The sequence below is a fragment of the Pyrus communis genome, chromosome 4 (genome assembly GCF_963583255.1).
Source record: "Pyrus communis chromosome 4, drPyrComm1.1, whole genome shotgun sequence".
Lineage (NCBI taxonomy): Eukaryota > Viridiplantae > Streptophyta > Magnoliopsida > Rosales > Rosaceae > Pyrus > Pyrus communis.
Window position 1 is genome coordinate 13799148 of NC_084806.1, and position 124963 is coordinate 13924110.

Below are 124963 nucleotides of genomic sequence, written 5' to 3' on the forward strand. Positions count from 1 at the left end.
AAAAACCTTGTTTAATCATCCAAGGGTATTTCTTCCTATTTTGTTGAGTCACATGCCATGTGTACAATTTGTACGACACGTGGCGTATGCCATGTATGCCTTGACACATCAAAACTTTAATGCGTTGGGTGAACATTTGTTTTACTGAAATTTCGATGTCTACAAAGAGGAAGCCGCAGATGGGCAGACAATAGAAGAAAATTAAGTAATTGGTGTAGAAAGTTAAGAATTTGAAGAGATACAGAGAAAATTTGATGAGTATCAAAGAAAAGTAGAACAAGAAAATGTGTTTGGAATGTGAGAGTGTGCCAAGAAAATTCAAGAGGAGGAGAGAGAAGAATGTAGTAGCGTTAAGTTTCATAAATAGTGTAGTACCGTTAAATTTCATAAACAGTGTAATACCGTTAAATTTTATAAATAGTGTAGCACCATTAAATTTCATAAACAGTGTAGTACCGTTAAGTTTCATAAATAGTGTAGTAAGTTTCATAAAAAGTGTAGTAGTTTCATAAACAGTGTAGTAAGTTTTCATAAACAGTTTCGTAAGTTTCATAAACAGTGTAATACCGTTAAGTTTCATAAACAGTGTAATACCGTTAAGTTTCATAAACAGTTTGTGTGAAGACGCATGGGTCTGCGCATCAGATTTTTTTAATATTAAAATTATGTCTTTTTCATTATAATTTAAGTTTTTTTGTCATTTTTATTAAACTTTAAGGGTTTTTCATTAAAATTTAAGTTTTTTAATTAAATAAAGTTATAGCATTATTTTTTATTAAAATAAATTTAGCACAAGCCCTTTTCAAAAAAGTTTCCTATAATATATAGTAATATCGCTTATAGTAAAAATATATAACTTGCATGATTTAATATTAAATACATAACTCCTATCAGAGAGAAGAATACTCCCTCGCTTTTGTCGATCGGATCTTTGGAAGGAAAAGCAATATTGGAAGCACAGATCGAGTCTCTTGGCTGAAGAAGGTGGTGCAAATATCAAGTTTTTCCATCTTGCCACAGATGAAAGAAGAGCAAGGAATAGAATATTACGGTTGGAGGGAGGCAATAGCAATTGCACAAGATATTTTACAGTAATGGTGAAAAGAAATCATGTCAATGCACTCAATGTGGGTTCGATCTCTTACCAATTTTCCTCCTCCTTAACAATTAAGTTAACTAACTATTTAACCCACTAATGAGTTTCATGATTGAGACCTGGCGAAAAAGGCTGATCTGTTCACTACCTTAATTAACCCTCACCCTCATCCCTACCCTCCATCTCCATGTGTTTCTCTTGCTCATCATCAATAATAACTAGTTAGACAGAAAACTCATCGGTCATCACTGCATTTTCAGGCAGGCTTTCCATGATCAATCAAACATGGACCTTTTTTTTTTTGTTTGGTCAAATGATTGAAGACTTGGACCACTTGGATCTAACAAGAGACATGATACAAAACTGAACGCAATGACGTTCTAAGATTCATATAATGAACCTCACTTAGTGAGATAAAATTTTGTTGTTGTAGTTGGTCAAATGATCGAACCTTATCAAGTAAGATATCCCCTCTTTTCTTTGTTTTGTGGTGGCCTAGTCTTCTGGGTCCACCTTAATTGGTCCTTAAATTAGGAAATTAATGAAAAATGGTTTCATTGGTTTTTAATAAGGAAAATTAATGAAAATGACTTCAAAATTTTGCATTTTAACCAAAAATCATCTAATAACTTTATTTAATGATAAGGACAATAAAAAAACATAAAATATAAACATGTGTGCCCAGCATACGTTAAGTTTCATAAACAGTATAATACCGTTAAGTTTCATAAACAATATAGTACCGTTAAGTTTTATAAACAATGTAGCACTGTTAAGTTTCACAAACAATGTAGTAAATTTCATAAACAATGTAGTAGCGTTAAATTTCATAAACAATATAGTATCGTTAAGTTTCATAAATAGTGTAATAAGTTTCATAAACATTGTAGTAAATTTCATAAACAGAATAATACCGTTAAGTTTCATAAATAATATGTGTGACGATGCGCGGGTCCCGCACGTCAATTTTTTTTACATATTAAAATTATGTCTTTTCATTAAAATTTAAGTTTTTTTTTTTTTGTACTTTTTATTAAAGTTTAGGGGTTTTTCATTAAAATTTAAGTCATTTTCATTAAATAAAGTTATAGCATGGTTTTTTTTGTTAAAATAAACTTAACCCAAGCCATTTTCATGAAAGTTCCCATTATTATAAGCTATAATCTAAGAGGAGTCCCAGGAAGAGTTGAAAATGAACGAGAGGTAAGTTCGAAATGCTATGCGCATGTTTATTCTTTTTCAAATTTTATGAATTTTTATTTGGTTATTAATTTCTTTTGAATAACTGGCTAGTAGTTTTTAAATATTTGTTCCAATCCAAGTCTAACAATCAACAAAGGGTAATGCGAAGAACAAATTTTTAGGCCAAATTTGTATATCATATGACATGTCATCAAAATGTTTAATCTAGTGCTCATTCATTACTTATACATATCAATTAAAGACTCAAAGACATCATTATTTTTTTAGTCCCATATTGACAAGGTTATTAAATAAGAAAAAAACACCTCACGATTTATACAAAAACACTTTAAAAGTTCAGATAGAATGAAAACAAAACTCATCATCTATCTACTTGTACGTTCGGAGTTTTTTGGTTTCCTTCTCTCGATACAAAATAAATTAGTTTTTCCATGTTTCTAAGTTTGAAGTGTTTTTCTAAGTATAATTTATCGTAGTCTTACATGTGAAAACAAATAATTTTCATATATGAAGTTAAGGAACATTTTTTGGCGTCGTCCTAGGCCTCAAAAATCTCAGGACTGGCCCTATTCTAAGCTATAATCTAAACAGGAGTGCTGAAAATGATTGAACTCAGAATGCAGTCGGTTGAAAAAAAAAAAAGCGTCGTCCACCTAGGTAATCCACCATTTGTATCAAGTATTTGTATATTACTAGTATGAAACTTTGATTCCTCTCTCATACCTTATCAAAACGATGGGGAAGAAACATAAGTATTTTTATATGGAGGAACATCGTTGAGGATGTTGGGTTTGTAGCTACTGAAACTATTTTAGACCATACCTACTGAAAATTTGTACACTTTCGGTATATACTTGCTGAAACTTAAAAAAAATAAAAAAAATAAAAGTAGATATATGCTAAACTATGTCTAACCTACTGGAAAATCTATTTTTCTCTAAAATTGACTCAATCTCTCTTCAATGTACCAGAATAGTTGAGATAACTCTAGCGTCAAAAGTGGGATCCTAGCCTTGGAAAATACGAAAGTTATATTTGAAGCTTGTTGTAATTCACAGCCATTCATTATGGATGGCCATCTATCCCACTACCAATTCACTGTTCATCCCACCACAACTTTATCTAAAGCCTTGTCTATAAAATGGATGAGAAGAAGAAGAGCAAATATACACAGATAGACATACGGCTGGTAGAGGAAGAAAGAAGAGAGGAAGAAGAGAGGAGATAATAGAGAGAGTTATCTTTGTAATCTTATTATTCCAGATTATAATGAAAGCACCACTGCTGCCCCGAGGACGTACTCTAGTCACATTAACTGTAGAGGAACCTCGTAAATTTTGTGTCTTGTTTATTTATCCCACTGCACACACCGTCGATTTTACAATACTTTATCAGCACGAGAAGCTCTCGTGTCAGTGGAAAGCACAAAGCCATAAATCATGTTCACCTATGTTGCCAGGAATCTTACAAATAAGAAAATCTTTTCATTTCATCATAAAATCTTTGTACTACTGATTTCCCTAAAGCAAATATATATATGTTGTTGTATGACTATATATCATCCTTTGTGAAGCAAAAGAGTGCAGACTCAAAATTCGTAAAGAATCTGACAGCCATGTAAACAGCCTCAGAACTCCAACTTGCAGACCTCAGATTAAAATACTTTCTTCTTCAGTTGTTCGTCCACCCAGTACCTACAACATATCAAATTTTCAAAAAATTCCAACGGTGCGATCATCATAGATGCCTAAAATACCAAACCAGTTTTCAATTTCCACAGAAAATTGGATAGGAATCTTATGAGTACCAAAACTCCATTTTGTTAGCTCAGATCAAAATTGTTTCTTCGTGAAAGTTGTTCGGTATCCTCTTATCCATATCATATTGAAATTTGAACTAAATATAAGGGTTTGATCTTCTCATAAGTTACAGACACTCTTGACTCCAAAATTTATGGGAACCGTTTCGATTTTTCAAAACTCACCGGAGGAGAAACACCAATTGGAAATTAGTGTTACTATTATTTCCTGGATAACTAAAATGACTTCAAACTGTGAAATAATAATAAAAGTAAAAGGGATGAAATAAAAGAAAATGGCAGACCAAGAAAAAGAAAAAAACAAAAGATAAGGACTTAATCATTGCATTTTCTGTTTTGGCATATTTATGTGCATGGTGTTGGTTTAAAGCCCTATCACAAGTTCTATTAATTTAAAGCAATTTATTTATCATGGTTGGAATTACCGCCTATTGCTTTAATGTATTTATTGTACTTCTTCTTTTTGTTACGATGAGTACATACTGGACCCGAAGTTCCTTGATCAGATAAGAACCTGAAGTTTCTTGATCCTTATCACATAAAATGATTAGACCCGAAGTTTCATCATGCAAAAAGATCAGGAATGAAGTCCCTAGTTCCTCAAGATCGGACATCAAGTTTCTTGATAAGCACCTTAAGTTTGAAAAGCCAAAGTGCCACAACTTAATTGTAATAAAAGCCATGAGAGTCCCAATTCATAGGCTATTAAATAAGGACCAGAAGTTCTTTGATGAATGATACATTTTGCCAGAGAGTTTACATCTCGAAGTTTTGATGATTATTGCATGTCATTAGGCATTGATGTTGAATACCATGTTCCTCATGTTCATACTCAAAAATGATTTAGCAGAAGCATTTATTAAGCGGATGAAATTGATTACCCATGCAATGCTCATGAAAATGAGATTGCAAGTTTTTCTACATGTGGACATACCATTATACATAATTCATTGTTAAGTTTGGTTGAGACCTGTTACCAACCGTCAATATTTCTCAGTACAACTTGTGTTTGGGCACTAGCCAAACATTACACATGTACGAGTTTTTTTTTATTATGTTATCTATGTGCCTATTGCACTGCCACAATGTACTAAAAATGAGGCCTAAAGGCAAACTGGAAATTTATGTTGAATTTGATTCACTATCTATCATTCAACATTTGGAACCCTTGAATGAGGATATGTTTATCGCGCGGCTTGCAGACTAGGATTTTGATAAGAAAGTTTTCCTGCCGTTAGGGGGAGAAAATAACATCGTTCCAGAAGAATGATGAGAAAATATCATTCCAGAAGAATGATGAGAAAAAACCGTTCCAGAAGAACGAAGAGAATTTGTCTTATTTTGATTCATGAAGCAATCAATATAAAAATGAAGTGAGAATAATTGAATGATGCAATGATGCAATGATATGCAAATCAAATGCCAGATGCATTTAATGATGCAACGAAAGTAATAAAATCACATATACTTGTTGCAAATATGCCTACATGAATTGATGTTTCTATTGGACAAAATAATGTGGTAACAAATCTGTTACACGCCTGAAGCGTGGCAAACCCTTAGATTCAAAAGGTTCAGTACTTTGAAAGAAGAAGAATATGACACTACTGAACTATTGCATTCCCAAAGCATAACTTTTGCATGCCGAAAGCATGACAGTCCCTGTATGGATACATGTCCCAAAAAGGACAATCCACGGACATGGGAATGTTGTTGTCTCATGCATGAAGCATGATAGACATATAGGTTCCAATGACTCAACCCCCGGAAATGGAGATTAAAATCCCAGCTCTATAATGCTCTAGAGGAAGTTATGATCCGTATTCTCTAAATTATGACTATCCTGGAAGAAAGTGTAATGCCCTAGAAGAGGCAATGGATATCCAAAGAAATGAAAAGCTTTTATGCATGTGCATGCACATGAGAATATGGGATCAATGATTGATGACAACCAATGGTAATTTTGGTTTTTACAAGTAGCTACTAAATTCATCAATGAGCTATATTGATATTGAATCACGTTCTTTTGTTCGTCGATGAAAGGAAATATTATTTGCAAAAAATGGAGAAAGACAATTCCATTACAACCTTGTAAGAATGTGGAAAAATTGACCTATATATGTGTGTGTGTGTGTGTGTGTGTGTGTGTATAATACAAATAGCCAAAAGATGTTGAACCAAATGAGGTTACATATGTGCATTTGTAATACAGTGAATTACAATCACATGATATGACACAAGGTTACTAATTGAAACCTGAAATTATGCTCTTATAAACAAGTTCATATGAATGGAGAATTATATATGAAGGGTTATGAGTAGCCCACATCATATCTCCATAAGTAAATCCCTCAAATATACATGGAAGTAAGTTGCTCTGTATAAATTCCAAAGGAAAATGTGTCATGAAGTGTAGAAAATCCTTGAAGGATTCAGATTGCTTGAAGAAAACCCTGGAAGGGTAAAGCATAAAATATGTACTTAAATACCAATGGATGGTATAAATTGCCTTAGTGAGTACTATCATTATGATATTGTTGTAACATACTAAAATCTCTTGCAAGAGTCGATAATATTAGATTTAGACTCTTGAAGAGTCTAGAAAGTTTATAAAATGTTGAGAGAGATATTGTCTCGAACTACAGAATCGAATAATATGCCAACACGAATCTTATCCATGATGTTTATAAAGAATCATATGGATTGAAGATTATGAGTTGAATACTCAAATTATTTAGACACTAAGAATGATCATTTATCTTCGTGAAGGTAAAGACAAATTGATATTTGGTCCAAAAGTACCACATCATAGTGAAGTATATGCTTTATTATATTTGGCACAATACATTGAATGAAATAAACCTTATCTATTAATATCTCCGACAAATTACATACACTTGAGTTAAAACAAACAAACAGGAGGGAACCTTCACAAACGTTACTCATGTGAAGCTTCAGTACTCGAAAGTACCCTAGAAAGGGAAGGCACCAGAGTTTGATTATTTGGAGCTTCAGTACTTGGTGAAACTCCAGACAGCTGAGACAATGGGTGTCTTTGGAATAAAGACTCGAACCCCTGATTGTCATTTTGAGTTCGACCTTCGGATTCCAGTAGCTGGTCGAGCTTTCTTTTCATGCTCGTCGAATAATTATTTGCAAGCATGTGTAACACTCTATTCTCGTGCTTGAGCCCTCTAATCTCTTGTTTAAGACTTGCCACCTCAGCCATCAATGACTCAACTTGGTGAGTTTAAGCAAGTAAGCGTTGGCCCATATTAGAAATAGAGCCCGCACATTGAATACTAAGAGCCAAGGAGTCTTGAACGGCTGACTCATCAGACCGGTTTGAAAGGATTATGTTATCCTTGGGAGCGAGAAGATTCCTAGCTACCACTGTAGCAGTTAGGTCATTCTTCATCACAGCGCCCCCAACCGTAAGAGGACCATCAGAAGATAAGAATGACGGGCGCCATATATTATCCCGACGTGGCTCGTCTGTACCACTCTTAAGACTTAAATCTAAGCAAATGTTAGATGGGCAAGCCATTTTTCAGAAATGATGAAGGAAAAATGAGTCAGATAAAATCTCAAAAGTGCAAGAAAAGGAAAATTCTACATGCAGTAGTTTTTCGAGCATACATTTTGAGCACAATTGATGCCTCTATAAAAGAAGAAGCAACATGGCCACATGTTCAAAAATTGAAGAGACACCTCTCTCCGAATTTCAAAAGCCAAATTTTCAGGATAAAGTTCGTCAACATTTCTCAGACGCAATCTCAGCTTTTGGATATCACGTGTAACTTTGTCAAAGATCTCTGATAAAGTTGAAAACGTGTGAATCTTACTGTTCTAATTACACCACAGTTGCTGACAAGAGTAAAGGCACAACACCACTACCTGTTATTGGGAAATCCCTATATATGTCGACCTCTATCTTCCATAACAAGGTAGACCTACAAAAATATCTAACTCTTCTTCCTCTCCGAGAATGCATCTTTAACAAAGCATCTCGAAATACTCAGTTTTCTTCCTCTTCGAGAATACCTCTTCAAATAAGTCACACCAGAGTAAGAATATCTCATATCATCAGGGACGAGAGCAAAAACATCTCATATCATGCAATCTCCCTATCCTTTTCTTTGTCCTTATTCTCACCTGGAGGACTAAGGAGAAAGAAAGCAATCAGTCGGAACTTGAAATCAAATTTCCAGTCGGGAATCGACTGCCTGGAAACTTTCCTGATTGCTTACCTAGCATTGCTCTCGAGTACTCATTTGCAAACTACTTATATGATGATTGGAGCTGCCAAGCATGATGAGTTGCTGAGAAGTGATGTTCTGAATGACCTTTCAAATGCAAGGTTTGCATTCCACTCCTGCATTAGAGGACAAATACTGCAAGAGAAGATGCCAAACCTGCATAGGGAAAATACCACTTCAGCAAGGGGAACAAATAAGGCAAGCGAAAATGACACATTGAAGCATGTGGAGACAAGCACAACAAAACACGAACTAATTCATCCCCGACGGAGCCGAAGATCACTTGTCATGTGGAGCTGCTCGTGGTTCCATTTCATTCAAGGACAAGTCCCAAGGACCTTGAAGAAATCACAAGTCCGATTCAAGATTAAGTGTCCACCACCCTTGAATCAAATTCCGCTCCAGATAAAAGGAGTAAATTCAGACCTTTGGTGCAAGTCTAGCAGAAAGTCCTACAACCTAATTCAAGAAAAAGCTTGTGGAAAATTAACAACAAGTAAAGCACCTCATTCAGCAACTCTCCCCGCTAAGAGATTAAAGCAGAAGGATCAATGATCAACCTAAAGAATTTGAAATCAGGGGGAGCATCCAAAACAGATCAAGATTTTAACAAGTCAATTGAAAACTTGTGGCCATCCAATAGGGAGTGTTGTAATTCACAGACCATTCATTGTGGATGGTCACCTATCACACTACCAATCCACTGTTCATCCCACCACAACTTTGTCTAAAGCCTTGTCTATAAAATGGATGAGAAGAAGGAGAGCAAATATACACAGATAGACATACGACTGGTAGAGGAAAAAAGAAGAGAGGAGATAATAGAAAGAGTTATCTTTGTAATCTTATTATTCCAGATTATAATGAAAGCACCACTACTGCCCCAAGGACGTACTCCAGCCACACTAACTGTAGAGGAACCTTGTAAATTTTATGTCTTGTTTATTTATTCCATTGCACACACCGTCGATTTTACAACAAAGCCAAATTTGATTAAATTCCTTTTTAATCCACAAGAGTTAAAAGCAAAAAAGTCAAATTTGACTTGGTATGGTTGAGCAGTCAATCTAGAACACCTACGTTGGTTGGCCAATCCTTTGCATTAGGAGGCTCTCAAATTCGCACTACGACCAATCCTTTGCATTAATAGTGATGATGTTCCGCTGCAGGTGGAAGCTCTTGCGACCAGAGAGGGGGCAGCTAAGGGGGATTCCAAAACTTTACCATAGAGGGTGATTCATTCTGAATCGCATCAGTTTTACGGGAGCAGTCTACCAATCTGTCCTTGGTGTGACACATTGTGGAAAACACCAAGGTTTTTCCGACTCAGGTAGCTGGAGCTATTTCTGCCCACACACGCCGCCAAACGAATGGTATTTGCTCGTCATCTTGCCCAGCAGGCTCTCCATGGGGATGGTGCTTGTTCCTCGTTTGAGGAACCCCTGACATTGTTGTTGATTTGTTGCTAGAAGAGAGTACAAGTTAAGTGAGCCGTTTCAAAGCTCCCTGTGCTTTTTTGTGTTGCTACTCTTCTCTTGAATGAAAACAGCCAATAGACGTCACAGATAGGTTGCGATCGCCATTGGCTCGGATGGAAACACTCGGTCGCAACAAATTCAGTTCATCAAGGTTTCAAGGAAACAATTTAGAGAGTAAGCAAAAAGCTAAATTGATGATTTGTAAAGTGCATACAGAAAAACAAAAGGATATTAACACAGCAAAGACAGACTAATAAGGTCAGCAACAGCAGCCAACATTGCTAAAAGTTGTACATTTCTAAATCATCATTAGAAAGGAACAACACTTGTCCAATTTGCTTACCAAGGAAACCAATCTAAGAAACTGGTCCTAGATAATCTACATGCAAGCCAACCAAAGCCTGAAATTCCCTTTGTGCCTCAAGCCACTTAGTCCCGATGACGATGAAGCGTACGGTGGTGCCTTTCTCAATTTTTGACATCTTCCTGTTCATGAATACAGGATTCTCCCCAGGCACATAATCGTAATCCGGCATTTTCATCTTCGAGAGATACATGTTTTCAACTGGGCCGCAACTGAGGAAAACTCCATGCTTCAGAACTTTGTGAACTACACCCTCTGCGATCTCTCCCCTGAAAAGCTTGAAGGTAACAGCGCTAAAAACAACTGGAAACAGAACATCCCCAGTCTGCTGCCTCACTTTGCCCTCTCCTACACTCTCCAGAGTTGTGAGAGCAAGATAGTAGCCCAGATCTTTGGTTGCCTTTCTTGATGCAAAGTCCTCCAGCAGGCGGACAACAATCGACTTTTGGAGCATCAGACCCTTCATATCCAAGCTCTCAGCAGGGATTACAACATTCCAGGGCAACTGTACTTTCAGAAACATGGCTGCTAATTCCAACCTGTCATAAACCAAAGAAAGAAACAGCAACCAAATTCTACATTAGCTCCGATCCCTAAATTCTTCTCACACACTGTCCTTGTCATGTGTATGTTAATCATTAGCGTGCAGTCAATATTCTATAAATGTAAAAAATCATGAGCTGAAAGAAGATTGTTCACGAAGGGCATAAACTGCAAGTAACAACCTGCTAGAAGGTGATTGCCCCGAGGACAAATAATTAGGCAGGAGACCAGTTTCTAAACCACTCCATATTACCAAAATATCTCTGGATGATTCATTATTATTTAAAACCTAGAACAAAGTTTCCAAATCAGTTTTCTAGCTTTAATTAAGAGAAGGCTTAATTACATATACATGCATGAGTGTCGAAATCACAACTGCAAAAACCTAGAAAGCTTTGGAAGACATGTAAAGAGCAACCAAACAATGAACCAAGTGAATCCTGCTCTCCTGCCAGAGCACAATGACAACTAAATCACAACTGTTCCAAGACCGCTCAGATGGCTACAAAGGATTATAGAAATAACAAACTAGATACTGACAATGTCAGCTTTTCAGATACCCAAATTTTCTCTCCTGCTCCCAAAACTCACACTGGGCCCTTCACGCATGCTCTCCCTTCGCCATCTTCATTGAAACTACTTTTCTCACATTTCATTCTCACTATTGTCTTCCCAAACCTTTTCCCTTTTCTGAAGAAGCGGGATACTCAGATATGAGGAAAATAAATACTTTGTGAGCAAAACCAGCTCAACTATAGGCCATACTTTGTTCGTGACAGCAGTGAATCTACCTACTAGAACTCTTTCCCGTGGTTCTACACATGCCTCAAAGACTCAATGTTCAGTTGACTCTATCACTTGACTTCTCTCTATAAAATCATAGGATTCAATCCCCCTTACCATATGCATATCATCACATGACCACTGCAACTGAATTATTAATTATTATACATACCACAAAAAAGAATCTCTCTCTATAGAGTAAATAGACAGAAAAAAGGTAAAGTTACAGAAGCTGATAGAGAATGCTCTCCCAGTTCCTCAACCCTCATCTCACTCCCCTTTTTAATTCATCATTCATTACTATCAATAAAGACCTACCAAGAAAAGAAAACCTGAAATACGACATATTGTCAATCCTTATCTCATGTCATGAATGGCATATATATTTTAGATTTTAAGATCAGAGCAGAGGTGTAAGAAAACAATCGAGCGTACAGACCTCTAAAGTAGACACACTGATCTTGTCTGCACATTCATTTCTGCATCAGACTACTACAGAGCTCTGCATGACGGTAAGCAATGCCTCAAGAATTGGCCGCACAACCTACCTCATTCAGAGTTTTGGGCAATAGAAATCTCCAATCCGGGCCAATCCTTGCCCGTTTTGTCCACAAAAATATATAACATACTAACTTGTTAAGTATAATTATTAAGTTTTTCACTTTTCATTTTATTTTATATTGTTTAAAGTGTATTAACTTATCAAGTTTGTTAATGTAAACTATTTCTATATTACGTATATATAGCAGTTTCCTTTATAAGGAAATATCTTTAAGAAAAGGGTGGAGGGGAGGGCACAGGAACACCCACATTCCCGAAGGTGAGAATGAGAGCAAAAAATGGAGATTATAAATCAAAGCAAGGACGGGAAGGGTCGGAAAATTTACTCCTTACCCACCCGGCCATCACTGGCTGCAGTTTAGTTGTGGAAAACTAAGGTACATTCCTGCTGCTAAGTGAGCGGAACTCCTGCACTGATACAAAGACATACCTATCACTATTAAATCAGGCCTAAACCCTAAACCCTAACCCCCATTTTCCCATTCCCTCAAATGATCTTCTATCTCAATCTCTAACGCAAAGAGGTCCTGAAACCACAAATTAGATGTTCAATCTATTCGAATGTTCTCCAAACCTCTCCATTTCATTTCAGTACCAGACCCACAAAATCCCATCGCTCAAGGACTCACTGTGAAGTCAAATTTCACAAAACTACAAACCCAAATCCATTTTCTCAACATATGTGAAACCCAATTACTCTAATAATCCAAGCACAAAAATGCATATACATTGATATATAAATATACATACACACACATATATGGACACAGATTAGGGTTTGCAAAAGCTAAAGCACATACCTTTTCCTCCAGCTGAGCAGACTGCGTGACTGGCGAGTGGCTTGGGAGAAGAGGACTCTTCACACTTTCCTTGGTTCTTGTTTGTTTTGGAATGCGTTATGTGTCACTCCAATTCAACCCGTTACCGTGGAAAACCGTTCAAATGGTGCGAATTTGGGGAGAAAATTTGGACATCTTTTAGGTACGGAGAAACTCATAAATGATATTCGGTTATGATCTTGAATATATGACTATAAAGGTTTTTGAACCGTCTTTTTCTCCTGATCCGTCTCAATAATATTTATTATATAAATAATATAATAGGGTTGTTACGTGATAACATTTTTTTACATAACTTTTATCAAAAGTTTTTTTAGAGTTTATTCTGTAATATATTTTAATGATTTAAACGGTCTATCTTAAATTCTTTGTATTTGTTTAATTTTTTGCAATGACGATGTATGAATGATGTTCTAAAACGTATACGGTTTAGATCGTTAAATTATATCATGGACATGAAATTTCCGTTCCCAAACTAAAAGGTTGTCATCCCTAGCCACGAAATCTTTCAAATACAAGGTATTCAAGTGGGCACTTCACGTGTTATAATATATATGAAGGGACACAAAAAATTATATTATTTTCTTCATTTATATTATGATATGTAGAATACCGCTTGATACCTAGCACTTAAAAAAAAATCTCTCTACCTTGAACTACAATTGCCACCTGTTTCCATTGCCCCCGGCCACATATATAATTGACTCCACTTCCATATTTTTTTAGAAAATATTCCACTTCTTATATATTTTATAAATTCGGATTTAGGTGCGAGTTCGTTTGGATTGACTTGTATTGGGATTTTGAACAACTTTTTCTTAATTTACAGAGATGGAAGTTTAAATTTGAGTGCAGAAGTGCAAATAAATTCAAATGCATTTTAACATCCCAAAGTTTTATGCAAAACTTCAAATGAAAACGTCGCTAAGAGAGCTGTTATTACCAATCCAGAAAGTCATTCTACGGTCCATGCGTGTACTATTCTTCTTATGTTTATAAAGAATACGTAGTAAATGATTTTGGTAATCTCATGTCCACAACAAAGAAAATTCAGATTTATTTCCCACAAGTTAATTTACAACGAGGAAAGAAACCTTCATCTGATTTGAAGAATTACAAATCCAGTCCATCAGGACCTGGTAATGTAAGGGGACCAAGCGAATCGCCCTCTAAACTGGCAAGCATCACAAACTCCTTCCTTATATCGTCCCTAATCTCTATCCACCTGACTCCAAGCACCTTGAAGCGAATTACAACATCGTTATCTATCTTTGAAAGGTCGTCGTTCAAGTAGACTGGATTTTCGCCAGCAACATAGCGGAAGTTTGGCATTTTCCGAGCGGAGAGAAAAACATATTTAACAGGTCCACATCTCAAGAAAACCCCAAGCCTGTATATGTGATGAACGACTCCTTCCAAGATCTCTCCCTTGCAAGGTAGGAACATGCGACAATTGAATACTACAGGGAAGAAGACGTCTCCTGAGTTGTCTACAACTTCTCCCTTTCCTATCCTCTTTAGGCCAGTGACTGCAAGAAAGTATCCTAGGTCCTTGTCTGCCTTCTCCCTTAACAAATCCTCCAAAAGCTGTGTGACAACGGACCTTGTAGAAACAAGTCTGTCTCGGTCTAGATTTTCGGCAAGGACAGCCACTTCCCTGAGCAATTCCGCTTCATAAAACATGGCCAAATCTACTTGGAAAATTTACCTAAAGAAACAAGGTTATAAACAGAGGTTTGACATATCAATCAACCAGCTTCTTAGGAAACGTATAAAAAGAAAACAAGGGCCTGAGAGGAAAATGAGAAGCAAGAATGAATAACAGGCTCGGAAAACATCTCTAATCATAGAAGCGTTGGACGATGGGGAGCTAATCTATCAGGCATTGATTAGTGGTATGATGTAAAGAACCAATACAACAATGTGCAGCGCCATTCCAAACAATTATGCGTTACAGAATCACCAGCACCATTAGCATACTTGAAACCATACGCAATAAGAAATTAGAATTTCAAATCGCTCGAACAAGAGGCAGAGAGAGACAGAGAGAAATAAGTAAACATGCATTCAAGAAATCGTATCATTCGTTCACAAAGGATCAAACAAGTCATACGTCCGGTGTAATCTGACCCGTACAAAACACCACTAAATCAATTATTAAGAGATACATCTCTTCCTCTTTGTGCACTACTCAGTGTGTTAGATATTACTTCTCAAAATCCCCTTCAATTGTTTTTGAAATCGAAGTTAGTATAGTTATATAAGGGCAATTGAAACAATACATATAATTTCTCTTATTAATTCACCATTTAGCGTAATGGGCTAGAGCAGTGTGCTCCCTCTACACACCTAAGTTCACATAGCAGGACTCAACAGAGGCCATTTTGCCGATCAAATAAATTAATCAAGTATTTTGTCTAACAAACAATACATCAACCAAATACAGCAAATTCAATCTTTATCTATGAAATAAAGAAATTTTACTCAAAACCCAGATACAAAAAAATCTCCGAAAAAAACTTGAAGCATCCGAATTGAAGATTGCAGAATCGAAATTCAAAGGCCATGGGACAAAAAAAACAAATCTGATTAAACTGAAATTTGGAAGATATAACAAAGAGGGCTTCAGAGAACGAACCTGGTAACGATTTGGAGGAAAAGAAAACCCCGATTGAGAAAACTTTCTGGGTTCTGGAAGAGATCTGCTGGGAAGGACACGCAAGTTGAATGAGTGAGGGAGGGTTTTCTCTTTTTTCGGGGGATTTCTGGTTCTTTTTACTCTTTTCCGCCTCACGTTGATCCTTTCAATTTCGCCCATTCTGGTTATGGATTAGTAAACGAATCATTATTAGTGCATTTCAAAAATTTGGCTAACTTTGGGATGAAAAAATGTTTGAGTGCACTTATAGTGGAGCGATCTAAGGAATTTATAATCAACTCTTTATATAATGAGCCGCTTAGGAATACTTTAATTGGTTAATGTAACGCTTATATTAGAGAAAACCGGCTTATACATTTGACATTTAATTTATTTACGTAAAACTTATTAAAGTTCGGATATAATCAGTTAACAGTTTGATCGTTACAATTTATTCACTTTAAACTTTAAGACAACTGAGATAAAATCAATTGATAATTTGTCATTTACAGTTTATTCACTTGAAAGTTGCCACTTACAATCAAGATAAGACCAGTTCAATAGTTTAGCACTTGTAATCTCCTCATACTTTTTCACACATCATGTGTTATTCAAGAAGCATAATCCATCATCACTTATTCGTTGCAAGTAAATTGTTATGTTATTAATAATTCTCCCTTCTTCTTTCTTTTCTTCCTTCATATCCCATTACATATTTTGTAAAATTGTTTCTTATTAGTAACACATCATTTAGTTTGCAAAGTTAATTTAAAATTTTGATCTCTCTAACACTTATAATAACAAAGAGGTATGTGCTACTAAAAAAAAGAGTAATGCTAGGCAGCTAAATTTGTAGACAAAATTTTAGAAACTAAAGGACAAAGAAGTTAATAAGTAGTTTATTACTTAATCGTTGATAAACGTGCTCATTTTTATTAATGACGCATCATTTAGTTTGCAAAATTTCTCTCTAAATTTAGTCTCTCTAGTATTACGCAAAAATATAATAGAAAAATAGGAGGGCATAAAAATTTTCACTTGGCTTTTTACTCATGAAAAACTTCATACTAGGATGAGACTGAGTAAATTCATTCAAAATATTAACAAATTGTGCCCTATGTGTGGTAATGAGGATGAGATGCAAAATCACCTTTTTCTTAATTGCGAGCATGCTAAAGAAATATGGAATGTGAAAACCCGTCCCTAAAAATTATGGTTTTTATAATTTTAATATGTATTACGGAATTGCCCTATGGGCAAAGTGTGATTTTTCGAGGACGTATGTGATTCTCGTATATTTTGTCACGTTTCTTGACATATTCGGATAGAGCTCGATCTTATGGACGCGTAGGCACAAGTAGAAGTGAAATTGGAGTTATGGTTAAAGTTTTGTTGAGTTGCGAACCCGAGAAGTACTTTTGTATTGGTTACTATTTATATTTTTTATAATCTTTATATTAATATCTTTTAGTTATTTTAAAGTGGGAAAAGAAAGAAGAAGAGAAACAACAACAAAAAAAAAAAAAAAAAAAAAAAAAGGAAGGTTGCCTGATGGCGGTGAAGGAGAGGAAAGGAAAAAAGTACTCCCAGGAACCCGGAGAAAGAGTGGCTGAATGGGGAGTGGAGAGAGGAAGGTGAGTGACCAACCAGAAGAGGGAAATAGGAAGGGAAAGGAGGGAGAGGGATACACCGAATCCTTCTACTCGGTCTTTCCATTTCTGGCTGACCGGGCGGCACCATTGATTTCGATGCATTTTCCGGTGGTTCTCCGGCAAATTAGGACCCCTCATCACTTGGAATCATCCTAGAATTCATCCTTCTACCTATTCCACCCCTAATTGGAGAGAATTTGGCCTTGAAATTGGGTAATCTGCACTGTGGGTGCCATGGGAACCCTTGCCCGTGACCTACCAATTGTGAAACCATCTCCTTCAATTACCACTACCAAAACACTTCCCTAGAACCCATGAGCAAAGCCCAAGCAATCGTGGAGGCGTCGGAGCAAGTTTGGAGGTCGAATTGAATCACACCAATTCTAGGGTTCCGGCGGTTCGTCGGTAATTTCAGGTGTTTTCCGGCCAAATTGGCCTTGGCCGCAGGTATAAAGTTTGCTTTACTCTTTGAGATCTTCATTTCTGTAAATTTTGATAATTTCTAGAAATAGTTGAGTTTTCCGACGAGTTGGGGTGACCGACCGCCACCTGTGGCAGCGCACACCCAGGAAGCTGACATTGTGTTTTTATGAAAACTTGTTATTCTAATTATGCTTTTGAGACCTAATTGATGTGGTTTGAACATTAATATGATTGTAGTATATGTTGGATTAAATGAATATATTCGGTTTTGGTTTGAATTCTGGATATGTGAACTACGAATAGCTTGATCCCTATTTAGGGTACGTAGGCAGTCTAACTAGACATTAGATGCAGCCATACAATATTTGAGACAAAAGCCTTGTGTTGGGAAATTAAGCTGTGAATGAATTGGTGAAAATGTGAGTTTTAACTTTATGATTTGTTGGTTAAATGTGGTCATAAAACAGTATGTGAGGAATAGAGAAATTGAAGTAAGGAATCGTAAGTATTGATAGTTAGTTAAGCTAGTGTTTAGTGGGGCTTGTCACCGATAATTATTCTCGAAAATAAATAGTTCGGGAGTAGGGCGTTATAGATTGTGCATTTTACGCCACATTATATGTACATACATATATATATACATATATATATATATATATTTAAAAGCACTACGATACGGTTAAGTTTTGGATTGCATCATGACATATCCATAGGTATATTACTGCGCATAATTATTGTGAATGCTTTGAAGTATGAAGGTGAACGCAGGACGCACAGGTAAGTTCAGGTGAATATATGTTGTGAAATGTGAGATGCATGGTTATGATTACATTTTATTTGAAATGATTGAGTTATGGTATGACTATATTTATGTTTTAAGAAACTCCAATACTATCGTCCAAGTTGCAATGATAGGCAACTCCGACATTGTCGTACAGGTTGCTTGTGAGTCGTATAGGTCACTATAAGCGACTCTAACTTACGTGCTAGCATTGATTGATGAGATATGGGTAAGTCGTACAGGTCACTATAGGTGACTCCGGTGACTCCAACTTACGTGCTAGCATTGATTGATGAGATATGGGTGAGTTGTACAGGTCACTATAGGTGACTCCAACTTACGTGCTAGCATGGATTATTAAACACCTAATTATTTATATTGCTGATTAGATGCTGTATCATGGTATACTTCTGGATTTACTGATAGTATACAATTGATTTCATCCTTATACGTAGTATGATTTTCTGGGAAATTATACAAGTTTTACGACGATGGGTTATTACTTTTGATAAGTGAATGGTTTTTGAAAAGCTTTGTTTTCGCCCACTCACATTTTCTATTTTGCACCCCTCCAGGTTCTAGTAGTAAAGTTTCCGTATCAACAAGGATTCGTGGTACTTTCCAATGCAGGTGGCTTCTTATGATGGTATAATCGTTATCTTACCTTCTTGTACTCTATTTATGCTCTGTATCACGTGTGTATGGGTCCATACCCGTTCATCATGCACTCGTGTATTTAGGCACTTCTAGGTTTAAATTTATTCATAATTTACACATTATCACACTTTATAGTTTCGTCACCTTCCAGGTGTCGCCCAACACACCTTGATTCGGAGTCTAGTGGACATTCCGGGTCGAGGTGTGTCACAGCTTTGATACCAAGGGGCTCGAGCCTAGATGTGACAATTTGGTATTAGAGCCAATCCCTGACTGGTAGTGTGCCGACAAAGACGTCGGACCCCTAAGGGGGATGGATTATAAGATCCCACATCTCCCAGAGGAGTGGATCCTGTAAGCCTTATATGTATATTCCTATCTCTACCTAGCATGAGGCTTTTTGGGAACTCATTGGCTTTCGGTTCCATCGGAACTTCGAAGTTAACCGAGTTCGGGCGAGAGCATTCCCAGGATGGGTGACTCACTGGGAAGTTCTCATGTAAATTCCCAGAAACAAAACCGTGAGGATGTGGTAGGGGCCCAAAGCGGATAATATCATGCTACGGTGGAGTCGATCCTGGGATGTGGTAGGGGGCTCAGGCCGGGATGTGACATGGAAGCTTTCTTAGGTAAGTCTTTGGAAGAATAATTGGACTCAGTTTAATAATGTGTTAGATTTGATTGAAATAATTGACAATGCTGAATGCAATGATTTGAATGATCTTAGTGAAGCTCTTCTGAAGTGTTGGCAAACGTGGAATGATAGAAATAATATTAGAAGTATGAATCCTAGTCCTACTAGGGGTATCTCCGTTGCCACAAGTGTAATCATTTTTTAAGGTTAATTGTAAGAATATCTCTAAGAGTGATCCTTGGTACTAACACCCCATTTGTTGGCGTCCTTCACCGCATGGTTATGTGAAATTAAACTTTGATGGGTGTGTTAGTTTGGATTGTTCTGCAACTGCTTTTGTTCTCAGAAATGAGGAGGGGCAACTTGTTGGTACTGGGGCGTTGAACTTAGATAATCTCACCATTTTAGTTGCGGAGACTGTTGCTTTACAGGAAGGGCTTTTGTTGGCCAGACATAAAGGTGTGAAGATGCTGATGGTGGAAGGGGATTCTAGGCTAGTCATCCAGGTGGTGCAAGATGTTTGGATGCTGCATCTTAAACCTATCATAGCATATATAAAATGGTTGGCTTCTGGGTTTCAGCACATCAGTTGGAAACATATTTATAGGGAGGCTAATTTCATGGTGGACGCATTAGCTCATTTGGGCCTCAGTGTGCAACCCTCATTTTTAGGATTATTGTCTTCCGTTTTCGGCTACGAAGGCCTTTAATTTTAATTGTATTAGAAACAGTTGTATTAGGGGTTTTAAGCTTTAATAAATTTCTTCTACATAAAAAATAAATAAAAAAATAAGTGCAGCCGCTTAGATATTTGCTCCCCGCCATGGATAATAACAAGCTAGCAACATAGCCACAGAATACACGAGGAAGAAGTTAACAGTGTTTGTTCTCCCATCAGTTGAACCTCATAAAACCTCACCAAGCCTCTGATAAAATTGATGCCCCTCCGTCTCTTCAATCCGCGATGACTCTCGTGCCCAGTCGTCAACTTTACCCTACGAGCTTGTTCGACTCGTTCCAGAGCTCCTTGTCGAAATTCAATGGTGCCCATGTCCAGTTCTTCAGGTATGGCTCTTCAATTCCTTTCAAGAACCACACTTTCTATGCCACCCACTACATTATCAGCTCTCCCTTAAACCCTGACCAAAACCCAGTGAGGAAATCGAATTTTGTTGGGAGAAATCGACCCGTTTATCAGTATAAACCCAAGAGAAATTTGTGTAGTAGTAGTTGGATTAATAAATGGAATGAATCCCAAAAGCATAATCGACCAAAACCGCCTCGGGCTGTGTTGGATTATCAGAGTAGTGAAAGTGGGAATGGTTCAGGAAATGGCGGTGGTAGTACAATGGAGAAGATAGTGGAGAAATTGAAGAAGTTCGGGTACGTTGATGATAGTAATGACACTAAAGGGGAAGTAAGGGAGAGAGTGATTGAGAAGGGTTCAGTGGAGGATATATTTTATGTTGAGGAAGGAATTCTGCCAAATTCGAGAGGTGGGTTCTCGGCTGATTCACCATTGGGGGTAGAGAATGTGTTTGGAAGTGATGGGAAGGTAAGGTTTCCATGGGAAAAGCCTGCAGAGGAAGAGAAGCAAGAGGAGGGTTCGGTGAGGAGGAAGAGTAGGACTTCAGTAGCGGAATTGACTCTTCCGGAGTCTGAGTTGAGGAGGCTGAGGAATTTGACATTTCAGAAGAAGCACAAGACTAGGATTGGAGGTGCTGGTGTTACCCAAGCTGTAGTGGACATGATCCACGAGAGATGGAAGACTTCGGAGATTGTGAGATTGAAAGTTGAAGGTCCACCAGCTCTTAACATGAAGAGAATGCATGAGATATTGGAGGTTTGTTTGTTATGACTTTTGTTACAAGTTTGTGTGTTAGTTTTGTTTCTCATCTTTTTATTAAACTCATCCACTCAGTGTTTTTCATTTGATATCAAGTGAAAGGATATGTAAGTATAAAACACAGAAAATATATATTCCGCAAAACAAAAAATTGAGCTAGAGTTAGAAGCTCAAGGATTTTTCTTCGCTTTTGATCTACAAACTGAACATGAATACATAAAGTTGTACCTGCACCTCAAAGGTTTCCTTTGGTCTTTCCATTCAGTATTTATCTTTTGCAATGAAATCTGTCATTAAGAACAAAATAAAATCGAAAGCAAAACAAAAAGAGAAAGTTTTTAAAAGTTTTTAGAATAGCATGTTTAAGGATGACGTGGTTGTTCGCATCTAATATATTGATTTTGTTTTGTTTTCTTGTTATTATCAGCGGAAAACTGGTGGTTTGGTGGTTTGGAGGTCGGGTACATCTCTTTCTTTATACAGAGGTGTGAGCTATGAGGTTCCTTCAGTGCAGCTAAACAAGCGGATATACAAGAAAAATGACAGCTCTTCGGCATCTTTACCAACTGTTGCTGATAAATCTGTGGGAAACTTTGTTGAGATTGCTTCTTATAGTAATGTAAATACACCCCAAGAAAAGCTGGAGAATACTTTCTTGGAGAAGAAAGACAAAGAACAATTGCCAGAAGTGAAGTATGAAGATGAAGTAGACGAACTTTTAGATAGTTTAGGCCCCAGATTCAAAGATTGGCCTGGATGTGATCCATTACCTGTAGATGCAGATATGCTTCCAGGGATAGTTCCTGGTTACGAACCACCCTTCAGAGTACTTCCGTATGGTGTGCGATCTTCCCTTGGTTTACAAGAGGCAACATCTTTGAGAAGGCTGGCGAGGGTTCTTCCACCACATTTTGCTTTAGGTATGCAATTTCATGTGTTGCACATAAGTGACAAGATGCTGATTTGATAATGTTTAAACTTTGTCCATAGGTCGAAGCAGACAGCTCCAGGGTCTAGCAGTGGCCATGGCTAAATTATGGGAACGAAGTTTGATTGCAAAGATTGCACTGAAACGTGGTGTCCAGCTGACTACTAGTGAGCGAATGGCTGAAGACATCAAGGTAATAGAACTCAGTCAATTTATGTCTCATTAGGTGGTATTATTTGTCAAGCAGCACCTTGCCACACACTTTTGTTGCAGTCAACCAACTCAAAATTGGTGTGCTGAGTTAAGTCTGGGTGAATACTATTCTTACAATTTTAGTTATTAAGTCTAGCAATCAGTATCTATCATGTGAAAAGTTAGTAGACAAATGGGAACCAGAATACAATGTTCTTGACAACATGTATTGATAGTGTTGGCCAACTTGCCACTTACAAAAAGAGAAACAAGATTATAAAGAGAGAAACAAGATTGGCCAGGTTCGAGCTTTTTCTAGAGATTGTTTTTTAGAAATATGAAAGTGAGTTGAATCGCTGACAGAGGTTTTACATCAGACAGGGACTGGTTCACTAACTATGTTTGGATGAGGGAATTTAAAGTTCCACAGTCTGCATTACAAAAGTGAGATAGAGGAACTTGAAAATGACTCAATGCAATACATTGAGAGAAGGTGTCATTTTGAAAGTTCCTTGTTTAGTGTCTTTGTAGTGCATTTGTATTATTTTAGTTGTAGCTTGGTAGTGCTTAAGTAGTTCATTGGTGATGTCCATGTAGTGCTGTTTTAACAATGAAGTCTAAATTTATTTTTGCCGAACTTCTCATTAAGTGAAATGCAATGCTTTCATCTTCATCCTTCCAAAGATATTATTCTTACTGCTATGAAGTCAATGTTCTTCTCATTTTCTATTTTGTAAGAATTAACCTGATAAATTCCTAAACATGAAGTTACAATTCTATGTGCTGTTTTCTTATGAAATGCTTTATATATGCCCCAAAGAAAGTAGTTTTCTTTGTCTTCCTAAATTCCTTTGTTTCGTTGTTCATCATTTTATCTAGATTGTAAGTCTAGATGATTTGGAATCTGAATGACATATCTGTAGAAAGGTTTGTTATTGTACAATAAAATTATAGATCAAAGCAGTTTACGACTTATAACATGCATGGCTTGGTAACATGGAATATTAAAGGCCAATATACTTCATTATTTTACATCTGAGTTCATATTTCATATTTACATACAATCAAATCTTATTTATTTTCGGCAGAGATTGACTGGGGGTGTGCTGCTATCTCGAAACAAGGACTTCTTGGTCTTCTATAGGGGGAAGAATTTTTTGTCTCCAGATGTCACTGAAGCGTTACTGGAAAGGGAGAGATTAGCGAAATCCCTTCAAGATGAAGAGGAGCAGGCAAGGTTAAGAGCTTCAGCCATGGTCATGCCAAATGTTGAACAAGCTCAACACTTTGGTACCGCGGGTACACTTGGGGAGACTTTGGATGCAGATGCTAAGTGGGGAAAGAGGATGGATAATCATCATAAGAAAAAAGTGATGCAAGAAGCAGACATATTAAGGCATGCCAATCTGGTCAGAAAGCTTGAACGAAAGCTTGCCTTTGTAAGTTCCCGGAAACTTTGGATTGCAAATATAAGAAACATTTTGTAGTTTCAGTCTTAAGTCTGAATACTTACTTTGACCTCATACCCTTCCAATGCTAGAATTTCCCTTCATTTGAACATTTGAAATTTTGCCTGTCAGGCTGAAAGAAAGTTAATGAAAGCTGAACAAGCCTTATCTAAGGTAGAGGAGTGTTTGAAACCATCTATGCAGCAAGCTGACCCAGACAGCATTACTGATGAAGAGAGGTTTATGTTTCGTAAGCTTGGTTTACGGATGAAAGCTTTCTTACTTCTTGGTATAACAATTCTCCCTTTACCGTTTTATCTTGACTGCGATTTTATTATAGTATACTTATGGAAAATTGATTTCTTCAGGTAGACGTGGAGTGTTTGATGGTACAGTGGAGAACATGCATTTACACTGGAAATACCGGGAATTGGTCAAGATAATGGTGAATGCTAAAAGTTTTGAGCAGGTAAAAAAAATTGCATTAGCACTTGAAGCTGAGAGTGGAGGTGTCTTGGTTTCAGTGGATAAAGTTTCCAAAAAGTTTGCCATAATTGTGTACCGGGGAAAGGACTATCACCGACCTTCTACATTGAGGCCAAAGAATCTCTTGACAAAAAGGAAAGCATTGGCACGCTCTATTGAGATTCAACGGCAGGAGGTACCACTCTAAATTTGAATGCTAATTGTTCAACCCTCCTAGTTTTATCTGATAGTTAACAACACATGCATTTAAGAATTCACTCCAGCAAGTGTAGCTTTGTAAAGGTTGCCAATAAGTACTTAATGCTTGGTTTGTGCGGTTCGATCTGTTTAACCCCGTTCATCTTTTCCATTAAAACACACTAAACTTATTTAATTTTGTGAACAATAATGTTCCTAACTTATTTTTTTTCCTCTGTGGAACAGGCTCTTCTAAAACATATTTCAGTGGTGCAGAGTAAAGTGGACACACTTAGATCCGAAATAGTATGCCCCTAACACTTTCACTTATTGCTTTTACAAGTCTAACTATTTCACTTGGCATGCGAAATATAAAAATATCATTCTTTTGTTCTAAGTGGCTCATGTTTCACAATGATAGGAACAAATGGATGCTGTGAAAGAGCGTGGAGATGAAGTATTGTACAACAAATTAGATTCTTCATATCCGACTGATGATGATGATGATTCCGAGGCTAGTATTTGCTTAATCTTCTATGTTTACTCTCTTTGTGGTTAAACTGTAGTTAAACCAACTGTTCTGACATCTTAATCCTTTTGTTATCCTTTTGAAGGAAGAAGATGTTTATCTTGAAACATATAGCACAGAAAATGATGGTGAAGATGAAGGCAATTACTCAACTCACGATCCTCACCTGGAATCCATTTTTCCTTATAATATCCAGAATGAGGATTCTCAAACGGAATTGGAAGTTCCTTGACAACATTTGTATGCTGTGCCAGAGGGTTCGCTAGATGATGATTAGCAAGATGAAGATAACTCCCTACAATGATGGAATCAACTGAACATAAACCAATGGTACGGCAGCGTTCAGAAATTGTCACTATGGTTGCTTGTCACATTGTACAGATAATTTGGGCAGGCTGACATCTACTTAACTCTAAGTTAGTTTTATGGTACAAGTTTCTGTCACGAATCACGATCTCCCATGTCTTTTAGTTCTTGAACTAGAAATAGCTCATACAGCAGGATAAGTCGTCTTAAATTGTGTGAGGAGTTAGATATAGCCGGTTTTTAGGGCATATTGATGTTTTCAGGTCCCAAACTTGTATAACAGTTTTGCTGGAGAAGCCTTCTATGTAAATGAATATGATTCTTAAGTCACAGTGGATATTTCATCGCCTATTCTAGTCTACAACTTCACTGATTTCAATATTTGATGGTGATATATGTATTTGGTTTCATATAGATTGGGAAAATTCCATTTTAAATGCTGTGTTTTTATTTTTTTGTCAAACGATAGATTTTGTTAGATTAACTACTGGCGGATTTAAACCTACGCCGTCATACAACAATTTTTGCATTTTCAAAGCTATGTTGATAGCTAGCTTATTTTTTTTTATTTTTTTTTATTTTTTTTTATGTTGGTCGTTAAACAAGGTTTGCTATTTTCCAATGGAAGCAATATTGAGGGAAGGGAAGTCGAACTCTGGAACTTGACTGTATAGACGGATGCTCCTGATTAACTGAGCCATAAGCGTTTGTGGGTGTCAATGAGATTACGCATATATTTAGTAAAGAAATTTCTGAGTTACTGCATGCAGGAAATATTCAAACATGGTGTTCATCTATTATTCAAATTCTAGAACTAATCAACTCAACACATTAATTAATAGTCCTCGTTCATTTCACTTGATTACTAGAAATCCCCGACTATTACGAGTCTAATCCATTGATTTGTTTCAACAAAAATTAATTAAATTCATTGGAAACTGACCAGATAACCTGCACGTATGTAATTCCCAAACCCTAAATCCCAATGCACTTTAGTTTTCGATCATGTTTTTAATGCTCCCAATTAGTATGAGAGCGTTTACAATATCTCACCAGCACACACGCAGGAAAGCACTGCGGAGTCGGCTCGCTTCTTTGGAGGAAACTAGAAAACCCTCAAGCCTAGTTCAAGAATAAGCATGTGGAAAGTCAACAAGTATAACAACACGTGCCGATTCATCTGTTACTTCTTCAAAAGCAAAAATATCTCATATCATCTCTTCTCCATGTCTTTTTCTTTGTCCTTGTTACGGTCTGCAAAATAAGGAGAATGAGAACAATTAGCCAAAACCCGAAATAAAACTTCCAATCTAAGACCGATTGCTTAGAACTTTGATTGTTTACCTTGTCTTTTACCTCTTTCGGTAGACCTCTTCGCTCAGAGACTTGGGGGACTCCTACTATATAGGGTTTGTATCACACTTGACCAAGCCCAAAACTACAAGTAAGCTTCAAATGGAAATGATACATTACCTTGTGCGTCAACATCAGCTAAAGATACCATTCCTGGATGGAGGAAAAGTATTTCCAGAGAAGAGGCCACAGCTACCTATGGGGCAGAAACAAGTGAAAATGTTATCATGCTTTGGTACTTGGAAGTTTCGTGATTACCCAATGGCTTGGATCTTGTAAGTCCCCAACCGAGAAGCTTCCCTTACTCAGGAACTTAGGGGAGCACTGTTTGTACCATACTTGACCAATCCCGAAACTATTGAGCACTGATCAACAGTATACCTTCAAGGACCCACAAGAGTTTCCCTCCAACCAGGAGACTAATCACAACGTGACACGTGTCGAGATTAGAGGCCAATCACAACGCAACATGTGTCGAGATCAGAGGCCAATCACAGCACGACACATATCAATGTTAGAACAAAGCTAGAAACTCTCTTCTATAAAAATGGATCATTCTCCCACAATAATCCCTAATGTCATTTGTATAAACTATTCACTAGAACTCACTAAATGAGAGCTTGAACCTATGTATTTGTGTAAACCCTTCACAATTAATGAGAACTCCTCTACTCCGTGGACGTAGCCAATCTGGGTGAACCACGTACATCTTGTGTTTGCTTCCCTATCTCTATCTTGTTACATACTTATCTACACTGGTGACCGGAGCAATCTAGCAAAGGTTGACTTAACACTTTTTGTTGTACCAAAGTCCTCACTGATTTTGCGCATCAACATGCTTCTTGCTCATTTTCCTTGGATTTTTTGTTTTGAGTTGCAAGAGTAAAGAGAACACTAAAATCTCAGGTTAAATGGATATTGGGTTTTGGTGGTTGAAAATATGATTTTTTTTCTGCTTAAGCTTCTTGCTCATTTTTCCGGGATTTTTGTTTTTCAGTTGCAAGGGTAAAGAGAATAGTAAAATCTTAGAAATCGGTATCGGCATTTGTATTAATGCATTTCCATTTTCGTTGGTTTGCAGGATAGGTGCATTGAGTCCTAAAAATATTTGCGTGAACTTCATAAATTTTTCTGAGGCTCCGAACGTTGATGGGTAAGTGTTTTTGAGCTAAGTTCAATTTTTAATTTGATTCTCTACTGTTAGCATAGATTGTCATCATTTCTTCCATTTTGCTGTGAATTATTTCCGAATTTTGTTGTACTGTTAGGTCAGGTTTTGGGGGTTTCTTTTTGTTGTATGCATGAAAAATGATTGATTTACATTCAACATCATGATTTTCCTTGATGTTAAGAGAAACCCATGCATACATAGCCAACTGCCTTGAAGCATGAATTGAAAAAAATATAATGTACATGATTGTTATTCCACTGCTTAATTTGTTCCAAGTCACCACAAATTTCTTTGCATTATGGTTGTTAGGACAATAGATTAGGTTCCAAGATAAATTTCCGAAGTTCTACTAGCTTAGGTGTAAATTATTTTTCAGAAATCGAGCATGCAAAATTTTTATGCATGTTTTGAAATTGGTTGTAGGAAGTGGGCTTCCAAGTCTTAACAATAGTGGACCCTATGAAATCCGGGTAACCAAATGGGGATAACTTTATACTTCAAAAACGCATATTTTACACCCACACCTACACATGCACATATATTCTGTCAAGAATCAGATTTGATTGGCACGGATGAAGATGAACAATAAGAGGCTAGCTAGGAGCTGAGTAAATTGCATCGATTATCATGTTGTAATTGGATGTGTCTATACATGTTTGCTTGTTTTATTTATTCCATAGGTCTTGGTAGAAAATAAAGACTGCAAACAAAAGAACTACCAATGTTTTTGGAACTTCTAAGATAATCCTAAATCCCAAAGGACACTGAGTGTGGTCAATCATCAGCACAACTGTTTTTATTTTATTTTATTTTTTTTTTGTGGGGGGAGGGGGGTGTGTGGGTGTTAGGGTTGGGGAGGGATAGTGGTTCTCCTAGATTACTGTGTTATGGTTGTTAAATTGACACGTTCTTAGATTATTGGATTATTGTTATTTACCTTCTGTCTGAATTTAGCATGTTTTAGAGTTGCTAATGGATTTACTATGTTTCAGCCAAAATTAATGTTGAGGGCAGTCAATTGAACTACAGAAAAAGAAAAAAAAATAGAGAGGTGTAGAGATTTATATGTGGTTCCTATTGTAGCTAGCCGAGTGATATGGATCTTATTTGGTTTAATAGTCTAATGGAATAGTTGGGGAATTCTGCATTATCTAATCTTTCCACCTTTATATGTATTTGCTTAACATATTGCAAATATTCTGAAATTCCGGGTGTTTGAACCGTGACAAATTGGTATTGGTTTTTGAATTCCCCATTCAAAATACATAGCAATTTCAGCTACCGTTTGTCAAGCAGATGCATAGCTAATAATGAACATCTGTTTACTCTCATACTAAACCTTTCACAATCCTCAAATACATGGCTAATTCAATTAAACACACATTTGATTGCTGCAATATATTCCTTGGGAGTAAGCATTGTTCGATTTTAATCGCAAATGGTAGCTGAAATTATCTTATTTATTACCACTATTGATTTGGATTTGTGATACATAATGTTTAAATCATTTGATCGTTAGTTAGTTAAATTTAATATTGTTGGTTTGCTTGTGATCGAATTGATCCAATCTCAAAAAGTGTGGCATGTGAGGTGATAACAGACTAATAGAGGAGAATGAGTTGATACATCTGTGTTTGATTTACAAATTTTGGCAAATTGTAGCCATTTTTATTTTTTTTTGTTTCCTAGTGATATATATCCGTCTTCATAACCAAATAGCGATACCTTCGAGTTTCTAGAAGTTTTAATGTGTTTCGTGTCCTAACGTCCACACAAGTTCTCACTAAGATCTTTTGGTTTCTGGCTAATTTAGTTTTTCGCCATTGACTTGTAGGGTTAAAGGGTTTAGGGTTTAGAGTACTTGCTATTAATTCTGTCAACTTTAATACTAGAGTAGAACTATAGAAATATCTGGTGAAAGCAATGAAGAAATCACTATGATTGATCTGCAAAGAGGCTCTAATATATTACAAGAGACAAGCTAGAGATAGAAGTTTACACTTCCTTTCGAAGACAACTCCAAAACTAACTCAACTTAATAAGTAACAATCTAATTATTTCTTAGCCAAAACTAAGCCGAAAATTGTCAATCCCATAACTGACCTAGAAAATTAAGCTATCACCCTTAGACCTCAAAATTCAAGTAACCTCATGATTTTAATATTGCTTCTCCTGTTTTATATAATTATTGTTCTATGAATTGTATTCTTCAGTTAAATAATGATTAATTAGAATGTCTAGGAAAACAACTTAGGCATTGCAGTGCTTGAAATGATAATATAAATTCAATCTGGCCATTAGCCAGTCAGAGAACCTAATTTGGGAAGTAGGTTTTAAAGCTTCAATAGTATCGTTGTGTGTAATCTTTTGTGCTTTGCCTACCGGGAATCTAACAACCAAAGGCTTACTTATGTTTCTCAAATGGTTTTTAACTGTATGTTTCGTTTCTTTACTATTTTTAGATGATATAAATGATCAGTTCCGTGATGCTGTTAAGAAACGAATTTTGTGATGATGTTAAGAATAAAGGATCTAATATATTTAATTTGTTGTCTACAGAAAACCAAGGAACTTGATAGCATAGATTTACTAAGTCAGTTACCTGCTTTGCGATAGCTTCTCTCCCTTCTTGGTTGCCAGGTGCGGATCCATGCATTGTACTTATATTTTTGTAATTTAATTATCCTCTTTGAAATTTCTGTCAAGATATCCATTTTCCTGCATTTTAAAGCTGAAAAGTGTAGTTTTTGGAGTGAACACAATGGAACAATCGAATCAACTTTCGTTTTCCAAAGACCGGCTCCAACTTTGTTGATGAATTTCGTTCTCAATTTTAATTGGTTATCTACTTGAATCCATTTTTCTAATCCTAATTAGTTCATGAATTAGCGCTCTTTCATGTTTAAATATGCTAAATACCTTAGATTTGAAATTCTGTGTGTTGAATATCAAGATAGATAAACTTTTCTCTAAAACACTATCTGTCCATTTGTGCATTTATTTCTAACTTTCTGTTATTCCTTTTGTTGTTCCTCCTTTCTTCTGATATGTAGCTTTCTTCATTTATCTGTTAGAAATTGGAAAAATTGAAGTTAATGTGAACAAATGACAATTGGCTTTGTTAAAGGATAGATTGCATTGAAATGTGGTTGTCATTTCAAATTTCAAAGGATAGATTGGCTTTGTTAAAGGATAGATTGCAAATTTCAAAAATTTGGATCGTTGGAAGAAGAAGTTGGTTCCTTGATGTTTTGAGGTATATAATTATGGACCATCACTTTTTTTCAAAGCCTAATTAGTTATGTACCCTTTTTTTTTTTTTTATATTCATGAAGCTTTCATGCTTGGATTTTAAATATATGATTCATTTTTGTTCGTTTTAACTTATATTGGAACTGAGTTTCTTTTTATTTTATGTGCATATATCTTATCTGTCCATTTATGTCAAGGTCGAGTAACTAAGCATGTATTTGGTGGTTTGAGCTTAGAATGGAACTAGACTTCTTTCTATTTTTTGCATGTATCTGTATGTGTCTATTTATGTAAAGCTTGAGAAAATTGAGTAGTCGGTGTATTTGTTCCAAACGCCATTCAAATTGGATGATTGGTTTATTTGTTCTAAACCCCATTAGAATTGTATTTGCTTGGATGGGCTGTTAGTATAGGGATAATTAGATTAGGAATTTTGTTTTGGCATTTTGTGATTGGGATCTAATTACAGGTTTTGTGTTGCACATCTCCATGTTTTAGTTTTTGTCATGTTTGTGTAGTTAGTTTGGGATCTAATTGTCCAGTGGTTGGACGGTCTTTTTTTCTTTTTTTTTTCCCTTTTAATTTTGTATGTGTGATTCTGTTAGGGTTGAAGGTCCATTGCTATCTCTGTTATTCTGGTTTAGGCCAGTGTTCTTGCTTTTTATTGAATGTTGTTAAGCATTTTATCTCTGTGATTCTGTTATTGGTTGGTTGGTGTTTTAATTGGGTTTTAAAATATGTTGTTCATAACTGCACTTTCTCAACAAATAAGAAATTTTTTTTTTAACCCACATTTTAGAAAATGAGTCGCTTTTTAACAATGCATGAATGCATCTTAGATGTTCAGAAAAATTCGTGGGTATTTACATTCAAGTCGCAAGATGCACTAACTCATCTCAGCAAAAATTTCCCTTTATCTTGCAAAGGCCATAGTTCCCTCTAAAAATTTGTTATGCAATGACAATCAACAAAAGCGAAGGACAATCCTTAAAAATTGTTGGTTTGTATCTATCGCAACTTGATTTTTCTCATGGGCAACTATATGTTGCAGTGTCCAAAGTCACCTCAAAAACGGGTCTAAAAATTATTATTGCTCATGATTCCGACGTGTCTTACGATTATACAAAAAACATAGTTTATAAAGATGTTTTAAAACATTTACATGAAGGTATAAGTTTGCATTGTTATTTTGTCCTTTTGTTTTTTTTCTAAACATGACTCCACCGCTACTTTGATAAATTAGCTTATTATGTTTTCAATTTAATTTGACTCTCAATTTTTTTTCTATCTAGATCGATGGAGATGATGCCACTTCATTGTCTGAGGCCACACCAGCCAGTAAACAAGCTCCAAATCAGGGTTTGTAGGATGTGGATCCAAAAAACCATCGGAGATGATCCTCAGCCACAGAGTTTCGATTGTGTGTTTGTTGATAAATAGGCGAGAACTAGTCATAGTGCCTGCGCGTTGCTGCGGGTGTTATAAGTGTATAAAACATGTAAAAAGTTGGACATTAAACTACAAAATAAGGAGCAAAATTAGTGTCTTCAATATCTAAGTCTCTGCCAAAATGATCTTGGATCTTCAACTCATGCTGTAAACCTGGGTACTAAAACAATGTAAATTATTGAAACAATGACAATAAATAATGTCACCTGAATTTGATCTAGGTTTGATCTAGATTCGAACTACATGCTGATGATCTGAATGAAGGAAGGAAATGGTAACAGTAGAAATTGGTTTGAATTTCTGATGTCATGTGTCAGTGGGTTTTAATTTTTTAGACCACTATGCCTATTATATTTGTAGTAAGGAATGAACATTCACATATAACAAAAGGTTCAGGTTTTATCAAGAATTTTAACACAGTTAACTATCTATGCAGAGCTTTTAAATTAGTTTCCAAAAAGAAAAGTAACGCCTCGTTTCGAATCTTATTATCTAAATCTTGGCCTCAAGCAATTTTATAGTGATCCCCGGCAAAAGAAACCGGCAAGCAAAGAAAAAAGAACAAACGATGAGCAATAAAACTCACAGACCATAATACACAAAATTCCCTATAACGTAAATTGATAAAGCATTTTACCCAATCCAATTGAATTCCTGACCACAACACATAAGATAAACTAATAAACCATTTTATCAAAATAACCATTTAATTTTAAACATTTAAAACCGAAGAGAACCAAACGCGCATATTTGGAAAAAAATGGAGTGTTTTGAGTATCTAAATGACACACCCCGTCCCGAAGGAGGGCATGCTGGCCGTCACGTGAGAGTGACGTAACCATTTGCACAGTTCGGAAGCTTTAAAAATATACAACTTCTAAAATGAAACACCCGAAGGTGAGTCCTTATTTGGTCCATTCTGTCAGAACACCGTTGAATTTCCTCGTAGTCACCACACCTTTGCAATTCTTGAACCTGGAGGGGCGCAAAACAAAATTGAGTGGGTCAGCAAAACGAACGTATTTAAAACCTTTTTTTCTCTTTTGCATATACTAACCCCTCGCCGTAAAACAAGTATAGTTTCCCAGAAAATAACATATATACGTATGTATAGATATGCCAGTCATGCTCAAAGATATATCATTCATGCTTATAAATATGCCATTCATGCTCGAGAATATGCCATTCATGCTTGAGAATATGCCACATTAGAATCTCATAATAAATGTAAATGCTCAAGCATAATTCACATCAATAACATATAATCTGGCAGCCGGGAGTCACCTAACGTGACATGTACCGCTGCATATAGAGCTCCAATCTCAACTCAACATCTGAATCTGCACACGAGTCGGAACCACCTAATGTAGTCTGTCCGACAGGACTGGGTGTAATATATACGCTCTAGTGCTACGATCACGTGAAGACTGTGCGAATAATCGCGGGTCACCTACGAGTCGGAACCACCTAATGTAGTCTGTCCGACAAGGCTTGCACCTAACTTGGATCCAAGGCGAGCGTGTGGTGCTGGTGAACATCACGTGAAGGACTATGCCCTGGCCCTGGGCGGGAGCACTAACACCGGGGGTGCAGATTATGAGCTCTCTAAACATCTCAAACTACTATTGCATACAAACATGAATACCACTTACCTGGCACTTACCTGTGCGTCCACAACACCAAATACACATATATAAATGTATGCCGTTATTAATGCATGTGATGATAGTATTTCAAATGTAGCTTACCTGGGCCTCCTCAGCACCATGCAACAGTATGCATAATTATGGTAATGCACATATTAAAATATGATGCATATATGACAGGATGTTTAATTCGTATTTCTTTTAAAATACGTCAAGCATACGTATATATATATATACTGAAAAATAACTGCCCACTCACTGATCACATCGACGTCTCGTAGGTCCCTGAGCCTCCCCTAGATTGGTTACATTCTTCTTTTGTATAATTTTCACCTATACAAACAGTAACCAAATTGACATTATTTAACGCACATACACCAAACATTCGTCCATAACTTTCTCATACGTTGCTCAATTTGGGTGTATGAATATACCACGGTGATCTACACGACGTCACGAACGCGTGACAATTTTCAGAACTCAATTTGGAGCTCTCACGCGCCCCCACGCGCCCTGTTCACGCGCTGCCCACGCGCGCGTCTTCTTCCTCGCGTCGCCGGACTGGTTTCGCCGGAGATGGTGTTTTGCCGGAATTTCTGGGTAAATTTCAAAGTGTCATAACTTCTTCATTTCTTAACCATTTTTGACGTAATATATATCAAAATGAAGGTATTGACGAGACGAACACATCCATACCTTCCTCGACCCCTAACTCGCCGTGGATTCGCCGGAAAAAGCCCCGAAAGCTCCGGCCAAACTTTGAACTTGTCATTCTCCGTGTTCCTATGTCCATTTTTCACGTAATTTATACCAAAATGAAGCCCTAATCATAATCTACCACGTTGGACTAGTTTTAGGGCCTAAAAACAACGGAATCAAACTTTTCCAAAAATACGAAAATTCGGCCAAACTTACAGTTCGTGATCCCGACGTCCAAATCCTTCAAACGAAGCACTCCGAGCTTCCTTAGGACCTCACCAAACTTCCTACAAGCTTCAAAATCCCAAAAAACATTAATCTTTACGTGTGCATGAACAGTGCACACGCACAGTGAAATTGAAATCCATGTTTTCCGAAGTGAAACTCACCTGAAATTGGTACCATCGTGTTCGTGTGGTCTTCAGGAGTACGATGGTGGTCTTAGATCCTTCGTTGGTATAGTTTTAGGGTGGTTTTGTGGGTGGTCCGTGTGAGTTCGAAGTAGAGAGAGAGAACGGAGAGTGAATGAGAGATTTGTGAGGGAGGAGAGAGAGAGACAAGATGCAGAAATGGGGGAGAGATTTGAGGGAGGTGGGATCCTACCCAATCCCCAAATCATCAAGTTACAACATATTTTACGCCCCTTAGTCCCGTTTAAGGGCATTTTCATAACTTCACGTCCTCGGAATTAAAATTTCCGGGACGGGTTGTGACAACCTTCCCTCCTTATAGAATTTCGTCCCCGAAATTCCAACAACCAACTTAATCAACTAAACTCATACAATAGCTTCGGATAAATCTCTCTCATCCGATTCTCCTTCTCCCCCGTAATTTCTTCCACTGAATGCTTTCTTCACAAATTCTTTACCAATTACACTGTCTTAATTCTCAATACATTCTTTTTTCCAATCCAAAGTCGTCCTTGGTTCCTCAACCAGTCTAATCCGGATTAATTCTCAATAGTTGCACCGGAACTCCATGTGACGAATCTGCCACCTAGTGACAACGCATCGAAATATAATACATTATGCACCTTAGCCAATTTTGAAGACATCACCACTTGTATGCAACTTCATCGATTCCTTTAGTGGTCAAAAACGGTCCGATGCGTTTAAGACTTATTTTGTCTCCTTTCCAAATCTCACTATTTCTTTTCGTGATGAAATTTCTAAAAATGTTGAATCATGAAACACATCATGCTCTTACAAACTCTGGAAGTAAATCAAGCAACTTCACCTACTCTTCGATGATCACATAAAGTCCGAGGTACTTAGGACTTAATTTGCTTTCCTTCCCAAGCCGTATCATACTTTTCTAAAGTGAAAACTTCAAAATTATAAGATCATCTACGTTAAACACTCGATTAGTGACATGTTCAACTATTAATCTCTTTTGCCATTCCTGGCTACTCTCAGGTTAAACTTAATCACCTGAATACTTTGAGAAGACTCATCCATAGTTTCAGGGCCTACCAAAACTCTTTCGTGATCGAATCTTCTCTATCCAGAAGTATTTCTTCCACAAATCAACAAAAATCGACACATTTCATGGTCCTTATGGCGTTACTTTGGAAACTGCGCAACTAACATACTTAAGAAACTCAGCAGTTCCGTAACCCAAATCTCTTCTCCATAAAACATATAAGTACTGTTGCACTGTGGTTGTTACTCAACACTGGAGTAAATGTACTAACTTGGTACATTGATTAACTATCACTTCAAGTTCAATCATAACCATCCTATTCTCGAACTCAGCAATCTTTCTTTTTCCCTTCTTTCTTTGCCTTGGTTAATTCTTAATTTTCTTTGTCAACCATTTGAGTCTTGAGTACGACCTTACTAAAAAGACTTAACTTGAAAATTAGCAATTACAACTTCTTCTCAAACTTCCATTCTCAACTTTACTTCAGTTGATTTCCAATCCACAAGAAGACAATCTTGGCAAACGTGCCAGACATTAACTCTTACCACAGTCTTTTCACCAAGTGCATCAGCTAGAACAATTTTACGATCACCCTGGTCGTACAATCATGTTCATTAAACAATTCAATCCACCTTCGCTGCCTTATATCAAAATCCTTCCAAATAATGGATATTGGAGACTTTTTGGATTCGTAAAAATCTTGCATTCTTACCACAAATAATGTCTTCATAACTTCGCAGCAAGAATGGTAATCATGACTTCCAAATCACCAGTAGGGTAATTCATTTCATGAGGTTCCTTTTGTCGTGAAACGTATGTAATCACCCTAACATTTGCATCAACATGCATCCAATACCATTCAAGAAACATCACTAAAAATTTATGATTACCACTATTCTCTGGGAATACTAAAATACGTGCATGAGTGAGGAAATACTTCAGTTGTTGAATCCTTTGCTCACAATTTCCTTCCCACTCATACATAACCTCTTTTCTCAACAATCTCATCAATGACAAAGTAATGACTGAAAAATCTTTTACGAACCGTCCATGATAGCTTGTTAAGCTAGGATAACTCCAATCCCAATCACGATTCGTGGTTGTTCTAAATTCTCAATTTCTGCTACCTTTTATGAATTCACTTGAATACCTGAAGCAGATATAATATATCTCAAAAATGCTACTTGATTCATCCAACATTGGCATTTGCTAAACTTAGCATACAATCGACATTCTCTCGATCTTTGCAATACCAATTTAAGATGTTTAGCATACTTTGCTCTAGTCTTATCAATCTTTTCAATAGCAACAACAACAGATCGGTCTAGATATCATTGGAATACTTCATTCATCAAATTCATAAAGTAGTAGATGCATTCGTCACTCCGAATGGCATCACCAAACTTGAAATGACCTTAACGAGTCCTGAAAGTTATTATAAGGGCATCCTCACCGATAATCTTCAACTAATAATATCCAGACCTCAAGTCAATCTTAGAAAATATACAACCACCTAGAAGCTGATCAAACAACCATCAATGTGAGGTAACGGATAACGGTTTTCAATTGTTACTCGATTCAACTGCTTATAATCAAAGCACAGCCTTAACGTCCATTTTCTTTCTCACCAATAAACTGGGGTTCCCCCAACGTAATGTACTAGGTTGAATAAAAACCTTTATCAACCAATTTCCAATTCTCTTAGTTCAAAAGGCAACATTCTATAATATATGGTTTGTACCTGGAGACAAATCCATAGTGAACTCTACATCTTTAACTGGCGGCAATCCAGGTAAATTCTCAGGGAAGACGTCAGGTAAATGTTTGACTACTCCCACTTCTTCCACGCTACCAGAAGTGACATCTTTTAGCACCACATGAGATAAGTATCCTTGGCAGCATTTTGATAATAATCTCTTTGCTCTCACAGCATAATTAACGGTCTGCCTCACTCCACTTTGCATACTTACAAAAGTAATCTCTAGTCATCCAGACCGATGGAAAATAACATATAATCAATTCAACATTCGGCTATAAACATAGCTCATACTCTTTCATTCTAATCAACTCAGCCCTCGGCTGCATATATAGCTCATAACCAACTCATCATATCATGTATATCTTGCACACATTCAGTACCACCTCGCGTGGTCTGCAACTCATCACTGTAAATAACCTAATATGTTCTAGAATAATATCGAAATCTACAATCTAATGGAACAAAAGTAGCTAGCAACAATACATACTCTACTATTACTGAGCACTTTAAATAAGTACGATACTAACATAGGATAACCTACTGGTTTACTTGCTTAACGAATCCACGAATAAGTTATTAATATTACGGTCTGCAGCCCGCAATACTGATAAATCATCGTTGTCTCGATAAGTAAGCAACAACTCTCGAGGGTGTAATATTACTATTTTGCCAAGGAAATACATACACACGTCTCAACCGCGTTTATTTACTACTTTCAAGGCAATAACATTAATAACGTAAAATTTCTACATTAACAACAAATAGACTTTAGCTAAAACATTAAGGATAATTATCGTACCCCTAATCAAATCCAAATAATTCTGAGTATCTTGCAGTGATGTGTAGTTAACACATCCCTGGGCTTGTTGTTGTCTCCCACAACCTCTATTAGTGTAAATACTTCGCTCATGTACACCACGACCTAACTGACCATAATTAATAGATCCAAGAACTTGCTGGATCGGCGCTAGTTGTGGCAAAGAAGACTGCTAGGGCTTCTGTTGGCTTTGGACATAATTTGCAGTTCTATGTCCCATCTATCCACTTGTAAAGCGTCCACTGCTTTCTCGCCTACATTCTCAAAGGTGTCCATTATTGTACCTACAGCCCAAAGGTACATTTCCTTTACCAAAATCACCTTGTCTCTGAGATCTGGGATTACCAATACATCTATCACTTCGCTTCTGGTCAATGGCATTAAAACCTTTGCCAAAAGAACTAGAATTAGCTTCACTTCTTTTGAAATTCCGAATCTTTCTATATTCTTGATATGACGAATCATTAATTTTATCGTCCTCTTTTGATTCCCATTCTTTTATCATTCTTCTTTACTCTCGCTGCACATGTTCTCAGAGTCCTTAAGGCTCAACAACATCTTGTATACTCCTGATAAGAATTACAATGGATAGTGGTCACCCAAAATACCGTTGCCTTATGCCACCCAGCCTAAAACAATATAACACTTCAATCAAAATAGCAGCAATATTCAAATGGGACGAGGCAAGTCTGAGAACTTTCTATAATACTCATTGATCGTCAGCTTTCCTTGTCTCACATTTGCAAATTCTTGTTTTCTACCATCATAAGATGCCAAAGGAAATAATTCTTTTCTTTAAACAAGTCCTTAAACAATTTTCAATCGGTTGTTTCCTTCGGTGACAACGAATTATACTCCTGTTTCCACCAGGATACAAGTTCATAACTCAAACCAGGTAGTCGTCTCAACCCTTCTGTCAAAAGGAAGATTCCTTTGACTTGCATAATCCAAAACGTCTTTTCCAAATGATTAAGCCATCGCTTTGCTCCCTTAGGTCCATCATTTCATAAGGTGATTCAAATTCAACTCATAACCCATCTTAAAATGTCCCTTTTTGATAATATACTGAATCACCAAAATAATAATTTCCCCCAACAGCTAAATCAGGGAGACTAAGTTCCTCTAACTACGTGGTTTGCTACGAGGCGGTGTAGTTCTGACAGAATTCACTAGAACTTCTCAAGATGTCCAAGATCGAAACTTAGGCTCTGATACCAACTGACACACCCCGTCCCGAAGGAGGGCATGCTGGCCGTCACGTGAGAGTGACGTAACCATTTGCACAGTTCGGAAGCTTTAAAAATATACAACTTCTAAAATGAAACACCCGAAGGTGAGTCCTTATTTGGTCAATTCTGTCAGAACACCGTTGAATTTCCTCGTTGTCACCACACCTTTGCAATTCTTGAACCTGGAGGGGCGCAAAACAAAATTGAGTGGGTCAGCAAAACGAACGTATTTAAAACCTTTTTTTCTCTTTTGCATATACTAACCCCTCGCCGTAAAACAAGTATAGTTTCCCAAAAAATAACATATATACGTATGTATAGATATGCCAGTCATGCTCAAAGATATATCATTCATGCTTATAAATATGCCATTCATGCTCGAGAATATGCCATTCATGCTTGAGAATATGCCACATTAGAATCTCATAATAAATGTAAATGCTCAAGCATAATTCACATCAATAACATATAATCTGGCAGCCGGGAGTCACCTAACGTGACATGTACCGCTGCATATAGAGCTCCAATCTCAACTCAACATCTGAATCTGCACACGAGTCGGAACCACCTAATGTAGTCTGTCCGACAGGACTGGGTGTAATATATACGCTCTAGTGCTATGATCACGTGAAGACTGTGCGAATAATCGCGGGTCACCTACGAGTCGGAACCACCTAATGTAGTCTGTCCGACAAGGCTTGCACCTAACTTGGATCCAAGGCGAGCGTGTGGTGCTGGTGAACATCACGTGAAGGACTATGCCCTGGCCCTGGGCGGGAGCACTAACACCGGGGGTGCAGATTATGAGCTCTCTAAACATCTCAAACTACTATTGCATACAAACATGAATACCACTTACCTGGCACTTACCTGTGCGTCCACAACACCAAATACACATATATAAATGTATGCCGTTATTAATGCATGTGATGATAGTATTTCAAATGTAGCTTACCTGGGCCTCCTCAGCACCATGCAACAGTATGCATAATTATGGTAATGCACATATTAAAATATGATGCATATATGACAGGATGTTTAATTCGTATTTCTTTTAAAATACGTCAAGCATACGTATATATATATATACTGAAAAATAACTGCCCACTCACTGATCACATCGACGTCTCGTAGGTCCCTGAGCCTCCCCTAGATTGGTTACATTCTTCTTTTGTATAATTTTCACCTATACAAACAGTAACCAAATTGACATTATTTAACGCACATACACCAAACATTCGTCCATAACTTTCTCATACGTTGCTCAATTTGGGTGTATGAATATACCACGGTGATCTACACGACGTCACGAACGCGTGACAATTTTCAGAACTCAATTTGGAGCCCTCACGCGCCCCCACGCGCCCTGTTCACGCGCTGCCCACGCGCGCGTCTTCTTCCTCGCGTCGCCGGACTGGTTTCGCCGGAGATGGTGTTTTGCCGGAATTTCTGGGTAAATTTCAAAGTGTCATAACTTCTTCATTTCTTAACCATTTTTGACGTACTATATATCAAAATGAAGATATTGACGAGAGGAACACATCCATACCTTCCTCGACCCCTAACTCGCCGTGGATTCTCCGGAAAAGCCCCGAAAGCTCCGGCCAAACTTTGAACTTGTCATTCTCCGTGTTCCTATGTCCATTTTTCACGTAATTTATACCAAAATGAAGCCCTAATCATAATCTACCACATTGGACTAGTTTTAGGGCCTAAAAACAACGGAATCAAACTTTTCCAAAAATACGAAAATTCGGCCAAACTTACAGTTCGTGATCCCGACGTCCAAATCCTTCAAACGAAGCACTCCGAGCTTCCTTAGGACCTCACCAAACTTCCTACAAGCTTCAAAATCCCAAAAAACATTAATCTTTACGTGTGCATGAACAGTGCACACGCACAGTGAAATTGAAATCCATGTTTTCCGAAGTGAAACTCACCTGAAATTGGTACCATCGTGTTCGTGTGGTCTTCAGGAGTACGATGGTGGTCTTAGATCCTTCGTTGGTATAGTTTTAGGGTGGTTTTGTGGGTGGTCCGTGTGAGTTCGAAGGAGAGAGAGAGAGAACGGAGAGTGAATGAGAGATTTGTGAGGGAGGAGAGAGAGAGACAAGATGCAGAAATGGGGGAGAGATTTGAGGGAGGTGGGATCCTACCCAATCCCCAAATCATCAAGTTACAACATATTTTACGCCCCTTAGTCCCGTTTAAGGGCATTTTCATAACTTCACGTCCTCGGAATTAAAATTTCCGGGACGGGTTGTGACACTAAACCTCACCCTCATCACTTATAAAATGTAGTGTCCCCATGGAAAGAGAACTTGCAAAATGGTGTCCCGGCACAAACACAACATATTAAACAAACATATGAAGTCAAAAAAATTTTAAAAACCGACAATGAACGATAAAATTTAGAAATCCCAGGACACAAAATCTCAAATGACATAAAAATTAGTAATAAAAGTTATGAAAAAACAGACACCACTTGACACCAAATTTCTTGACGCCAACGACGACCCCAAAGGCAAGTAAAATCCCAAACCAGTCAAGAACAAAATTAAGAGTCCATTCCTCTGTCATATTCTTTTCCCCTGTTTTGCTACCCCTAATCCCAAATGTGTCTTCGATCCTGTTTGTCCCATTTTTTTCTCACCCTAATATCTCACCTGCAAAATCTTAACGCTACTACTTTCCCCCCGCCATCAAACCCTCAACACCCTGTAATGCTATGTTCTTCCAAATCTATAACAAAAAAATGCACGCATAAACACGATTGAAATTTGCGAAAACCCACAACACAACCTAACTAAAAATCTCACAGATCAAAAGTTTCACCCAATCTCTCTTATCAAATGAATACTCCAAAAGAAAAACACCCCCCTCCCCCCCCCCCCCCCCCCCCCCCCATTCTCTCTTATCAAATGAATACTCCAAAAGCAATTCAATGGTCGATAACAACTCATTTAAAATTGAACCCAAAAAAAAATAAAAGCTTATGAGATTTAAAATTGAACAAAACACAATCCATACATTATAACAAAAACTGCACGCTTAAACATGCTAGAAATTCACCAATACCCACAACATAGTTAACATCCTCTTCGATTCTATAAAATCAGAAAAAGAAAATTTGCACAGAAAACCCATTTTGATATTCATATTTAATTGTAAACTCACATCATGTGGCATTTTTCAGATGCAGGAAAAAAGAAGAACAAATGAATTCCCACGAATGTAACTCTTAAAAAAAATAAAATAAAAAATAAAAAATTCATTCTACAACAAAACCCAAAAGCAAGCAAGCAACCAAAGTTTCTCACCTTAAGCACAAATGTCTTCCAAACCCGCAGACAAAAGTTCCAGAAAAATAAAAATCTGAATCCCCTGAAATTCAAAAGAAAACCTGATTATACACCCACATGCAAAACCCGATGGCACAAAAAAACAAAAAAACAAAAAAAACAAAAATGAGAAGAGAAAATATTTCAACAGAAATCCATTTACAAATCGAAAATCCATTTGTCAAGACCCACAACACAACCTAACTAAAAAAACTCACGGATTAAAAGTTTCTCCCCAAAAACCCCGTCTATGTCATCAAACAAAAACTCTGAAAGCAACAACCCATTTAAAATTGAACCCAAAAAAAATTAAAAGCTTCTAACATCTAAAATTGAATAGAATACAATCCATACAGTTGCATAAAAAAGTTGTAGATGCAAGATTAGAAGAACTCACCACAAAACTATCCACTTTGAGACCAACAGGGGCAAAGAGAGGAGAGAGTAGACGGCTACGAAAGAAGAGAAGCAAAAGAAATGGGAAAAAAAAAAGGACTAAAAGCAGTGAAAAGGAATCACTGCAGAAAGCAGGAAAGAAAAGAAACCAGACAAAAATGTTGAAGGTCAAAGTTGAAATAAGCAGAAAGAAGCAGAAGCAAAAAGGGAAGCACACTGCCCTAGAACAGTGCCATCCGAGTTTAGGTTTTAACATATATGGAATTTTGCACCTTTTTCGTTATCGTAAGATGCTTACGTTTTTATATATCCAAGTTTGCATACTGTGTTCTTGGTACAACAAATTTTATGGTCAAACATTCTCTAAAGTTCATGAACTAATTGTGCTACGCAATTCGCTGCCCAATTATACATCACTTTCACATAATTAATGTTTGTGTGGTTAATTGTTTTATTGGATTCAATCATGGGCCTCGATATCAATTTTTATACAAGGCCACTACATTCATGCAAATCCAAAAGAAATCAAATTCCATCTTCTCCATATAATGGTATGTGTTACAATAAATTTCGTTCTTGGAAAAACAAATTTTAGAGTGTGTTGTTGGCACTTTTGCTCTCTTTGCATTTCACTATAGCTATTATATTTAATTCTGCTTAAACAAGTTATTTTACATATGTAAACAAAACTAAGTAGAAACCATCAATTCTTCTTTTTTCTTAATTTGTTTTGTTTCCTCTTTTACCCATAAAAATATAATTAAAAGTTCATTTACAAGGTTGCTTCAGTTGCTATCATTTCATTTCATAAAGTAATATTTACTGTTATGGTGTATTTTATCATAACTGTTGTCTCTGTGGCCATAATTGTGCTATCCTCACTGTTTTTGAGCTTCTTAAACCACATGTGTTAAATATTCTCCTGTTCATTTAATAATCTGTATTATTTTAATTTTCTCCTTCTAACAGAGGGATGCAGTTCACACGACTATGAACGCTCGAGACATCCAATTTTTTTTTGGACCTTCTGAGAGTCGACGATGCATAGGAGATCAGCAAATTTCACGTTGTTCACAACAAGATATCGAGCAAGGTTGTCCCTCATCCTGCCAAGGTTGAATTAAATAGGAAAACCACAATCATTTCCATTGACAAAACAAACCAGGAGATCCCAAAGCAGTGATTTAATTTGATTGACCTTGATCAGCTTCATAAGAGAATCAACAACGATGTTGAGCTTACAGGTAACAAATTTGGTTTTATGTGATGCACTAACATCTAAAATTGTTATTATAATTTATTCATTGCCTTTGGTGTGCAATCATTTTCACCGCTAAAAATCATTCGCAGATGTGTTTGGTTGCTTAACGGCTGTGCAACCGATTAAAGAGCCGACTATGCAAAACTCAAACATTGCGAAAAAGATGAATCTGAACCTGCAAGATATCAAGTCATTCCTATTTCCGTTAAGTTCAAATTACGCTTTATACGTAAGGCGTCGTATTTATGACATATAAAACATCACATTTTTAAAAACTTACAGGGGCAAAACGGTTAGGATCACCTTATGGGGAGAAGCTGCAACGACTATTGAGGACAATGGAATGCAATCCCTTCTATCGCCCATCTTCATTGCTTTAACAAGCCTCAAAGTCAAACAATACCAAGGTTGCACCTCAATGTCCTTTATTTAGCTGCTTAAACCTTCAATTTATTGATTGTTATGTTTTATACATAGGAAACTCTGTTCTTGGAAGCACTGGATCAACTATTTGTATTTTCAATCCAGAGATTCCGCAACTCACCCAATACAAACAAAAGTAAATCGACAACCTTCCTTTAATAACTTTGCTGTTTATATTTCTTCTATTTATCTTTCTCAACCTAAACATACACGAATCAGGTTTGAGCATATAAGATCACCTATTTGAATCTTGCGCACCTCAGCTGAGATGTATGCAGATCGTGCTGTTAGTCCTAATTTTGAGTCCAAAATGATTGATGAGCTCCTTCTACTCACAAAGTTAGTCTCTTATCACATACTTGTTAACAGAAGCCACATCTTTTTAATAATAAATTTTAGCTCTTCTTCTTGCTCTTTTCTTTATTCATTTATATTTCATGTTTACAAGATGATTAAATGTATTTCATTATTTAAAAATTGTGTGATTCCATAACAGAATGCAAGTTTTGCATGCAAAGCGACTGTCATTGGATTTGATTTGACTAGAGATTGGTGGTACAAGTCGTGCCCGTCCTGCCATAAAGCTGTCAAGAAAACTTCCGGATCATTTGAGTGCAATGAACATGGTTTATTAATTAGATTACCTGAACCATGGTAATTTCTTTAACACCTATTTTACATCTAAATGTTGTATTAAGCTGGTTAGTCATTTTTAAATTTCTTGCAATTATAAAATTTATTTGTCTTTCAATTTATGTTTATACTTTATGACTCAATCTACAACCTCTTGAATTGCCTTCGATATACATATGGATGGGAGTGTCTTTGGTTGACCAAAGTTTTGGAATACTCATGGACTTTTATTCAAAGTTGTTTTTGTAAACAAAGCGTCCTTGTATTTGGATCACAACTAATTGGTGAGATAGGGTAATTGGTGGGAAAGGTACTAGATTGCTGATAAATGAATGAGAAAGTTGCATCTTACATCCTGCATGTCAATTTGGGATTATTTTCTGTTTGTTTTGTTGAAGGAAATGGAATTTTCCCCTTTCATTATATCTGCAAGTTTCACAATCATGGGCATTAAATGTTGCATGTTATAGGTTGTTAATCCTTACTAAGATAGAATATAATGCAGTATTTTATTAGTTCCTTGCTTTCTGGGTTCGTTTTGGACACAAATTTTTGTGTAATTTGATGCCAAAAATGATTTTAAACACATGTTTAGACTGCAATGACGTGCTCATTTTGCCTGCTTTTCCAATACGCAGACGTATAGTTCCTGTCGTATTTTACTTCAAGATAGTTTAGTCATATTGGCTTTTTTTGTTTTTTCGTTTCAGGATTTTGTGATCATTAGCATTCTTACACCCATTAGTTGGTATCTGGTTAAATTTGTTGGCTTTATGAGATTAGTTTTGGTGATGTTTGGTACTTGAGAATGTTGTGAGAAAAAAATGAAATAGGAATCTATGTTTGCCTAATTTTTTTAACTACGTTGAAATCCAAAGGCTTATTTGACTGTCCATATATTTGATTTGAAGACATGTTCTATTATGGTTTTGCATTTGCTGTGCATCCCATCTATAGAAAAAAGGAGAAATGTGAGATCTACAAAACTGTTTTCGTTTGGGTACATTTTGTTTTCATTTATTGTGATGTCTATAGGGACATTGGTTTTTCTCTTAATTTTTTATTAACATGCTTTTGGCAATCTATACTTTTAGAATGTTAATGGTAGTAATAACTGCCTAACATGAAAATATCCAACTCTTCCTTAGGTTCAAAATCAATCTATAGTGGAAGACAGCACAAATTAGCACAACTTCCTCATGTTAGGAAGGCACACTGAAAAGAAACTTCATGTTTCTTGCCACACTTTGGTAATAGAGGACGGATATGACGATCCCTTCATGGTGTCGCTGCCTCTGAAAAAATTGGTGGGAGAGACAAAAAGATTTTTGCTATCTTTTGGCAATCAAAACAGTGACTTTCGGAAAACGGACTTCATCATTTATGGATTGATTCAAGATCAACTGCCCTTGAACCCAACGATTGTCTCAATCGACCCGCAAACATCTGCTGCAGCCACAGGAAAAGAAATTATGAGTGAAGCAACTCCCGCCCCAGTGACGCCTTCCCAGCGGCCAGATCACCAACCCTAATCGGTTGCACCTCCCAAAACTTCAAAGAGAGCATTGTTCATTGATCAAGTAGACAATCCCGACAGGTTAAGTTTTACTCTCAATTATCATCTTATGTGTTAAATCTTAATAAATATGGTTGCTTATCTTGGGTGTACTTATGTGTTACGCCGCTGATCAAAAGTTGTTAGCCAATTTTTTTGCACCACTCTTTGACACTTTTTTGCATACCTATTACAATTCCCTCTGACCTTATAAATTGTACCTTCATTCATAGCAAAAAAACTCGCACCGGGCAAACAGAGACAACCAATTCTGCTAGAATTGCCAGAGAATTCCACAAACTGGTTGTCTCTAAGATTGAGCATGCTGATAAAGAGCCGTTAGCTGCATTCAAAACAAAGTCTCAAGCCAAAAAAACCAAAGATAGGTAAATTAGAATTTGTTTTACACATGCATGCTTGCATAACATTTGTTATACCAGTGTTTGCTAAACTATAATTCATGTTTTTTACTATAGTGCTAAAGATGTTCGCTCGTCGAAAAAATGAATGACTGCAGTCTCCGTTATGAATTGCTACAAAGATGTTCTCCATTTTTTTCCCTTAAAACATGTGTAACTGAAAACTTAGTTGCTGAAACAACAACAGAACATTTTTTTGAGTTTTTGTGTAATTGCTTAAACAGGTGCCTGGGCTGCAGGGCATGTATTTTGCCACCTTAACTGCAGGGGCAAAATATGTGTGGACTATATCTTCCTTGTGTAGTAACTAATGGAAACAGGCATCGTGTATCTTTATTGCTTTGAAATTTGGATTTTTTTTTTTTTTTTGTTTTTTTGTAACTACTGAATAGGTGCCTAGGCTGCAGGGCATGTATTTTGCCACAGTAACTGCAGGGGCAAAATATGTGTGGACTGCATCTTGCTTCTGTAACTTATGAAAACAGGCATACTACATCTTTGTTGCTTTGAACATTTATGCTTGAAAGATTAGCTGCTAAAACAAAAACAACCTACATTTTCACCTTTCACTCATCTATCCTTTTTATTCGTTCATGATTTTATTGAATTTTTTTTCAAGTTACATGTGTCTAATTCATATGGTTAAGATTCGTGCATTCAAGTCCCACAGCAACGTGCGAACATTTTTCTAGTTGTACCTATTACCGTTAAGTTTCTGAATTTTTCATCCAATATTTCTTTGACGTGTGCTAAGTTAGAAACGTCAAAGGGTAAGAAAGTCATTTTGCTCATTTTAATTTAGGAAAACTAATGAAAATGACTTGAAAACTTTGAGTTTTAACGATAAGGACAAAATAAAAGGTAAAATGAATGGTACCAGAATTGACTTTTTAGTGTAAAAATATGATTTTTCGTTAAAACTCCCTTTTAATTTTCAACTTTTTTTACTCTTTCTAAATTTTCATTCTCTCACAACACTCATGGAGGAGACCCCCAACATGAGAATCCAGCAGCCTCATGTTGCAGGTGGTGGTGCTCCAGTGCATCATCTGTTACACTCTCATCCTCTTCCTCTTCCAATACCGCCGCGGGAAGCTCTTAATCACGGCGCAGTTCCTAGAGACCGCTGCCTCCACCATCTTCTTGGAAACAGTTGCCGACAACAGCGAAGAAGGCAAACACCACGTCAAGGTACGAAAATCCAACGCCTCCAGGCAGTCGCTCTCTGCAATGACACATCGTGTGAGATCCCAATCACCAATGGCATCAAGCAAGGCTGTTATGGACGTTAGCGACGTCTCTCATCTGGAAATTACACCGTTGAATCTGTTGCCTTCATCAAGAGGACCATCTCTTCCAATAAGATCGCGGTCTTCTCCAAGTTGCTGGATTCCATTCGACAAAGATATGAGGACGAAAAGCCTTTGCCCGTCATGGGTAAAATAACAAAGAACTCTTTTGTCCTCAGAGCAACTGGGCAACACATGATAAAAAAAATGAACGGAATATTTGTTAAAAAAATTGGAAAATCAAAAGACAGGAAATTTGACTAATTATTAGACAAAAAAATGAACGGAATTTTTTTTTAATTTTTTTTAGCACAATTAGATACCACAACCGTTTGATTTGGCTAATATTTTGCAAAAGAATTTATGCGTTGAGACGAGAGAAATAGACTATTCTAATTGTTGAAACTCAAATAAACAAAAGAATAAAATTCAAAGTGAAGTGGACATCATAAGTAGTCTTTTTTTTTTTTCTTTTTTTTTTTTCGAAAGTATTGGTATCACTTTCCTTTAAAGACTTGTCCATACGAGATTTAGCTCAAAAGCCTGGCCAACTTCACCCTCGCAACGACATTGAGCTCGAACAACTTCAGCTTAATACTGCAATTTTAAGACCAAACACGACCTAACTTAATTTTTCGCCTAACCCTCAATCATTTTTGAAATTTGATGAAGTATATGTTTGTCAAATTTCTTACAAGTAAACATGTCGTGGACGTGGACTTAAAAATGAAGGGAGATTATATTCACGCACCCCAAATTACTTCTCTACATCCTTTTATTTTTTTTTAATATTTTTCTATCAAGTATTAGTGGTGTGTAGAAAATATTAAAAAATTAAAAGGATGCGGAAAAAATAATTTGATATGTGTGAATATAATATCTCAAAATGAACATTTTATATGTGTACAATGATCAACTCAACTATTTATATCAGCCCACCAAAACGACTCCAAAGTCACTCATGTACATACAGAGGAATGATATATGTATTCTTTTAACCGAGAAATCTCGGTCACCAAAACCAGATGGTTGACCACTTGTTAAAGTCTTTTTAAGTGCAGCAAACCCAGGTCGACAAGTGCCTTATAACTGAAATTTGAAATTCCCGGCACAACACACACATCTGTCACAGAGAGAGAGAGAGAGAGAGAGAGAGAGAGAGAGAGAGAGAGAGAGAGAGAGAGAGAAGGAAATGGACCAATGTATCCTCAAAGCATTGGAAGGTGAATTGTTATGGTATGACGAGAGACCTCCAGTAGTACTGAATCAAAGCGCTTTTGTGCCGTACACAAATACACCCGTCATTGATAAGCTTCCCAATGATGTCACAAAATCCATGAATACGAACAAGAGGATGCTGCAATTCTTGAGGAAAAGCTGGCAACCTGCAACGGCAAGAAATGAAGCCGAACAGGACAGCAGACAACGGGGTTTTCGCCGCATGATCAACGAGCGCATGAGAAGGGAGAAGCACAAGCAGAGCTACTTAGCCTTGCATTCTTTACTTCCCAAGGGAACCAGGGTGGGTATATTCAGTTAACCACATTAAACTAAATTTAATATCCGTTATCAGCACTCCAAAATAGTATAGTTTCTTAATCGGATTTTCATGAAAGTGTTTTTATTGGAGTGATCCACATCACCTCTTGCACATCCTTCTGCTTTTTCTAGACATTGAGTTGATGAACAAATTAAAAGAGATTCAAGAGCCAGAATTAAAAGGGTGTTCAGAAGATGAAAAATGATGTGCAAATATCACTCCTATGAAAAATTAAGAGGAGCATATAACTATTTCGAATTGCGCAAATGAGCAAGAGATTTGTTATATAATTGTTTGGTGTTCCAATTCTACATGTTGCAGAGTGATAAGAATTGGATTGTGCAAATGACTGCTATGAACATTCAGCGGCTGAAGAGGTACAAGGAGGAATTGATCAAGAGGAACGTGGAGCTGGAAGAACTTTTGGTAGAAAATGAAAAGGAAAGAGTGAAATGGAGCAAGATTAGATTAAAGGTGGCTAATCCTACATCAGGAATTGATTCTATGTTGGAGGTTCTTAAGTGCTTGCAATATTTGGGTTTGAAAGCCAGAAATGTTCACTCTAATTTCTCTCCTGAGGAGTTTTCAGCAGAACTGGAAATTGAAACCAAGGTATGCATGCACATAATTTTGAAGTTATCATAAATTCTTGCTATTTTTTCATGTGTAATGCTAGGGAGACAAAATTTTGCAAACTAAATGATATAGAAGTTGATGATTGGATTATTATTTAAGCGTCGATAAATGTGTTCATTTCTATTGGTGACATATCATTTAATTTGCAAATTTTGTCGACAAATATAATCTCCCTAGCATTACCCTTTTCTCAAAATTAAATAAAAAGGAGTAGGATAGGTGATTTCCCCTTTAAATTTCACTCATACTAATTGATCTGATTTTGATAAGGTAAGATAAATTTGAACAAAATAAAAAAATTCATTATACCTAGTACTTTTTCTCTTTAACAACTAATCTAATATACCAAAAAAAAATAAAAAATAAAAAAAAGAATTTCAATTTGAGCGCAAAACGACAATCAGATTGTCCTAACCAAGTACTTTATTTTATTTAAAATGGTCATTACGTTTGGTTCTAGGCCAAAAATGACAACTACGTTTTAAAGCTTTGTGCTTTGCATGGACATACATAGGATAGGAAGATAGAACAATTCTTATTCATAAATTAATTGAATATAGGAGAGCGCACACGTGGTGTTTTTCACCACTCACCCCTTATATAATAAAACACTAAAATTCTGTATTTTATTGTATTTTTGGGAAGATTGGAGCTGCAGAGATAGAAGAGGCTGTGCAAGAAACACTCAATGAAGCTGAGAGGAAATTGCGTTTTCCATTTCCAGGAAGGTGAAGGCAGACAGGAATTTGGTGCTCCAATTGACATTTGACTTTTGAAATATCTCGAATTTAACTACAAGTTTATATTTTCAAGCATGACCTATTATTATACTCTAATTTAAAACGTGGAAATGATGTGATAAATGGCATACTATTATCAGAACTTTTCAAAAACTTGTTAACACCTTTTCTTTTTGGTCGGAGAAAACTTTGTATGCATGAGCACTCAGAGATCGTACGTCCGCCCACGCAAAAGTTCAAAATTTTCGAAAAACCTGTAAATTTTAGGAATTAAATTATAATTCGGAAAATCTAAGATACTTGATCAGTTTCCAATATTCGTGATTTCTGAACTTGGAAAAGAATTTGATTCCATACAGGCATTGGAAGATATCACATCAAAATGTATAAGATAAAAAGGAAACAAAGCAGCAACTTTATTTGCATTCAAACTAATTGGTGCGATTTACGGATTTAGCAAGCGCACGATGTTTACAAAAATTCTTTGATAATTTATTTAATGTAGAATCTCTCAAAAGATAGTTGAAAATAAACGGACGAACAAATGAAATATGAACATTATTTAATTAAAGGAAAAATAAATACACTAAATTGTTGGAACGGTTACAAACCATAGTTCTAAAAATCTCCGCCTAGGCATTAGACCTGGTCACCGCTCCGATTAGTCTCTGTGCGTTTGAAAATTAAGAAAGTGCGCCTAGACCCGTTTAGACGTCCGCCTAGCCCGCCTAGGCGCTTGTCTAAACCTGCCTAGGTTGCGACTTTTACTGAGACAGAAAATTGATAACTTTCATTTTGCATTCTAATTTCAATAAAATGTAAGAGACTTAAATACTTGGACGAATACTCATTATATGCTTGTTCTCATGTTTTTAATATGTTTTAATACTTTATTATTTGTCATTTTATTTTTACAATTTATGTATTCCTATATAATTATGTGTGTTTTTTTTTTTAAATAAATAGACACTTGTTTATACAATATATATACAACAAATTTATCTAAATCCGCCTAAACCCCGCTAGCCGTCTAATTTGTTGAAATAAACTAACACTAAAAAATGGCCTAGGCACTGAGCAGTGGCTTCTGTGGTGATTTTGGGCAAAACATTCAATAAATCGGAGAGAGTCTAGGCAGCGCTAGGCGGCATATGCTAGGTTGTTCCTCGTCTCTCAGCTCTGTGTATGTGCAAAGTGGAAACCCAAAAACTCTAGTTGTCTCGTGTAACGCAAAACCAGAACTTCTGTGCCTAGAAACGGAGAAGTGTTGTGCTGGCATAGCATAGACGGATGGAGAGAGGGAGATGTACGGTGGAGAGATGGAGGGTTGGAGGGAGTTGCTTTGATTTGTTGTTTTTCAAGAAAGAAGAAGATGAAAGGGATGGAAAGTTAGAAGCGGAGAAGCCGAGGTAAAAGAGAGAGAATAGGCAGCAGGGAATCGGGAAAGTGGAAAAAGATGCTTAGTGTTGTGTGAAAGTTCACCAGCCTTATAATAAAGAAAATAAACAATAATTACCCATTGTCCACTAAATAAATATATTATATAAATTGTTTAGATAATATTTTATTATTTGTTCTGTTTAAGTCAACACTATATTATACTTTCAGGATACGTTTGTTGCACTGGACTATCTCAGACTGGACTAGCTTCAGAGACTAAGCTGGAATGGCTTAGATTAGATTAATCTGGACTGATTTAGTGAAGTGTTTGGTACAACCTTAGACTAAAAACAGGATAATGGAAAACCATCACATTCATCACCAAAAAAACCAACAAAGCAATTCAGAAAAAAAAAAGTCGTACATTTTTTTTATATACAATTATAAAATTTTCATTTGATAAAGAATGATGTTAGGAGCTACAAATATGATATGGAGCTATCGAATAAGTACTACGTTGTGTATACAAAATGTATATACACGTTCTATATTATTTCTATTTGACATACAAACTCAACTCAGGGTCTTCTCCCTTCTTCCAGTGACTAGTGGACTGGTGCACTCGAATCATACTTGAGTCTGGACTCTCAATATTTGTTCTTCGCATACAAAAAGAGCTTAACCTTGTGGCCGAAGATAAGGACACGCCAACATTCCTCTCTGCACCCAGCATGTGGAAATACACTTGAGGTGCCCATCCATCCCGCTGGTTTAGGAGAGGGAACGACTGCAAGTAACAAATCAAAGCTGTGACAATTCCTACAAGACCTCCGGTGAATACGTCCTGCCAATGATTAAGTAATCATCACACGAGAGATTCCCACGAAAGCAGCACATAGTAATGGAAGAAATATAAAGCAGAGCTTTGCGGAATGACCTCTATGATCAAACACTTTGATCTTCTCGGACAAATACCATGCAAGAAAACCAAGAACTGCAAATAAAACTGAAGTATTTCAGCACTGGGAAGCAAACAACAACATTTTTTTGCATTTATTTACATAACTGAGATTAAATGAACAATTGTAAAAAGCAATTAAAATAGAATCGAGGGATATGATGAATGGGAAAGTACAACAGACAAAAACAAACAACTGAACCCAGTGCACCAGGCTACTGCCATCGCAGCCATTGCAGAGTCATTGCAAAGTAGATACGTAGACAAACAATTAATGAATTTGGCTCCCAGTTTTCGATTTATTTATTAATAATTTATCAAACACAACACTCAAACTCCAAAGCTCTGCATCTACATCTAAATTCTTTGTCTTTAATACTAGTTTTCTAATCAAAAGCCTTTTGTCCATCACTCTAAGGGTGATATCCAGAGCTCATGCATAGTTTGGAATTTTGTAGTTTAAAGAACTCCCTCCAAAAGGCATTGACAAAAATGGGGTCTCTATCACTAACAATGGCTCTCCAAAAGGCATTGACAAAGATGGGGTCTCTATCACTAACAATGGACTAAGGCATGCCGTGCAATTTAAACACATTATCAAGGAAAACTTGTGCAACTCCAGCTGCTGCGTATGGTTATAAAATGAGAGTACGTAGATAGCCTATCCACCATAACCATGATCACCGATTTCCCTTCGCGCAGAGGCAGCCCAGTAATGAAATCCATATTAATATTAGTCCACACATGAAGGGTAATAGGCAGTGGATGCAACAAATTTGGAGGAAAGTTTGCTTCATACTTGTTTTGCTGACATACATGGCAAGTAGCTATGAACTGTCACACATCCTTCTTCATTCCATGCCAATAGAATCGTTTCTTCAATTGGTGATAAGTCTTCACCACTCCTTGGTGACCCGCAGTTGGGGTTGAGTGATGTTCTTCCAACAGTTTAATTTTCCACTCAGAATCTGGACTTAAAACAATCCTCTTCTTGTAACATAAGAACCCATTATCAATTGAGAACTTAGCAATTGGTGAGTTTCCAGTGCTAGTATTAAGGCTCTCGAAAACCTCTCTGGTCTTTGTTGCAATCCAATTATCATGTTCATTGTACCTCCTAAAATCATCCAACCACCCACCATATGGATATGAAATGGATGCACATTCCAAAATAACAAGGGAAGAGGCTTCTTGAAGTGTAGAATGACGATGGACCCGAGATAGTGCATCAGCCACAACATTGTCATGACCCGATTTATATAAGATTTCCTAATCAAAGCCCAGAAGTTTTGACATCCATTTTTGTTGGAAAAGGGTTATTAGCCCGTTGGTTTAGGAGTATTTGAGGCTGTTATGGTCTGTTTTGATGACGAAATGTCGACCTTGGAGGTAATTTTTCCATTTCTTCACTGCATAGACAATGGCAATCAATTCCCTATCATAGGTGGATAAAGATTGGTTCCTAGGACCGAATGATTAACTAGTGAAAGCTATGGGCCTCCTTCCTTGTTGTAGTACTGCACCAATACCACAACTTGAAACATCACATTCAATTTCAAAGGGTTTAGAAAAATCAAGAAGTACCAAGACTTGGGGTGAGACCATGGTAGCAGTAAGCTTGTTAAAAGCTACTACAGCCGCACTAGACCATTCAAAACTGTCATTTTTGGTGAGATTGTACAGGGGTTGATAGATTCCCCCATATCCGGGAATAAACTTCGTGTAATAACTTGTTAACCTTATAAAACCTTGCAACTGCTTGACATTCTTAGGCTCGGGCCGGTCCTTGATTACTTGCAGTTTGTTTAGATCAGTTTCCACCCCCTCTTGAGATACAATATGGCCCAAATACTCAACCTTACACTGTCCAAATGAACACTTAGAGCTCTTGGGATACAATTTACTGTGTTACAACTTGTCAAAATACCAATCTGAGATGTACCAAATGATCAGACCAACTCTTGCTATAAATCAACAAATCATCAAAGAAGACAAGCACAAACTTTCTTAGATAAGGTTTAAAGAGATCATTCATTAAGTTTTGGAAAGTTGCTGGAGCATTGGTGAGACCGAAGGGCATAACCAAGAACTCATAATGGCCTTCATGTGTTTGGAAGGCAATTTTTGGTATATCAGCAGGATTCATAAGTATTTGATGGTACCCCGATCTTAAATCCAATTTAGAAAAATAGTGAGCACCAAACAACTCATCAAGTAAGTCATCAATTAAAGGGATTGGGTACTTATCCTTCACTATGAGCGCATTAAGTTCCTGATAATCAATGCACATCCACCATGTGCCCTCCTTCTTCTTCACCAAGAGCACGGGAAAGGAAAAAGAACTGTGACTGGGCCGAATAAATCCTGCATTCAAGAGCTCCTGCACAGCCTTCTCAATCTCTTTCTTTTGTAACGAGCCATAGTGATATGGCCTAATGTTGGGTGGTTTAGCATCGAGCAACAAAGGAATGTGGTGATCATATATTCTCAAAGGGTGTAATTGAGAAGTGGCAGCAAACAACTCCTCAAAATCATCAAGAAGGGATTGTAGCACTTGCAATTGGGAATGAGTAAGATCACGATCCTCAAACTGTTTAGTTTCCATGGAATACAGAAGCAACCCCATATTAGAAGTGTAAAGTTCCCCGTCCAATTGTTGCAGGGTGACCTCTTGGATTGATGAATCTATAGGGGTAGTGTGAATTTGTGTTGGTTTTTTGTAAAGGCCATAATTAAGTGTTGGAAATCCCACAAAACTGGGCTAACTGTAGACAACCAGTGAACCCCCAATACTACATCACAGCCACCCAAGGGTAAGGAAAATAAGTCCATTATGCAATTGTAGCCTCCCAAAGAAAGAGCTACAGAATTAGAACACCCTGAGCTTTTGACCTATCCCCTATCCGCAATCATAACTTCAAAAGGACTAGTAGCTTAGACTGGGAGACCCTAACGTTTCTGCAACTTCGAATCAATGAAGTTGTCAGTGCTGCCCGAGTCTAAGAGGATAATGATAGTGTGACCCCCAATGGTTCCCTTAACCTTCATAGTTCGAAGGTTTGGTGTCGGGGCAGTGCCATAAAAGGCACAAGAATTGAGTTCCATAACCTACAATTCATGATCAGCATCCTCCACAACACAATCCTCAGGAAAGAAGGCATAAATGACATCCATCATGAGCAACTGTTTGAGATTGCATTTATGCCCCTTAACCCATTTATCTTTACAAAACCAACACTCTCCCCATTCACGTTTCTGTTGGATTTCAGTAGGAGTCAATTTCTTGATGGGTAAGTTAACCGGATGCAATACAGTGTGAGTAGGAGGGGTTGTGACTACAGATTTAACAGAAATAGAGACCCGAGAGGAAGGAAGTTTTAATTCAGCAAGTTTGGTGTCCAATTGCATAGCAATAGCAATGGCCTCATGCATATTGGCAGGTTTCAACAATTTAACATCGTATTTCAATTCACGTTTAAGGCCACCCAAGATACAACTCTTAAGCAAAATTGGGCCCAAATCAAAGGTTCGGTTAGCAAGCCTTCGAAATTCAAGGATATACTCACGTAAGGTACCTGTTTGGCGAAGTTTGAACAAGGACTCGGCCCTATCATCAAACTCAAAGGTGCCGAACTCCAGACAAAAGGCTTGAGTGAAATCCTCCCAATGAGGGGTGGAACGAGGCGGTGAACACCTTTTGATTCTTCAACGTGTGATAGAAGGAAAAGAACTGGTCAGCCTTATAGATCCAGGCCAACGGATTATCCTCCTCCATGAAATGAGGAAAATTAACTTGGAGGAGACCACACCGGTCGTGGTTGCAGAGACCACGAGGGAAAGGAATCGGATCTCGATCACGTTGAGGACTAAGAATAAAATTCCCCGTTGTAGAAGACCCACCACCCTTTAGTACGAGTTGTGAGTTCACGCCGAAATTGCGTGAAATAAAGGGGACGTTGTTGATCGAGTTGAGTGGCGAGTTAGCCGGAAAGTTGAGAATCAATGGCAGAAGCTACCGCTGCGTTAACCGAAAAGTTGACATTCTCAGCGATGAGATTGGGAATGGAGGCGAAGACGACCTCCAAAGCAGAGACACGAGCATCCATGGTAGTTACACGCGTAACGGCAATATGGCAGGTCATGCACGGAAGGGAGCCAAGATCGTTGGGTGATACCAATGTTAGTATCCCAATAATCTGGGTTTAACCTTGACCTGCAGCAATGGTGGAAGTGTAGAGAGAAGAAAAAGGCAAATCGAAAAAGAGTTTAATATTGATTTTTCATATCCTCTCTTTGCCACAATCTAAGGGAATATGACAACCACTTTGCTACCTTCACCGAGTGTGTGAATGCCAACTCACAGAATAACCAAAAGTTTACTTAACTACCCTTCCAAATTAGACTCTGTTACAAAGACCCCCAATTTCCACTAACAATTAACTCCCTATTACAATTTTATCCAATGCCCTGCTATTAAAGGAATATGACAACTAAAATCACAACAGACTGCAGGTCATCATTCCCAATGGAAATCAGCGTTATATGTCGTGGCTTGTCCATATGTGAATGTGGGTTTGGGGACGACGGCATAAACGACATCGTTTTCTTTTTCTTTTCTTTTTTTTTTAGGGAGAAAGAGTTGATGGCTCTCGACTTCGCTGCTTGTGATGTAGCTCAGTCACGCAGATTACAGGCCTGGTTATGGTGGCTCGATGATGCGGTGCAACTGGAAGCCAGCGGCTCGCGATTTGGGTTTTTTTTTTTCAATTTCCAGATTATAAATTAATTCAACTTCATGCATATTCAACATATAATTCAATGTATGGACATGTATTTGATGCAATTCATGACAATATCAATTCACATAATTCAACAATTATGGATATAATGCATACACAATTTATGTAGAATCTAAAATTCAAAAAATGTAAGTTGTGTCATGCATTTTGGTGAATGTTCATGCTATCAGGGCTGCAAAAATATTGAGATAAAAATCGTTGTTTTGGAAAAACTTGATTGCGTGATGATATTGATGAACTGATTTGATGCAGAAAACTTCCATGTTAGATTCCTAAGCACATCGGTAGGAGCGTGCTGATAACGTGTTGTGACTTATATTAATCTAACAAGGGAGAGAGGGGGCCCAAGAGAGAGAAAGAGAAAGAGAGATGTGTTTGTAGGGTTGTGTAGATGATGTGTTATTGCCCCTACTTAATGCCTTTATTTATAGTAATAAGGGAGGGAAGAATCCTTCTCCTCCAAGGAATACAAGTCCTAATGGGGAAAAATAACTAGTATCCAATCTAATCTATGATTTACACAATCATACTTAAATACAATGTTTATAACACTTTGGAGTAAAAAAAAAAAGCTCTTCTTTCAGAAACTTCAAGCCATGAAACACTTGCATTTTATTATAAAGGAAAATTGATGCGCTTTAGGATATGTGTTTTTTTTTTTTTAAGAGTGGTGCTATTCACACACTAGTTTTTTATTTCTCATACGCTCTTCTTAATTTTTAGCTGTCAGATAATATGAATTGAAGAAGATCAATGGAAAAAAATTAACAAGGTGTTGGGAAAGTAAAAAGGCATGTCATTGGATCCAAAACATAGTACGCTAGAAGGAGCCAACCCTAAATCCCAAATGCACAAAATGCACCTCTAGACCCTCACTATGTTTGAATGAGAGAAATAAATTTAGAATTTTGATAAAAGTCAGAATTTATAAATTGACATGCACCAATTCCCTTGTTTGAATTCATAAACATAGAAATTGAGACTGTGTGGAAATAAAAAAAACTTGGAATTTGGGACCTCCAATTCCATGTAAATAGTTGTCATTTTTCTAATTTCTATGATTGAGAGTTTAAAAAAAAACAAATTCCGTATTTAATTTCATTGTTCTTTTAGGTTAACCAAACAAGAAAATTCACAAATTCTAAAAAATAAAATCCCGTCATTTAACTTCCTTCATGTTAAATTTCTTCATCCAAACATAGTGGGTGGGGGAGTGGGTAAGCCTCACAATAGGCTAGCAATAATATAGTTCAAATTCATTTTTAGCAAAAATCGAATCTAACAATATTGTGACTACTCAAGTCAATGTTTATAGCCTAAAATCCAACTCCTGGAAAAGGATCCAAGACTTGCAAAGGTATTTATCGTGTTTTTGGTAATTTCGTGTTTTCGAACGGTGCTTTATGTTGGCTAATGCGTAACGACTTGGATGAAAAAGGTTACGTAGTTCTAACCCTTGACACTTCCACCGAGAAATTTCACCAGTTTTCCATACCGACCCCTGCCTATGATTATTCGAAGCTGAATTTGGAGGTTTTGGGAGACTCTTTATATATTTGTGTTCATCATTCCCAATCCCCAAATGATTTTTGGATCATGAAGGAATATAGTGTCAGAATCTTGGACCCTGCTTTATCTTATTAGAGGGGAGTTGTCCCTGGGATGCTTTCTAACCGCAAAACTTTGGTTCGTTCAAAGAATGGCAAAATGGTTCTTTTGGTCACAGATGACATCTCCAATAGGCTTACTTGGTTTGATTTAGAGGGAAATGTGGCAACGAAGTTGAAGTTTGCGGTCTGCCTAGTCACTTTGTAGCAACCATTTGTGTATCGCCTTAAAGTATTGGATGCGGGAGATCAGAAAATTGGCTGCAAACTCTTTCGCGAAGAGAAAATATAGAACAATGACATACTGTCGTGATTCAAGATAACACGCATTTAACTTCAACTATGCTGACATTAAATTGAGCGTTCAGAATCAGATCATAGTCTGCGCATCCAAAGGACCACAATAGTAAATATAACTTCCATCTAAATAGTAATCAAGATATGGTCATAATATAAAAAACTGAAAAGCAATGAGCAAAAATGCAATCGACATCAAAGTCTGGAAGAAATAACATGACCAGACATCTAGACCGCTGGCAAAAATCTCACTTAAGAGGAATGAACCTTGAAGAGTGGGTGGCACCAATACCAGGTCTACCGTGCTTCACAGGCTTGTATGAGATTGAGAACTCAGCAAGGTAGTGGCTGATCATCTCAGGCTTGATTTCAACCTGATTGAAGGTCTTACCATTGTACACTCCAATGATGCTTCCAATCATTTCCGGAACTATAATCATGTTACGCAGGTGAGTACGGACTGGCTCTGGCTTTTCACCGGGTGGAGCCTCCCTTTTCTGTTACAAGCACAAAGAAACACCCATTAGGTCCACACTTTCCTCAACCATGGAAGCAAATGACAATATGCATCAGAACTGAACGACGAAAAGGAAGATATGCTTGATCCCGACACTAAAATAGTATGCTGCAACGTTCATTTTTCACTAGTGAATAGTGATTAATCAAGGCAATGTCTTATACAGGCATTCATTTCAAACTTTTGTTTTCATAATTGCTCCTTGTAAAATATTCATGATAATATATCAAAATCGATATCCAATCAATCAAATACAGCTTCAGCTAAATCCAACAACAGAACAGTGTCCTAAACAGTAGTCCCATTTCGATTATGCCTTCTAAGGGGTGTATAGACTACTACATTCGAGTATACAAGTCATTCCTACATTATTTATACATTGATCAATCAATTTATGAGCCAAACCTCTGTAAGCGTAATAAAACAAACGGACAAGAAAATCCACACAAGTCCCATGTGTTTACAGTACAAAACCAAAGCACATATTTTAAGTAGATCAGGAATATCAGGTCCCCATTTCCAGAACACAAAACACATGTAGACAAAGTTAAATCAATTCCCGATATGAAATTAGATTCATTACATGAATTAGATGCATAGTGTGTACATAACATATGCTTGACAGAGGGTGGACAAGCTCAGGACCGACGTTGGCGTTAACTATTATGCATCGAAAACAAATAAGCTGATAACTCAGTTATAAATAACGCATCATTCTCATTTTAAACCATCACGAACCACATCAGCAAACTGATAAGTTCTGAAGTATTACCGCTTTGCGCAGCTTCTTGATCAAAGCCATGGGCTTGCGCTTCAGACCCCTCTGAAACCTACCAACCACAAAAATTCCAAAAAGATCAATTAAAACCCAATTCACAAAACCACCAATAAATCAAACAAAGAGATCGCATCGACCCATCTGTATTACCTTCTGCGCGCTCTGGCAGGGAAGAGCTTGACAAGCTCATCAGTGGACATGTCGAGCAGAGCATCCAAATCGACGCCCCTGAAGCTGAACTTCTTGAATGTTCTCTTCTTCGGAACTCCGGCCGCCGCAACATCGGCCTCAACGTCAGCCTGAAACACCCAAACATAGAGAAAGAGAGAGAGTTAGGAGAGATAAAGTACCAGTGAAATGATGCGATTCAGAGAGAGGTAGAGAGTGGGGATTTGGAGACTTACCATGGTGTAGCTTTCGGTATCGGAAACGCTAGGCGGGAGCAAAGCTTGGAAGAATTCGGATCTGTGAGTGGCCGCTAGGGTTTTCTGATGCAAAGGGGTTTTTCTTTTCAAGCTGAATTTATATAATCTCGATTATGTGGTGCTGGCGGCTCAGGTTTTGTGTTTAACCCCAAGGGTCTGACGGATATGGATTTCATCCGGATTCAAATTGCGGGAATTCTAGTGATCTTCATATATGAAATATTTATCGTATATTGTGCGATCAAAAAATTATTTAAATTTTATTATTTAAAATTAAACACAAATAGATTACGATGAAACGGTTAGGATGTGGGATCCCTAGGATCTCTATCTACACTAAGGATAGAGGGTGGGCTTAATCTCACAATGGGCTAGCAATAACGTGGTTCGAATTCACCTTTGGCGAGAATCGAATTAAGATTTCTTACTTACAAGTGAAAATAAATATCATTAAACCGTAGTACTAAATAACGACAAATGTTGCACTTGAGTCCATACTATGATCAGTACGTTTTATTTTTCATTTTTTTCATTTGTGTGTGTGTCTATGGTGCCCAAGTCAACTACTTTGCTAAAAAGGACAATATATTTCCTAAAGAAAACTATTTGGCTGCTGCTAAATTTGTAGCAGCTAAGTAGTGTCCTATCCTAAATATCTAAACTAGACATAAAGGGGTCTTCAACAGGACAATGATTTATATGAAACGGGTTTACCATCATATGACGTTTCTTGTTCAATAACATATCGTCATGTAAAAATTTTTCTCTACGTGGCAATGTATTATTGAATCTTAATGTCACGTAACAGTAAACTCGTTTCGTATAAGTTGTTCTTCTCATAGTTAAACAAAACAATGACCTAATAAAGGTTCAACTTATCCTACTCATCTCATAACAAAATAAGAAGCAAATTCCGCAATGACAGTAGCCCCACTACTAAAGTGACAACCTGTGGGGAGAGTTTTGAGTCTACATTTTTTATGTATCATTTTTGTTAAGGCACATGCAATCGTATATATAAAGTGAGGTTTTCGGGGACGGAATTTTGTTGAAGTGCTTTGTACTCTTGTATAATGTATTGGTCTCTTTGATTTTTTTTTTTTTTTTTTCGGCTTATTAGTAGCAATATTCGACGAGGGATTTATTTTGATATCTGATGACAGTGAATTATATATTTCATTTTTGTATGCACAGAATTCCAATAAACACAAAATTAAACAAGAACTAAGTTGATGATTAACCCAATTTGTTAGCAGTGTATGAAATTTCAATTTTTTGAATGATAGCCCTTAGCTTAAGCTGAAGGCTGGGCCTTGAGGAGCACAAAACAATATCTTTCCAGAGAGAACCAGGCTCGAGAATAAGGCTTGGGTTCTGCATGTAAAGCTCGTATATGGATTCTGCCTTGGAGTTCAAATTGCTCAAGTTTGTCAGGCACTTGATCTCTTCCTGATCGACTAGCAACTTGTTGTCTCCATCCTTCCATCCTATTCGCTGCATTTTATGCACAAATCCAAGTTAGTAAATTTCATGCCATGCATATGGCCGTATTGGCAATGCTTGAAAAAAAAAGTTAATATCATTTCTAGGATGTAAAAGATTTTCAGACTTTATGATAAATAACTTAACTTGCGTCTCTTTCAAAAAGCACTTCATCATTTTCTATACAACTTCTATATATATCCTTCTGATAAAAACGTTTTTAATGTGCAAAAGTGTTTTCTACAAAATATTTCCAAGTGAGTCCGTCAATGTGGTGGTTGAATTAACACATCATCAGAAAATGTCATCTAAAATTGTGGTCTCCATAACAACATTACTTCAAAGTAAGTAGCTTTTGAGGGTACAAAATTAAATTACCTTTGGAGGACCAGCCGTAGCATTGGTGCAGTAGAGCCTGGCATTGTCAACAAGCTGGCAATATCTATAAAATGAACTAGCAAATCTCTTGTGCGAATTCAACTGTGAACTGACCCTCACTGCCCTCCCGACCATGATAGCTCTTCTTATGCCTCTAACAACAGCTAAATAAGCATCACAAACCACTCCAACCAACTCTATTCTGTAGGGTTTTCTCCTGGGTTCCTCCCCATTATCTATCTTCTGCTGGTCCTGATGATCCTCTTCTTCATCCACTCGTTCCCAATAGTTTTCGGTAATGGTGCCATCCTTCTCCACCTTGTATCCGACCCCCATGCGGTAGCGGCAGTTGTGAACATCCCGGGCCATGTCTATTGTCTGCTCAACAAAGGGCAGCCATGATAGAGTGCTGTCCATGATTACATCCCTTCCTTCATTGAGTGCAGTCACTAGAAGCGATGATGCAGCATCAGTGGATGATTGGTGCACCTGCATTGATCAATCAGTTAGTTGATGCAACTATATGATGGAATTATCCCATTTGAAAATTGCTACAAAAGCACATTCTTAGATCATCTAGCTCATCAAAAAATGTGGCAGACATATACGTCATACATCAACTATCATGATTAACTGTAATGACATCAATTGCGATGTTTGATTAACTAATGTAAGGGTATAATGCAAAATGTGTGCATTTATATAACCTTGATGTAGAAATTCTTTGTGCAGGGATAACATGACGCGCGCCTTGAAGATACCTCAGTTTTACAGTTTACTCAAAATTTTCCACTTTTATCCCATTGATTGACATGGTTGATTGTTAAGAGTATAGAATGGTCCTTCAGAGCTTAGACCTTATGGTTTTAAGTATCAAATTTCGAGCACCTACAACCTAAGATCTAGCCAGGCGATTAATCAATCCGAGATTAGAAATCTAAAGTCACTGTCTCCCAGGTTAAATTGTGATAAACAAAATTAACTAAATGAGAGAGAGAGAGAGAGATTTAATTACTAGCTCAGCGGTTTGGAGCATGTCACTGTGGTGACCTCTAGAGCTAAGGGCTCTGTAAAGGACGTCCGTCTCTTTGAAAGCATCAGCCTCTACTACCACAGCATTTGCTGCTGCTCCTGACCAGAATGATCTGCCAAATATGGACATGCATACTAAGCACACTCCATTAATCACTAAATGATCCTCATGCCTCGTTTGGTCTCTAAGATTGGTTTGACTTGGATAACTTATTAGTTTTAACAAATGTTGAATGAAGAAGTAGATGTCAACTTGCATGGTTTGTCCAAGTCGAAAGTAGAAGAAGCATTAGTCATGAAGAAAACTTGTTCTGCCCAATATTAGACACGGAAACAAGGCGCAAGCGTGTATGAAAATTACTCTTTGAGAATATCTTTGAGGACAGTGCTTTTGCCACCGCCCATTCCACCACCTATAAGAAGAAGCACGGGACTCCTCTCACTATGGGCCACCGGCTTCATCACGTCCGTACATTGTGGTTCTCCCTTTATTGCAGTGCTTCCAATGGCTTTCATTTCATCTACCAAAGTAGAGAACACCCTTGTCATCTTTAGCTCCTTGCTGATCCTCTCAAATCTCTGCTTCCTATATGTCAAAACAAAATAAGCAAATTCTCACCAAATTTAAAAAACAAATTAGCAATTCAAAATTCGTCTAGTACATAAATAGTCTCATCAATTTCAAATTCTCCTCCCAAAAAATGTTATTTTTTCTTCTTCCAAATGTTAAAACATCGTGAAATTTGAACCATTTGATCTTGGTCAAACACTCAATGACCAAGATTTAGCCGTTAAAGGTCTTGGAATATCTCATCTGTGCCACGCTAGAAAAGTATCAAATTATCTCATTTATGCCACGCATATTCGGCCCAGAGGCAAAGCGAACAAGACACGTGCCCTCGACATCACTTTAAATCAGGCCTCATATTTTCTTCACACCCTTATTATATACCTTAAAACTTTCATAATTCATAGTATTCTTGATTCGAAAGAAGGAAAAAAGAAACTCTTCTTCTCATAAATCTAATTTGATGCATCCCAAATTTTTATTGTTGTGAAGAAAAATCATAATAAGGTACTAAATTTGGAAGGCCTCATTTCATTTTCGTCATAGGTCTCAGTTTAGCACGGCTCTGGTGCCATGTAAGCAGTTTCGACAAATTGTTACCAAATTTTGACGGTAGAATGCAAAGTGAGACATGAGTAGAGTTTCAGGATTAGGTTAAGTAGCAAATTTTTTTTTTTTTTTTTTGGTCAAAAGGTTAAGTAGCAAAATTTGAGTTTCATGAAAATAAATGTAATTATAGAAGTCCTTTTTTTCATACTAAGTTCGTATATGTGTGACGTTTTGGCATATAGTGAAAAGCTTTATGTATTATGCAAAATGCCTAGTGCTTCCCGACGACAATGATGATGGTATTAGTACATGAAAGAACTTTTTTTTACGACTAATGTTATTCATACTATGTTTTTATACCATATTTGGTATCTGATGTGGACAGCCACATCATTTGAAAAGTTTGCAAAACCTAAGGAAAGAAGGAGAAAGACTCCTCGTATACCACAATCTTTATTTTATTAACTAGTTTTTCTTAATTATTAGTTTATTAAATAATGAACTAAATTTAAAAATCTGATTAATTCAAATGATGTGATTGTCCACATCAAATGTCACCTAAGGTGGTATGAAGATTTGGTACAAAAACATAGTATAAATAACATTACTCTTTTTTTACTCGAAAATAATTTCCTTTCATGTATTCAAGAATACTTGAACTGAAAATTTCTACCCTATTTCAGTAGAGTTGGGAGAAAAATTATGAGTGGGATAAGTTAAATTAATACGCAAAATTATTTATGATTATTAGGTAATTAACTAAATGGGAGAATTTAAAAAAAAAAAAGAAAAAAAAAAGAAAGAACCCTAAATGGGAGAATTAACCTGGTAGCTGCCAATACCATGTCTTTGAGCTTCGTCATCTTCTTAGTCTCTGCATTCAAAATCTGCAAGATAAATAACTGATGAATAAAATATTATATTGCGATTAATTAATTAAGAAGGCTAAAACAGAAAAGAGAAGAACCCAAATGCTAGTTTATTTTATATTAATTTCTAGGTGGACTTTTTGTCTGGAATTAATTGGTACATTGACATTATTGATTTAAATTTTGAGAGGTTTTGATACAGATGCCCGGTTTTAAAATTTTGCGATTAAACATTTTCCTACAATTTAGGTGCCACATAGATTAGAAGTAGTCTTTTTTATAATTTAAATTACCCAACTTGCCATTATATAAATATACTTTTTTAATTCCTAGATAATACATCGAAACTCCTAAAATCTTGTAGATAAATATTGTAGAATTTAATTCCAATAAAAAGTCTTTCAAAATACCCATGATTGCGACTTGCCATTATATTTAATATACCTTTTAATTTTCTTAGATAATATCTCAAAACTCCTAAAATCTTGTAGATAAATATTGTAGTATTCAATTTTAATAAAAAGTCTTTCAAATTACACATGAAAAGTAGATTTCTTCTTGGTACATATTTGATACGTTACTTAATATATATTCTTGGTACATATTTGGTATGTTTGTTTTCTTTTTTGTATGTATTTGGTACATTTATATTTATTTAAAAAAAAACATATTTGGTACATACGTTACTTTATATATCTTCTTGGTACGTATTTGGTACGTTCATATTTCTTTTTTGTATGTATTTGGTACATTTATATATTATTTTGGTACGTTTATATTTATTTAAAAAAAACATATTTGGTAAGTTACTTTATATATCTTCTTGGTACGTATTCGGTACGTTTAAATATATTATATGAACGTACCAGCCTCAAGCTTCCGAAAATAGAGAATACGTCAAATTATCTCACATAATATCAATATAAAATAGTGAAAACAACTACTAATTGAAATGGATAAGTCCATTCAAAATTCAAAAATGAAGATCACAGAATTCTAACGTGAGAGAAGAACCTAGCTTCGTAAAAAAAGGCCACATACAAAAATACATCAACATTAAAGGATAATAATTAACATTTTAAATTAAAAAAAAAACACAATAATTATATGTAATCTAAATAAATATAAAAATGCTGACATTGCTATTATTTAGGCGTCCTAATCAAATTTCAAAATAGAACCAATGTTCAATCCAAAAAGTATTAGAAATGTGTAGAGGATTCTAATTTCTCCTTAAATTTTTCCAATTTCTGGGTAATATTATGTGTGTGTGTGTATTCATATACCTGACTAATCATTAGAGTAGCTTGGCTCCAATGAAATGCAAAATAACTGAGGATGCATCCATCAAATTCGTCAATCAAATTTCCGTAGAGAGAATCTTGATCTGCTTCTGAAGCGAAATATTCGTAGATGTTTTCTTCACACCCTTTCGTTTTTCTCAAGTAATCATAAGCTAACTTGCATAGCTGGGGGCACTCATTTGCATCCAAAATTCCCAGTTGCCTAGCTGCACATAAAACAAGCAAAATTAAGCGCTTTAAAATAAATATAATTTGGTAATTTAGCAAGAAAAAGTTAGTAACAAGACTGTTACATCCTGGCCCGAACCCTCATCATATTCCAGACTCGACTTCACCGTAGCACAATATTATCCACTTTGAGCCCCAACCACGCCCTCACGGTTTTGTTTTTGGGAACTCATACGAGAACTTCCCAGTGGATCATCCATTCTGGGAATGCTCTCACCCAAGCTCGCTTAACTTCGGAGTTCCGATGGAATCCGAAGCCAGTGAGTTCTCAAAAGGTCTCGTGATACATAAAGATGGGAATATATATATATATATATATATATATATATATATATATATATATATATATATATATAAAGCTTACATGATCTACTCCTCTGGGCGATGTGGAATGTTACAATCCACCACCCTTAGGGGCCCGACTTCCTCGTAGGCACACTTCTGGTCAGGGATTGGCTCTGATACCAAATTGTCACATCCCGGCCTGGGCCCCCACCACAACCCAGGCTTGACTCCACTGTAGCACGATATTGTCTATTTTGGATCCCGACCACGCCATCACGGTTTTGTTTCTGGGAGCTCACACGAGAACTTCCCAGTGGATCACCCATCCTAGGATTGCTCTCACGCGAACTCGCTTAACTTCAGAGTTTCGATGAACTCCGAATCCAGTAAGTTCCCAAAAGGCCTCGTGCTAGCTAAAGATGGGAATATACATATAAGGCTTACATGATCCACTCCCCTGAACGATGTGAGATGTTACAAAGACTCAATGTTAGAATTCTCTATTAATTATGTAACATAAATAACTTGTAAAAATTTGAAAACATAAAAAATTACTAACTAAAATATTATATTAACTTGGTTCAAAGATGGGTCAATTTCATTCTCTCCCCAAACATGTGAAACTTTCTTTTTTATTCAATAAAACTCTTTCTCATACCATAAAATAAAATTTAACTTAGTCCTATGAATTAATTTAAAATTTTCGAATATCAAAACAAGTTGACTTTGTAGAAGAAGTTTTTTTTTTTTCCCTCTTAAAAAGGAGAACAACTGGTGGCAAGCCATCAATTGTCCATCCTTTTCGGGCTTGAAAAGGCTGAAATTTTTTTGTAATAGAAGGTTAATTAGCTACCAAATAATACATGTTATAAATACCAACTAGCTAGCTATTCCAACTTGACTTCTGGACCGAGATCCAAGTTTAAATTCTTCTTCCCAATTTAAGAAAGTAATATAACTATATGTTCTTTTCTAGAAAAGAAATATTAAAATATGTATTTTAATATTCTTACGTCTAGTTTGCAAATACATTTTTAGAATCGAGTTCTTCATGATATGTATTTGTAATTTTTTTTTAACAACGAAAAATATCGTAATTTTCTTCTTCAAAAAAAAAAAAAAAAAAAACATTCAGGACTAGTTTTGAATATTTTCATTGACTAAAGTTAAAGAAAAGAGATAAAGGTGTATTTAATTAGAATTTTAAATTTTTTTTAAAAGAGTTTGCAATTCAGATCTATTCAATCAATATTTTAAATAATGGAAAAAAATCAATATTTTAAATAAATTTATGGAATTTTATGGGTAACAATTAAAATTCAAGTATATTCATTTCAAATTTTAAAGTAGTCCGTAAAGCTTTATGTATATTTAATTAATATTTGATTTTAAAATATTTTTAAAAATGAAAGGATTTTAATAAACTAGGGATTTTATTGTGTATTTTAATCATTAGGCTGATCCCCCAAGATTTATAACGGTTCTAAAAATCTTTCAAAATTTCAATTGAATAAATATTGAAATAAAAGGTAATAATGTGTAAGATATTTGACTTAGGTTTTTCCGGTATGATCTAGAAATTTACCAACATAATGGGAGAATCTTTCGATATTCCTAACGCGGCCGGATTCCGTCCTCTCTATTCGTGGAGTGATGTTGTTTGGGGCTCTCAACGCCTTAGACGACTTTTTCCGGCGATAAATGCTCGTGGCAGCAGCAGCAACCAGAAGGCCAACAAAGGAGGCAGCCAAGATGTGCACTGTGAGGTTGACCTTGCCATACCCACCATCTAAAATATATATGTCAATTAGAAAGCTTGATGGTAGAGAGAGAGAGTGAGAGGTTGGCTTTGGCTTACCATGGTGATCCATCTTGCTGGAACTCGGAGAGACAGAACAGGAGTGATATGATGAAGCTTTGAGGGGATTTTGAGATGCCTTCTAGTTCCAGCTACAATCAGCTTTGTTGGTGCTTTCTTTATGACGTTGATATGATATGATATATTATTCTATTCCATGACAAAAATATCTTATTTTATGATTTTTTTTTTTTTTTTTGTGTTTTTTTTTTGTTTTGAACAAATGTCAATGTCATTATTTGGTTTACATTAATGTGGGAGTGGGCTTATTAAGTCCGACAAATATTTTGATAAACGGGCTTAGCATGCGTCTACACTTTTGTACATATGTTTGTTTGGAATGATCATTCTCTTTGTAGGGATCTTGAAAATCCTCTAATCATATCCGTTCATCGTACATCGTATGATAAAAAATTATTTTAATTTTTTTATTTAAAATTAAATATAAATAGTAACTGACGAAAATTGACTGCACGATATACGATGAACGAATATGATTGGAAGATCATTGAAATCCTCACAAAGAAAATCCGAAAAGGATTCTCATTCGTTTGTTTGAGACAATAAAACACAAGAGTTATGAGTCTGAGTAGTTGATTGATGGGTCATGCATTATGTCGATCCTTATTGTGGGTCATTCATTATGTCGATCCCTATTCTAAGAGCAGAATCATCTATTCTAAGAGCAGTTCTACCGTGGGAAATGCCCCCTCCCGAGCTATTCACTATTTAATCCACCTAGTGAACAGTAATTGCCCTTAATGAACAGTAACTGTCTTTTGCATCTCCATTCCTACACTAAATAGTCCTGGCAATAGGCAATAAAATATTAGTATTTTTTATTATTTATAAAATAATACGAAATAATTTAATTTGTAATTTCAGATAAGATTTTTAATCGTTCTTATTGCGTCACGTGTCATTATCCGAAAAGACAATTATTGGTGATGGATTTCGATAATATTTTTATCCAATCATGTCGTGCCACGTGTCGTTACCTTTTCAGAATTGTTGATGATAGATTTCCGATAAGATTTTTAACCAATCATGCCACGCCACCTATCACAATATGTTTACAATCTTTGAGGATAGATTTCGATCAGATTTTTGACGAATGATGGCATGCCACATGACATTATCTACAATCTAATCCTTTCTAAATCCTCCATATAATCCACGTCCATCCTCAGAAATCTCACACCAAAATCTCTATCATTATTCATAGTTTCTGCTTCCTGCTTCACCAAAATCAAAATCTATATCATTATTCATAGTTTCTGCTTCCTGCTTCACCAAAATCAAAATCTATATCATTATTCATAGTTTCTGCTTCCTTCTTACAATGTCTTTTTCTTTAAGGATGATGTGGGAAATCGATCAGCAAAAGGAAGAATTGTTTAACCAATCAGAAGGAATGTTCAATCTCCAGGTGGCCCAAAATGAGAGGGAAGAGGATGAGGAGCGTAGAAGGAGAGATGACGAAGCAATAATGGGTAGAGCCTCACATTCCCGTCGAGTCATCCAAGCTGTGGGTCAGATCTATAGGCCTAGCAGTTCCGAAAACCTTGATAGAAGCAGGCAATAATGAGGTATAGAACTCTTGGATGATTATTTTGTCCGTAATAGTGCATTCCTTAACACGTACTTTAGACATCGTTTTAGAATGGAACGACAATTGTTTAACAAAATCATGATTAATGTTTGCAACCATGATTCTTGCTTTGTGCAAAAGAATGATGATTTTGGTGCTATGGGTCTCCTTCTTGAGCAAAAAGTTATTGCTACCTTACGAATGCTTGCATATTGAGCATCTGCAGACCAAGTGGATGAGATAGCGAGGATGGGGAAATCAACCATTCTTGAGTCCCTGATGAGGTTTTGCAGAGCAATCGAATTTATGTATACCACAGAGTACCTCTGGAAACCTACTGACATGGACTTGCAAAGGCTTCTGAAGAAGGGTGAGATGCGATGTTTTCCAGGGATGATTGGAAGCATCGACTGCATACACTGGACCTGGAAAAACTGTCCAAGTGCATGGCAATGCGCTTATGGGGACAGAAAATGAGCAAAAAGTATCATTTTGACGGCGATGACATCTTTTGATACATGGATTTGGCACACAATTTTCGGGGTTTTGGGAGCTCAAAATGACCTCAATGTCCTCGCCCAATCTCTAGTGTTCAATGATGTCCTACAAGGAAAGGCACCAAAAGTCACGTACTGGGTCAATGGACATAAGTACGACGGGCCATACTACCTAGCAGACGGTATTTACCCAAGGTGGTCAACGTTTGTCAAAACAGTGCCACGTCTACGAAGTGCAAAGGAAAAACACTTTGCAAGCTGTCAAGAGGGGTGCAGGAAGGATATAGAGCGTTGTTTTGGTATCCTCCAAGCTCGATGAGCGATTGTCAAGGATGCTGCCAGAATGTTTGATGTAGAGTCGCTTTGATCCATCATGATGACGTACATCGTTCTTCACAACATGATTATGGAAGATGAGTACGATTATGATGTCGTTGATGAATATGAGCCAGACACGATGAACAATTCCAAAACACAAATATATTGTGCTCATGACGCCACCGAAGAACCCATGCAACACGAGCCATTAGAAGGGGATGGACATTACAATGAAAGGCTCATTCAACAATATACTACACTTCAAAGGCCATATATGCACAATGCCAGGCAAATTGACTTGATAGAGCACCAGTGGGAATTGAAATAAGCTCAAGATACTTAAGTTCATTTAGTGTGTTTGTTTTTATTTGGTGTGTTTATTTAATTTTATTTGGTGTGTTTTTTTTTAGTTCATTTAGTGAGTTTTTTATTATTTGGTATGTTTATGTAATTTTATTTGGTGTGTTTATGTCATTTGAATAAAGATTCTCTTAGTATAAATAAATTACCAAATTAAATAAATCTCACTTTAAATAAAGTACTAAATTCAATAAATTGGAAACAACATAAAGTACTTTATTCAATAAATAATAAATTACAACCCAAAGTGATTAAAAAATTATAGGCTCCGATTACAAAAAGTACTCTATTCATCATCACTTAACCAATTTGTGGTGCTAGAATGATCTTCTCTTGTCGTGCTAGGACCATCTCATCTTGCTCTAGCTTCTCTTGCACGCCTCCTTCGCACCACGTCCGCTTTCTCCAACTTCCAAAAATATTTAGAATTTGGAGACTTCATTTCTAAAGGCATGTTCATAATGTCATGATCTCGTTGAGCCATTCTTTCTTCTCTAACTTGTTCCCTTTCTTGCATAAGTAGCTCTCTTTCTCTCTCATTAGCTTGAAATTCTCTCTCAATAGCTGCAGCTTTTGCCTTCTCTCTAGCCTTATCAGCCTCAAATTTAGTCATTTCTCGCGCCAAACTCAATTCACCTTGGCGAACAAGTTCTTCCATATACTTTGCATAATCATTATTGGAAGCACTCCCTTTTCTCTTTGAAGCCTTCTTACATTGAGGCCTAATTGGATAACGGGTCGACCCCAACGCTTGTTCAGGGGGGGCGTTTCGGGCACTTCTTCTGCGTCATCTTCATGAACATGCGAGGAATGATCGAGCATAGAGTGTAGAGGGGTGTTGTTCATGAAAACTTCGGGACCAACATGCACAACTTTGAATTTAGGACAATGTTTGACAATATTCCAACATTCTCACCCGTTGAATGATTTGTTTTTACTTTTGGTTTTGGCACTATACCAAGCTTGTGCTTGAAGTTCCTACACAATGCGGGAGAAGAAATAATTATAATAAAAGTAGGTAACAAATAAATAATACAAGCAAATAATTATAATCAAAGTAGGTAGCAAATAAATAATACAAACAAATAATTATAATGAAAGTAGCTAACAAATAAATAATAAAAACAAATAATTATAATCAAAGTAGCTAACAAATAAATAATACAAGGAAATAATTATAATGAAAGTAGCTAACAAATAAATAATGCAAACAAATAATTATAATGTAAATTTGGGTATATTACAAACAAATAAATAATATATTGTTACCTGATCCGCTAAATTTTCCCCACTTCGAAGATTACCACTAGTGTGACAACCCATCCCAAATTTTACGTTTTTATTAATTTTAGAAGCGTGAATTTACGAAAATGCCCTAGACGTACGGGCTTTGACTTCCGTTGATCATCGGTTAGAGTGATGTATGCCTTATTCTTTTAGCATATCCTCGTAGTACTTGCCACTACGAACGCATAGGCGAAAGCCGTTTGCGAATCCGAATTATAACGGTATAATTACGGACGTTTGAAGTTGGTTATTTAAAGGTAGTTAAATTATTTGAACTCCCACCTTGTGGGAAGACTAACTAATCAGCCTAAGTAAAGAGAAAAAGGGACCAATCAAATTAAAAGGGATGGATGACCAATGAGAAATTAGAAAGAAAGAAGAAAAGACAAAAAAAAAAAAAAAAAAAAAAAAAAAAGCTCCCAGCTTTCGTGTGGGGTTTTCCACTCGCGACCACCCATTTTTCAAGGCCGATTCCGGCCAACTCCGATAGATTTTTTCAACGCCACCACCACCATCTTGAAGTTCTCATTCCCCTCTACAAAACCCACCCAAGAAGCACCTTGATTAACCACGGTATGTGGCGGTTTGAGGCCACGAAATTTGAGGGTTCTCACAGTACTCCAGCCACCCTTTTTTATTTTCCGGCAAATCGGCAAAGCGATGGCCGATGCCACCACTTGGGCTTTGTAGCCCATCCTCCCAGGACCAAAACCCAACTAACCTTAACCCCGTTGGACCACCGTAGACGACAAATCGACACCGGGAAGCTTTAGGCACCTGCCGGCTTTGTGGGAAAAATTGACCATCTTCCGTCCACTTTTGGACTTTGTGGCAGGTATGAAAGGTTTTCCTCTCTTTGAGATCTTCATTCCTGTAAATTTTGGTAATTTTTGAAAATAGTTGGATTTTCCTGCGAGTCGGGGCGGCCAATGCTATTTTTAGGCTATGTTTAGGCTATGTTAAATATCTTGAATTTAGTCTCGATATTTGATTGACATAGGTTGATCGTTGGAACCTAAATTCTCTACGATACGTTAATAGGTATTTATGTGAATCGACGATCCAACCGTTAGATCGTCACCAAACTTTGTTACAGTGCAGTACATAATATTTAAAGAATGTAGGAACTTATGGATTGAGAATCCGACATACAGATCTTTCCGAATTGGATTTGTAAATTCATAAAATAAAACGTTAACCGCTAATCAGTTTTGGAAATTGGCGAGGATCCAACCGTTGGATCGTAATAAAATTTTAGTATGTTATTCTAGAAGCATACTGTGGATCTTTGGAAGTTACGGATTGGAAATCTAATATGCGGATCTTCTGAATCGAGTTATACAAGGTTGTAGATCCTACCGTCGATCAAAGATCGACGGTTGACTTTTGGTCGATGGGTCTCAAAATATTCTTGAAGGTCCTTGAGGATATGTTTCATGTAAATTATGTATTCCATCGGTAAGAACTTTGAGACATGATTTGATAATTGGTCACAGGTGACGATAGATCGTGATGTCTCGATGTGCGTGCAAGATAATCATAGTGTGAACTCCAGGTGAGTGGGTCTTTTTATTTCATAGGCATATAATTGATAGTTCCAAAAACACTTCTAAAGTGATCTATGCTTGTTATCTACAATTAATCATTGCGAACTACGAATGGCTTGATCCCTATTTAGTGAATTGAGCAATTTGAGGGACATTGGTGGGAAGTGTGAGTTTTAGCTTTATGATTTGGTGATTAAATGTTGATCATAAATCAATGCGTGAAGAATCAAGAAATTGAAGTAAGGAAAGGTAAGTAATGATAGTTAATTTAACTAGTGTCTAATTGGGCTTATCATTGATGATTACTCTCAAAAGTAAATAGTTTGGGAGTAGGGTGTTATTGATTGTACATGTTACGCCGTATTATATATTCTGGGAATATCATGAAATGTTTGGGTTTAGATTGCATCATGGCATATTCATATGGATATTACCTGAACCTAACTATTGTGAATGCTTTGAAGTGCTAAATGACGCCGCGGACGCCCAGGTAAGTTTCAGATGAGTACATGTTGATGATAGTGATGGTAGTGAGTATGATTGTGTTGATATATATTATAGCTCATAAACATGCACCCCAATGTTAGTGCTCCTGCCCATGGCCAGGGTACAGTCCTTCACGTGATGTTCACTTCCCGCACCTTACGCTCACCTTGGATCCAAGGTAGGTGCACAATCCTGTTGTACAGACCACTTTAGGTGGTTTCGACTCGTAGGTGACCCGCGATTATTCGCACAGTCTTCACGTGATCGTAGCACTTAAGCGTATTTATTTACATCCAGTCTTGTCGTACAGACCACTTTCGGTGGTTTCGACTCGTGTGCAAGTATACTTATTGAGCTATTGGCTAGCATGTTATTAAGTTATTGGCTAGCATGATTGATGAGATATGTGATGAGATATGGATAAGTGTACAGGTCACTATAAGTGACTCTGACTTATATGTTAGCCATGATTGATGAGATATGGATAAGTCATACAGGTCACTATAGGTGACTCCGACTTATATGCTAGCCATGATTGATAAGATATGTGATGAGATATGGGTGCAGTCGTATAGATCACATTAGATGACTCTGACTAATATATCATTTTGTATTGATTAAGTTCATTTGGCCTACTTATTAACGCATGGTGGAGTTAATGGACGTGGCAAACCGTGGTTTTGGCCATTTTTGAGTATGGTTTAGACATATGTATATATGTTGTATTGTTTTATGGAAAACGATACAGGTTTTACATTGAGGGGCATTACTTTTAGAGAGGTAATAACTTTGGGAGGCTTGGTTTTATTGCTCACTCACACTCTCTGTTTGGTGCCCTCCAAGTTTTAGCTACTGAGTTTGTATCGACAAGGATCTGTGGCGAATCTTAGTATTGATGGATACTTCTGAGGGTATGATTCTTACCCACACTTCTGTACCTTACTTATGCTTTGACGTCGTGTGTGAAATGGGTTCGCTCCCGCTCACAATGCACTCTGGTATTTAAAAATTTTAGGTTCAAATTTATTCACATTTTTCTACACTCTGTCACATTTTATGGCTTCGTCACCTTTCAGGTGTCGGCCAGCACAACTCGATTCAGGGTCTAAGTGGACTTTCTGGGTCGGGGTGTGTCAAGTAGCTTGTGCCAAGGCGTTTCTCCACGTACTAAATGATTGGGTAAGTAATTTCCAACGACTGGATAAGTAATTTTCAACGACTAGACATGGATTCTTTGGTTCTTTTCCCACCAATTTTCTCAAGAAAATTGGTATGAATAAGACTCTACATTTCTCACAACTACCTTATTACCTGTAATCGGATCATGAGTAACTTCAACCCAGCTAGTACACAATGCAACATCTTCAATAAGCATCCAATTCATACCTACATCATTAGTCATTTTGTTGGAAAAAAATTGGATTGAAACTTTGAGAGAAAGATAGGAATGTGGTTGAAAGTAGTTGAGAAAATATGAAATTGTGATGTAAGGTAGAAGATAATGAGAAGGTATTTATAGAAAAGTAAAGTCAATTTTTTTTCAAAAATTTTCGATTTTTTTTGTTCGGATTTTTATTAATTTTTTACATTTTTTTAATTTTTTATTCCCCTAATTAATGACACACCCCAACCAAAATCAAGGCGTGATTACTTGAGTTCTCAAAAACAAAACCGTGAGGGTGTGGTTGGGGCTCAAAGCGAACAATATCGTGCTATAGTGGAGTCGAGCCCTGGATATGGTAGGGGCTCGGGCAGGGATGTGACAATTAATCTTTACCATTGGATTAAAAAAAAAAATTAAATTCCAACACTCCAGATTGTGCCACGTGGCACAACGGTAAGATTTTTTATTTTTAAACTTTTATTTATTTATTTATAAAGGCGAATAATGTGGACCGTTGATCTCAGATCTAACGGCTGATATTAAATTAAGTTGTTAAATTTTTTTTACCGTTGGAAATCCAATGGTCCACAAATTATAGCCGTTAAGATCCAACGGACGTGGGGAAGCCACGTGGCCTCCCCAACGGTAACTTTGCCGAAGTGCGTCGCGGACCCCACTTCTGAAATCCTGTCGGAAGGTGCGCGCCCACACGCCTAAGGCAAAAAATATATAAAACGTGGCTGATGTCGCCCAGACGTCAGCCTTGCATCACGTTACCTTCGAGCTCTCGAGTTGGCAACTTATGCCGGGCATCTCCCTCGGGCCTGCTCGGGCTCCCTCGCCAGCACATGCTAGGCTTGCTTGCTCGAGCTCTCTGCCACTATTCGCGAGCCTATCCCTCGGGCTCCAGCACACGCTGGAGCTGCTTTAAGGGGCAAGGAATAAAGAAGTATGGTGATTAATTTTTTAATGTGTAGCCAAAACGAGGAATAATTTCTAATCCACCAGAAGTATTTTATCTTATATAATAATATGATTCTCCAATTCGTTCGTCATTGGGGAATTGTCACGCTAAATATTCTTTTTCATGATAAATCCAATACGTTCCTAGTTCAAATTCTTCCATGTCTTGTTAGTCTTAAGTATAGAATAAAAAAATTATTTATGAAGAAAGTTGAGATTTCACTATAAAGCTAATTGGCAATATGAGGAATAACTAAATTTACTTAAAAGTTCATGCAAGGTTTAAAAATGTAGAATTTATTCCAACCATTTGTGATAAATGAAAATATATTATGTATCATTTGTTTGCAATAGGAATAAGGGTAAATTACAATTTATCATCTTAGTTTTAGGTCACATAACAAACTCATAACTCGTCTTTTGAGCAATGCAATATCATACTTCAACTTAGAGGATCTCCAATGGAAGTCCCTATTTAGGGACTCTCACCATCACCTTTGAGGACACATTTAGGAATTTAAAGGGAATCTTTGTGTTCCTAAAAGAACATTGCTTCCAATAGAAGAGTCCTTATAATAAAATTCATGAGTTTGAGATTTTTACGATTTTAGCTAAAGCCCACCCCAAAACCATAGAAACAATGTTTCAAAATACCAGTCATACCCCTAAGACTTTAAAGCTATTAATACAACTCAATCCTCAAAACGCCAATAAATTTAATATGTGCCATAAGCTTAACCCATCATCGACTATTTATGCAAAATCAGTTTTTTTGCATAATCAGTTCAATCCGTCTTCGATCATTTTTACAAAATCAGTTCAATCAGTCCTCAACCATTTTTGCATAGGTAATTCAACTCGTCCTCGACCTTTTTTGCAGAATCAGTTCAACCCGTCTTTGACCATTTTGGCAAAATAAGTTCAATCAGTCTTCAAGTATTTTTGCAGAATTAGTTCAACCCATCATTGACGATTTTCACAGAATCAGTTCAATCAAACCTCAATCGTTTTTGCAGAATCAGTTCAATTAATCCTCGATCGTTTTTGCAGAATCAATTCAATCAATCCTTAACCATTTTTTACATAATCAGTTTAACCCATCATCGACTATTTTTACAAAATCAATTCAACCTATCTTCAACCATTTTTGCATAATTAGTTCAACCCGTCTTTGACCCTTTTGGCAAAATCAGTTCAACATGTCATTGCCCATTTTTTGCATAATCAGTTTAATCAATCATCGACCATTTTTGCACTGTTAGTTCCACCCATCATTGACCACTTTTGCATAATGAATTCGATCGATTCTTGATCATTTTTGCAGAATCAGTTCGATCAATCTTCAACCATTTTTGTAGAATTAGTTTAACTGTCGTGGACCATTTTCACAAAATCAGTTCAACCCATAAATATAAACTCGCGTGAATGGTGCCATTTTATCCACTATTAGAGCAAGTGGTTAAATATTCTTTTTCTACTAAAGCTCTATAAACACTTAAAGTGTTTTATAAATTCAATTCCAACAAAAAGGAAAATCATTCATCTTCACTTGTAAGTGAGAGGTCTTGGGTTCGATTATTACCAAAGATGAATTGGAACAACATTAGTACCAAAATTGAGGTTAAGCTCACCTCCACTTCTTTAATGTAGATAATGTTGTTTGTTCAAAAGAAAAAATATCAAAAAAATCTTATTGCCAAATTAATCTATTAGCCAATACTTCAACGACAAAGTGAGAGAAGAAGCAAATTAATAACAAAAACCAGAAGCGAAAATGTAATTTTAATTTTAATAAAGTTTCCGCAGTAACCTCACACTGATTCAAAACATTAATCCAAAATCAATCCAATCAGACGATTGTATACAAAACCTAAAAACCTTGGGTTGCTTCAAGTCCGTTGATCAAATTCTTAATAGCCTGACCTACCACAAAACATTATACCCACAATGAGCAGAACAACTTCAAGATAATTAATCAGAAAAAGATAAAGCCACTAAAAACAAAATTGAAAAAGTAAAAAACTTAAACACAAAACTCAAACGGGAAGCCAAGCAATCAAATTTGGAAGGAGAGGGATAAGCATTAAGCAAGCAGCATATATACATGAGATTATTAGATGATATCAACAAACTTATTGATGAAATTAGGTTATACTTAAACAGCCAAAAATTAAGACAATTATAGCAATGAATCTTGATTGCAAATATATTCCTTCTCCAGTCTACTGCACCCATTCTCGAAATTTATCGCATTCAAAGATTGTCTTTGTTGGCAGTAATCAAGCTTAAGTTAGAACTCTTGGCTTCAAGAACAACCCCAAACAGTATGCACTTACTATCGTCTCTAACTCAATTCGATAGCGAAAACACATAGCATTCTCAATGATTCTACAACGCCATAAATTGTTCCTGGTTGGTAAAATATCTTGGGACATTCTTCACAAAAAATGAGAAACTTTGGGAGTAGTTTTCAAGCTCCATATCTGCTGCCAAGGAGTGCTGGCCTTTTGCACTAAATTTTAAATCTCTCTTCTCATAAATTACTCTTAACTGCAAGGTTTTTAGACCTTAAAATAATGGGTAATGCTAGGGAAATCAAATTTTTTAAATTAAATTTGTAAACTAAATGATGTGGTTGTTAGGCTTGGCAAACAGGTTGTGTCTGTCGTTTCGTGTAATACCTGTTATCTTAACGGGTCACATCGTGTCACACCCATTATCTTAACGAGTCCTTAACAAGTCGGGTCACTTTACCCAACGGATAAAGTGACCCGACCCGTTATGACCCACTATGACCCATTAAGAAAAATGTTTTTTTCTTCTTAAATTTGCACATCCCACACATTGTCACATAAATATTACTTCAAAACATTAAAACACATTTGTCGTTTAAGTACTACATCTACACTTGAAAATAAGAGCCTAATAAACAAACATCCATACACTACTAATCTATTACAAAATATTAAATGTGCAAGGATATGCAAAATGAAAGAGTTTTTGTTTTCAAGGTTGTGAAGCCTTTCTCAAAAGTTTAAACCTTGCCAATGGAACTCAAAGCTTGCATGTTATTCCATTTACAAAATCCTCAATTTTCATCGATCATCATGACATAAAATTTTGTGGTATCCACTAGTGTAAATATTTAAATTGAAGATCGAATTCATGTTTATTTTTTGCGATTTTTGGCGTATGCGATCTTGAAGCATATACAAACAAGTTTGACAGTTGGATCATTGAAATTATTTTCGTAGAATGCATATCCCATCAAAACAATAGATTCACTAACACTTGGAGTTTATTTATACTTTCATTAAGTATAACATAAGATTTTGTGGTATCTACTAGGGTATATATTTTAAATTGAAGATCGAATTCATTCATTGTATTCATATAGGGTTAAAGACTGTAGCTGCAAAAAATCATCAAAATTGGAGTTAAAATAACCGTTAAATCGTGATTTTTTGTTGATAACCGTCGAAAAGTTTTGTCCATTACTTGATCTCTGAATGTTTGTTTTTTGAAATTTTTGGCATATGCGATCTCGAAGTATATACAAACATGTTTGACGGTTGGATTGTTGAAACTAGTTTCATAGAATGCGTATCCCATCAAAACAATAGATTCACTAACACCTGGAGTTTATTCATACTTTCATTAAGTATAACATAAGATTTTGTGGTATCCACTTGTGTAAATATTTTAAATTGAAGATCAAGTTCAGTCATTGTATTCGTATAGGGTCAAGGACTGTAGCTGTAAAAAAATCATCAAAATCAGAGTTAAAATAACCGTAAAATCGTGATTTTTCATTGATAACCGTCGAAAGGTTTTGTCTCTTTACTTGAACCCTGAATGTTTCTTTTTTGCGATTTTTAGCGTATACGATCTTGAAGCATATACAAATAAGTTTGACGGTTGGATCGTTGAAATTAATTTCGTAGAATGCGTATCCCATCAAAATGATAGATTCACTAACACTTAAGAGTTTATTCATACCTTCATTAAGTATAACATAAGATTTTGTAGTATCCACTAGTATAAATATTTTAAATTGAAGATCGAGTTCATTCATTGTATTCACATAGGGTCAAGGAGTGTGGCTGTAAAAAATCATCAAAATCGGAGTTAAAAATATTTTACTTGATCTCTAAATGTTTGTTTTTTGCAAATTTTTTGTGTATGTGATCTCGAAGTATATACAAACATGTTTGACGGTTGGATCTTTGAAATGAGTTTCGTAGAATGCATATCCCATCAAAATGATAAATTCAATAACACTTACAAGTTTATTCATACTTTCATTAAGTATAACATAAGATTTTGTGGTATCCACTAGTGAAAATATTTTAAATTGAACATCGAGTTCATTCATGATATTCATATAGGGTCAAGGAGTGTAGCTGTAAAAAATCATCAAAATCGGAGTTAAAATAACCGTTAAATCGTGATTTTTCGTTGATAACCGTAGAAAAGTTTTGTCCCATTACTTGATCTTTGAATGTTTGTTTTTTGAAATTTTTGGCGTATGCGATCTCGAAGCATATACAAACATGTTTGACGGTTGGATCGTTGATACTAGTTTCGTAGAATGCGTATCCTATTACAACAATAGATTCACTAACACTTAGAGTTTATTTATACTTCCATTAAATATAACTTAAGATTTTGTGGTATCCATTTGTGTAAATATTTTAAATTGAAGATCGAATTCATTCATTGTATTCATATAGGGTCAAGGAGTGTAGTTGTAAAAAATCATCAAAATCAGAGTTAAAATAACCGTTAAATCGTGATTTTTCGTTGATAACCGTCGAAAAGTTTTGGCCGGTTACTTGATCTCTGAATGTTTTTTTTTGAAATTTTTGACGTATGCAATCTCGAAGCATATACAAACATGTCTAACGGTTGGATCGTTGAAACTAGTTTCATAGAATGCGTATCCTATCAAAACAATAGATTGACTAACACTTAGAGTTTATTTATACTTTCATTAAGTATAACATAAGATTTTGTGGTATCCACTAGTGTAAATATTTTAAATTGAAGATCGAGTTCATTCATGATATTCATATAGGGTCAAGGAGTGTAGCTGTAAAAATCATCAAAATTAAAGTTAAAATAACAGTTAAATCGTGATTTTTCTTTTATAACCGTGGAAAAGTTTTGTCCCGTTACTTGATCTCTGAATGTTTGTCTTTTGCAATATTTTGCTGATGTGATCTCGAAGCATATACAAACAAGTTTAATGGTTAGGATCGTTGAAATTAGTTTCGGAGAATTTGTATCCCATCAAAACGATAGATTGACTAACACTTAGAGTTTATTTATACTTTTATTAAGTATAATATAAGATTTTGTGGTATCCACTTGTGTAAATATTTTAAATTGAAGATCGAATTCATTCATTGTATCATATAGGGTCAAGGAGTATAGTTGTAAAAAATCATCAAAATCAGAGTTAAAATAACCGTTAAATCGTGATTTTTCGTTTATAACCTTCGAAAAGCTTTGTCCCATTACGTGATCTCTGAATGTTTGTTTTTTTGTAATTTTTTGCTGATGTGATCTCGAAGCATATACAAACAAGTTTGATGGTTGAGATCGTTGAAATTAGTTTCGGATAATTTGTATCCCATCAAAAGGATAGATTGACTAACACTTAGAGTTTATTTATACTTTCATTAAGTATAACATAAGATTTTGTGGTATTCACTTGTGTAAATATTTTAAATTGAAGATCGAATTCATTCATTGTATTCATATAGGGTCAAGGAGTGTAGCTGTAAAAAATCATCAAAATCAGAGTTAAAATAACTGTTAAATCGTAATTTTTCGTTTATAACCGGCGAAAAGTTTTGTTTCGTTACTTGATCTCTGAATGTTTGTTTTTTGTGATTTTTTGCTAATGTGATCTCAAAGCATATACAAACAAGTTTGAAATTGGGATTGTTGAAATTAGTTTCGAAGAATTCGTATCCCATAAAAACAATAGATGTAACACTTAGAGTTTATTTATACTTTCATCAAGTATAACATAGGATTTTGTGGTATCCATTTGTGTAAATATTTTAAATTGAAGATCAAATTCATTCATTGTATTCATATAGGGTCAATGAGTGTAGCTGTAAAAAGTCATCAAAATCGAAGTTAAAATAACCGTTAAATCGTGATTTTTTGTTTATAACTGTCGAAAAGCTTTGTCCTATTACTTGATCTCTGAATGTTTGTTTTTTGTGATTTTTCGCTGATGTGATCTCGAAGCATATACAAACAAGTTTGATGGTTGGGATCGTTGAAATTAGTTTCGGAGAATTCGTATCCCATCAAGTTCAATGGTGTGTGTGTGTATATATATATATTTATTAAGTAGATTTAAATATATTTATTTTGTAAGTATAATTGATTGGTACACGGAGTAGTACATCACGTGAGTCATTATAAAAATAGTGAGATATGTCATATGTGTGATAAAAAGTTAATGACTTAAAAAAAAAAAAAAAAAATTTCTCACCACTTCTATTAATTTTCATTTTTCCCTCTCTTTTTTGTTTCCTTTTCATCTTTTCTTATAATTTTCACTTTTCTCTCTGGCAGCCTACAGTGCCTACCCATCTTTCCCTAATTGTCTCTCTTTTTTGTTTCCTTTTCAACTTTTCTTATCATTTTCATTTTCCCTCCCTTGTTTTTCAAAAAGGGCGGCACTGCAGGGAATGGAATGGAATTATCAATTATGGAATCAAATCAATTGATGCATATTAATTAATAATTATTATAGTTTTTATAAAATTTAATTCAAAATTTAATATATATATATATATATATATATTTAATTATTATAGATAGTTAATATTTTGGGGGTATAATTATTATAGTTAATTTAATATATATATATATATATATATTATAGTTTTTTGGGGTATAAAATTGTTAAATTAATATACATAATTATTATAGTATTTTTTTAGGGTTATAAAATTATAAAAATAATATTCTGCTTATCGTGTATCGTGTTACCCACGTGTATACCTGAATCAACCCGTTATGTTAACAGGTGCTTATCGGGTTACCCGATAACGACCTGATTCTTTATCGTGTCGACCCGAACACCTGTTAATTTCGTTTCGTGTCGTGTCGGGTTATCGGGTCGTGTCAGGAATTGCCAGGCCTAGTGGTTGTAGATGATTGGATTATTAATTAAGTGTTGATTAACGTGCTTGTTTCTTATTGGTGACACATAATTTGATTTGCTATTTGGTTTAAAAACTTTGGTCTCCTTAACATTACTCTAAAATAATATATAGTTGTAAGTTGGACCCATAAGCCTGGGCTTAGAAAGTACCAACATGAGGAAAAGAAGATCAAAGCCTTGAGTTGTGAGCCAACCCAATGGAACTAGATGATAGAGCACCATCACAAAGATTAAAACAAGAATTGCTACAAACGACTGCTTACCGATCTATATTGATCACTATCGACAAAGAAGACGAGTGCTTAATCAGAAAGCATTTTCTGACTACTTAAGCAAGTTGGCAAAATTAACAATTTTATGGCAAGAAGCCCCATAGATAGGCCTACCCAGACATTAACTCCAAGTAACGCATTGGCCATCAACAAAGGCAGGAGTCTACGAAGAGACGTAAAGGTTGTCAAACCTAGTGCTCAAGAAAGTGTTTACTCAGCTGCTCAGGGTCAATCGAAGCACTTGGCATGTGTTGCCGACGAAACCTTGCAATTAGCCGTGAACGAATGTCACTTCATCTCCACGAGTTGATTGAATAATGGAAGAGTAGCCTGTAAGTTACGTCTGTACGTTCAGTTTATTTAATGTCAGGGCGATGGAGTACTTGAGAGACAATACTCATGGGGCTCACCAAGGGCCTATATAAAGAGGGACAAGTACCTCTTATAGACGGCCGGACACATAAGAGGAAAGAAACATCACACTGTTGTAGAACACCTTTGTAATCCACATCAAATATATACGAATTAGTCCAGTGGACGTAGTCTAGTTTTGAGGATGAACCACTAAAAACTTGTTGTCTATCACTTAACCCTTCACCCCGAGTCCTATCAAAGACCGACCATACTGGTCTTTGTTGATCTCCTAATTTTGAGCGTTCACAATTAGGATAGTTGAAAATATCAATTTTATTAAAATAGTTGGTAATGAAACTACTTTAATTTGTTCATTTTTAAGGAAATTAGCAGACAATGGATAATATTACGTTCATAAGTTGATGAAAAATCCTTTTAATTAAAATCATAAAATCTGAATTTTAGAGCCATGCCATTTCCCCTTGTTCACTGAAACTGCCTCCCGTTCAGTCAAATGGAGCTGGCAAATCAATGTTATAAGATTAAACGTTGACATCAGCCTAGCTTGAACCTTGACTAATAAAATAAAAATCAGTTCAAGTGTAGGCCAATATCAAAGAAAATAAGGAAAATTAATAAAAAGAGTTTGAAAACTTCGAATTTTAACAATAAGGACAAAATAAAGAATAAAGTGAATAGTATCATGATTGAATTTTTAGTGTAAAAATGCGATTTTTTGTTAAAGTAAACAGTACCGGAAGTTTTTAGTTAAAGTTCCCATATAATTTTATTTTATTTTATTTTATTTTATTTTTTATCAAACGATAGATTTTATTAGATTAGTCACCGACGATGTTTGAACCCACGTTGTCATGCAAGGGTTCAACACTTTTTCACCACTATGGTAAATGGCCACTTGCAAAGGAACTATATAATTAAAGGAAAACTAATGAAAAGGGCTTAAAAACTTTGAGTTTTAACGATAATGACAAAATAAAGGGTAAAGTGAATAGTACCAGGATTGACTTTTTAGTGTAAAAATATGGTTTTTCGTTAAAGTGAACAGTACCGTGAGTTTTTCGTTAAAACTCCCTATAATTAATCCAATGAATATACTTCTTTCTATATTAATGGATTAACACACGTCTGTTTATTCTTTATATATTCACCAATGTTGGGCGTTATAACAAAGGTCCCTCCCTCGCAATTGTTGACGGTGTGCCCACCACTCTATTTTAAGACTAACTCCAACCCTTGGGGTTAAAATCTAAAACTTTTAACCTATAAACAATTTTTCTGCTCCAACCCTTATGGCTTAAATTTTTAGCCCGAGATTATTAAAGAATGAATTTAGGATAACTTTTAACTTTTTTTTTAGCAAAAAAAAAAAAAAAAAATTATGTCGACTATCCTAATTTAAAATGAACATTTTAATCTAAAATTATTTAGATTTCGATAAATATTGAAAAATCACTAAAAAGACACCATAAAACCCGTGGAACACCATGAAAGAATATGAAACACATGAAACAACTTTTTTTTTTTTAATTACTTTAGTCATTGGATTTAAATTTGGACCGTTATGTTTTTTTTTTTTACCATTGAATTTGATCATATTAGATTTGAGCCGTTGGATTCAATGAATATAAATATATATATATATATATATATATATATATATATATATATATAACTTAAAAAAATACACATATATGATGGGCCAGCCCACTAACCCAAGAGGAATCCCAAACTAAATTTGCCTTAGAAATGAGTTTTGAGTCAAAACTCATATTTACCCCAATGGTTGGAGTAAGTTGAGGTAGGTTTATACCTAAAATTTGAGTGTTATTTCAAAGATTGGAGTAAAGACAAAATTCATGGGAAATGCAACCTAATTATTTTGAAGTGGTATTTCCTTTCCATGAATTCCTTTCTGCATACCAAACACAACTAAATTATTTCGTTTGTTGGAAAGTGGGCTAGAGATTGGAAATGTGAAATGTATGTTTTATGTATTTTCCTTGTGGAAGTGTATTTCTCATGTTTTGTAAGGCCATGTTTGAAAAATGAATTCCTTGCTATCTGTTGACTCTAAAAATTACCAAGTCTACGTTGCACACATGCTGAGTAATTAATAAGCTAACTACGTCATTCGATTGTGTGCGGGGCGTGCCAACTCGTTGACCGATCTCGGCCAGGGAGTAAAATGTGTTGATGGTGCGTTGGGCGCGCTGCTAACTTCTTGATCTTACGACTACGGTCGAGGAAGGAACATGTTTCGGCCTTTGGGTTCTAGAGCCTGAAGACAAGGCTGCTAGTCTTGCAAAGTTCACAGATCATCGGCATCAGGTTTGGTCATGGTGATTATATTCGTAAAAGTATAAGCATGCTGAACTGGCACCAAACTATACGAACACAAGTACTCAAAAGAGATGTATGTCTTGATGGTAAATGTGGTTCGGCGGTCATAATGCCGAACTCTAAAACTTACTTGTGAATATCCAATCATAAACAACTCGGTGTTCAATGTGTCAAGCCCAATAACTTGTAACACCTTACTTCACCGATAAGGCTAATGAGATGACCTCTACCAACAAAGACTCGAAAATCCTTGTCGGCCAATACTTAGATAGGTAATCAGTCAGCGTCGACTTAGTGCTGTTTATCCAAACTGAAGGTGCTCCGTGGTTGGCTGATTCTACGGCAACAGTGATGTTTATTCAAACTGAAGATGTGTTGGCGCAAAAGGAAAAATAAAAATTTCAAGGTTGTTGAGAGGTTTCGCTTAGAGCGAGAGTTTGTGCAGGGCAGTTTGTGTGTTGAATTGGAGAGGCTTTTCCCATTGCCTGCTACTCTGTATTTATAGTGGATGTAAACCCATTGGATGACGTGCTTTTTTCCAACCAAAACTCCGTGCTTGCTTGATGAGATGTATTCTATCTCAAATGGAACTCTAGGTTGATAACAAGGAGCCACATGGGCTTGTCTCTGCCTCAAATGTTGCATGCATGCCTATCTCCATTTAATCTTCATTAATTCAAATGGAAATCACAAACCAACTCAATTTGATTGTGAATCAATCCAATCATCACGTGCTACATGCTTCTCAAATCATATATGATTAGTTCAATCCCTTATCCAAGCAGAAAAGCATGACTTCGTAGACTTTCACAACTCTTGCACCATGTTAATCCCATTTAATCCATCCCGATCTCGTCAAACTCAAAAGATCTCTCTCAAGATAATTACCATGATTAAAATTAATAGTAATATCAAGGAAAATCTGTTTAGTTTTAGAATCATCTAATGGTTTCAATGCAATGGACCGATAGTGTAAAATTGGGTCCAAACACTATCCACATTGGGAAATTACTTTCTCCCTCGTGGGAAACCAATATAACATTAGATTTTTTTTTTTATGACCAACCTACCATCACTGATAATTAGAAATGTCCATTATATTTAATAAAAAAATTATTTTCTTGTTAGTTTTCCATCATAACCAAATCGGAAAGAAAACTTTAGTTTCCCATTGCTATGATTGGTGATGAAAAAATAATATATAATTAATATATGAGAGTTTTTCAGTCCTAGTATTACTGATGTCTTTTGTGATAAATTCAAAATCTAGTAATAGGTGGTTGAGTTGGGATAATATTGGTGATATTAGTGGTGGACAGTGCTTGAGCTACAAAATTTATCATAGTATCAAAATAGACCATTCTCTTGGTATGTCCTGGGCTCGAGTTATTATACTCGAACATGCTTCTTGAAGTTGGACTTTCAAAAAGATACCCTAGCTCTAACTTAAGGTTAATTTATGACTGGTCATTCGAAAAGATAAGTGTTGGCTCCAGAGACTAAATACTGACCGACCAAGTTCTTGAAAAGATTGGTGTTAGTTCTGGTATAATGACTTGACCGATTTCTGATGTGGGAATTGGTTTCCCTTGTGACCTTGTTTGGGGCCACTTGTGAGGAGGCGTCTTAGAGAATAAAATTTCATATTGATCATATAAAAAAATATACAATTAAATTAAAACAATATCGGTAATATCATAATATTAGTAATGGACCATACTGAGCCTACAAAATGGAAAATAAATGATGAAGATAATGAATCATGATAAACGTGGTCCCCCAATTTTCAATGCATAGATATTCTTGATCAACTTGCATCTCTTTTATTGCTTTCATGTTTAAAAAAGTGCAACTTGCAGGTAGGACCATAGGAGCATTTTAAATGGTTGGGAGGATGGAAACACCCTTTTTCTTTCTCCAACGTCGAATCCAGGATTCATCCTTTTAATATTTCATACTTAAACAATTAACAGATCATAAAAAATAGACCCTTACCAAACCATCCAAATTATAATGGTTGGAATTGACACACTTTTTTCTCTCCACATATATAACCAATTAAAGGTGATCTCAAATTGTTTTTTTTTTCTTCTAACTACTAGATTTTGTAAAATGAACATAAATAATGAACAAGATTCCTAGCAATAAGATAGTTCAAATTTATCTTGGTAATAATTAAACTTAAAACCTCTTACTTACAAATTAAAAAAAATACCATTAGACCGTAGTAATAAGTGACTTAGCTCATTCTCCCTTAATGTAGATAATATTATTTGTTCAAAAAAAAAAAAAGTAAAAAATAGTCTGATTATCATTTCTCTCTTTATTCTTTTAATCATTATTATTAAGAAGAGGAGAATGGTTCAAAACTATTGCATTAGTTTATGCGATTGGGAGTGTCAAACCCAAAACGCATGAAAAAAACTCAACACCCTATCTACTAATATATAAACTACATGCACTTTTTTTTTTTGGGTCTTTTGATATGGGTCCAAAGTAACGAAAAATTGGACCTATTTCAAAAGTCAAAAGTCACTAAAAATTGGATCTATTTCAAAAGGTGACCTATAAAATTGGACCTATTTCAAATTTTCCTTTTTTTTTTTTTATATATATATTTTTTATTTATCCAAGTCCTTTTCTATGAATATGAAAACAATGAACTGATCCAATGATTTAGTGGTTACTACCTAAGCGTGCCAACGCAAAGCAAAAATGTGTTGGGTCGAATATGTGCAATACCCTCCACGTAAAATCTCAATGCAAGTAAACTGTTTTAGGGTTAGGGGGCTTAGTTGCAGTTATTGCAATATTTATTGGTTGCTTAAAGATTAATCTTGGTGGCAGCCAATGTTGTTGGCTTTCGAGTTCTTATATGTACAAGAGTCCTACAACGCTAACTACTCGTTTGGGGTTCATTCCAAAAAGTAATTTCATAATTCACATCATTCATTTTTCAGGTCGTTATTCAATATCATTCTTCAAAAATTTTACTCAAATCGAAAATTGTTTCTCTCTTCAATCATTATTGTGAACGTTTCATAGTTTACTGACAACATTGTCTTCCTTTATTTCTCAGCTCATAATAAGAGAACTAAACATCTTCCAATTTCAATTAAATTTTGCGAGGATGATCTTTTAGTTATAACCCTGCAAACGATTGATTCATATTATGAAAAATATTGTGAAATGGCCCTAAACAAGTGGTTAGCACCGTATTAAGTTATTAATTTATCAGCGCTTGACGCTCCTAGTTATATATCAAAAGTGCCAACCAGTTAATAATTTAATATTAATAGTGTGGCTAAACAAGGTCGTTGCGACTATAAACTAAAAACATGAGCGATCATAAGTATGACTTATGAAACAAATTATCTGCTATTATATTTTATCAAGTTGTTTCTCGATAAAATATGCGTAAAGAATGTAATAAAGGAATTTCCTCTAGAATGTTGTTCGGACCACAAATGGATCAATGAAAACGAAATATTTGAAAGGAAAGGTGAGTAGGTGACTGTCATTGTACTTATTTCATCAATACCAGCGGTCGTAGTCTTGTTGAAGCTAACGACTATGTCATGTCATGACCCTCATCATTTCTCTCCACGTCCTCCTAAGATTCACTCCTCTTGTTACAAAAGTCACCGAAGACTTATACAAGTCATTCAATGAAGATGGTAAATTTCTCGAACATGTGAAGGAAGTAAAAATATGATAATATAATTGAACTAGGTAAAACCTCCTATATCCTGTACTCCTGTGTTGTTGGCTTTACATCTTGGTCATTGAATCATTGATTAAGAATGTAACGATAAAAAACTCGGTGTGTTAAATACCCCAAAGCCGGCAACGGGGTCCTGCACCCTCTACCTATCTCATTCATCCCTTGTTCATTACATGACTACATATCACTGGATAATTGAGATAGGTAAGAACCCGGGCTATGTACGTTTACTTCACACTGTGAGACGCATATACATCTATAGTAGAAGCCGCCCACTTACATTGATATAGAGCCACCTTATCTAATATTTGTGGAACATTTTAGGTATCCACACGTCAATACCAACTGTATAGCAATAATGATTGACACAGCCAAAAGAATATCCAAGGTAAAAATTTCAGAATAACTATGCACAGAGGACATCTAGCATATCCTCACCTCACTCTTGATTTTTCATGAGAAGATTAAACCAAGCCGAAATTTATAAATGCCGAAAACTACAAGCCTAACATTCGTTTTCTCTTTACCTTTTCCCTCAAATCTTCTTCAGATGGAATCTTGTCACTGCCCTTTGAGGTAGCAGACCACCATGCCCTCAGCTCGTCCTGCAATATATGAGGAGGTGAAATCAGCAAGAAAATAGAACATCAAGTTTCTAACATCTTTACGTGCACTTGCCAGGATTACGGTTAATCGACGATGGTGATCTTATTATGACAAAACCCTAGTTAATTGTTGTAGAGTAGAGCATAAGCAAGAAGTCCAAAAGAAAGTGACACGATCTCATAAAACATGGAGTCCTAACACAACTAAGGGCTATACGGACAAGCTAGCACGTCTTATGAAGAAAGGGTTTACAATAGTAATCCAAAACAATATGAATGACTCACTAGTAACTCCGTATTTTGGCCATAATCATTATGTAGGAGGTGTATATCAATGCAATAGAAGACCAGAAAAACCTTAATAGTGGGAATACATTCTACACTCAGAGTTGAATCAAGTCGTAACTTGTTAACGAGTCAGATTATAATTACCTCATAGAAATCGTTGTTGGATACGTACTTGCTCTTAACCGTACATCTAATCCCCCCAACAACAACAGCTATACAGTCTTTCACATTCTGTGGACAACTCTCTCTCTGAGAGCCTGATGACATCAGAAATAAAAATGAACAAAAAAGAACTTGAGAGAAACATCAACTTAGTAATCTAAGAAGTGCACTAGACTACGCAGTTATTTTTGGTAAAGCTAGTAAACAAGCATGATTTAATTCTAGTCATACCAGTTATGCAAGACACATGGTATCCAGTTCCCCCAAGTCCTTCTTCCCACTTCCTAAGCCGCAGGCGCAGGAAAAACCCCTCGAGTTGTGAGAGTGATGTGCGAGAATCCATCCATCTGATTGCAGAAAACACAAATTACACACAAGAACAAGTTTAAATGCGTAAGAGAAGGAAGCTCTTCATGCTTTAATAACTAAAAGACACAAGGATGAAGCTGCTTAAATATTCTGTATAGTTGTACTGAGTTCTTTCTATTCACTCTTGGTCAGATTTTTTGAAGGTTCATGATCATATGAGAATATCCACTTGAAGATTTATATAACATATGTAGTTTGCGTGCTAAGTAACGTAGTTTAGTGGGGTAGTATTAAGGATATTAATAATTAATAATTAATTCAGCTACTCAGAAGTGCATATGCCAATTATCAGAATGATCGAACAAACTGCTTTATGCAAGAAAATTTCCTCTTATAAGATTTGACAAGAAAATAGAAATTGAGGCTACTTCGTATGCTCAACTTACTTCAGGACATCTGTGCGAGACAAGCGAAGCCTTTTTACAGACTCAACGATTCCTTTCGGTACATTTGAAATCTGCGTATTGACTAACTTTGACAAGGGCATCATCTGATTTTCTTTATACTTATTTTCCACAGAACTTGAAGCACTGCATTTCATAACTGAATTTGAGCGATATGCCCTTTTCTTAGGGGCTCCCATCGCATTATCCTTCCAGCTCATATTTATATCTGTCTCCATTCTTGAATAGTCCTCGTTAAAACATGTATGAGCAACAGAAGCTTCGAACTGGCTCTCTGTACCAGTTGGGAACTTCATATTTCCATCATTTCTTGAGTTGAGATTCGTTCCACTCTGACTGCAGTAATAATCTAGAAAAGAAACGTTACATTCCAACTGTGGTTGTCCCATTGACTGTGCATTAGGACATGCAGCAGCCCAATGACTCTGTTGTAAACATCTAATGCAGAAAAAAGGCAGATTTTCTGCTACATTATAGGAGTTGCTCTTACTTAATAATTCCTGAAGCTCTGTCTGTCTTATCTGTGAACACTCTTGTAAATGGTGACCTTTTATGCCACAAAACAAACACATCGTGATTTCATCGGCTGCATTACCTGTGGCAGCAGGTGGGGTGATGTTCTTAAGAGCATCCAATCTCCTAGCAAAAACAGAAGCCATTCCTTCCGAACTTCTGACTTCAGAGCAAGGCATGATAGGGCTGAACTCAGACATGGGTGCTTGATCATTCTGGCCTTTGTTTCTATTGAAAGCAGATGAGCCCTCATTGTCAGCCGCACAATTTTGCAGATCATTACCAGTGACAATAACTAAATCTTCAGCAAACTGCTCCCTGGCCCCCATATTTTTGAGGTCATTGGAGCTCTCAAAAACTCCATCAGCACTCTTGTTGGAATGATCTGCGATTAAAGATGGACCAGATGTTTTTGGAGTCAACCGAGTTATCCACAAGCTTCCCAGAAGGTCCCTTCTATAACCAAATTCACCAGTCGTCTTCCCTTTGAATTGTGAGCTAGATTCAACATTCTCGACCCTCCTTTTCTTGTGTTTACCCAGAGAAGAATTAGGGATAACTCTATCTTTCCTTTTATAAAATGGAAAGTTGCATGGATTCTTTTTCTTCTCGGAACCAGTATGGCATTGCTCCTGACTACCTGCTGAATGGACTTCATTTCCAGATGAAGATTTGTTGAACTTCTCAACTGACAGTAGAAATTCTTGGCCTAAATTAACGTTCTCCCCACGATAGACTTTTGGAGAAGTAGCTGGCTCGAGCTCCGTTGATATTTCTCCCTTTTTATGATTGTCACTCAACATCCGTGCTTCTTGGCAGTCTGCAGTTGGGCAATACAAGGACCGAAAAATTGTCTGGAAACCGATACTTTTTACTCCATCATCTTGGTTTGTATTACATGTGATACGTTTATTATCAGGATTCTCATCTCCATGATCAAGATGTGCAAGGGTAAGAGCAAGAGGTGGTGCCTCATCTTGCATTGATTTTGAAAACCCCTTCACCATGCTTGATATCCAATTCATAAAGGAGCTATCTTGTCTAATATAGGATGTGGAAATCGGAGCTTCTTGAATTTTCTTTCTGAATCTTTTACTCCCAACAATGAACTCTTCTTCAGATCTCCACCTCTTCTTGCCTGACGTAAACAATCCTGCGCTATTACAGCTCTCGACACTCTCATGGCTATCAGTCTCATCTTCTGGCATTCTTCCATTATGATCTCCATCAGATAAGAATTTTTCTTTTCCTTTCCTTTGATGCATATGGATTCTGCTGTTATTAGGATAGTGTCTGTCCAGAACAGATTCGTTTCCAGGAACCATCTCCTGACCCTGATCAAACCTGTCCTTAACCCCTGGGACAGATTCTGGACCTAAAATCTGACTCGCTGCACCATAAGCATGTCGGATTTTGATAGTCATTAAATCATTCTCAGCTGTTGCCTCTAGTTTATTCAAGGGCCTATTGCTTTGTGCCTTTTTATTCACCACAGGGACACCTGAAGCTTTACTTTCGTTCACTGGGTGAACTTCGGAAGCCAAAACAAGATCCATTTGCATTTTCTGATCACCAACATCAGCATGTTTATCTTCATCAACAGGATCCCCCAATAATGGTTCATTTTGTTCCACAAAAGGTATCTTTTGATCTGATTCGACTAATAAGATGTCAGCCCCTTCTCTGTCACCGTTACCTGCAGGTGTACAATCAAATCAATAACATGTATGCAAAAAGAAGAAAAGATTTGTTGTCGGCAGGGCAACATATACTGGAAAAATGGCCCATCGAACAATTTTACTGCATTTTGAACATAAGCTGCAGGAGCTTTCTAAATTTCATCTACCAAAATAACTTTGCAATACTGAAAATGTCAATGGCAGGATTCACCTGTCAATGTTGTAATGAAATTTTCTCTGGTTTCAGGTATCTGAGGTATTTCATTTACTTCGATATTCGCTTGACTATAAGTCCCCTCCTGGTTGTACAGAACAGATAGTTCCACAGCCGCTTTCTCTTCCTCCACGTTACCAACAGTTCCTGCAAAGAGGAGTTATTCAACAATTCCCACAGTAATTTTTGGGGGGAATAAATAAACAAACCACGTAACAAAACTATGCTACAAATTCATCATCCTAGAACTTATAGAGTCTTCTGTTTATACTTAACTAACAAATATTTAAGAAAAAGGCCTCACCCGTGTCATGGCTTGACCCGCATAATGGCATGACACCAGCATTGCTTGTGGGAGACATAGTCATATCTTTACCAGCAAATTCGCTCTTTAGACGAAATGATGTCTGTGCTGTTATAAAGTCCTTGTCATCAATAGGCTTGTCAGCAGCAGACCTCCCACCTTTATTGCTTTGTGGTGGTGAAAGAGTGACATTGCTTACACCTACAACCCAAGTAAGATTTTTCTGTTTGGAAAAGATGGAATCAGCTCAATTTAGACACAAACCTTTATCTGTATCCCATACTAATTCTGAAAGGGGATCGGTAGCCACGAATGCCATGTGTATCCTTGAACCTGCATTTGCACCTGCACCTGAATCACCATTCAACTTTCTCTGAATGCATTGATTTGAATGACCCAGAACTAGTCCCAAATCAGTCACAGGCTCTATGTTCCTACAAGAAAAATAACAATCACTTCCCATTGAAATTTTAGGCTTCTAATAAAAATATTTGATGATCCTCCTTTCACTTCTATTTTGAAAACCATGGGGACAATAATTAGAAACTATTCTATGAAGATGTTCGAAAATTCAATGCCCCGCTAAAAGGAGGCTTATCAACTATCCTTTTTTCACAGAGGATACAACAAACCAACTGGGACAAAAAAGTAGTACAACAAAACGACTGGTACAAAAAAAGTAGCACATCACAAGGCGCATCAGCCACATTATATCCACTATGAATCCTTTGGTATGAGATAGACACATTAAGCTGGCTCAGCAATAAGGATACCTAACCGTAAATCAGAGGGGTTGGCAGTTGAAAGCATAGAGTTCTATTACCTGTGATATTTTTTTTTTGGTAAAACTATTACCTGTGATATTAATACAATCTTTAATCAGGTTTCACAACTTTATTGATATAGAGTTTTTGAGGGACTTCATTAGATTCTTCTGTTTTTTGAATTAATTAACAAAATACTGTTAGACGACACTGAACTTGAAAAGCTTAAGCTGTAAACAGAATTGACCAACAATATAAATCAAGCTAACACCCTCCCTCACATGTAGCCTTATCCTGCACGCGGAGGAGAGGGAGAGAAATACAGACAGAGAGAGACCTATAGGTGCATCCCCACCCTTCACCATGTAAACCGACGAAGAAGTGGGGAATGACTACTGGGTTTTTTAACCCAAGACCTCCTGCAAACCATAGCTTCAATACCATGTTAGACAACCATTGTACCCCAAAAATCTTAAACTGTTAGGGAATGGACCAACAGTGTATATAAAGCTAGCAAATTTATCACCGTGCAGGTACGAACCATGGAAACACATGAAGTAAATTGAACACGTGCTATGATATATTATGGTTCAACAAGATGAGAATTAGACTGGGAAGCTTATTCCCGAAAAGGGATTGATAGATTTAAGTAGCCAGTTCACTCTGACTGAAAAAAGTACAGATACTAAAACTGCACACCACCTACAGCGATCTTGATGCATGAGCATCCTGAAGTGTCAAAGTTTTAGAGTTGGTCTAGCGACCCACTACTAAACAACATCAATAGTGTCCCCAACTTAAACACAAGTACAATCCAATAGGCAAGTGGCGAAGCAACTACTCAGCAAGCAACAAAATTGATCTGCAAGCCATCATATATGCATAATAAAGTTCCTTGTGGAAGGATTCGATGCAATTAATAGTGAAACCATTCAACAGAAAGGGGATTAAACTTCAGCAGGTTTAAAAAATAATACATTGCAAGCTTAAATTTTAATGAGAAAAAGAAAAATACCTTCTCTCTCTCTCTCTCTCTCTCTCTCTCTCTCTCTCTTCTTTTTCTGATCAACTACACTCTTGTTCTCAGATGCAAATATTCCAGGCTCTTATTAGCTATAAATATAAACAAATATTGAGATAATATTTTTGGAACAAACATGAATTTTTCGGTACTAATTGAACAGACTTCTTCATTCTTCAGGAAACCCCCCTTTTGCATAGATTACAAAGGGGTGTTCAAATGTTCAAAAGTTTCTAATCAGAAATTGATAACTTAAGACAAATCCAAAACTAAAAAGGGAAAAATACCAAGTTCCAACATACAATAGCATATCTGCATATGTGATCAGAAAATTGAAAAATAAATAAAAATAACTTGGGGTTGAAGTATTGAAACAGCGTCAAAAACAACAATATTAATAATTTGGGTAATAGATTCTGAAGACCCATGTACCTGTTGTCCATTGACTCCATAAATTCTTCTCACATACGCACAGGGAGAGAAGAAGAAGAAGCAGAAGAGAGAATGAATGAGAGTTTGAGTTTCAATTAAATTTTAACAGGGAGAGAGAGGAGAGGAGAGGAGAGGAGAGGAGAGAGAAAAGGGGTTGCAGTAGAAGCAAGAGAATGCCTGCCATGCGTCCTTGAAGAAGCATAGTTTACATGAAGGCTCCTTCCCTTAAACATTTTGCTCAGATTCTGAGGTATGAGGTTCAGGGACTTCCACGTGGACGCAATGCATGCCAACACCACTGTGCAAAGAGTTTACTATTCAGTTCATGGTCAGTAACAGCGGCATAAACTTCTTGTGCCATACTGTCCACATTTTGATACAAACTATGTTACTGGTGAGCGGAGATTCGAATTAGTGATTTTCTGAGTCTTAAGGAAATAACTGATACAACGTAAGTTCCGATACACTGTTATTATGGCGATGAGCAATATCAATGATACTTATATACTTTTGTATTCGTATTAGGTTGTAAATTAGCACAAAATGTTATAATCAAAGCAGCTAGTAAGACAAAGGATTTATCGTGCCAAATTACAATGTCTCCTTAAATCTGTGTCAAATAGGTTAGCTCTCTTTTCTACCATGTCAATTTAAAAGGAAGGATCTGAAAATGGAAAAGAAAAAGGTTACGGCATTAAAATTCCAAAAGAAACGTTGGGGAGTTGGTTTTTTGAAATTTGCTATATATGTTTGGAACTTCGGCATTGTTTGACTTTGCTTCAAAGGACAAAAACGAGAATGAATTTCAGTTTCTATTTAATTTAAATTTTTATTTCTTTCCTCCTTTCACTTGTAAATTAGGAAATAAGCTTGATTATGTCGCTTGTAAATTAGCCATTAAAAGTAAACAACAATGGATAATGCTTGTCACTGTAGTTTAACAATCGTCAGAATATCTTTTAGCCACCTCGGCTCTGATTGCCATGAAATTTTCTTGTCAGTAATAAAATTCTAAAGCTATATAATATACCACAGTTGCGCTATATACAGTAATTACGTGCAGCAAATAATGTGGCACATCCGATACTGTGCAAATCAAGGACACCACTAGCTTCATCTCGTCCTCATAATCCCATAATACCCAGTATCATCTTGAACTTCCTTCCCAATCGCTAAATTGATGCTCAGAAAGTCCACAACTTTCCGTCTATTTTCCAGCCAAACGGCAAGAAACCAAGGCTAAAGACCACCACCATTAGACTCGCCTCGAGGTTGGGAGAAAAGGCAGTCATCAAACCAGGCGTGGAGCACACACGACGGCGCACTAAAGCCAGAAGGATTCCGACAAAAAGCTGTAGAACCCTGTATTTTTTTTGCACTTTGGCTCGAACCAGCTTCGACTGGCGGTGTCCAGTTAACGTTTACCGTTGACGTTTTGACGCAATTGGCTTTGATACCCCTCCCAGGGCATCTCGACACGCTAATTTTGAGTCCACACTTATTTCTCCAAATTCAATTGTTTTAATAGAATTTTACTAATGGATCTTTTATATACTTAGGTGCGATTGTTATCGGTGACCTCGTCCTTCCTAATTTGAGCAATTTTTCGTGGACGGAGTATCTATGAGTAGACCATTTTTATATATGGAAAACTAATGAAAATGACTTGAAAACTTTGAGTTTTAACGATAAAGGCAAAATAAAGGGGTGAAGTGAATAGTACCAGGATTGACTTTTTAGTGTAAAAATGTGGTTTTTCGTTAAAGTGAAAAGTACCAGGAGTTTTTCGTTAAAGTTTCCTTTTATACATGCATGATTTTATAGAATTTGTACTAGAGATGCACACATGAAAATCATGATTGAAGGATTTCACGTTCTACGAAACAATTATGATCTATGGTGACGTTTTGGGCTAGAAAGCTCCTGAGTTTTTATGGTACGATGTTTCGAGCTATTGAGCTCCTATGCTATGATATGAAAAGAATATGTTTATGTTTTATGTGCTTACTTAGTCGATAATCATATACACAACAAGAGTATGTACCTGTCTATGGCCATATGACGTAGTTTTACATGTATCAAGGTACCTTATGATATACTCTTAGCTTCATTGGCAAAACTAGTGTCAGGGAGCTTCACTAGCCAAGGCTAGTGCCGGCATGACATGTTTTCTTTACTGGCGCAACCCAATGTCGTACAACTTTGCCTTTTGCAATGAGTCTTTTCATGATTAATATGACACTGCTAATAAGAACACTACCATATATGATATACGAATGTTTTATGGCATGATAGGATTTTCAGAAAAACCTACTTCGTATGATACTATATGAGTTTTTCAAAACAGGGAGTTAGTAGGTTAAAAAAAAAAAAAAAAAAAAGTTATGTTACTTATTTTTCTATAAACTCTGGTCCATTACCTTCGTTCTTCGCCCCATTCAAAACATAGAAATGAGGAATACGACCCCAGCATCAAGGCATTCCCGTATGGGTAGCTTTGAGTCCTCCCCTATATATAGGTCCTCTTCCTATGTAACCGCACTTTTAAATAATATTTCTCCCGCTTGTAATCTTGATTAGTCGTACGCTCTGAACATATTCTTGCATTCTCATATTTTAATTTTTTAGAAGATATTTATTTTATTTATAATTTTTATATTCAGTGCAAATTTGCATGCATGTTCACACTTTCTTAGCATAACCGCAATATGATGGCTTGCGTCACTCATTGGGTGTTGACCAGCACGTGGCAGTTGAAAGTGAATCCCACATCATGAAAAGAAGAGACCTTGCATGTGCTTATAAGTAGTTGGGCTCCTCCCCTTGTTGCTAATTGATTTTATGGTGGAACCTTAACTTTCTTCATGATATTAAAGCAGGTTGTCCCATTGGTGAAGCCCAAAGGCCAAACATGCTCCAAAACACCCTATTTCTGTTATCCATGTGCTAGGCTTGAAAAATTGCCCTACGTGAGGGGGCGTGCTGAGAGTGAATCCCACGTCGGGAAATTGAGGGACCTTGCATGTGCTTATAAATAGTTGAGCTACTCCCTATATTTCTAATTGGTTTTATGGTGGAACCTAAACTTTCTTTAGTGGCCACTCACTAGCCATCTCCTTGGCCTCCAAACACCAAGATCTGGGTGTGTCAATCGCTTATTCCATTATGTAGTCACAAACACCCTATCGAGCCTCTCTTTATTTTAGCATGATGAGTTGTTATCCAAGTGTAAGGAAGGCTAGGTAGCCCAAGTCTTTCAAATTGCAAGCACTTATAGATTCCTTAAAATTCAGGATTTTCCTGATAGGTTGCACTCGTTCACCTTCCTTTTTATGAATATGGAGCAATTCATTGAAATCTCCTCCAACAACCTAGGAAATAGAACTAGCCGACGGCAATCACTGAAAGATGTCCCATAATAAAGTCATTCTTTGTCACCGGCTGACTGCAAAAGCCGGTGAATTTTCATATTGGTCATCATATCCAATTCCACCAATCTCTACATCAATATAATGCTCAGAGGAAGAGAGAACTCTAAGATTTAAATTACTTTTCTGAAAAGGCGGAGACCTTCCGACTGACCTCTCGAATAAATACAATAAACCTTGTTGAAACCCACTTAAGCTTTCAGTAAATGAAGGGTAGAAAAATGACATTTTTTTTTTCGAACAAAATCACCATCATGGGATCTTTCTACCTAATTAACAAGATCTAGCATTGCCTAAACTATCCGAGATTTTTCAAACCCTCGATAGTTCCGTATTAGGTTAGTTGCATTATGTCACATCCCGGCCCGGGTGGGACCACTTCCCGGGCCCGACTCCACTACCGTAGCACGATATTGTCCGCTTTGGGCTTACCATTCCCTCACGGTTTTGTTTTTGGGAACTCACGAGCAACTTCCCAGTGGGTCACCCATCATGAGATTGCTCTAGCCTCTTTCTCGCTTAACTTCGGAGTTCCTACGGAACCCGAAGCCAGTGAGCTCCCAAAAGGCCTCGTGCTAGGTAGGGATGGGAATATACATTTAAGGATCACTCCCCTGGGCGATGTGGGATGTCACACATTAGGTTCTACATATTATGTAATTGAACTAGAAATCTAAATTAAGTATTGAACAATTATTGGCTTTAAAAATAAAACTACCTTTACCATCTTAACTCTAAACCTAGCTGATATGACAGTAGGGAATCGAAGAAGACGAAAGTTTTAGAGAGAGAAAGAGCTAGAGAGAGAAAAATCTTTAGAGAGAATATATTTTTCATTAATTCAACATTCTATTACAATTACATTGATATACTACTAACACTATGAATCTTGCTGCCTAAGCAACCTAACTAACTCTAATAACTTCTTTAACAGCCTTTGTGATGTGATAAAAGATAGCACTCAAATTAAACCCTCTTGTTGACAATTGTAGTAAAGATGCAAGTAAGGATCGTTCTAGGCCGGGGATTAGGAGGGATTGCTAATCTACTTAAAACTGACTCAAAAACATAAAACTAGGCTTGAAAACACTTAACTAGACTCAAAGAACTCAAAACAAACTAAAAAGACTCAAAACAACACAAAACAATCAAATAAACTCAAACTAGACACTAGGACTTACTTTGGACGAAAATTGAATTGGTTTTGACTCAAAACACTTAAAAACACAAAATGGGATAGATTCTAACTAATTTGACACAACAAAATAAAGGGGATTGGGTTTTTGATGAATTTGAAGTAAAAACAAGTAAATCGCAGAAACTAAGTAAAGGAATACGAATTTGGGTGAATTGATGGGTGACAAGCTAGCTAGAGAGTCATTCTCCACACATGATACACTTGCATACAAATTGATTTACAGTTGCTTTTTCAATAAACCATGAACCTTAATGCCCCAGATTAACCGTGAACAGCACTAATTAACCCTCAGATTTTCCTTAAGTCATTGATTGGATGGGATACACATCGGCAACCAAATTATTCTTCAATAGTTCCCTACATGAACAACATAATAGAGATACAATCAAAGATCGTTAAGCTTTGTGAAAATCATAAGCATTGACAAGGCATTCGTAACTATGAACAACATGATACTCCTGCCAGAAATTTACTTAACACGATTGTGACCAGCAACATCCACTACTTGTGAATATAAGTTCATAACGATTAGGTGAAACTCCCTTATATTCTAGCATCAAATTCATGCATGCAAACTAAGTGTGCACCCTCAATCAACATACAAGAATAAGTTATCAATCAAGCAGTTAAGTAAATTGCATTCACGATTTATGAAATCACAACTAGAAGTAATCAATTCATATTGCAAATATAATAATGGTTTCAAAGTCTCCTCTAGCCAAAAAGGAATTAGATCCTCATGTTCGCAATTAAACAAAGAAAACTTAAATTAAACATTGAAAACAAAGATTGAATACACCTAGAAATGCTCCAACAATCCAAGCTTGAATGGCAAGCACGTCCCAAGGGTCTTCTCTCCTTCTTTGTTGCGGCACAAGGGTGAATGGGTGTGAAATTGGGTTGTGGTGGACGGATGGTAGGTGGTGCGGATGTGGTTGTATGGATGATGGCTGAATAGGTGAATGATTATATGTATCTATGTATGGGTGCGGCAAAGTGTATATATTTTAGGGAAAGGATCATGACTTTAATTAAATGTTTTGGGAAAGAATTGGACCCCAAATCCACAAGGAAAAGGAGAATTAAAGTCAAAATCCTAAGGGAAAAGGGAAGGGATTTGTGGCAAGCACAGAAAATAGGAAATAAGAAAGGGAAAGGTGAAGCCTTGCACGGCAAGGAATGGAGAAAGGGCAAGGAGGTGCGGCATCCCTCTTTGGCTAGGATTAAGGCTTCTAGAACTTATATTTAAGTGTCCCACATTGATTAGGAACCCCTTTGATAGCTGGAACATAAGTAGGAAAAGATTAGGATTGACTAAGTCAAAATAAGGAAGTTTGACTTATGTTTCCTTCTTTGTGGTTGATTCCTTTTCTTCCAAGTCTTGAATTAATTTCTTCCATCCCTTTAGCAGATTCCTAGCCTCCTTTGGTCTTCAATTTCGTCCATCCACCTTGCTCTAAGCATGTGTTAACCATTCAAAGCCCAAAACAGCTCCAAATTGCTCTAAATTGCACTTTTTTGCCACTTTAGCCAATTGGGCCTACAAACACATGAAAATAGTTCAAAATACTAAAATAACTAGGAACTAACAACATAAATGTAAGAAAACAAGCTAACTAAGTCGCATAAATATGCTCCTGTCACTTTGTAATCTTATGACAAGTGTCCCCTTATACACCATTAGATCACTATCCTTTACATCCTCCCTCAAGCTCAGGAAAGGAGAATTCAAGACTGAGATTGTTGCAATGTGTTTGAAACAAAGGCTCAAACAAGACATTTGTTAAAATATCAGCATATTGTTCACTGGATGACACAAATTGCACCTGTAACAGCTTCTTTGCCACTTTTTCTCTAACAAAATGAATGTCCACTTTTTCTCTAACAATAATTGCAAGTGTCGATATTCAGCTTCAGTATATGACCTGGAAACTGTTTGTTGCTTTTTAGAAGACCATGAGATTGGATTTGATCCCAAAAATACCACAAAACCTGTTGTAGATCTTCTGTCATTGGGGTCTCCTGCCTAATCAGCATATGAAAATGCTCTAACAGTATCCAAGTTAACATCCAAATCACCCTTAACATAATGTACACCTAGATTGACTATACCATTCAAGTATCTTGGTATCCTCTTGACTGCAATAAAGTGAGATTCCATAGGGTTCTGCGTGAATTGAGAAACCTAATAAACTGCAAAGGTTATATCAAGTCTTGTAAATGTAAGATACTACAATGCTCAAACTACACTTCTATACAAACTAAGGTTGTTATATGGTGCTCCATCATCAAGTAAGAATCTGTTATAAGCAAAAAGTAGAACATGGTTTGGAGTCCAACATTTCTGTCTTGGCAAGCAACTCCTTAACATACTTTGCTTGAGACAAGAATAAGCCATCAGTTTGAGTAATAACTTGTATACCCAGAAACAAGTGTAGTGGACCCAAATCTTTAATTACAAATTTCTTTGTCAAATCAGCAATCACATCATCAATCATAGTAGGTGTATTCCCAGTGATGATAATATCATCTATATACAAGAGTAATATCACAACAAAAGTTCCATGCTGTTTAACAAACAATGATGAATCTGCGTATGTGGTTTGAAGCCCAAGTGAAGGCAAGAAGCTTGTAAACTTTTCATTCCAGGCTCCAGGGGCCTGCTTCAATCCATACAATGATTTATGTAACTTGTAAACATAATCAGAGTGCTGAGAATTAATAAATACTGGGGGCTAAAACATATATACTTCTTCTTGTAAAATGCCATGCAAGAAGACATTTTTTACATCCAATTGCCTCAAAGACCATCCAAAATGTGCTGCCATAGCTAGAACAATTTGAACAGTTTTTGGTTTAACAACTAGACTAAATGTCTCACCATAATCAATCCCTTATTCTTGATTGAACTCCTTTGTAACCAATCTTGCCTTATATCTCCCAACTGAACCATCTGCATTTTGCTTTATTTTAAAAAAAAACCCATTTGCAGCAAGCTAGGTTTTTATGTTTTGGTAATGGAACAAGACTACATGTACACTATGAATGTAATGCATATAACTTTCCCTTCATTGCAGCAACCCAAACATCAATTTTTAATCCAGATTTGTAAGTTATAGGTTTTACCTTAGACAGATCCACTCCTCCATTCTTGTGCACTATTGTTAATAATGCCATCTTCTTTGATATACCACTCTTGGACCTAGTTTGCATTAGATGCAAATTCAATGGTGGAATAGAGAGAACAACTTGAAGGCTCTCAGATTAAAACTCAGGTACCACATGGATAAGTGGTAATGAAGACAATTCACTTGCAGTAATGGATTGTGAGGATTAAGGAGATAAAGTATGACTGAATGTAGATAATGTATATGGTGGGATATCAACTTGGATAGATATTGTAGGGGGTGCATGTATTGTCTGTGGTGACACCATAACATTTTCAAGATTAGGCACTGTGATTTGTGGAGTAAACATTGTAACCTGTGATGTAATTGATGGTTTTATTTTGGATGAAACTATAGTTGAACATGGAAACTCTGATTCATTAAATAGAACATGTCTAGATATATACACCTTCTTTTTTGACAACTTTATAGCATATATATCATTTGTACTTAAAGGCATAACCTAGGAAGATACACTTTGTGGCCCTAGGTTGTAGTTTGCTGGTGTTTAGAGGTCTCTTCAATGGATAACATGAACAACCAAATACCCTTAAGTGATTAATATTAGCTACATAACCATATAAGCATTCAAAGTAAGATTTCTGGTTGAGTGTTTAAGTTGGCATTTGATTTATAAGATATACTAAAGCCCGAGAAGCAAAAGAACAAAAAATTACAGAAAGATGTGATGTTTGCAGAAGGATTATGGTGGTTTTAATAATATGGCGATGTTTCCTCTCTGCCAAACCATTTTATTCTGGTGTATAAGGTCATGACATTTGGTGACTAATCCCCTTTGGTAGCAAGGAAGGACTTAAATTGTTTCCCTACATAGTCACCCCCTTCGTCACTCTGCAATGTCTGAATGGAAATGGAAAAGTGATTCAATATAAACTGGTAAAATGTAACAAAAGTGGAATAAACTTCATCTTTATTAATGAGTAGGAATATCCAACAAAATGGAGTACATTCATCCATGAAGGTAACATAGTACTTAAAGCCTTCTATAGACAAACAAGGTGTAGGGTCCCATACATCACTTTGAATAACATCAAATGGGGTAAGTGACTTATGTGTAGCTGACTGGAAGGGTAGTTTACTAATTTTTCCCTCTAGACAATTTGAGCACATCACATGTATATAATTAACAATAATAGGTGACATAAACAACATGATTAGAATGGTTCCCTAATATGTGGTGCCAAAGGCTAGACTTTACTTGTTTCCTAATGTATGCAGCAGTTGAAAAAGCTTTTTGGCTTTGAGAATTTGATGAGAAATGAATGGGGTACAATCCATTATTACATAGATCTTTCAACAGTATTCTCTGTGGCTGTCCTGAATCCAAAAATAAAAGGCATCAAAGATCAGCCAACAAATATTGTTAAGACAAATCTTATGTACAGACACAAAATTTTGTGATATTTTTGGTACATATATCACTGAATTTAACTTCAAATTATGAAATGGTGTCTGCAAAATAGAGGAACCTTTGTGAGAAATATGTAAACCTTCACCACTTGTTGTTTTATCATTTCATTTGATGGAAATTGAGTTGCTAATGACAAACTGCTCAGATCAGCTGTCATATGGTTTGTTGCACCTAAATTAGTAAGCCATACTTGTTGAGATGATGAATTTGATTCCATGGGTGGTACAGAGGCTTGAACATGCATAGCATTCATTGCAGCAAATTAGAATTCATATTTGCATTTCAAAAATGACAAAATTGAGCACTGTGATTCTTCTTGCCACAAATCTGACATCCTTCATTCACGATGTATTTGTGTTTCTGAACCTGCATGTGTTGGTTAAATGACCAAATTTGCCACATATTTGACATGGTGACATTGAAGATCCAAGATTCATAGTCCACATTGGAGGAGAATTCCTAAGGATCCCACATGCTTGATTAGGGTAGTAGTGTTTGTTATTGCCAAACTTAGAGCCATACTAAGATTTACCTTTGCCCTTGTTCTTGTTGTAAAAGGATTTGTATGTAGAAGGATATGAGTTGTAATTAGTACCTTGATGGCCATATGAACCTTCAAATGAAGATCCATTGCCACGATTCCCATTTGACTGAGAATCCTCATTTCCAGGAACCATTGCAGAAAAAAGATGAGTTGCAACAATGCTTTCAAGCATTGCTTCTTCAGCAATAATTGAGATCTCATATCTTTAATCGAAATCACATGTTATGTTCCCCTAATAATGGATCTAATAGTGTTGAATTTAGAAGACAAGCCATTACAAGTAAGAATCACAATGTCATCGTCGTCATCAAAGAAGACCCCAGCAGCAGAGAGATAGTCCCTTGATTATTTGATTCTTTAAAGATACACAAAAAATGAAGTCATTGCCCTTCTTGATATTCTGCAACTCATACTTCATTTGGAAGATACTAGTTCTTATGACAATAGATAATTGCTCATTCAGCCTAGTCCAAAGATCTTTGGCACTGGTGCTGCCAATAGCAGAAGAAATTGCAGGTGGTGACAAAGTGGTAGTGATCAGTTGCATTAATGCACGATCATGCATTTTCCAAACTTATATTCATCTGAATTAGATTGGGAGCTACCAGGATTAACTTTAGAACCGCTTGATGCAGCTATTGTGACTCGAGGAGGACAAGGGGAGAACCATCCACAAACTCCATTACTCTATATTCTTCAAGAAGAAGTTGCATTTAGAAATGCCAAACCAGGTAATTTGTGTCATCAGGCTTTACCGTTATTGAAGTTGAAACACTGGAGATCAGCGAGGTAATTGGTGACTGAATGATCTATAGTTAAGAAGTTGTAACCATTGTTGCAAGAATCAAGCAATTTACAAAAAATTGGTAATGCAGAACTTGTGTTGAACACATTTGATGCACAAAAAAGAATGAGAAAAAGTGTTGAATTGGAGACAAGATGAAGCCCCAGAACATACGAAGATCGACAATTCTCAACAAGCGATTAGCTATTCTGGCGATGATACCATATAAACCTAACTGATATAATAGTAGGGAATAGACAAAGATGAAGGTTTTAGAGAGAGAAATCTTTGGAGAGAATATATTTTTCATTGATTCAACATTCTGTTACAATTGCATTGATATACTACTAACACTATTAATCTTGCTACCTAAGCAACCTAACTAACTATAACTAACTTCTTTAACAACCTTTATAATATTGTGACAAGTGTCCCCTTATACACCATTAGATCACTATCCTTTACATCAACTAACCATCTAGCAAAATCCCACGATTATAAATAGCAAACTAGATGTTTAATTGAAGTGATACAAATAACATGACCAGTTTACTTTATACTTAGCATTGCTCTCCCATGGTTTTACACTAGAGCAGAGCCAATTAAGGCTTAGAATGGTCAATTTACCCTTCTGCACATTTGCATCATTGTAAAATTGTTATTCTTCTTCTAACATTTTGCTAAGCTTGTTTAGCTTTGACTCTTCTCGCCGTGGTAATTATTAAATCTTACTAATGTTACTTTGACTTTTAGTTGAAGTAGGTCAGGAAAAGTATATATAATAACTTTTGAATGATAATTATCAGTCTACTACAAATGTATTGAATTTATTATAAACATGAGAAATAGTGAAACACTTAAATGAAAAATAATAGAAAAATGCATAACTAAGATGAATTAGAGATTACATATTAATATTTATCAAATATAACCAAAAATTAACCCTTAATTTAAAAAATGTCACTTTTTATAAAATTCAAATATATCCAAAATTCCACCTAAATAGACACAAATACTCTCAAATTTAACAATCAAATAAATTAAAGACTTTTTAGCCAAAATGATTCGTGACATTGACATAACTCCTTAGTCTAGTCCTTCACAATTAATGATAATCAATGGTAGTATTCTTGAATTTGTCTATCATGAATCATTTTAATCTTTCTTTGAATTTGTCCATCATGATCATTTTAGTTTTTTCGTGAAAAGTCTGTCAATTGCTCTGTTACTGTGATGATGTGGCACCATGTGGGTCTCACAAATACAATCATATAACGACATGTGGATTAACTTTAAAAACTATTTTTATATTTAAAACTAAAAATGATATTAGTAAGAAAAAAGGCATTGAAGGAATGATTGAAATTCTGCTGCTCCTACTTGCTGTAACTGCAGCAACACTCAATGTCGATGATGAAGGGGTCGTAAGGGGATAGGGTTATGGTGGTGAAGTGTAGAAGCAAAGGTGAAGTTGGACCGGAACTTGAGGCGATAGTAGCTAAAAAGCCTTTAATTTATTTAATTGTTAAATTTGAGGGTATTTGTGTCTATTTAAGTGAAATTTTGGATATATTTGAAAGTTTTTATAAAAAGTGACATTTTTGAAATTAAGAGTTAATTTTTTGCTATATTTGATAAATACTCGTTTATGGATGTGTATTTTTTTCCTATTTTGGTGAACAATAATGAGTTCAATTTTAGCACTGGCCATTTTTAGTTGAAAGTGAGAAGTTTTAGGTTTGTTGATTCTTACTGTGTGGCTTAGACCTAACAATTTCTTACATGACCCGTTAACATGACACGATAATAACGGGTTTCGAGTCGATATAATAACTAATCGGATTCTTATCGGGTCACACGATAAGAATCCGTTAATAATGGGTCCTTAACAGATTTACATGAGGGTGACACGCGAATAACACATTTTGACACGTTGAGAAAAATATTAATTTGATGATTTCAAATTTTTAAACTACTAAAAAAACATACTATAAGATACAATTGTTAGTGTATATGATACATTGTATATTAAATATGTATTATTAAATTATTATTCTATATAAATTTTAAAAAAAATTAATTTTTATTTATTTATTTGTTTTTATTGTATATTATAACAAAGAGTAAGATTAAAAAAAAAAAAAAATTATAAAACACATTAAAAATAAAAATATCAAGTAATTTAAAAATACCAAACACATTTAAAAATTATAATAATTAATTTACAAATGTGAAAATATAGGTAAATACTCATGTTCTCATCCTCTACGCTTTAAGGACGGATACATCGCCGTTTGAATTTTTAGAACCATACAAACCCTTATGAATGGTATTTTTAAGGGAGTTCAAAATAAATAAAATTCATTATCATTAATGTACAAGTTTGAAAAATGTGAAAGGATATATAAACGCTCGTGATTACATCCTCAACCTTGAAATGCAACTCCCTTCATTTTGCATATCCTTGAACATTTGGTATTTTGTATTAATGTACTTTTGCCACCTACTTTACTGATCTTATACGGATTCTCAGATGGGATCCATCCTTTTAGAGCCTTATCTGCGGGTAGTGATGAAGATTTTTCTGAAGACTAGATTTCCAGGTTGGAACTGTCAAATCTTGGCCTTTTTGTTGTAGTTGGAGAGTAGCTGCTGCTAGTAGGCTACGATGCGGGTGATGGTTAGCTCGCGCTTCTCCTATGCCAGATTTAAGCTTGTGGCCATCTCTTTACTATTTGGTTGCCTGTCTTTTGGTGGTGCGATACGTTTATAAACATCCGAAGAGTTCGTCTGGCCATATTCATTTCTTGTCAATAAGGGATTTCTTAAGGCAGTCAATGATCATCTTGTTGGATGCTTTGAAGCCTAGAGTGATCGACTCCTTGGGCATCGAACCATCTGCGGTGACAAGAATCACGCCTGCTCCCGAACCATTGTAGTTGGATACGCAGTTGACATGCAAATGCCAGAAGTTTCTATCAGGTGAAGCAGGGGTGGCTAGGGCGTGCTCGACTACCTTCAAGGTGTCATTAGGTTGTTTTGTTGCATCGTATAGGCTAGGCATTAGGAAGCTGTGGAGCCATCGTTGGGTCGCCCTGTTGCGTTGTGAAGGCATGGTAAGGAGTTGTGGAGCTAGGGCCATCTTACACGCAGAAGGAGATGCTTAATTACCGGTATTGGGCCACTCTAGAGTTGAATTATGAAGCAAGGGTCGGCTGGGGCCTTGTGACACGTAGCAGGAAATGGTGTTCAACTACTGGTACATGTTTTTATGTAGAATTTTTTGGGGCGACGAGGACAAAACTTGCTTCCGAGTATGTCCTTCTAGTGTTGTCTGCCCTTGGCATGTCTTTTAGGTAGAGTTGTTGCGTTCGTTAGAAAACTTTGCATCTGCCAGTGTCAATGCCTTTGTCATTGCGCGTCCGGATTGGGCGGAATAGTGCATCATGAGGATGACTACGTGTGTTTGAAGGTAAAACTTGAGCTTTCGGGTTGCAACAACTATCGCCAAAGTTAGCTTTTGAATTTCTGGTAGCATCGAGGAAAGATTTTGAACTGTGGAACACAGGTAGTCGGGCCCCTAGCTCTTCTTGTATGTGGAATACATGAAGGCTTCTTTGCATGCTCGATCTCGTCCGTGAATGATGACATTCTTATGTTGGTCATGTCCCGTCGTAGTGCTTCGTTGGTGACCTCGTTACGTTGGAAATATTGCAATTGCTTGGTCAAGAGTCTCTATACTTCTTCCTGAATTTGCTTTTGTTGGGGGTAGTAGAGCTCTCGGCTACGCTCAATCATGACCTACTGGTTTAGCCTGCTCTTCCATGTATTCGGCTCATCTATGTCGCGGTTGCGGTGCATATGGTATGCTCTTAGCAGACAAGCAAATTTATCGTAGGTTGCTGATTGAACTTGAGCCGGATTAAGTGACTGCTTCTCTCCATCCATTCTGCTGCCTACTCTGATGTGAGGTGGATGATGCTCCTTGCGGGCTTATCATCGAATGAACACTTCGCTTGGAAGGTTGCTCATGCTGAATATTAAAATGTGACCCCAACCGTGAATGTATGCTCATCCGTGGGCCTAGTCAAGAGTGCACATTCCTCCGCGTGCTAAGACGAGAGTATACGTTATCTCGATAGCCTAATCGGGAATGTACACGGCTCGAAAGCTCGGTTCGTGACTGGTCGAGTGGCTGCTTGCTGAGACGCTGCTGGAGAGGTTCTTTATCTGCTCTTATCTTACTTCGGGACAGCTCATCTGGGGTATGTTGCATCTCAGTGCGCTGCAAGAGCTGGTTCACCAAGGTCATCTGTTGTGCAAGGGCGCTTGCCAACTTTATGACTTGTCGAGACAAGTGTTGTTCTCTATTTTTGTTGGAAGAGCTTGGAATGAATGTATCTCATTGAGCAGTGGAAATGTGGTACACTCCAAGCGCAAGTTTTGAGTTGGAAAATGTTAAATCCATAGAAAAATATGGTGAAAATGCTCTCAGTTCGCTCGTCGATTTGGAAATTTAGAGCCAGGATGGTTAAACTAATCTTGGACCAAGTTGAGTTGTTTGGAAGCCACGGGAGTAGGTTGGGCCACGAGAGTAGGTTGGGTTGCAAGAGTAGGCTGCTCGGTGGGAACAGGCTGAGCCACGAAAGTGGGTTGCTAAGCAGGAGTAGGCTGCGCCACGGGAGTTGGGTGCTCGGCGTGTGGCACATGTGGGTGCAAGGCTAGGGCTTGGCTTGGCAACACATTGGGTTTGCATTGGGTTTGAGTGGCTTGGGCCGTTTCGCTTTGGTTTCGGGCCCATATGGGCTATGGTAAGCTTGGATGACATGGCTTGGGCCGTGCTGGTGGCGTCATAGACCTCACCGTGGGTGGCTACCATGATGATTGCCATTGTGGAGCCTTGTGGTGGTAGTGCCGCTCCACTTATTGTCATATTTAGTCTCGTGGATCGTTGTGGTCTTATCTCTTGAACATTAAAATTTTCATTCGTTGAAGTTTCCAAATTTCTTAGATGCGAGAGTCTTCTATGAGTGTGAGATTCAACTCTCAATGAAAGCACCAATTTGTGGATGCAAATTTTTTCCTCCTTGCTCTTGGATAAAATTGCACCTACAAAACAAATAACACCTTAGATCAAGGCCAAGAGCCTCACGCACCCATGATGAATTTAAGGGGGGGCTTTAGCCGAAGAACCTCCGATGCCAAAGTTAGAATTTTGAGGGAAAAGTGTTTAGAGAATTTAGAGAGTTTAGCAAGAGAATTGGAATTGAGTTTTGGAAAGAAAGAGAGGCTTATATAGGGATGTGGTCGGCCACCTTGGGAGGAGATGGACCGGCCACTTGGATGGTTTTGTGGGTTAGGTTCTTGATTTGTGGTTAATTAGCTAATTAATGGAATATTTATTTAATTAATTAGCTAATTATTATAATAAAAGAGGAAGGATTTGGGGGTTACCTTGTGGAGAATATATGATAAGGATGGATGATATAGGTTGTAAATAAATACCTATTTGGACACTTTTGACTTGATTGAGGGATGATTGTCCATTGCCCGCATGTAGGAGTTCTGGTGTGCCTCGAGGGTAATTTTGTCCTTCTCTACCCAAAAATCCACGTGTCGCCTCTTGATTATTTTTGGCTCCACAAATGCCCAAACACCTGTTGGGCTGCTCGCAGGAAAGGGCAGCAGGTGTAGAGATCTTCTTGCTTGAAGAAACATAAGATTGTTTCCTATTTTGATGTAGATTCCCTCTTTAATTGGAAATTAGATCCTGCTAGGAAAGGGAAATAAATTTCTCTCAAAGCCTATTTAAGCCCACCTTACGTGGATTATTAAATCAACTTTGAAGAACGATTTATTCTATCCTACAAGAGAGAAAACTTAGAGGATATTTGTTCCCCATCTTCTAGCTATCTTCTACATCTTGCCAGTGCAAAGGATCGTCTTTCATTGCTTGCTTCGTTTTCTCTACGAATCACCGAGGTAAGACAAATTTAATTTTTCTTGTCTTTTTCTTAGATAGTGATGTCGTTGGGCAGCCATCAGGGTGGTGCGGCAAGTCTGTTGACAAGGGCCAGAAGTCGGCTTGGCATGGGCCGATGAGGTGTTGTGGCATGGACCATTGCTTGGATTGCATGGCTTGGCTAGAGCCAAAGGCAGCTTGTACAATTGGGACCGCAAATTGAGGAGTTAGGGTGCAATGCTAGGTGAGCTGCATGACTCATGTCCTTTGGGCTCTTGGACCTGACGCAGGCCAGGCTGGCGATTGAGAGAAATGAGGAGGTCGCGGGCCTCATGAGCTGCTAGAGTGCTGGGTATATAGGTCTCTTGCCTGCTAGTCCAGAGAAAAAATGAGGGAAAAGCCAGTATGGGTTGAGCCCATCTGCTGAGTACCGTGAATGGTACTGGCTGCTTAGTTCTCTTCGTCAAGAGAAAGATGGGCTGCTTATGAGAAATGAGATAGAGATGATCAAGGCGAATGAATTGGCTCGTCTGATCGTTGTTGTGGAGCCTACTATGAATGAAGGTGGAAAGAAAAGATCTTCCCCACCTTCTCAAGAGATGCCAATTGAGAAAAAACTGAAAACTTCCTCTACTGCTCATGATGGTTCGCCTGCTGCCGAGAGGCCTATGATTGACATGACTTCTTTTAATGGGAAGAAAAATGAGGCTACTCGTGATGGTCTGCATGTGGCCCTTGCCATGTTGAGAATGGCTAGTGTGATTGCTGATAAGATTGCTTAGCGTAAAGGTTCTGTCATGCCCCTAGTGCCGAAGTTTGTACCAAGATGTCCGTTGGGAGCTAAGTTCGGTTCACCTTTGGAGAGGCTTGCTATTATAAAGAGCGATAAGGTGGACTCTGCTGCTAAAGTGGCGCTAAGGCCTACTCATTCTGCTACTGAGATTGATTCACCTGCTGGAAGGATGAGACTGCTCGCGTTGGTAGCTGCGAGAAATCCATTAAGCATGCTTCTGGGGAGGCTGCTGAGATCTATGCGCTTTTGAAACCAGATCTGCTTAAAGACATGGACGTTTGTTTCTCTATTTCTCTAGAAGGTTTGCCTGCCTTTACTTTTGAGGCCTCTATTGGTGAAGTAGTCAGAGAGATTGGTGCCCAGGCTGGAGCAGTTGTGGATTGTCCAAGTTGCTAAAGAGTAGTCTTCTAGGTAGTTTTTAGGATTTTCTTTGTGTTCCTTGTTGTTTCTGCTTTGCTTGAACTTATTCAGTCTTTGTGAGTCGTTTATCAATTTTGCTAGAAAATTTAATAAACTTGTTTCCTTCTCTTTTCTCCAACTTCGTTTCTTTTGTTCATGCCCTAACTTTTAGACTTTATAGACTAGTGGTAGGCGTGCTACTTTTTTATAAGCAGACATGCTGTGTAGCCTATGCAGTCGTAGGTGTTGGTGTAGAATTTTGCAAAGTTGTTAGCCATAGGGTCGCTATTGGGGAGGTTCTTCATCTTCCCTTGTCCTACTTGGGGACACCTCGTCTGAGGCATGTTGCATCTCGGTGCGCTGCAAGAGCTGGTTCACCAAGGTCGTCTATTGTACGAAGGCGCTCGTCAACTCTATGACTTGTCGAGACAAGTGTTGTTCTCCATTTGGGTTAGAAAAGCTTGGAAGGAATGTATCTCCTTGAGCAGTGGAAGTGTGGTAGACTCTGGGCACGAGATTTGAGTTCGGAAATGTCAAATCCGTAGAAAAATATGGTGAAAATGCTCCCAGTTCGATTGTCGGTCCGAAAATTTAGAGCCGGGATGGTTGAGCTAATCTTATACCAATTTGGGCTGCTTGGAAGGTCATGGGAGCAGGCTGGCCACGAGAGCAGGCTGGGCCACGAAAGCAGGTTGTGCCGTGAGAGTGGGCTGCTAGGTGGAAACAGGTTGGGCCACGATAGTGGGTTGCTCGGTGGCAGTAGGCTGGGCCACAGGAGTGGGCTGCTCGACATGTGGCGCACGTGGGTGCAAGGCTAGGGCTTGGCTTGGCAACGCGTTGAGTTTGCGTCAGGTTTAAGTAGCTCGGGCCGTCTCACCTTGGGCTTAGGCCCATATGGTTAAGAAAAAAAAGATAAGAAAGTGAGACAAACCTGTATGCCGAGATGCACATTAATTTGAGAAGAGGAAGCCAGGCAAGCCAACGTAGTCTGAAAACAAAGTAGCACGAACCACCATTGGAGGAAAATCATGTCATACCAAAGTTGGAGAAGACCTATATTAGCATAATTGTTCACAACCACATTTCCTTCACAATATATGTGAGAGGCATTGAAAGTCATCTTCCAAATGCGGTCCAACAAATAGACCATTGTGTAAGAAGAGGCCAACGAGGATCAAAATCAGTCAATTTGAGGGCAGAAATGGCACTGAAAGAGTCATTTTCCAGCCAAAGACAATATAAACCTCATTGACATGCAAACTCTATACTAATAATAACTGCTGATAATTCTGCAAAAAATAAAATAATAATAATAAAATAAAATAAAATAAAGTTGCAATGACCAATCCTTTGGCAAAAACCACCAAGAAACTGACCATGGCAATCTCGAAAACCTCCCCCACAAGTAGGAGGACCAAGATTTCCTTTAGACAAACCATCTGTATTAAGTTTAATCTAAGGGAACCGAGGAGAAAACCAAAGCACATGAAGAATAGTTGGCCCCTTGCGAGGGATAAGTAGGATCCTAAAAAAAGAAATGATACAAGTGTTAAAACCTTGAGAATAACCAGGAATAAACTTCCCACTGTGAATGATCCCATAACTAATAGACATGCAAAGATGATGAAAATAGATTGGGTGACCCTAAAAAATAAACTTATTTTGAGCTTTCCAAGTAGTCGAAAAAATTCAAAGATTGTGCAACTGCTGGAAAAAAGGTTAACATACATAGGCATCCTAGAAAACAACCAAGGAATCTGAAAACGGCAAAGAGGTACCAAATTGACATGCTAACCACCTCCAAAGCTACCTAGATATCCGACACCCGAAGAAAAGATGAAAAGTAGATTCCTCAGAGCTATGATATAAACAACAAATGGATGCCAGAGAAATACCATGTCGTTGTAGTGCACCTTCGGTAAGAAGTTTGTCATGAAAAAGCCACCAAGCCAAAATAGACAGTCGAGACGGAATAAAATGTCGCCAAATAACCTTGGCCCAAGCACAATTGCTATGTTTTTTCTTGGAAAAAAAAAAAATCAGGTGATAACCAGCAGAAAAGGAAAATTTTCCAATCGACGAATGCTCCCAGATCAGTTTGTCATCCTCTACATTTAAAGGCAAAGGTAACTGAAGAATTTGTTGGACTACAAAAATGAATAAATCTACAAAATAATCTGGTAAAAACTATCTTTGAGCTTCAATAGCATTTGAAACCCGAGGAAGAACTATGGGTGAAATGACTGAAGATAATGAAGGGTCAATAATTGGGCCATCTAACCATTTGTCAAACCAAAAAAAGAATAACATTCCATCACCAATAGCCTAACGACTATTATTATTCAGAATAGGCAAAGCACGCTTCAAACCATGCCACACAGAAGACCGTAAATATATGTCTTGTTTTTTGTAGGGTGCAAAAGGAAAATGTTGACGAGCGAAAGAACCCCACAAAGAAGAAGATTGTAAAGCATCCCAGCCAAACTAAGCAAAGCCGTCAAGTTCAAAGCAACAAAATCACGAAAACCAAGCCCACATTCATGCTTAGGTCCACATACCTTACTCTAATCAATAGTTACTAACTTTTAGGAAGACATGTCCCCTAACCAAATAAAATTCCGTGCACAAGTAGAAAGATGCTTTAAAAGGCAAGCTGGCCATTAATAAACTGAGAAGCTATGAAGAAACAAGTTTTGACAAACAGATTGCACCAATTGGAGCCGCCCAACCATTGTGGGAAGTTTACCTTTCCAACCTCAAAGTCAAGCTTTAGCCTTATCTACTAGAACTTGAAAATGAATTCGCCTTGGATTACCACCAAAACTGGGAACCCCAAGCTAAGTGAAAGGAACAACACCCATACAAAAGTCAAGATGTCTCGAGATATGCACTTTACGATGGGTAGAGGTGGAACCAAGATAAAAAGTACTCTTATTGCATTAACAAGCTGTCTCAATGCACAACCGTACTTGTCAAAAAAAATTCGAAGAAGAGATCGAACATTCCCACGACAAAAAATAAAAAAGTCATCAGCATATAACACGTTGAAGGGCAATAACCTCGCGGAGTTGAAATAACGGTAATATGTCTAGTAGAGAAGCAAAGATAAACCTCTGCTAGACAGAAAAGAATTGGCAAAAGAAGGTCTCCCTGACGGATACCTTGTGTGCAAGAGAAAAATCCATATGGCATGCCATTTACCAATATTGAAAGACGAGCTGACTATAATAGAACATGCACCCAATCCACAAAAATACGAGAAAACCCAAAGCTAGAAAGCACGTGAAGAAGAAAATTCCAATTCAAAGTATCAAAAGCTTTAGCGATGTCGACTTTTATACCCACGTTACCACCAAAAGCATTTTTATCCATTAAATTGAAACCTTCTGAAACCAAGTCAATGCAATTAGAAATACGTCTACCTTACAAAAATGCTGGTTGTTGAAAAGAAATAATGTGAGTGGCAATTGGATTGAGTCGATCAGCAAGAATCTTGGGAATAATTTTGAACAAAAAGTTAGCAAGAGTAATGGGCTGATCATGAGCAATAGTGGCCGTCCCTTTTACTTTTAGGGATAAGCACCAAAAAGTTGCAATTAGCATTTGGATAAAGTCAGCCACGCTTAAAAATTTTTTGTACAAAAGCGATAACATCCAAACCAACAATATCCCAGCATGACTAATAAAATGAACCAGGAAAGCCATTAGGTCCTGGAGCACTCGAACGATCCATAGAAAAAAATGACATTTCTAATTTCATCAACTGAAGGTAAACAAGAAAGAGAGAGATTTTCCTCATCACTAACCATAGGTGGAATTACACCACAAACATCCTCAATTCTACTTGGTGTGAACGAAGAATTATATAAAGATCGATAAAAGTTTACCACATGATCAGCAATAGTATTAGGAGACGAGAGTACATTATCACCATCCAAAAGAGTAACAATCTTGGAAGAAGAAGAAGGACTGCCTCGAGCATAAGCATGGAAAAAAGCAGTATTACGATCACCCTCAGTAAGCCATTTAACCCGAGCACAATCACGCCAGAAAGCTTCTTGCATACGAAGAGCATCAAGGACAGTTGTCTTAGCCACAACCTCTTCATTGAACCTCTCTTGAGAATTCCCATCAGAAGAAATAATACTCTGGATATTATGAAGTCTTTCCTTCGCAATAGTGACATTTCTATGGACATCGCCAGGAATATTAGAGTTCCAATCTCGAAGATAACACTTAAAAGCCTTGAGTTTTTCCCATATAACAAACATGGGACACCCATATGCAATAGTTGACTAGCAACACTTAGTAACTAAAACATAAAATTCTAAATGTAAAGTCCACATGGACTGAAATCGGAAAGGACAAGGTTCTCCAAGATGAGCTGTTTACAAAGTTATTGAACAAGTATTTATAGATTCACCAAATAAAAATATTTTTGCTCACTAATTACCACTCACTAATTATTGTATGGATTATCGTTAGATGAGTTTAAATTTCAAAATTTATAAAGTAAATAGATCAAATTTCACTCATCTAACAACAACCAATACATAAGTGTCAATGTTTGACACCGGTGATGAGCCAAAATGAATCCTTCAGCAAATCCTATATCGTGTGAGAAGACAAGAAGAACCAGTTACCAAATTCACACTACCTACTGTTGGGTGGTTAAGGTTTTAATCAGCATGCATAAAGTCTGCCATTTGGCAATATGGATGAGATGTTGATCCAAAAATTTAATTAAAAAACTATACATTTATCATCAAAGGTAGGCTCCAAAGGTCACTAAAAATTCCATTGTCGATATAATTTTAAGGTTAGGGATAAGGGTGTCTGGCCCTATGTCAACCACCGGCTGCCAGTTGAGCAAGTGGGATATCGACGGATGGCTCTCTCCTTCAAGCTTGTCCAACCATTGAGACAGTGCACGAGGGCATGTTGTAGAATAGTCCACAATACCAGTTTCTTTCACCACAAAAAGCTATCGATAAGATTAGGGTTTCAGGACTGGCACTGACAATGACCATTTCCCATATTGCAGCTGCTCGCTATACAAAGACATGCATTTCGCTTAATTAGCATTAATATTTAGGACTAGTTTGTTATTGATTTAGTTTTTTTTTATAACAATAGTTACAAGTCGGTAAACTCTATTTTTAATAATTAAGTGAGTGCGAAAAGCAGCATCACAATGTTTATAAATTTTGATATAAAAATGTAATATATCTGTATTATAATTGAAATTGACATGATATTCAAAGTTTTATGTACTAAATAGATCAGAAAAAAAAATATTGACTTGCATTTATGGTTTGCGGGGTAGGGAGTGGGCGATGATGGTAGATGGTGATGGTATGTAGTGTCAATGGTGCCTGATGGTCGGTGGGGTGATGGTGGTGGTGGTGATGTTGGTGAAGATGGTGACGGTGTTCAATGCGGCAGTGTTGGAAATTGTAGTTGTCCTAAGAATGTTGGTGGCGTCACCGATGGGAGTGATGGTGACAATAATCGTTAAGGCAATGGCAATCGCGATGGTTTTAAGGGTATTGGTGGTAGCGATAGTGTTGTGTGTGGTTTGGCGGGCAAGGGGTTGAATGAAAGGAAGACAGAGATCGATGCTTGAGGATTTGATGATATTTTAAAACCATACTTATTATCATGTCGCTATTGATTAGTTTACACGGTAATTATCTAGTGGTTCGGAATCGAGATGAGGAGAGTGCAAATTGAAATCAAGGACTTCTCTCCCTCCACAGGTCCTTTTGGGATTTTCATGCTAAAGAGTTTGGAGTGTAGAGGAGGAGATTGACATTCATGTGTGATAAAGTTGTGGATGTTTTAATTTGGCACGTGATTTTTGGTTGGATAATTGCATGATAATCTCATGCAAAGATTGGTTTTGATCCAATTAAAAATGGGTGATTTTTTGTGCAATCGAATTGGTTGGATAATTGCGTGTTAATAACTTAAACTCGTGCCATGTGCTTTGAACTGACCTAATTAAACATGGGCTGATTAGATCAATTTGAACATGCAAGTATCAAGCCACGTCAAGGATAATGGAGCCGCGCCAAGCATGCATGTCCCTATAAATACAAAGTTGCAGACAATGAACAGGGACATTTAACTCGACACACAAATAAACGTCCTAAAAGAAATTCTTTCACACTCTTGAC

At 36.7% G+C, this 124963-nt stretch overlaps 7 protein-coding genes, 1 long non-coding RNA gene and 1 pseudogene across 10 annotated transcripts; 3 read left to right on the plus strand and 6 right to left on the minus strand.

Annotated features, from left to right (window-relative positions):
• Positions 1–10026: 10026 nt before the first annotated feature.
• LOC137732114 (DNA-directed RNA polymerase V subunit 7-like) lies at positions 10027–13106 on the minus strand. 2 transcript variants are annotated; one of them, XM_068471408.1, is made up of 2 exons: positions 12907–13106; positions 10027–10758 (listed from the first exon to the last, which is right to left on the minus strand). In XM_068471408.1, the coding sequence occupies exon 2, from the start codon at positions 10740–10742 to the stop codon at positions 10212–10214; it is 531 nt and encodes a 176-aa protein (XP_068327509.1). In that variant the 5' UTR covers positions 10743–10758; positions 12907–13106; the 3' UTR covers positions 10027–10211. The 2 variants fall into 2 exon arrangements, with proteins under 2 accessions (XP_068327509.1, XP_068327510.1); XM_068471409.1 differs by lacking the exon at positions 12907–13106 and adding an exon at positions 11985–12026.
• An 808-nt stretch (positions 13107–13914) lies between these two features.
• On the minus strand, positions 13915–15862 carry LOC137732460 (DNA-directed RNA polymerase V subunit 7-like; annotated as a pseudogene).
• A 1272-nt stretch (positions 15863–17134) lies between these two features.
• LOC137732724 (uncharacterized) lies at positions 17135–20440 on the plus strand. The gene is made up of 2 exons (XM_068472010.1): positions 17135–17217; positions 20077–20440. Exons 1-2 carry the CDS (start codon positions 17135–17137, stop codon positions 20438–20440), a joined length of 447 nt encoding a protein of 148 aa, XP_068328111.1.
• An 89-nt stretch (positions 20441–20529) lies between these two features.
• Positions 20530–25993, plus strand: LOC137731488 (CRM-domain containing factor CFM3A, chloroplastic/mitochondrial). 2 transcript variants are annotated; one of them, XM_068470607.1, is made up of 8 exons: positions 20530–21573; positions 22004–22496; positions 22567–22697; positions 23785–24135; positions 24277–24433; positions 24513–24805; positions 25054–25113; positions 25229–25993. In XM_068470607.1, exons 1-8 carry the CDS (start codon positions 20695–20697, stop codon positions 25364–25366), a joined length of 2502 nt encoding a protein of 833 aa, XP_068326708.1. In that variant the 5' UTR covers positions 20530–20694; the 3' UTR covers positions 25367–25993. The 2 variants fall into 2 exon arrangements, with proteins under 2 accessions (XP_068326708.1, XP_068326709.1); XM_068470608.1 differs by lacking the exons at positions 25054–25113; positions 25229–25993 and having other exon boundaries at positions 24517–24720.
• A 7657-nt stretch (positions 25994–33650) lies between these two features.
• On the minus strand, positions 33651–35068 carry LOC137730732 (uncharacterized). The gene is made up of 3 exons (XR_011068209.1): positions 34948–35068; positions 34773–34846; positions 33651–33842 (listed from the first exon to the last, which is right to left on the minus strand). It is a non-coding gene; the product is annotated as an uncharacterized lncRNA (long non-coding RNA).
• A 15863-nt stretch (positions 35069–50931) lies between these two features.
• LOC137730671 (transcription factor bHLH92-like) lies at positions 50932–52664 on the plus strand. Its single transcript, XM_068469639.1, has 3 exons — positions 50932–51278; positions 51618–51908; positions 52578–52664. The coding sequence occupies exons 1-3, from the start codon at positions 50949–50951 to the stop codon at positions 52662–52664; spliced, it is 708 nt and encodes a 235-aa protein (XP_068325740.1). The 5' UTR covers positions 50932–50948.
• A 9081-nt stretch (positions 52665–61745) lies between these two features.
• On the minus strand, positions 61746–63544 carry LOC137731052 (small ribosomal subunit protein uS19x). The gene is made up of 4 exons (XM_068470107.1): positions 63413–63544; positions 63159–63307; positions 63003–63060; positions 61746–62210 (listed from the first exon to the last, which is right to left on the minus strand). Exons 1-4 carry the CDS (start codon positions 63413–63415, stop codon positions 61962–61964), a joined length of 459 nt encoding a protein of 152 aa, XP_068326208.1. The 5' UTR covers positions 63416–63544; the 3' UTR covers positions 61746–61961.
• A 1051-nt stretch (positions 63545–64595) lies between these two features.
• On the minus strand, positions 64596–72107 carry LOC137732265 (calmodulin calcium-dependent NAD kinase-like). Its single transcript, XM_068471572.1, has 8 exons — positions 71987–72107; positions 71714–71917; positions 69598–69821; positions 68268–68329; positions 66687–66911; positions 66309–66438; positions 65294–65782; positions 64596–64927 (listed from the first exon to the last, which is right to left on the minus strand). The coding sequence occupies exons 1-8, from the start codon at positions 71997–71999 to the stop codon at positions 64670–64672; spliced, it is 1605 nt and encodes a 534-aa protein (XP_068327673.1). The 5' UTR covers positions 72000–72107; the 3' UTR covers positions 64596–64669.
• A 22472-nt stretch (positions 72108–94579) lies between these two features.
• LOC137732574 (uncharacterized) lies at positions 94580–101272 on the minus strand. The gene is made up of 8 exons (XM_068471891.1): positions 101078–101272; positions 99125–99294; positions 98861–99061; positions 98554–98703; positions 96133–98359; positions 95609–95724; positions 95360–95472; positions 94580–94927 (listed from the first exon to the last, which is right to left on the minus strand). The coding sequence occupies exons 1-8, from the start codon at positions 101095–101097 to the stop codon at positions 94820–94822; spliced, it is 3105 nt and encodes a 1034-aa protein (XP_068327992.1). The 5' UTR covers positions 101098–101272; the 3' UTR covers positions 94580–94819.
• Positions 101273–124963: the final 23691 nt, after the last annotated feature.

What these genes read in the sequence shown, in the direction of transcription:
- LOC137730671 (XM_068469639.1), top strand. Translation starts at nt 50,949, where the DNA reads ATGGACCAATGTATCCTCAAAGCATTGGAAGGTGAATTGTTATGGTAT. An exon ending in TACTTCCCAAGGGAACCAGG is followed by an intron (nt 51,279 to 51,617) that starts GTGGGTATATTC and finishes TACATGTTGCAG; the next exon opens with AGTGATAAGAATTGGATTGT. An exon ending in AACTGGAAATTGAAACCAAG is followed by an intron (nt 51,909 to 52,577) that starts GTATGCATGCAC and finishes ATTTTTGGGAAG; the next exon opens with ATTGGAGCTGCAGAGATAGA.
- LOC137732265 (XM_068471572.1), bottom strand. An exon ending in AAGATTCTCCCATTATGTTG is followed by an intron (nt 69,822 to 71,713) that starts GTAAATTTCTAG and finishes TTTTATGTGCAG; the next exon opens with CTAGGCAACTGGGAATTTTG. An exon ending in CTACGGCTGGTCCTCCAAAG is followed by an intron (nt 64,928 to 65,293) that starts GTAATTTAATTT and finishes CATAAAATGCAG; the next exon opens with CGAATAGGATGGAAGGATGG.
- LOC137732574 (XM_068471891.1), bottom strand. Translation starts at nt 101,097, where the DNA reads ATGGAGTCAATGGACAACAG. An exon ending in AGTATGGGATACAGATAAAG is followed by an intron (nt 99,062 to 99,124) that starts GTTTGTGTCTAA and finishes CTTGGGTTGTAG; the next exon opens with GTGTAAGCAATGTCACTCTT. An exon ending in TCTCGCACAGATGTCCTGAA is followed by an intron (nt 95,725 to 96,132) that starts GTAAGTTGAGCA and finishes TTCTGCAATCAG; the next exon opens with ATGGATGGATTCTCGCACAT.
- LOC137731488 (XM_068470607.1), top strand. Translation starts at nt 20,695, where the DNA reads ATGACTCTCGTGCCCAGTCGTCAACTTTACCCTACGAGCTTGTTCGAC. An exon ending in GAATGCATGAGATATTGGAG is followed by an intron (nt 21,574 to 22,003) that starts GTTTGTTTGTTA and finishes TGTTATTATCAG; the next exon opens with CGGAAAACTGGTGGTTTGGT. An exon ending in ACACACTTAGATCCGAAATA is followed by an intron (nt 25,114 to 25,228) that starts GTATGCCCCTAA and finishes TCACAATGATAG; the next exon opens with GAACAAATGGATGCTGTGAA.
- LOC137732724 (XM_068472010.1), top strand. Translation starts at nt 17,135, where the DNA reads ATGGCGGTGAAGGAGAGGAAAGGAAAAAAGTACTCCCAGGAACCCGGA. An exon ending in TGGGGAGTGGAGAGAGGAAG is followed by an intron (nt 17,218 to 20,076) that starts GTGAGTGACCAA and finishes TTTTGTTCTCAG; the next exon opens with AAATGAGGAGGGGCAACTTG.
- LOC137732114 (XM_068471408.1), bottom strand. Translation starts at nt 10,742, where the DNA reads ATGTTTCTGAAAGTACAGTTGCCCTGGAATGTTGTAATCCCTGCTGAG.
- LOC137731052 (XM_068470107.1), bottom strand. An exon ending in CCTGCCAGAGCGCGCAGAAG is followed by an intron (nt 63,061 to 63,158) that starts GTAATACAGATG and finishes TGTGGTTGGTAG; the next exon opens with GTTTCAGAGGGGTCTGAAGC. An exon ending in TCAAGAAGCTGCGCAAAGCG is followed by an intron (nt 62,211 to 63,002) that starts GTAATACTTCAG and finishes TGCTTGTAACAG; the next exon opens with AAAAGGGAGGCTCCACCCGG.